Source organism: Puma concolor, chromosome A3, assembly GCF_028749965.1.
Source record: "Puma concolor isolate L17-30 chromosome A3, mPumCon1.1.hap2, whole genome shotgun sequence".
Lineage (NCBI taxonomy): Eukaryota > Metazoa > Chordata > Mammalia > Carnivora > Felidae > Puma > Puma concolor.
The window spans coordinates 112,423,967-112,544,524 of NC_141669.1; the positions used below are offsets into that span (position 1 = coordinate 112,423,967).

The 120,558-nt window shown below is 55.6% G+C and overlaps 2 protein-coding genes and 1 long non-coding RNA gene across 4 annotated transcripts; 2 read left to right on the plus strand and 1 right to left on the minus strand.

Moving 5' to 3' along the window:
* Positions 1-17,059: 17,059 nt before the first annotated feature.
* On the minus strand, positions 17,060-59,149 carry SIRPA (signal regulatory protein alpha). 2 transcript variants are annotated; one of them, XM_086701848.1, is made up of 9 exons: positions 58,936-59,149; positions 57,884-57,971; positions 38,957-39,313; positions 34,332-34,652; positions 33,418-33,756; positions 31,477-31,584; positions 28,736-28,760; positions 21,991-22,030; positions 17,060-19,679 (listed from the first exon to the last, which is right to left on the minus strand). In XM_086701848.1, the coding sequence occupies exons 2-9, from the start codon at positions 57,960-57,962 to the stop codon at positions 19,425-19,427; spliced, it is 1,524 nt and encodes a 507-aa protein (XP_086557974.1). In that variant the 5' UTR covers positions 57,963-57,971; positions 58,936-59,149; the 3' UTR covers positions 17,060-19,424. The 2 variants fall into 2 exon arrangements, with proteins under 2 accessions (XP_086557974.1, XP_086557975.1); XM_086701849.1 differs by lacking the exon at positions 58,936-59,149 and adding an exon at positions 58,501-58,563.
* LOC147582675 (uncharacterized) lies at positions 57,961-62,159 on the plus strand. Its single transcript, XM_086702804.1, has 3 exons — positions 57,961-57,997; positions 58,389-59,128; positions 61,101-62,159. The coding sequence occupies exons 1-3, from the start codon at positions 57,961-57,963 to the stop codon at positions 61,329-61,331; spliced, it is 1,008 nt and encodes a 335-aa protein (XP_086558930.1). The 3' UTR covers positions 61,332-62,159.
* Positions 62,160-66,919: 4,760 nt separating this feature from the next.
* Positions 66,920-79,822, plus strand: LOC147582676 (uncharacterized). The gene is made up of 3 exons (XR_015248770.1): positions 66,920-69,398; positions 78,911-79,154; positions 79,653-79,822. It is a non-coding gene; the product is annotated as an uncharacterized LOC147582676 (long non-coding RNA).
* Positions 79,823-120,558: the final 40,736 nt, after the last annotated feature.

Sequence of the window (120,558 nt, forward strand, 5' to 3'; positions counted from 1 at the left end):
TGTGGTCATCAGTATTCAGAAGAAGACTCAAAGGCTTCTCTGCAGATCTCCAGAACCTTTTCATGCTTGCTTGCTCTCAATCTTTCTTTCTTTCTTCCTTCTTCCCATCCTTTCCCTCCCTCCTTCCCTCCTCTCTCTTCCCACCCATCTCCCCTCTCTCCTCAGTGACACTACCCTGTGAATTCTAGCTGCCTTGGCCTCCCAGGTGCACCTCCTCGACTCAGGGAGACCACTGGACTCCACCTAGGGGCACTGTGGCTTGAAAACTCTGTCTAGATAGTCAGATGGGGGCAATTGTTGGGATCCTCTCTCTCTCTCTGTCTCTCTCTCTCTCTTTTAATCTCTCAGGGATCACTTCCTTTGTTCTCTGATGCCCAATGTCAAACAGTTGGCTTGTTTATTTTGCTCAGTTTTTTGTTTCCGATGAGAGGGTAAACTCATTTCATGACACTCCATTGTTACTCCATGTTACTGGCCAGAAGGAAGGTCAGTGAAGGAGCCCAGCTCTCTTCTCAAGCAACTGATACATCTCCAGGTGTTTCTCTTGGCCAGCTAAGATGGAGAACTATTGGCCCAAGCCATCCTAACTCCTCCTTAAACATTTTTTCAAAACCACTGGAGAGACCCAATGAGACCTTCAGGCTATATTTGGCCCTTGGGTCACCATTTTGAGATTCATTGCCTCCCTGTTTCCAGATATTCTTCACTGATTTGAACTCATTTGAGCCTCAAAATAGCCTTCACGGGGTGCCTGGGTGGCGCAGTCGGTTGAGCGTCCGACTTCAGCCAGGTCACGATCTCGCGCTCCGTGAGTTCGAGCCCCGCGTCGGGCTCTGGGCTGATGGCTCAGAGCCTGGAGCCTGTTTCCGATTCTGTGTCTCCCTCTCTCTCTGCCCCTCCCCCGTTCATGCTCTGTCTCTCTCTCTGTCCCAAAAATAAATAAATGTAAAAAAAAAAAAAATAGCCTTCACATTTTACAGGTGCAGAAATTAAGACTCAGAGAAGTTAGGCAACGTGCCCAAGGTTAGGAGCTGGAAGGCACAGGATTTGAACCCAGGTCCGCTCTGACTTCAAAGCCATGCCATTTCTTAGGAAATTCCTACCCTTTTGTCCTTATCTGCACCCTCATTTCACATTGTGTGTGTGTGTATTTTCTGTGTAGCGCTCCCCACTCTCTTCACCCCCATGTGCGGAGACTTTCTGGTTTTTGCGTTCACACCCCTCTGTGTTTAGCAGAGGGCCTGACCTGTGGGGAGACGATGAGGGAGTTTTTGCTGAACAAATGACTTCTCTACCTCTGTTTGTCCTCTTAACGCTTCATGCCTTCTCAAGTCCACACCTGTCTATTAAGTGGGAGGTATGTTACCAGCAGCCCAGGTGGGATTTCAACAGGCAGCTCTTACCTGTGAGGTGATGCCTCTGCTCCCACGGGGCTGAGTGATGCCAAAATAGTTGGCTCATTGGAGGGGAAAAGGGCTGGATGACTTGACTTCACGTAAACACAACTTTTGAGGAGTCTTTTTTTTTTTTTTTTAAGTTAAATCCTAAGGTATTGGAAGGGGATACTCGACTCCGGTAGTCATCAAAAAAATGCAAATTCGCAAACCAAACGTTAGCATAATTTACAAACCCAACACGGGCATTAACAAAAATAGAAGAGATGTCCCCAGATGCTGCTGATGGCATTATAAGTCGGCAGTACTCTTCGGGAAGGCCATTTAGCAAAGCGTATCAAAAGCCTTAAATACGGTCATGCCGTTTGACACAGCAACTTTACATCTAGAACATTCTATCCAAAGGAGATAAGCAGACAGGTACACCATGATTTATCCACGAAAATGCTTATTGCAACCCTGTGGATATTCTATTAGTCAAAAAACAGGGACTTGATAAACGGATCAGTTTGAAAGACAACTCTGCAGACTTTAAATTTTTTTTTTTTCCAACGTTTATTTATTTTTGGGACAGAGAGAGACAGAGCATGAACGGGGGAGGGGCAGAGAGAGAGGGAGACACAGAATCGGAAACAGGCTCCAGGCTCTGAGCCATCAGGCCAGAGCCCGACGCGGGGCTCGAACTCGCGGACCGCGAGATCGTGACCTGGCTGAAGTCGGACGCTTAACCGACTGCGCCACCCAGGCGCCCTGCAGACTTAAAAAAAACAAATATGTAGGGGCCCCTGGGTGGCTCAGTTAAGTGTCTGACTTCGACTCAGGTCATGGTCTCACCATTCGCGAGTTTGGACTCTGCGGTGACAGCGCAGAGCCTGCTTCAGATCCTCTGTCCCCCTCCCTCTGCCCCTCCCCGCTCTTCAAAAATGTGGAAGAAAAAAATAAAATAAAAAACCAATACGCCGAAAAATAATGACTTAAAAATGTTGAGCTCAGAAAGCTCAGGTATAAAATTATATTCACATTAACCATAATTAATACTTCCTGTGTGCCTCACTTCTCTAATTAACTCATTTAGTCCTTCTAATAATCTTATGAGGCAGGCAGTGTCCTTGTGGAGGTAGAAGGTAGGAGCACGGAGGCCCATGACCTTCCCTGCAGGCAAGTCGTCGGTGGCTGAGTCAGGTTTCCAACGCTTTAGGGCTAAAACCCAGAGCCCAAGACCTCAACAGCCACACCAGGAGCTCCCCAAATGTGGCCTCTGGACCAGCAGCTCTGTACTACCCGGAGCTTGTTAGAAACGCGAATCCCCTTCTGAGCAGAAGCTCTGGGGTCGGGTCCAGCAATGTGTGTCTGAGCGAGCTTTCTAGGCGGATGCATGCTGGTTTTGGAGAACCACAGCTCTCTCTACACCGTTGCCTCTTTTCTTGAAATTGTGTTCAAAAAAAAAAAAAAAATCTATGAATGCAAAACATCCGATGAATTAGCCACTAAAGTATTAACAGAGCCATCTCTGGACGGTGGAATCCTGGGTAATTTTGATTTTCTTCTTTGTGAGGTTTTTTTTTTTTTTGTCATTTCCAAAGCTTGCACAATGAACACTTGTGACCAGGACAAAAAAAAAAAAAAAAAAGCCCCGGGGAGAAGGCATATATTTGCAGGGCAAGGGGGATGTACAGAAGGAAACAGTTTTCCTCAATCGTGCTCAAGTTCAAGCAGTGCCTCTCAAGTGTGAATCACCAGGGGGTCTGTTAAGGTGACCTTCGGGAGCTCAAGGTGGCTTGAGGTTCTGCATTTCCAACCAGCTCCCAGACGAGGCAGGTGCAGGAACCACACTGTGAGAAACAACGGACCGGGGGGCTGTAAGCCCTCAACCCCCAGAATGCAAGCGTCACGAGGGGACACCTTTTCTTGTTCAATGATGTATCCCCAGTGCCGAGAAGAGAACAAAAATAGTCATCGAATAAACCCGGGGAGAGCCTGCCGGCCAGGGAGGTCCTGCCGGGGATCCAGGACGCTGGGTTTTGATCATGGTTCTACACCTCCTGCCCAGGTTCACGGACAGCTGGGTAGAGTGACACCCAGCTGGGCAGCGTGACAGCTCGGGGCCCTCCCTTCCTCTGACCCGATGCTGAAGCCACCACTCGGCGTGGGCTGGGGCTGCCTTGAGCCTCGCTCCAAGCAGTACTGGGAACTCTGCAAGTCTTGGCTGGGAGCTCTGAGAAGCCCAAGGAGAGAACTTAGCAACGAAGAAATCCCTAAGTTGAGGCTTCTGCAGAAACGTGAACTCATCCACGTAGACTGCGCGCTGCATTTGGATTACAGGTTAGGCTCGTAAGCCTGAAATAAATTATACACTCTTCATATTATTCAACACTGTACTGTATAATAATAAATTATACAGTTATAGGCCTCAGCCCAAGTTATAACAAATTATTCCACAGCATATAATTACCCTGCACTGCACCATATAATAATAAATTAGACAGCTACAAACCTAAGTTGCGATTCCAGAAAAGAGATATGAGAAAGAACAGGGGTTGTTGGTCCATTCCTCTGATTATAACCTTGTTGTTGGGCAAGGCTGAGGAGAAAGGGGTTGATCCTTCCTCCTTCCTCCCTCCCTTTCTTTCTTTCTTTCTTTCTTTCTTTCTTTCTTTCTTTTCTTTCTTCTTTCTTTCCTTCCTTTCTTCCTCCTTCCTTCCTTCCTTTCTTTCCTTCCTCCCTCCCTCCCTTCTTTCCTTCCTCCCTCCATCCCTTCCTTCCTTCCTCCCTTCCTTCATCCCTCTCTCCCTCTCTCCCTTTCTCCTTTCTTCCTTCATTCCCTCCTTTCTTTCATTCTTTCTTTCCTTCCTTTCTTCCTCCTTCCTTCCTCCTTTCTTTTCTTCCTCCCTCCCTCCCTTCCTTCTTCCCTCCCTCCCTCCCTCCCTCCCTCCTTCCCTTCCTTCCTCCCTTCCTTCCTCCCTTCCTTCCTTCCTTCCTTCCTTCCTTCCTTCCTTCCACATATGTGGATGCCTCCTTCGTTCCAGGAACAGACTGGCCTTGGAAGCCTGGACGAATTGGAGCTAATGCCCATCCTCCCCCAGGCTGTCAGGAAGAACCACACGTGAGTTGACAAGGCAACACGGTGTGATAACAGCTGTAGGAAGAGGAAAAGACTAGAAGCAGCCAGGTGGCAGATGTATTAGCAGAGGTGTTCACTCCTCACAGCCCTGCAAGGCGGGTACCTTCTCTCCACTTGGCCGGGGGCAACGAGCAGGGCTGAAATTCCTTGCTCAAGGTCACACAAGGAGAACCGGCAGGAAGGGGATTCTGGCCCAGGACTGTCTGCTGGTTATAGTCCTCGGAGGGTGCCATTCAGCGGAGGCAGCTTGGAAAGCAAAGGTCGAGTATAAGAATTGCACTTGACGGAGCCTTGGGAGACACCAGGTGGGGACGTCTTCGGTGAGTCCGGCACAGCAGGGGTTGTCGGTAGCCTGGGGCAGTCCTGCTGTTCCTTCCCTGAGCTCAGGGGCCTGGTGTGTTATCAGAGAGCAACGCCAGTGGGCGGGTTTCACCCTTATGAAACTGTATTCTCCATACACCCATTTTATAGATAGGGAGCCTGAGGCACAGAGGGGTAGCGGCCGGCTCCAAGTCACGCAGGGAGTGAGCGGCAGAGCTGGAGTCTGAACTTAGGCCAAGTCTCGTCTGCCAAAGCTTCCATTCTTCACCACTGTACCGCTAGTTAAAAAAAAAAAAAAATCTTCGAAGTCTAAACTTATCCCCAGGTAGTTATAGGATAAGAGATCCCGGGGGACTGAGCCCCAGTGAACAGATTCTCAGCTGCATCTCATATCCAGTCGGGGCATGCAGGTGCCCACTGGGCCACTGGTGCTCTAATTATTCACCTTTCTTTTCTCTTCGGAGGACATTAGACACGTGTAAGCTGCGATTCCATTGTAACGTAAGCGTGAGAGAAGCCCAAAGTGAGGGGCGCCCTGGTGGTTCAGTCGGTTAAGTGTCTGACTTCGGCTCAGGTCACACGATCTTGCGGTTCGTGGGTTCGAGCCCCGCATCGGGCTCTGCACTCACAGCTCAGAGCCTGGAGCCTGCTTCGGATTCTGGGTCTCCCTCTCTCTGCGCCTCCCCACTCTCTCTCTCTCTCTCAAAAATAAATAAGACATTAAAAAAATTAAAAAAAAAAAAAAAAGAAGCCCAAAGGGACAGAGAAGTGAAGAGAGTGTCTCTGCCTGCAGTGGTCAGGGAGGACTTCTGGGAAGGGGAGGCATTAAACGTGAATAGGAGTTTAGGTAGCATTCAAGGGAGAGAGAGGTGTTCCAGGCAAGAAGAGTCAAGGTAAAGCCCTGTAGGTGAGAAGAGATGGTCTTTGGGGAAATATTAAGTCCTTCTAGGTGGTCGCGTGAGCTGGGCAGCAGGTGAGGTCCGGTGGCAGGCTGGACCTTTGGACGCCTCAGGAAAGAACCAGGACTTTATCCTGCAGGTGATGCTGATCACGATGTGTGTGGACTTGGGGTTCCTTGGGGACTTTGTAGCTTCCCGATGTAGCCTGAGGGGGAAACTGAGGCCCAGCAAGGACCAACCGCGGCCTGTCCTACATCCTCCGAGCCTCTCACGTGCTGATCGAGTGCTTGCGCAAATGTTCTTATCATGTCGGTCAAATGGAAGACGCTCAGTTTGGGGGAGGGGGGGCTCTCCCTAGAAGAGCATCTACTGGGGGACGGGGATAGGGTGCCCATGCCCAGTTAAATCTGAATTTCACATGAACACCCAGTCACTTTTAGTGTAAGTATGCCCCCAAATATTGCATGAGACATACACACACTAAAAAAGTATTCTGTGTGTGTGTGTGTGTGTGTGTGTGTGTGTGTGTGAGAAATTCAAATTTAATTGGCTCTTCTATATTTTTATTTGCTAACTCTGCCAAATCTAGAGAGGGCCCCTTTCCAAACAAAACCCGAACTCTTCTGAATCAGTCAGGGGCCCGTCAGAGCAGCAGAGCCTTTAGGCGTCACCTGGAAGGAGGGCTCCATCCCAGGGCTGTGACCTCATGCAGGGTGGGAGGAGGCGGGGCCATCTGCACAGGCCGTTCCCTCCACCTCTAGCAGCAGCCCAGATGTGTCTCTGGATCAGCCGGGCCGGCACCCAGAAAGGGGAGCTGCCAGGGATGCGAGCAAGGCCAAGCTGGAGCCTGCATCTATCTGTCACCACCCCAAATCTCAATGCTGCGGGGACCTGCAGGGATTCCTGGTGCCCTTCCCTGGAAGCTGTGTGTGCACCTGGTCCGGGACTCGGAGGAGCTGAAGATCCCGTTGGAGCTGCGGGATCCTGGGGATCTGACCGCTGGACCTCCCACCCTCTACCCCCTTCCCTTCAGCCCCTCACCCCCCACCTCCTGCCACCCAGCTGAACAGCAAGCAGCTCGGGGACAACGTGTGTGGGTGGCCTCTCTGCCTGGGCCCTGCATCGGCCTTCAGAGCATAAAACGGTGGTGGCTTCTTCACTTGTGTCTTTGAAACCTTGAGCAAAATGTCGCGCGGGGCCAGCATCACCCCCGGAACCATACGGGGAAAGGAATTCTGGGACCCACAGCTCCAGCTTGGCTAGGTTGACACGGTTGGAGGCCCCGTGGCGGGTGACGGCCATGATTACAAAGGGAAGGCCCCGGGAGTGCTGGATTTGCCTCCGGTTCTGCCCTTGACTGGCTCTTGGGTAACTTAGCTGCTCCATGGCTCGGTGTCTCACCTGTTAAATGTGACCAAGACCCGTACCTCCCTGATAGAGTCTCTGAGAAGACAACGGGTCCCCTCTAGCAGCTGACAGCTCATAAGCAGTTAATGAATAATAATTCCTATCTGTGTCAGAGTTTGCTATCCAGCTGTTTGGCGATGGGGGCAAAAAAAAAAAAAAAAAAAAAAAAAGAAAGAAAGAAAAAGTCCCTTGTCTTAAAAGATAAAATATTAAGACGAGTCTGTTGCAAAATCCTCTTTCAAGAAACTCACCAGGTCAGTCTTAGAAAGATAACATACACCATCTTCAAAAGCATCTCCAAATGCCAAGATTAAAATCAGATGCCGCATGCACACTGGTTGTGAAACGCTGAGCTCTTAGCCCTCCTTCCCCTTCCCCGCAAATAAACAGAAATAAACCCGAAATGATACGAACGTTGGAAAAGCATGCCTCCACACTGCTGCAGATGCTGGGCTGTTGATTATTAGAGGACGCTCTCTTTTAAAAGGCCACTTACGGAAAGGAAACCTAGCAGTGGAGATGGCTTGGAATGGAAGCCGGGAGGCTGGCTGGCAGGTGGCGGCCGTGGCCACAGGACTCTGACGAAGCCAGATGGGGCCCCCGAGGGGTGGGAGGCAGAGAGTTCGGAGGACAGCAGCTCTCTCCTTTCCTGGTGTCCAGAGAGCAGCCAGGAGAAGGGTTTTCCAACCAGCCCTCCGTCATTTATAACCCTAGGGCCTGTTTTCAATGTCATCTCAGCACTGTGCCTTATTTTCACGGCCGAACGGAAGAAAACAAAAAAAAAAAGCAGCTTCTCTGTGGTTGGAAGAATATGGGTAAATCGGCCTCTTCGGGGTGTTGGAGGCCTGTGTCTGACTCGCACTGGAAAAGGCAGCCCCTGGGCGGTCTTTTCAGCCACCACTTAGCCTGATTCTGAGATTTTCCCCTCGACGACTTGTAATTGCAGATGGCGACGAGCGCTCCGAATGCGTTCGGGACTCTGGGGGTCTGGGCCAGGGCGGGAGAGGTCGGGCAAAGTGTGGCCGGGGGCGCAGCAGTTCGGGGTGGAGGCTGGGAGGCCCACACGTACGATGGGGACGACGCGGAACGCAACGTGGCAATCTGGATATGATGAAAGATATGCCCGCGTGTTCAGTCCGGCCATCCCACTTCTAGGGACTTCTGCGCAGTGATGTGCATGCAAAACTGTTTGCAAGGAGGAAATAAATAGATGCGGTCCAAACCTCCATCAATGAGGAGTTCATGACGATCCTCCTTCTTCCATTATTTCCTCCTCCAGTCCATTCCTGCCCAGCAGGGTTTTTGTTTCTTGTGTTTTGTTTTGTAAAAAATCATATTGGGGCAGGCTGCTCCCTTGCTCTAGAGGGTTCCTACTTCTCTCAAGAGAAACCCCAAGCTTCCTGCCGTGGCTCCAGCCTGACCGTCCGACTTCCCAAAAATATCCACTCAGTGGCGTAGAGGGATGATCTCAGCGGGTGGAGATGGGCTGAGATGAGATTCGGGAAGCCCTGGATGGCCGGGGAGGGGCTCAGGTGCACTGTTCTTATAGCACTTGCACTCCCTCCTCCGTGTTCACCTGGGACCCCAGGGTGGTGGTCTACAGCTAGGAGAGGAGTCACCAGGATACTGTACCCAAAGCGCCCCGCTCAGGCCCTCACCACCTGGTAGCTATCAGCAAAGTTGTAAACGTTCAGGGAACAGGCCTGTAACCTTTGTCGCCTGAAAGCTGCTTTCAATTTCCTGGAGCCAAGGCCACCCAGGGTCTCCCAGGGGCCTGAGTGTTTGGCCTGAGGCCAGGCTCTTCCCTCCTGGCGGTGGGGAGGGCAGGCACTCCCAGCTGTCACCCAGCCCAGCGTTCCAGCATTCCCACTGTGCTGGAATGTGACTCCCTGGGCCACCCGGCCAGGGGAAGGCACAGGGACCATTCTTGGAATAGCTGAGCCTGGGGCTCAAGGTGCTAAGAGCCGGGCAGGCGATTTCAAAGGGCCTTTGTCACATCTCTTCAAAGACAAGGCTTTCGAACTTGTTCCGTGTCAGCGGAATACACAGTGTGGAAGGGAAATCAAGTTAGGGGCAGGTGGCTCGGGAATTCGGTGCAAGCCAGGGCCCTGCTGTCTCCACACGAATACAAAAGGAGGGCGTGCTCTCGCTGGAACTCCCAACTCCCCCTTCGGATGGTGCATTTGGGCTCCTATAACCACCCCTTCCGACACTCGTCGCTGACTGCAACTCCACCTTTATTTGGGGGATTATTTGGTGATCCCCTCCCCCAGAGACACCCCCAAAGGCCTGGGACTTTTCTGTTGTTCCCCATGTGTCCACAGTATAATGTACAGGAGACGCCGGGTACATGTTTCTTGAATGAATGTATTTTCCCCATGTTGGAAAGGCCCTGGGATTTAACCCCGCCTCTAAGACCAACTAATTGGGTGACTTTGAACTTTGCTTTCAAAACTATACAGCCCTGGAGCGCCTGGGGGGTCAGTTGGTTAAGTGTCAGAGTCTTGATTTGCGCTCAGGTCCTGATCTCCCGGTTTGTGGGTTTGAGCCCATGAGGTCAGCTCTGCATTGATGGGGAGGGGTCTGCTTGGGATTCTCTCTCTCTCTCTGTCCCCCCCCTGCTCAAAGTCTCACTCTCTCTCTCTCTTTCAACAACAACAAAAAAAGCATTAAAAACCAAAATGGAACAAAACTGTATGGCCCTGTAGTCAGTCCATCTGGATTTGAACCCAGGCTCTGCCTCTTACTAGCCTTATCACCTTGGGAAATTTTAACTCCCTTGTGCCTCGGTTTCTTCATTTGGGAAATGGGGCCCCCAAGGTGCCTGTGTCACAGATCAGTGTGGAGGATAATAGCTTAGCATATGGAAAGCACTTATGACACGGATTAGCACAGAGGAAGGTCTAGATAAACATTAAGTCACATTATTTTATTATTATTATTTTTAATGTTCATTTATTTATTTATTTATTTTAACGTTTATTTATTTTTGAGACAGAGAGAGACAGAGCATGAATGGGGGAGGGTCAGAGAGAGAGGGAGACACAGATTCTGAAACAGTCTCCAGGCTCTGAGCGGTCAGCCCAGAGCCCGATGCGGGGCTCGAACTCACGGACCGTGAGATCGTGACCTGAGCCGAAGTCGGCCGCTTAACCGACTGAGCCACCCAGGCGCCCCAATGTTCATTTATTTTTGAGAAAGCCAGAGCATGAGCAGGGCAGGGGCAGAGAGAGAGGGAGACACAGCATCCGAAGCAGGCTCCAGGCTCCGAGCTGTCAGCACAGAGCTCGAACCCACGAGCCGCAAGCTTACGAGTGGAGCGGAAGTCGGCCGCTTAACCGACTGAGCCCCCCGGGCACCCCTATTTTGTTATTATTAAATCCACGTTATAAAGGTAGAACTTCCAAGCAATAAAAGGCACTCATTTTAAGTCACCGTTCCATGAGCTTTGATGGCCACCTGTGCCCATGTAAGGACCACCTCAGTCAACGTAAAGGACACAATGTCCACCTCCCCAGAAGTTCCCTCTGCCCCTTCGGCCAACGTCCTTCCCTTCTCTGGCACCGATTTCTCTGCCTTCTGTCAGGGGAGCTTAAGTTTTGCCGGTTCTAGATCTTGGCGTAAATGGACTCACACAGTGGGCACCCTTTCGGGTCTTGCTCCTGGTGCACGATGGTTTTTGAGACCCGTCCGCGTGTTGCACGTATCACTACCTTGCTCCTGTCTGTTGCCGTCACTCGCTGTGGCCGGTGACTTTCTCAGTCCCAGTGTCCTCATCTGTAAACCAAGGTCAGCAACTTCCACCTCGTGGACTGTGGTGAGGGCCAGGCAGCACCCTGAACCCCCTTGCTGCCCCCACACGGCCCCCCCCCCGCCCCCCGGAGAGGGGCCCCCCTCCAACGTCCCAGGGAGCCCGGAGTGCAAAGGGTCAAGGGCTTTGCGGGGCTGCAGCCTTCTGAGTAGATGCGCACCCGCGACATGATGGCTGTGTTTATAAAGCAGATTTGTTATTTTTTAATTCTTCGCCTCCGTGTCCTTTCCCCTACTTCCCTCTTTTAAGGGTCATTACGATGCAGGCAGGCACTCCCTGCGAGGAGACAGCTGAAGATTTAATTGTCCCAAGAAAAATTTTCCAGCGAAAGGTCCCCGGGTAACGGCAGCTCCGGGCCCGGCCGCCCCAGCGCCTCTGCTCCCCCCCTCCCCCAACTGTGATATCAGCGGTAAAGCGTTCATCTGCATGTGCACGGGGCCCACTCGCTGGCCCCCCTGGGGACCGGGGCCGAGCGGAGCCCACAGCCTCTGTCGGGCCACAGCCTGCCTGCCATTAAGCCCTCACCCGGCCTCCTTCTGGAGACAGCTCCGTGGCCCAGATCCATGCGACCACGACCGGCTGCCGCACCAGCTGACCCGGCCCAGAGCGGGCCCGCGGGGGCAGATGGCCCGGGTGGCTGGGGACGGCACCTTCCGCCACGAGGGCCCGGCCTCTTGTCCTTGGAGCGGGGGCCGGGAGGACACCAGCAGCCCCGGCAGCTTCCAAGTTGGGCCGGCCGCACCAGGGTGGTGCAGCTTCGGGGTTGGAGGGAGATCTCTGCAATCTCTCATCGGGTTTTCTAAGCGCGGCCCCAGAGGAGGCATCAAAGGCTCAGACAGCGGTCACTGGCTCCTTGCCTGTCGTGGGGGGGCGGGGGGGGGGGCACGCATCCATTTTGAGAAAAGGGACAGCTCTGAGCACGGGATCATGATGAAAGGCAGAGTGACTCAGTGGGAAAAGTCAGCCGGATTGGGGTTTGAAGCCCGCTTCCAAACCTGCCAGCTGGGGCATTTTCAGTTCTCCTAAGATGCCCCGCAGGCTCCAGCTTCTGGGCTTTTCCACACGCTCTCCTTTCCTCATCTCTCCTCCCTCCCTCCCTCCCTCCCTTCCCACCCACACATCCATCCTTCCCTGCACGTATCCAGCCACCCATTCGTCCTCCCTCCCTCCTTCCCATCCATCCAACAAATATTTATGGGGTGCATCACACCGACTAGGCGCAGGGGTTATACTGGTGAGCATAGCCAGCACCCTCTGTGCCCTGAGGCAGCTCCCAGGGCAGTGCAGGAGGGGGATGTTAATCAAGGAATCCCACGGTCACTAGCCAGAAACAGTGACCAGGGTTACAAAGAGAGGTCCTGGACGGGGTCGTTATGGTGTTGTTTTAACAAGGGGACGCTCCCAGGTTGGGCATTGGAAGACAAACAGGAAATAGGCAGCAGGTGTTCCAAGCAGCGGGCGTAGCATGTGCAAAGGTCCTGTGGTTCATTCCAGGAACCACGAGGAGGCTGGTGTTGCCAGTGCAAGGAGCGATAGGGAGAGTGATGCAAGATGGGCCTGCAGAGTTTGGCAGGGGCCAGTCCTCATGGGGAAGGGCTGCTTCTGCGCAGCCCTGACTCCTTCAGACCCTTTTTATCCGGTGCATTCTTACTCGTCTTTTAGGCCTCAGCTCAGGGTTTCCTCTTGTGAAAGCCTTTATTGCCCTATGCACACTGAGTGAGGCCTGGGAACTTTCTCCCAGTAAGAAAAAGCATCCGGTAGTTGGAAGTAAGGCAAAGAAGGTGAAACTTCCTTTCCGTGCCATACTCGGGCATTGTTGAGAAAGGTCCCTGACCTTTGTGGAATCAGTTGACCCCACAAAGAGCGTAGCTGAGCTGGGCTTTGCTATTCTGTTTTTGGCATCCATCGTGTTTCGTAACTTCTCGAAAATTACACACGGACACCTCGTCCAGATGCTCTGGCCCCCGCACACCCCGTGAGCTCATAAGGGTGTGGCCTAGCTTCCGTCGGCCTGGTTTCCCTGGAGGTTTGCAAGGCTGGGCTCACAGCCGGAGCCGGAGAAATAATGACTGGCTGCATGAGTGATCTTGTCTCTTCTCCTCTCCGAGCCTCCATTTTCTTATCCGTGAAATGGACCTCACGGCACCCATCTCCAGCGGAAGTAAACGTTCGGTGACGTGAAGAATTCAGGTGCCCGGGTGGGCTCCTGTCTGGCACATGGTGGGCTTCAGTCTCCCTTCTCCCAGGGGCTGGATCTCCAAGGCAGGAAGTGATATTCTGGTGTTGGGGGGGTTCACGGTCTGGCTGGCGGGACCGGGGGCGGGGTGCAGACGGGAGAGAGGGGGAGCAGGAGGTGTCTTTAAAGAGGTCAGAGGGGGCGTGAGGAAGAGGCCGGGCTGGGTGTTGGATTCCCCAAAGTTGGTAAGAGGGAGCCACCCCAGGCTAAGGAGGGAGGGAGGGACCTGGTAAGATTATTTCAGCCAGCAGGCGAGACCCACCGTTGTTGAGCTCCTCTGAGAACCTGGCCTTGGCGTGCGGGTGTGAATGTACGTGTGAGCGGTGTGTGGCGGGGAGGGAGGTGAGTGTGGATGTGTGTGTGTTGACTGCTGTCTGCCCCAGGCCGTTGCCGAGGTCTTAGATCTATTCTCTATTTAACCTTCGCTAGAACCTGCAGGTGAAGGGTCCAGCCCATTTCCCAGGAGAACAAACCGAGGCTCGGAGGTGAAGCCACCGGCTCAAGGTCACAGGCGAGGACTCTGCAGCCGCCCGTGCCTGTGTAGCCCTGGGTGGCGGGAGGAGGGCGTAGGCGTGGGGCGAGGCGGGGAGGCAGCCTCCGTAGGCAGAGCGATGACAGATAAATGGCTTGTCCTGTAAAGGCTGCACTTTTTCTTTTCCTGTTCTGCTTGCTCCGTTGGTCACTGGGGTGCTATCTCTCCACGTTCCCAGAGCCCTCACCGGGGCCAGGCCCCGGGCTGGGCTCCAGGACTGTCAGGTCGGGGCAGGCAACCACCGTTGGGGGGGGGGGGGGTGGTGAATCCCCGGGGGGAAGGGGCACCGGTCTCTTGTGGGGTCTGACTTCTACACGGGGAAATGCAGACACGTTAAATGTGCACTTGACGGAGATTAATGTCCACAAGCCCCCACATAACACCACTCACGTGGAGATACAGGACCTCCCGTCACCCGGAGGGCTCCTCAGACCCCTTCCCATCGCTGCCTCCCTACAAGGATTGTCCCCCACCACCCCCCTCCGCCCCCCACCCCTGTTTCCAAGGTTTTGCCTGTTTTGGGATATCTGGGGCACATGTCTTTTCGGAAAGCATTTTCTGAATTTTTTTTTTTTTTTAATGTTATTCATTTGGAAAGAAAGAGAGAGAGAGAGAGTTCACGCATGGGCAAGCAGGGAGGGGCAGAGGGAGAGAGAGAGAATCCCAAGCAGACTAGTGCTGTCAGGGCAGAGCTCGACGTGGAGCTCGACCCTGTGAACTGTGAAATCATGACCTGAGCCGAAATCGAGAGTGGGAGGCCCAGCCGCCCAGGCGCCCCAGTGTTTTCAATTACAAAGTCTCGCATTTGGAAAACAAGCCCAGACCCCGGCAAACACAGTGCCGTGGTGAAGGGAGGGCAGGAGAGACCCCACTGGCGGCAGGCTGAGCCCCAGGGAAGCCCAAGCAGGGCTGCTGACCAGGCAGGCGACGGGGGCTGCCCTGATACTCTGATGTTTTGGTGGCAGAGACCATGTGGTGTCTCCTGGCTCCCAGCAGAGCCCAGTGCCTGCCAACACGTCTGTGCCCCCTGCTGTGTCTCCAGCAACCCCTCCCCCCCGCCCTGTCGCGCCCGCCCGGTGCCCACGCACACCCACAGTGACGCCACTTCCTGGACGGCGGGTGGCCCCTGGACAAGATGTGCCATCTCTCTGTGCTTTAATGTCTTTCTTAAACAGAGGATCATCATAGCCCCTACCTTGTAGGTTTGTTAAGAGGACGGAGTGAATCGATTTTAAATAAGTTAATACTTATACAGAGTTTAGGAGACCGACACGAAAAAAAGCGCTTATGTAAAAATTAAATAAACAAACCTCAGTCCAATTTTGGCTGGTGGGAATATGCTAGAACACGCGGGGTTTTTCACAGTGGGGCGTTAGAATCTCGTGGAGAAGGCAGAGATTTTGCTGATTATCACGTAAAGGGGGGGGAAGGGGGCTGCAAATGCCCTCTGGGTCCTCGCGTGGTGGGGGTTGGGTTGGAGGGGGCTGGAGGAGGTCAATGGAGTCCTGTGGTTCTCCTTTGCACAACGCGGAACCAGAGGAGGTACCCGATAAATGCCAACTGCTTGACTGATTTCCTGGCGGGCAGGAAGAGGGTCACTTGGCTCCTATCAACTTTCATTCCGCCTGCCAGCCCGCAGCCCTGGAGATTTGGGCCTTGGAGAAGCAAGGCCCAGGTGCTGCATAAAATCCATCCTGCAAGTCTTTTTGCCTGGACACGCAGTCCGTCACACCACCCCTCCCCCCCCCCCCCCCCCCCCCCCGCCGGCCCTTCCCAGAAAACGGCAGGCATTTCCCCACCTACTCGGCCTGGACGCATGCCTTGAACACCTCATCCCCGCAAGCGGCACACGTATTTTCCAGGTTGGGCCCTGAGGGAGGCTGAGAGCTGAGTTTTCTGCCACAGCCAAGGTCCTGGCCTGTGAGGCAGGTGACTTGTCTACACCCTACGGGAGGCTCTTTGCCTGAAGTGTCTTAGGTCCCTGAACACGTGCCTCAGGCCAAGGGCTCGGGGATGATCCCACGTGGGCCTGTGGATCCAAGCGCCAAGTCCCAACTCGACTACAGGTTCATTCGCGTGGGATCTCCAGGTCCCCCGCACTTCCCTAGCCTCAACCTTCCTTCCCTGCAGAATGGGCACAACCCCCTGCTGCGGCTGTAATTGAACGAAGCAGTGCGATGTGATGCGGGAGAGCCAGACTCTCCGGGTTCGAGGCCGGGCTCTGCCATGGGACGCTGGGGGAAATGAATTTACCGCTCGGTGACTCGGTTTGCGCATCTGTAAAATAGGGATGATGGGAGTGCCAACCTCCTATGGTGGTCGCGGGGTGGCTGGGGGGGGGGACCAAATGAGGCCAACGACTGTGCGGCACTTGGCACGCGACTTCCCATAGTTCACGGTCAGTGCCAGTACATGATTGTACCAGTTGAGGACGCAGGGGTTAGAGGCTGGGCACTGAGGTCAGAGGGCCGGAGTCTGCGTCCCAGTGACATCACTCGTTAGCTGTGTGACCCTGGATAAATTAAACCACTTCCTTACCTGTTACGTGAGGTCAGTAATAATCCCTAGCTCCGGCTGTGAGGTCTGAAGGGGCCGATCAAGGCAGAGTGCTGACACACGGTAAGCACTGCTTGTCAATATCATATAGCCATCGTTATATAACTGCCGTTAATATTATTAATATTCTAATAGAGAGGCAAGGAAGCCAACACTTGGTGAACACCTATTACGGGGTAGTACTTGACGTGAATCCTCTGGCGAGGATATTCAAGGCCCAGCACTGGGTTTCTGCCTTCGGTCGAGGGGGGATGTAAGGTTCCCAGAGGGGGCGGGTGACCCACTTGTCCAAGACCCCAGAGGTGGGGAGGGGCAATCGGTCCCAGCTGTGCGATGTCCAGGGCAGGAAGGAAAGACCGACGCTTAAGCGAAGGCCTTTCACGTGGCAAGTGGGGGGCTCGGTGCCCCCCGGCCCCCCTTTGATCCGCACGGGAACCCTGGCTGCGGGTAGTACTGTCCCCCTTGGGCCGGTGACAGGCCTGAGTCTCTGGGAGGTGAGCTGTTTCAACTCTGCAAAGTCGCAGAGCCAGGATGCGACCGCGGTGGTCTGTCGGAATTCTGTTTACGCAGGTGTTTGGGGCACAACCTTCCACCGACTCCCTCTGAGCCAGGGGAAACAAAGTCTTTGTGTCTAGAAAACCCCAGAGAGAGGTCCAAACCCTGCAGTCCCCAAGCCCTAGGGGCCGCATGCGATCCTCTCGCAGGCTCCCGAGACGAGGACGGGTGGCGGTGACGGGGAGGGGCACACTCCCAAAGACAAAGACACTCCACACCCAAACTGGTCGTTGTTACCCAGAAATCTTTATTACAAAAATATTTTGCAAGCCAAAAAGTTTAAGTTGCAACTATATACAAAATGGGGCCTGTTTCCTTCCTAGCAGTCTTAAAATAAACTCCTGAAACCACGCTCCTTCCGTAGTGTTGTTTCGACCTCTTCCTTTTCCTGGGGTTCGATACACAAGGTATGGGAATCTCCAGGCTGCCAGGCCGGAGCTAAAGCTGCACAACTTCCTTGGCCTCATTCCCTTCCTCCCCTTCCAAAATTCAAAATAAAATAAAATAAAATGGCACCAAGAAAACACTCTCTTAAAATTCTGTGTGCCTACGTGGGTGCGCGTGCACGTACATGGGACACACTCAAGCACATGTGCCTTCTCTGGGCAGGAGAGAGGGAGGCTAAGGTTGACAAGCCAACCTTTTGGAACTTGGAAGTGGCCCGAGCCAGGTGGCTGGGTCACTGTGCTCCCAGATGCCACAGAGAAACCCTGGCTCATCGGCCAAAACTGTCCACATGGCCCGTTGGCTCACCCGATTCCTGGATGCCGTCGTGTGAAATGCCAAATCTCTGTCCCCAAAGAACTGGGTCTGAGCTGAGCTCCCAGGGTTCCATGCGTAGGACCTGCTGGTGGGCAGCATGGCTCAGCTTCTTGTTCTGATGGCCTGGAATCCCTGGGGCATCCGATGGATGGCCGGACCCAGGGGGTGACGAAGATTAACCTTTCCGCTCTAAGACTTGGTTGGTTACGCGTGAAGACCGAATCGACAGGGCTCGCAACGTCTGCTGGCCCTGGGCCCAGCCAGGCCCCCGACTGGAAGGGTGGGGATCAGAGGCAACAGGTCACAGCATCTGCCCAACCTCCTGAGACAGAGGGACAGAAGGAGGGTCAGTCCTGGCTTCACAGCTGCCCAGTCCTCCTGGCTGTTTGGGATTTATTCCAGTTTGATCCCCAAAGGGTTTGAGAGCAGAAGTAGAAAGATTCCTCCTGCAGGGACCAGCTCAGAGAGCTGGAATGGGGTCGTCGTTAAGGGGCGGGGAAAACAGACAGGCATAGCTTCCCTCCCCTGCGTGGCCTTCCAGCGCTGGTAAGATGCCAGGGAGCAGGGGGGCATCTTTTCTCTCCCCTCTTTCTGGATGAGAAAACTGAGGCCTCGGGTCTCGACAAGCTTGCACTGTGAAGGACGCAGCCAGGAGGAGGAGCACTGAGCGGGTCTGGACTTAGCACGATGGGGGCACAGAAGACCGCAGTACCAGCCACGTGGCTCGGCTGAGAACGTGACCTATTTTGCCCTGGAGGGAAGGCTAAGCGTCTCCACGGGGCAGCCGCACTGCAACCTTCCTCCCCATCCTCGGGGTCTGGGACGCGGGGGTACCCAGTTTCCGCCGTAAGAGGGTCCCCCCGGGACGACCAACTGGTAAACCTTAGACCGCACAAGACCCGACCAGGTACTTCGACACATGACAAAGAGCCAAGAGAACGTTGCTGTCGTTTTAAGAAAAAAACCAAAACAAAACGAAACACCACAGATCAAATTTTCTAACACCTCAGGTTCAAGATTGCACATTTCACATTTCTCGATAATTTACAGGCGTCCGCAGCGAGATGTTGCTGAGTTAGTGCTAGCTGGAGGAAGCAAGCTCGGGTCTAGAAAGGAGAGGAGGGGCCGTGTGGAGCGTCACGGTTGGGACGGCGGGTCCTCAAGGAGTCTCGGAGGGCCACCAGGAGGAGGGGGGTTTTGTTACTCAGTCCTTGGTGGTGGCGGCTGTGTGGGGGTTCCTCGGAGGCTCCTCCCCTCCCCCGGGGCTTGCGCCTCATCAATCCCGGGATGGGGAGGCTAGGACTCTCGGCAGCAGTCTCACCGAGTCTTGGGATGAGGGTCCCGGAGGGGTTTTTTCCAGCTTCTCCACGGACGGGGCAGTTCGATCGAAAGGGACGATCTTCCCCAAGCCCCAGGTGGGTGGTGGCAAAAGGAAGTGGGGCTGTCTCCCTCCTCACCCTGGAAGATCAGGCTGCAGAGCACGAAGGGGGGCAATCAGGGTCTCCAAGACCGTGACCGAGACCCGCATGTTGATGGAGACAGGCATGAGGGTTCTTGGACCCTGGCGGTTCTGGCCAGTTCCCAGGTGGGTCCCCCGGCCAGTCTGGCGACATCGGCCTCCGCGTGTGGTGATGTGGGGGGACTGCGGCTGCCCTGGAAATGTCGAAGAGCCACGTGGGTTGGGGAGACAAGAGCCAGCCTCATCCTGGAGTTCCAGGGCCTGCACCATCCCGGCCCTCTGGGAACTGGGCTGGCTGTCCCCATCACGGCTGTCCCACACGGGACAGGAAGGCTCGTGGGGACAGACCCTAGAGACGACCACGGTCCCATTCACTTCCTCTGGACCTGGACGCTGGCATACTCCGAGTAGGATGGCTCGGGCTTGGGGGCTGGCTGCTTGGGGGCCCGGTTGAGGTGGACCATGTCTAGGTCGGCGTAGGTGAGGGTGTCCTCGGGCGCGGGCGGCGGGCCGGTCTGAATGCTGGCGTACTCTGTGTGGTTGTTGGGCTCGGCGGCCCGCGGGGCGGCCTTCTTCCCCTTGGGCAGGTTCAAGTCTGCGTATGTGATGTCATTGTTGTCCTGGATCTAAATGTGATGGAGAGAAGTTCATTCTGGAGCCCCCAGCCACCCCTCCGCCCATCGGTACCGAGGCTGGACGCTTCTGTCTCCCCTTGGGCCCCGCTGGCTCAGCCCTAATTCACGCCCCCCTCTTCTTCAGCCCAGGTTCCCCGCCTCCGGCCTTACCCTTCCGATCCTCACCTGGCCCAAAGGAGCCTCCTACCCGCCAGTGGGGTCACCTCACGGCGCCGCCTCACTGTCCCTCCGCCCGACGTTCCATTCTGTCCTTTCAGGGTTCTTCCCTCTGCCTGCTGTCCATGCCCCCTTCTCCTCGTAACGAAACCCCGTCCACCTTGTGCCTTTTAGCACGTGCATCACTTCAACCTAAGACCACCCTCCCCTCAGCTGGCTCTAGGGTTCCTCTCTGTGCTTCCTCAAGCCGTGTCTCTCCATGACAGCACCCACCACCCAGGACCGACTCTGTCTGGGGGTCTGAGTAGGTGCCGACCCCCAGTGGGTGGAGATGCTCATCCGTTTACTGGTTTAGTCAACACACCTTCACTAGGTTATTTGTTATAATGCAGAACCCAAGGCTGGCATTGAAGAAGCCCCATCGGTGTGGAATGAGAGAACGAACGAAAGAACGGATGGCAATTTCAGCCTCACTCAGGGTGCAGCTGGGGTCTGGGAGACTGGGAACAGGGGCATGCGAGAACGAGAGCCCAGGTAGCAGGTGAAGTACGGAGCCTGGGGTTTCAATCCTTCTCCTGCTCTGTCTAGCTGAGGGCCTTGGGGCAATCCACTTAAACCTCTCTGGGCCTCGGTTTCCCCATCTGTAAGGCGGGGGGCTGGGACAGTGTCTGTTTCCAGGGTCCCTGTGAGGCTCAGACATGATCGCCCAGGTAAAGTGCACAGAACAGAGCCTGGCACACATCGAGGGAACCCGTGTGTCCGATAAATGCTAGCAATCATCAACCGCCTGGCAAATCTGAACATCTCCCGTGTGCTAATCTTATCGCTCGCAACGGCTGCCTTCAAATTACTCATCAGGAATTGCAAACTTTGCTTCTTCCGTGCCCAGCACCTCTGCTGTAGCAGGGGGCGGGGGGGGGGGGAACACCACCACGGCTCCTCGCTGGTGCTCAGTAAGCACCACGGAGCGCAGCTCCCGCAGGCTTACAGGCTCGGCGCCATCGCGGGGATCGTCTTACCGAGGCCCTATCTCAGCCCGTCGCTAGGCGCCCCCTCTCCCGCTTTACAAGTGAAGAAACTGAAGCCCAGAGAGGTTAAACAATTTGGTTCAAGTCACACAGCTGCAAAGGATCCAGAGTCTGTTGGACCCGACAGCTGTGGTCTCACCGCACGGCCCCCTCTGTCCCGAGCCTTGCACACTCACTCACTTCTCTCTGGGAAACCCACAGCAACAGCATTAAAGTTCCTCCCTGGCAGGGGCCGGCACCTAGCACTGGGGATTCGAGACACAAGGCTGTAAGAAGCTCCGTGAGGGCCGGGCTGTGGCTGCCTTGGTCACTGCCCAGGGCCTGGCACATAGTAGGTGCTCAGGAAGTCGTGGCCGGCTGCGAATTCTGTGCAGGTTTTAGTGACCACCTCTCATCATCATCCTTTCCCCTGAAAGTTCCAGAGAGAAGTCCAGAGGTAACAATGACTGGGGAGAAGGCCGCGCTTTGTAATTACCCCTCGGGCTTGTGCCCGGGGCCGCCGGGGGCGGGGGCTGTCCCGGGTGGGGAAGAGCAGGCCACAGTTGGGGCTTTACAAAGACCGTGCCTCTCAGCAGCCCGACTCTGTGCAACAGATTGCATCTGAAACGATGACAACACCCCGGGAAATGTCAAGGACAGCTGGTGCTCTCTCCTCGCGGGTTCAGGGCAGGGCCTGTCTCATCACAAGAGGCAGAGGAACCCTCGGCCTCCAAGGTCTGACAGCGTCAGCCTGTGAGAAGCAGGGCGAGGTCTCTCGGAACCAGGCCAACCACGCTGCCCGTGCAATCGCCCCGGCAGTGCTGCGGAGAAAGTGCCAGAAAGGGAGCATGCCCTTGCATGAGGCGATCGGTGAACAAACTGTGAGCGGTGCCCCCTGGAGTTGTGTGTTGGGTGCCCTGGGTCAAGGAGGTGGTGACCTTCTCCTGGCTGGGGCAGAGGACAAGGGGGAAAAGAGGACTGTGAGCATCCCCCCACTCTCTCCACCCCTGCCTCCACCCCAACCCTTCCCCCACTCTGGGGAAGGAGTCTTAATTTAGAACAGAATCTGCAACTCTGGTTGATGCAAGGAGATTGCACCAGTGAGAGTACCAAGAAGGGCATCTCACCAAGGACTGTACCTGGGTTATTTCTCTGGTATTCTTCTCGGGCTCATGCAACCTAAAAAGGAAAGAGACACACAGATAAAAATATCCTCACTATCTCCAGTGCTCATGCAAATTGGTAAGAATAACATTTCGGTTCCATTTCCTATATGGGTGGAGCAAGTCACAACAGAAACACAACGGCTTTATCAAATGTTTGGACAAAGGGGTCAATCTCACTAAAGAGGAACTTTCAGTAAGGTGCTCCCCCTCCCCCCTTTTTTTTAAACCCACTCTTCCCCAGCAAGGATCTTCAAAAGTTGAAATACCGGGTGCTGGGGAAGGTATGGTGAAACAGACACGTTCACGCATTGCTGACGGGAAGGTTAAACCCACACCCTTTTGGGAAGGCAGCTTGGCAAAATCGAGAGCTTGACTCATAAGTGCACATTTTTTTGGGAGAACTCAAAATATAGAAAAAGCTTGCTGCACAGAGGCATTTGTCACAGAGCGGGATAGGGAGGAAGGTTTCCATGTTACAGCTCTGCCAGTTGGAACTGGTTAAGGAAATCAGGATAGACTCATAGATAAAAACTTAAAAGGTTTATGAGGAAGGGCTTTTTTTTTTTTTATTACAAATGATTACATTAAAATGATAAGCAAAAAGGCAACATTCTCTGGAATGATCCCAAGCCTATAAAATTGTGTGGATCACCCGGGAAGGAAACGTAGTAAAATGCTAACCGCAGTGGTCTTTGGGAGGGATTTTTTTTTTTCTTCCATTTCGTTCCCGTATTTTCCACACGTTCTCTATTCTACACATCTAGGTCTCAGCATTAAAAAAAAAAAAAAAGGGAGAGAGAGAGAGGCGGAACGGTGTCCTGGTTAATCAAAGAAGCTGTTCATGCACTTGATTCTGTAATTGGAGGCCATCGCTTGGCTCACTGCAGGGTCATGGTCAAGGTGGTGAGCAACCCGGAGCCACTGGTTCTGTAGGAGTTGTGTAAATTCTCAGGCCGGCAACTCCAGGGATGTTAGCCTGGATAATGTCAGAAATGAGCAATGGGGCTTGGCAGCAAGGTTATTAATGGATTTGGCATGAGCTCTTGGCTCAGAAAGCAGTTCTGGGGCATGACAAGCCCCACGTGGCCACAGAAACAACCCTCTGGGAGCAGGGACGCTGGCTGCGGAGGAAGATCACGAAGGTCTATCCACACCCCTATTGCTTCCAACCCTTCCAGGAACCCCCGCTGCCTCTGGTTCAAGTAAGATTCATCACCCTGCGCGTCAGTCCCGCACGGTCTGGCCTCTGCTGACCTCCCCAGGCCCCTTCACGCTCCTGACCTCAGTGACCCACATACCCACCCACCAAGTCTCTCCTGAGGGTTATTCGATGAGACGCATTTTGCGTCCACAACGGCCTGGAAAGCTGCCCTCCGCCGCTTTGTCTCTTGGTGAACTTTTATGCACTCTTCAAGACTCAACTGTGGTGTCGCCTCCTTGGGAAAGCTTCTGTGACAGTGGTGGACTGTCTAGACTGCCCCTCCGTGACAGCCCCAAGCCCCCTTGCCTATTTTCCAATGCGTCTGTCTGCCACCTGCCTGCCACGCTTCCTCAGCACGTGGGTACAAGTGCTCTAAAGTGACCTGGCATGAAGATAGACTGCCCCGGGGCCTTTGCACATGCAGCCCTCCTTGCCTCTTCATTCGCTTCACTGCTTCTCTTCCCTCAGATGTGGTTTCAAATAGTCCTTTCTCGGGGAAACCTCCACTGAACCCCAAACTCCAGTCTCAGAACACTGGGTTCCTCTCTTTCAGAGCGGACTGGAAGTAATCATCCATTTGGTTGTGTCCGGCTGTCCTGTGTCTGAGAATGGCACTGCTCTTACCCATCCCTGTGCGCAGGCTAGAGAAGTGGGAATCAACCCTGATTCTCCTCTGCCCTCCTTTACAATCCATGTTAACCCATCCCAGCGCCTGCTGCCTCTGCTTCCAAAATCCCAGCCGCTCAGCCTCCCCCACCGTCCTAGCTCCCTCGTCTCCTCAGGAGCCTCTCCGGCGTCCCTGCTTCTGTTTCCGCCCCTCGGCCTGCCATTCTCCGCACTGGAAAAGGCGTAAGTGAGGTCACATCATATTCCGCTCCAAACCCTCAACCCACTGTCCGCACACAGGGAGATCCATGTCTGTATCCAGGATGGTGCGGCCGCACGATCGCTGCCCCCACCCCCCACCCCCCCCCCCCCCGGAATGTTCTAGCCTCCCATCTCTTCCCCTCGCCCACTCCAGGCCAGCTGCTCTGACCTCCTCCGTGTTCCACGAACATTTCCAACTGCTCCTGCCTCGGGGTCTTGGCACTGGCCGTTCCCTCTGCCTGGTCCACTCTTGCCCCAGATATTCCCGCAGCGGGAGCCTCCTCGTCCTTCAGCTACCTTCTGAATGTCACCTCCTTAGCCAAGCTTGCCCTGACCGCCCACGGCACCCCACCCCCTGCTCTGCTCCATGCTCAGCTGTATTTTATTTAGTCAGCGCCCGCATCACATCGTGCATTAACCTCCCCCCACCTTGCTTGGTGACCCGCCCCCTGATGGACCGTGGGCTCCGCGCTGGAGCCCCGACACCCGGTGAGGGGCTCATACACTGGCAGCGCCCCCAAAGTATTTGTTGAGTGAGTGAATGAATGAATGAATGAACGCGGAATCAAAAGGGCCACGAGACCGGGGCGAGTGTCTGTTTCGCTCTCCTTCACAGTCCCCCAGCTTAAGGCCTGGCACGGAGCTGGGCTCAATTCAGATGAATAAATGAAAGAATCAGAGAAGCCCTAAATATTCCAAGAATAAACGCACTGAATGTCTGACAAGTGAACAAATGGCCGCCCGAACGAACCCCAGTGCCCAATTAAGGGAGCGGAGACATAGTTTGCTCTCGTCTGAGCTGGGGAAGATTACAGATGATGTTCTACCTGCACGCTCCCAACCCAGGGAGTGAGAGCTACCCAGGCCCTCACCAGCCCTGCAACCTGAAGGGCCCTTTGAGCTCAAAGCGGCGGCCTCCCCCCGCCCCTCCCTCGGCACCCTCCCCGAGGTGCTCGGTTGTTACCCACGCCAGCGTCCTCTGGAAAGCGTCTGATCCCAGCCAGCCGACTGAAGCCAGCGTTGCATGGAAACTACCATTACCTCTCACCAGCTATCGCTTTGGTTTAGAGAGATGAAAGGGACAGAGCAATCTGACGGCTCCCTTGGTAGGTTCACGTTGGAAAAATAGAAAACAGGCAGAAAACGGTTGGCTTCTCTGGGGAAGGAGAGCATCAGAACACCAGCGTTCAGCGTCAGAGGTATCTGGGCCGGCCTCAGAGTTCTGGCACCTGCTAGCTGTGGGACCTCGGGAATGTCCCACGACTTCTCTGAGCCTCGGCTTCTTCCAGCGCACACACACACACACACACACACACACACACACGGCCAAGAAGAAGCTTCTAGAACAAGGGTTCTCAAAGTCTGGGTTGGAGGCAACAACATCAGCACCACTTGGGAACTCGTTAGGAATGGAAATTCTGCATCAGAAAGTCGGGGGCGGGGGCGCCCAGTAATCTGTGTTTGAACAAGCCGTCTAGAAAATTCTGCCACACACTTGAGGTGGAGAAGCTCTGTTCAATTAAAACGGGATGATTGCAAATCAGAGGGGTTTTGCTATAATTAAAATCACCAACGGGCTACTATAGGAAAAAGCATAGATTGGTTCCCGGAACGCAGTCAGTGCTTGATAAATGTTAGCGGCCGAGGCTGTTATTATTATTATTATTATTGACACCGCCCCTTTCTTTTGGGAACTTACTGTCTAACTGGGGAGATCAGACAAGTAAAAAATAACGGCGACAATAAGGAAAAAAGAAAAGAAAAAAGAGCGATCCGTATCTGAGGCCGCGAAGCGCTTGGAGAAGGAGAGTTTTAGGGATCCGGGGGAGGAAGAGATGGGGATTGGGACCACGGTCTGGGGTGGCATTCGTTCAGTCCGCATTCATTTGTTCATTCAACACACCTTAACTGAGCACCTACTCCATTCCAGGCATGGTGTAAAGTTCAGCAGTCATGGGGTGGGTTATAACACGGGGCACGTGCATTGACAGTTTGAATATACCACCAAGGTGTCAGTGCAGGGGCCCCAGGAGAGCTCGCAGGACAGGCCTCTGTCCTGGGGGGGTGGTAATGCCCTCTCCGAACCGGGAGAAAGGGCGGGAGGTAAGCAGATGAAAGGGTGACCTCCCATGTGGCACATCTCCAGGGGGCGCTGTTCACAGAACCCACTGTGACTGCTGCCTCCTGGCACGGTAGAGACCTTGGGTGGTGCCTGAGCACATCTCAGGGAGAGAGGCCAGCACGCAAGGGCTGGAAGGACAGTGAGGACACAGCGTGTGGGAGGCTGTGAAGGGAGTGCAGCCAGTCTGAGTCACCAAGCACGAGGGCTGGGGAGTGGCCAGGAATGAAACTGTCCAAGTTAGTAAAGGCCAGACCACGAGGGGCTTGAGGGCCTCAGTAGTGTGGCTGGACTATGTTGAGGGCCATAGGGAGCCACTGAAAGTTTTTAGGCAAAGGACAGAATTCGAGTCTTGCCCTTGGAAAAGAGTGTACCCGGCATACACACACACACAACGCCCCCATTGCCCCCAACCTTGGCATTGTCCTTGACTCTACAGTCCATCAGCAAGCCCTCTTGACTCTACCTCCAAAACGTATCCAGGATCTGAGCATTTCTCAGTCATCCCACTGCCACGGTCCAGGCCACCATCATGTGCTTGGACCACTGCAGTAGCCTCCTCCCAGGCCCCTCTGCCTCCTCTACCCTCAGCTCCTACAGCTTGTTCCCCACACGGCGGTCAGGTGGTACTTTTAAAACCAAAGTCAGATCAATCTCCCTCCTATGGCTCCTCATCCCACAGGGAGTAAAACCCTAGACCGTTGGCCTCCACCCCAGAACCTCAGTTCCTGCTCTGCATTCAGAAATCCACAAACCTCTTGAAAGAAAGAAATAAAGAAAGAAGGAAGGAAGGAAAGAAAGAAAGAAAGAAATAAAGAAAGAGAGGGAAGGAGGGAGGGAGAGAGAAAGAAAGAAAGAAAGAAAGAAAGAAAGAAAGAAAGAAAGAAAAGAAAGAAAAGAAAGAGAATTGCACAACCTATTTGTTAGCAAAACCTGACCTGAACCAACATGAAGCTATTTATGGCTTTTATTTATTGCCCATGCGGGGCATGCCCATGCAATTTATTTATTGTTTCCATGCAGGTACATTCAAGTGGTAGATTATGGGGATCTCTGGATCTCTCCACTGGGGGTGAATATCAGGGGCTTTCCTTTAGAAGCTGAAAAGTCTGAATTAGTAATAAACCTGGCTGCACGGCCTTGGGCTGAAACCGCAGACCTGAATCTCTCTAGGCTCATCTCTTGCCCTCCCTTGCGTTCCTTCTGCCCCAGCCCACAGGCCTCCTTGGGTCCTCTGGCTTTGGCCACGCCCACTCTCTGGCCCAGCAGACAGCCCTCCTTCACAGCGTCCTGGCTCAGGTCCCTGCTCACATCCTCTTTTTGACAGAGGAAGCCTCCTCCCCGGCCTAAACTAGCTCCCCCCATTCATCTCCATCCCCTTGCTGGGCCTGACTCGTTACCACCTGACATAACATCACACATCGCTTCCTTCTCTCACTGGAGTCTGAGGCCCACGAAGGCCTGGATTCTTGTTCGCTGCTGTCTCTCCAGCACCCAGAACAGCTGGCACATAGTATAGACTCAGCAAAAATCACTGCAAACATGAACCAGCAAACTAACGTATCATCTGTGACGTAATGTCACACGCTAGCCCCTGACCAGGCCCTGGGCTTCAAGAGGGCAGTACGAGGCTTCTACCCTACATACCTTGGCATTCCCAGGGTCACCGTGCCAAGGAAGTCAACACACAGTGAACGAATGAAGGCAAGGGCAGAGTATCCAGCTTGGATCTGGGAGCTGTGTGTGTGCGGCAGCTTTCTGCCACCACCCAGATGAAATGTGATGAAGGTCTTGCTGTCTATGGACAGCAGGCAGGAAATCAGAGCCTCTGTGTGCGGAAATCGCCTCATTTGAGACAATCATGAAAAACAGACCTGGCAGAGCAGCTGACAAAGGAGAGAAATGGGAAGGTTGCCTGGCACAGGAGTGAGGGTCAGTGGGTATGGACTCTGCTTTTCAGGTTTTGGGCGTTGTCAACCAACCAACCAACTAACCACCAACCAACCAACCAACCACCAACCAACCAACCAATCAACAACCAACCAACCACCAACCAACCAACCCCCAACCAACCAACCAATCAACAACCAACCAGCCAACCAACCACCAACCAACCAACTAATCAACAACCAACCAACCAACCACCAACCAACCAACCACCCACCCACCCACCAACCAACCACCAACCAACCAACCAATCAACCACCAACCAACCAACCAATCAACAACCAACCAACCAACCACCAACCAACCAACCAACCACCAACCAACCAACCAATCAACAACCAACCAACCACCAACCAACCAACCAGCCACCAACCAACCAACCAACCAACCAATCAACAACCAACCAATCAACAACCAACCAACCAACAACCAACCAACCAACCAATCAACAACCAACCACCAACCAACCAACCAACCAACCACCAACCAACCAACCACCAACCAACCAACCAACCAACCACCAACCAACCAACCAACAAGCAACCAACCACTGCAGAGGCATCCTAGCCCAGAGGCACACTTACCTCGTAGAAGAAGTGGAGCCCTTGGCTGAAAGAGACAAAAAACAAAAAACAAAAAACAAAAACCAGTTATTTAACCTAGAAACACTGTTCTTACGTAACTCTTTTGGTGTGGGGGGGGGACAAAGGTTTGCCTCCAGGGAGGTTTGAGGAATTGTTGAAATCGCCTCCTTTGAACCACAGGAATTCCCCCATGCTCACTCCAGTGGGGTGCTCCATCATATTCTGTCAGGAGGGCCAGTGGGCTGGGCCTTCCCCACTTCTGGGGGTTACCAAGGTCAGATCTCAAAGCAGCCTTCAGCCCAGGAGGGGCCAACTGCCCTGCTCTGTCTGGGCCTCAGTTCCACTCACGATACACCTTACCTGAGACCCTACAGGAGCCCTACAGGCCCTTCACTGCTGGAGAACAGACTCTAGTCGGGGGGGGGGGATGGGGAGCCAGTGTGCATCCCATGTCTCCCCCCACCGACCCCAGCTCACTCACTGTGTGACCCTGGTGGGTCACTTCCCCTCTGTGAGCTTGGATTTCAGCTCTCCAGCTCACAGGGTTGGGCTGGACATCCATTTATTTTCATGTCACCACTTTCCAAAAAAGGATCTTAGGAGGGAAGAAAGGGTCCATCTGGTTCAGAGATTTTAAGCCTATGATATGGGGCATCCCACAGAGAAGCTGCTGGGGTTTGGCCACTATTGGACTCCCATGCCACTGTAAAATTGTAATTAAAAAGCAACCTGCACACCAAACGTGCTCTGCACCGCGCTTTGACAGGCTGGAGGCTGCCACAAGGCGAGAATTCTCCCTGCTGGGTGAATGCCTGGTGCCTGGACAGGCGGTGGAGTTTTAGGTGAGCGGGTACCAGCTGGGAAGGCTGCAGCCCGGCATCCAATGTCCAAATGGACGCCGATGGGTTGCAAAGTGCCGGGACGTGGGTCGTCTCAGGGACTCCAATGACAGGATACTGACCACTCACTTTACACCAAAGAGACTCGGTGTCTCCCTGGAGCCACACAGCTGGTAAGCAGGAGGGCTGAAATCAGGACATTTCATCGCGAGTGTTGGGAGGATGGGCAGACTCCTCCAGGGGCCAATGAGGGGAAAGGTCATCTCACCGGGGAGGAGACGATGTGTAGAGTGATCCCAAACATGGTCCCTGGGGGACCTGCTGACCAGGTTTGAATCCTGGCCCCGCCACTGACCAGTTGTGAGGCCCTGGGCAAGTTTTAGAACATCTCCATGCCTCAGTTTCCTCATCGGTAAAAGTGGGTTAGTAACACCACTACAGAAGTCTGTGGTGAGAACAATGCCTGGCACATGAGGAGAACTGAGGGAGTGCTACTTGTCACTGTCACCAAGCCTCCGTGTGACAGCTGGGCTCTGCACCCAAAGAGACCCGTCACCCAGGGGCTGGGATTTCGCTAACGGCCACCGCGAATGCTATCCGACCCTCACTGGGCAGCGGACTCTGCTTCGCCACCCTTCCCGTGCGAAGGCTCTCCTTGGACGTTAGGGAAAAACCACCGGGTGGATCACCTGGCAGAAGCCCTTCCAGATTCCAGAGAGGTGGGGCCTGATGCCAGCCTCCCAGATGGGGAGCTAAGGCTCGGCCAGGACTCACAGCCAAATGCTTTCAGCCAGTCCAGGAAGGAGGGAAACCTGGGGGCCGGAGGGGAGGGGGTGCAGAGGAGAGGTGTGAACAGCACACCCATCTGAGCCCAGCCTAGGGGTCTGGGTGCAGAGAGGCAGCTCGGGACAGCACTTTGCACGTCACAGTCCGTGGCATATGGTGGGTCACAAGCAGCATGTTAAAGAGAATTTAGTATAGACTAGGACAGAAAAGCAAATATCAGAGTTCCAATTTTATCTATAGGAGTGTGGTACGTACGTGCTGGGTTGAGGCATGAAGTGTATTTCTATAACTTGAAGTCAAGTTAAGTTGCAGAAACGCTGGCTTAAAATGGTCTCCTCCAAGGGAGGCACTGCTCTACCCATTTTATGGATGAGGAAACCGAGGCTCACGGAAGCCAAACTGATCGTTTAGAGCATGTAACAAAGGTCTGGAGCCCTGGTTTGTCTGACTCCAAAGTCAGAGGCCTTGTCACAGCAGTAACTACATGCACTCAAACAAGGGCATGATGTCCTAGATTTGAACTGGTGCCCTCCTGCTGGGGAGCCAGAGGCTGTGTGCCTTGCTGCCGTGAGGACAGCTTTCCAGGAAGGTGGCTCATGTTTCTGGGCTCATGTACAATTCTGACAACATTTACTGAGCACCTGCTGTGTGCCAGGCACTATCCTCACATTTCACGTGACATCACCCATTTAATCTTTCCAATGGTCTTAGGGAAGGTGCTGGTATGATCCCACTCCCTCCAGCCTCCTGCCTACGGGCTGGATGTGTCAACCTGGACAGGTAAGAGGAAAGCAGGAGTTTGCCGGGGTTACCGGCAAATACTGTTTCCTCGGGAGGCCCTCTTCACACCCTGGCATCTCCCTGCTCTTCACCTTGGTGGTGGTCCCGTGAGGAGGTGAGGCTTGGAGCAGTGACGGCTATCTTGCGCCCATGAGGCGAGGCTGAGGGAGGACCCCCCCCCCCCCATCCCAGCCTGGTGATGGTGCTGCACCAGCCATGGCACCAGCGACTGCTGGGCTCTTTGTGGAAGAGACTGGACTTCCTCACGGCCTCGCCCTCTGGGAAGGACAGCCTCGGGGCGCAAACTCTTGGGGAGGAAGAGGAAAATCCACGCACCTTTCTTCTGTCGGATTCGGAGGAGGTAGAGGGCTGCGATCGCGAGAGTCACCAGCAGGGCACAAACCACGCCCACCACAATGAAGATGGTCTGGCTTTCATTTTTGTCTAGGGACCACACGGAACAGAGGCTTCATGTATGCAACTTAGAAACAGCGAAGCTTAATACCCACCACCCCTTTTCACCGAGAGGTAGGCATCGTGAACTGAGACCATCTGGCTGTACGTGTTGGGGGCCATGGGGGCACGTTCAGGGGTAGGCACACCCTTCCCGGCGGGGGCCACCGTGGGCAGTGCTAACACCACGCTGATGTGCCAGGAGGGAAGATGTTTGTTGCTGACTGCTATGGAGGAACCCTGGCTTCGGGACGTGGGCAGAAATCTCACTCCCAAGGAACAGAAACATGTTCCCTTTCATCTGGAACGAGCCACAGGGTGGCCACCACGGCAGTGGTGAAACTCCGAATCACGACTACTCTACAGAGCTCTCAGGAGCAGTCGACTCATCTGTGCCCGGGACCTGGGCATAGGAGCTCTGAACCCGGGACACCTGTAAGGGAGACTGTGTGGGCGGGGCTGGTGCCAGGGCACAGGTAAGGGATCCTGCACTAGGGCATTGTGGGTAGTCAGGAGCAGGGCTCTGAGCCATGGACACATGGGTGCAAACAGTGCCCCTGGTTGTGTGTCCCAGAGTGAGTCATTCAAACCTCCCTCTACACACTGACTTCCTCTTGTGTTATTGAGGCCAATAGTAACCTCGACCTCATTGGATAGCTCTGAGGATTAACTTACTAAATGAACAATCAACCAACAAACGCACTCTTTCATTTGTTTTAAAAGCATTTCCTGTCTACTCTGTGCCTGGGTGTGTGCGGGTCCTAAAGCTATGAGGCCGAACAAGACAGCCACGGTCCCTAGCAGCTGAGTCTCAAAGCTGAAGGCTCAAGTGCCTCCTCTTGCATACTGCCATAAAGCAAGCAAGGAGGCCCAGAGAGAGGCACTGACTTGTCTGAGGCCACCCAGCACGTTTGCGACAGAGCCAGAGTCGAAATCCACGCGTCCCAGCTCCCAGTATAGTGCTCATCCTATGGAAGCCAGGCATCAGCGACATCAACGGGACACCCTGGAGGGCCCCACGCCTCCTAAAGCTTCCCTGTTTCCTTACAGGATGCAGCGAGGAAAGAAATGGTCTCTACTGTAACCCATTCGAAAGGTCGGCCACGTACAAGGCAGAGCCAGGCGAACGGGCAAGTGATGGAACATTCCACAGTGGCACCAGAACGCCAACTGGGTGCTGCTAATTTGACGACAGAAGAGAGATACCCCGACAACGCGTTGGGAGGGGCTGAGAAAATGAAACCCCGACACCTTTCGCTCCAACACGGGGGTGGCCGTCTTAGAGGGGCATATGCACTTTGGCCTAGAAATGCTTTTTGGGAAATCGTCCCCCAGAAACAGCTGCACACGTCACAGAGCAGGTGCAAGGTCATTCATTACAGTAGTGATTATACGTGAGATAAGCTGTAAAGATTCTGAGGCCCTCCACCCCATTCCTGGGGTGCAGGCTTGCGAAGACAGCCAGAGAGATCAAGGTGAAGTGCGAAAGAACAGGAGGAGGAGGTGGCTGGCCTGGCCTGGTGAATTAAGCTCTGGCAGGTGAAGGAGCAGGTGGCAGGAAGCTAGGGACAGTCCAGTCTCCCTCCCTCCCAACTCTCTTTAATGTATGTTTATGTCAAAAGATCTACAGAGACACGAACCAAACTCTTACCAGTGGTCACTCTTGGGAGTGTGGCCTATGGGGGAGGGGCACTCACTTTAAAATTTGACTGTATATCTATAGACTTCTAGATTATTCTATTATAGCCATGAATGACTGCTTTTCACATGAAAAAAGGAAAAATAGAATTTAAAGTGCCAGGTCTGTTGGCATCTTGACCTCACCCTGGGTCGTATGCGTTTCCTGGTCCTTCTGGTGGGCAGAGACCACAAGGGTATGGTTTTTGGTGACCGCGGGCTGCCCGTCATGCTGCACCTGGCAGGTGAAAACCACATCTTCCCTGTGGGCGGATAAATTCACCAGGAGCCAGCTCGTCCAGTTAAAGGTCCCATCCTTGTTCTCTGTGAGGTTCGAGGCCGTCGAGGCCGTTTCTGTTCGGGACACGTTTCCGTTCTCCAACCAGGTCAGCTGTAGGCGCTGGGGGTAGAACTTCTTCACTTGGCAAATGACCTTCACCTGGTCCCCTGTCACGGGTTGCTGGGCAACCTCCAAGGTGGGTGGAACTGAAACAGCACAGAGCAGAAGCTCTGACCTCATGGAACAGACACATCACCGGGGAGGGGCTCGAGAACTTAGCTCCCCCCACGCAGCAAGGGAATCACCCAGATCAGTGCTAGGCATACAGCTGGTGCTCAAACACTGAGGGTAGGCTTTGCATGCGAGTGAAATCCCTAAGCACAGTGCCCAGTACACAGTAGGTGCTCAGGGCCTGGTAGCTCCTATTAGGGTAATGATGAGTGAAATCGAGATACGCAGCCCCCGGCATGCAGTTGGAATCGAATTAACTAGCAAAATCCATGAAGTCACCGAGCACACAGTGGCTGGATTACAATAGGTGCTCAATAATCAGAGTGGCTATGGGAAAGTAAATCAAACTACCTAGCACAGTAGGTGTTCACCTGGAACTGCCGTTAAAACAGGAGGAGGTGACGGTACCCCTGGGTGCCCGGTGGTTGGGAGGGTCTGTCAGGAGGCAGGTTCCAGGGGATGGAAGGCTGGGAGCACGGAGTGGGGGAGGGGCAGGCTGGGAGGCTTGGGGGCTGGAGCTGGGCTTGGGCCGGGGGTGACGGGCATCTACCTCGGAGGGTCTCGGACAAGTTGGCAGTCCCACGAAGAGGAGGGCCCCCCTGCAGGGTCACGTGGGCCACCTCGCAGATGACCTGGGAGCGAACGTCCCCCGGGGCCAGCGGCAGCGTGGTTGTGCTGGAGATGCTGTAGGAAGCGCTGTCTCCCTCTGGGTCCACGGTGGTCTGGGAGGCTGCCAGCTCATTCCCGTTTTTGAACCATTTCAGGGTGACGTTTCTGGGGGAGAAGCCGTGGGACTCGCAGGTGAAGCTCACAGTCTGCTCAGGTGTGGCCCTGGCCGTGGGGCCCGACACCACGGGGGGAGAGGGTTTGGCTACAAGAGGAGCATTTACGAGCAGTAAGCATGACTGTGGTCATCCTCACCAACGACAGGTATGTGACACTGTGCAGAACCCTCACGGATTATTTTCCAGCCCTGCAGGGGTGGAGGGGGCCCCGAGGAGAGCCGGAACCAGGTGGCCAGCTGCCCGTAGGCCTGGACGTGGCCAAGCCCAGCGCCCCCGGTGAGAGGGGACCGCGGGCCTTTCTCCTACTCGGGTGGGAGTGAGGGGCACGTGAGGCAAATACAGGCAGTTTTGCTTTGAATTTAACACTGAAAATGCTTCTCCAGGACCAAACTCGGATCTGTCTTTATCCCAAACTTAACTTACACCTGGAGCTCTCCCTTCAGGTATTTGTGAATTTACTCTAGTTTTCACTCTTTCCACAAGTATTCCATAGGGTCTCATCTCCAATCCCTGAAACCGAGAGGGAGGGAATGAAGGGTTGTTTTTCTGAATCTGCGTTCTTCTCTTGGGTCAGTGTCGGGTTGAAAACCAAGATCACGGAGTGCTGAGAAAGCCAAAGATGGTTAATTTTTCAATCGTGAATCAATTTCAAGGACAGAGACACCGGCCTACGGAGCAGGCAGAAGCCCTCTTGTGTCCTGGGAACACACACATCAGTGACTCGAGAGGGAGGGCATTTCACCCACAGAAGGTCCTGTAGGGTGTCTCCAAATTGTTAATTATTACCTAATGCCTTCCGTAACAAACATAGGAAATATTACAAATATTTACATTTGCAAATATTTAACTTGCTCTCTAAAACTCATCAGACATTTTGGGGACACAGAAAGGAGGTGTCACCAAATAAGACATGAAAACACCAGCAGTCCGAATGCCCTACAGGGACAAGGTGATCAGTTACCGGTTGCGGACAGCATTTTGGGCACCTGACACCAGGCTGATTCCTCCCCTCAGCTCCCTAATCCCTCCAGCAGACCTTTGAGGGGGGCCCAGTATGATCCCATTTATGGGACAAGGTTCAGGGAGGAACGCAGCTAGCCGAGGGCACACAGCAAAGGGCGGGGCTCATCTCCCGGCACACACGAATGATTAGTTTTAGCTTCGCTGTTCTTTCTTCCTACACCTCCGTGTCTGTTTGGGTACCACGCGGATCAAAATACCACCTTGGTAACATGGGAGGATGTATGTGAAACACAGAACCTGGCACACAGTAGGTGCTTAATAAACAACACCTATGATTATTGTCGTGAGATCTGGTCGTGCCTACGTCTGAAACGACTTGTTTGTTAGGCAGTAAGAGAGCAGAACAAAAGCTTAGCAGAAACACAAGAAAAGTCCCAAAGCCAGCTCCCTGCAGCTGCCATGCAAAACCCCAAATGAGAAAAGCAGCAGAAACCAACAAATTATGATTCTCTCCCTCTTCTTTTAATAATCCCCTCAGGAAACAAGTTTGGCGAATTGGCTTTCAAAACACAAACGAGATCACAGGCGTTTTCCCGCAGATTAGCTATTTACAGAGAGCTGGGAGCGTTTTGAAAGAGGGAGGACAGATTTTGTCCGTGACATTTTGGTGTGTCGAGGCAGAGAGGGCTCTGGGGCTGAGCAGCGAGGCTTTGCGTGGATTCCGGCACCTGTTCACACACACGTGTGGTTAAAGATGGGAAGGTCCCCTGGCGGGGCAGCTCGGATCTGAGAAGGGTGTCACCAGCCCCTCTTTGGGCCGGAGGGCAGGAGGCAACTCAGCCCCAGCCATGTTCCTCAGGAGGGTGCCCTGGCCACCCCGATCAGGCTCATTTTCCAAGGAGCTGTCACGCGCACGGGTGATTCTGAAGCACCCACCCACTGAGAAGCTCCTCTCCGGCCCCAGCAGCACAGGGAGCCACCCTTATCGGGGGGAGAAGAAATTCAGCGTTTCCTCTGTGACCTCGGGGAGCGTCCAGCTCAGGGCGCTTCTGTGCTGGCAGTGAGCATCCCCGGAGTCGTTAAATAATTCACCTGCCCAGACTCCTGTCTGACCAATTAAAGCAGAATTTCTAGGGTGGAGTCAGGGTCTGGGGATCTTTTTCAGCGTTTCCCAGGCGATCCCAATGAGCAGCCCAGGTTCAAAGGCACCCACCACCGTCCCCACACCCCCCTTACACTCGAGGCCTGGGAAGAACAGGGACCCAGCCAAGGTCCTATTATAGCTACATTCATGGGATACTGACCGCGTGCCAGGCCCTGCTGTTAGCACCTTAACCGCATTCGCTCACTCAGTCCCTGCAGTGGGGTTGTGCTGTCACACAGGGATGAGGACACGGGGCCCGATGTGGGAATGACTCATCAGAGATCACAGAGCTGGAAGGCAGGGCTAGGTGGGAACCCAGGCGGCGGGGCTCGGCCACTTCCGGAGCCGCTGCGTGCAGATACCCAAGAATCACCTAACCCCCACATCCGGTGCTCTCTGGACCTCCTCTCCAATCCTGAGACCCCTGACCAGCAGCCCGATTATCACCACAGCACAGATGGGACACAGAGGACCTGAGGGACGCCGAGACTGGCCCAGGATCGGACAGCTCTGGGAGGAGCACCCAGGGCTCACTGAGGGTCTGTCCGCTCACACGGATCACTGTGTCCCCCTCATGTCCTGCCGAGGTTGGTCTAATGATCTACTTCCTACAGGTGAGGAAACGGAGCCCAGCAAAGGGAGCCGGGTCACAACCTTGAGGGGCCACCTCCTCCGTGTCAGGTGACGCAGTCAGAGCGCCTCAAATCCTTCAGCTCTCTTAAAGGGAGTCCACGATTAGGACCATTTTGCGGATGAGGAGACTGAGGCAGAGAGAAATGAGGACAGCTCATTTCTGAGGACAGCTAGAGTCTAGAAAATGAACTCTTGCTCACGGGGCTCCGGACAGTCTCTATGAACTGCCTCCCCGTCACCCGCAGTCTGCAGAGCCAGGAATGGGGTGTCTGGGTGGTGTCGCTGGCATGGCGGGGCCCCCCCTGCTCCGCCCAGGCCCCTGCCCCAGGCTGCTCAGCGAAGGAGCCACATCCCACAACAGGGAAAGACTCCTGATGCTCTCACGTGTGTGGGTGCGTGTCCTCCAGGAACAGGCTCAACACTTCATGAGACGTTCGCCTATCTGTCTGATCCGGGGGTGTAATGCTAGCCCCGCCTCCCCCCCAAGGACTCTTTCTCGTTCATGCTTACTGCTGACGAACAGAACAAGGCACGATTTTCAAGGAGAGGGTTGTAGCGCTTCGGAACCTTTGGGGGAAATGATAAAAAGGAAAAACGCGGGCTCACTGTTCAAAGGTTCAGGGTAACTTGGTTTTAGGCCACACCTACTATGCGCTAGGCCCTTCCGTGGAAACCGAATCCAAAGCCGGCTCAGGAAGGAGTCTGCCTGGAATGAGATGGGTTCTGGAATGCGCTCCTTCCTCACGGGACACGTGAGCATGAGCAAGCCCCTGTCACCTTGTGACCTCAGGCTCTGAATCCGTACATGGGGGATCGGGCGGGATGGGCCCCTCAGGTGCCAACCTCCCAGGATTTTGGATCCTAGGCCTCCGGTAGGAAACCCCCAATGATCATCTTCTGCTTCAAGGAGGCAACTCCTAACGTGGACATTCTGAGATGCCCCAGCTCTGCCTGCAGTCTTCAGTGACCGCCTGAGTGGGTCCCTGAATCCGGCGACAGATTTCTGAACAGACCCACAGCAAATCCCCAACCTCTGGCATCTCCTCCAGCCAGGGTGTCAGAGTAAACAGCAAGCCTGTGCCTCTCAGGACTTTCTTTCGGTGCGGTTTCTGAAAATGAAATAAACAACTGCATTCTCCCCCCTCCCCGCCCTGGGTGCACTTGTCCTACCGGAAGGGAGGGGAACGTAAGCTTCATGAGAGAAAAACCTTCGCCTGTTTTGTTCCCTGCGACTTCCAAAGCACCCAGAACAGAGAATGCACACAGCAGGTGCTTAGTAAGTGCTCAGTAAAGAGAACCCTGGCCACATCGAGCGGAGGTCTCTCCGGAGGCAGGGGTGTGGTTGGGCCTTGTGACTGGGAAAGTCACTCAGACTTTCAGTCCCTCATCGCTGGAGCCAGAGGGCTGGTCAGGATTGGAAAAGGGAAGAGCTGGGAGCCTGCAGACCGCGGTTCCAGATTTTCCCACCGTTTACCAGCCGTGGGGCCTTCAGCAAATAGCACAACCTCTCCAGGCCTCAACTTTCCTGATCCGTGGAAGGGGCTCATTCAGGGGCACCCGCCAAAGCTCCTGATCCTTATCTGCTGCTCAGACAGTGGAGGGCATTCTTACTGACTTGCCGTCACAACCAGGGGACGGAGCGATACTCACCGCTCACGGTGACCTGGGTGCCTGGTCCAGACTTAAACTCCACATCGGGGTTCCCTTTCTGGAACTTCACACAGTAGTAGGTTCCCGTGTCTTCTGGGGTGATGTTACTGATGCGGATGGAAAAGTCCATGTTGTTTCTCCTTGTGGCGTCTGAAACATTTGTTACTCGAGGGGAGTGAGGGTCTCCTCTGAAACTGAAGATTAACTCCCGGCCTGGCCCTGTGCCCCTGAACCACTCGACCTTCCCAGCGGGGAGCAGGGAGGTCAGGGTGCAGTGAAGAGTGGCCGTCTGTCCGGCCGCCACAGACACCGACTTCTCGGGCTGGATCACCTGCAGTTCTGCCTCACCTGCCACACCTGGGGGGAGAACAAAACAGCTATTTACCATCCTTCTGCGATCCTGTCCGTCCGCGCAAGTGTTTATCCACAACAGGTTTCACCGACCGAGTGTACACCGTGAGCTCAGCACGCTGCGTGTACCCGGCATGTAGCCCTCGCGACGAGCCTGTGACACGGGACCCTGTTGCAGACGAGGAAACAGCGGGGAGCAGGCTGGAGGTCCTGAGCCCCTTTCCGGAGAAGTCACGTCTGAGCTGGGCTCTGAGCTCACCAGGATGAAGGGGCGCCGTGTTCCTGACAGAGGGCACGGCTGGGCAACGGCCCAGAGGTGGGGGGCAGCACGGTGTGCGTGGGGCTCCACGGGGAGCTTAGATTCTCTTTTGGGCCTGGCCCAGGAAGCAGGCCCCGAGCCAGGAAGCCACACTCGGCAGCTGGGGCTCATCCGGGCTGTGAAGCCGTGAGGCCGGAGGACCTGGGTTTGAATCCTGGCTCAGGCCTTACTGCCTTGTGACTACAGCCATCACCTGGGCCACCGAGGAGATCCAAAAGGGATGGACTGCCCAGCTCCTCGTGGATGGGAGTGGCGGCCTTAGTTCGAGCGGGTGCCTTCATGGCTCTTGAGCCTCAGTTTCCTCATCTGCCTAACAGTTACTATGACCCCATCTCGATGGATCCCCGGCAGCACCACACAATAAGCCTCGGCCAGGGACAGTGTGGACAAGAAGCATCTGGTCTTTGGAGCCACCTGACCTGGTCTGAAATCTGGCTCGACTTTTACTCACACATGACCCGAGTTTATCCACGGGTTTTGAGTCTCAGTGCCCTAATCTACAAGATGGCTGGGGCACCCCCTGGCCCTCTGCTCTGTTCTGAAAACAGGATGACACAGAGAAGTGACTTAGCACCACGCGGGGCACAGGAAGCTACCGTGTGTCATTCCGTGACAGGTAAGTGAGCAAGGGTCTGTTGTGTGAACTTCACTCCCACTCTGGCTGATGTGTCTCCAGGCCAGACCGTACTGGACGCTGGAGGCACACGGGCTGGACGCGTGTCAGGCCTCAAGGGCTCCCGGGCTAGGGAGCTGGAAGGCTTCCTCGGGCTCAGTGGGGGGGGGGGGGGGGGGGGAGGCCCGATTCCTAAACTGGAGAGCAGGGGCGCCTGGGTGGCTCCGTCGGTTGAGTCCCTGACTCTTGATTTCGGCTCAGGTCCTGATCTCCCAGTTTGTGAGTTTGAGCCCCCCAGCAGGCTCTGTGCTAACAGCGTGGAGCCTGCTTGGGATTCTCTCTCTCTGCCTCTCTCTCTGCCCCTCCCCTGCTCTTACTCTCTGTCTCTCTCTCTCTCTTTCAAAATAAATAAATAAATTTAAAAACTGGAGAGCAGTGGGGCAGAAGACACAGTGGGGGCGTGGGGGGGGGGGGGGGACACAGCCCAGAAGTGACAAGGCAGGGTCAAGTGGCTGAGAGAAGTCGCTGAGATACTCAGGACTGCCCGGGCCTGATTCTGAGCCAGGTGGGGGCAAGGGAGAGAGGACACATACTAAGCCCCTGGAGAAACACAGAGCCGGGGAGACAGAGAGGGCAGGGGGATAGACACAGGCCGAGGGAGAGGCAGACAGGGACAGGGACAGCGAAAGAGGGGGACAGAGTGGGGGAAGGGAGAATAAGAAACGCAGACACGGAGTGGCGGCAGCCTGGTGTAGGTGCTGACGGGCCACGTGTCTCCTCCTGGTCACTCACCGACCTGCTGTATGACCTTGCCCTGCCCTGACACCTGTCCTGGGCCACGTCTTTGCCTCGTACACCAGACAGGGTGCAGCCGACGCCCTGAGCAGCCCCCTCCGGCTCTGGCTGGGCAGGAGTGAGACCTGGGGGTCTGCCCACCCGCCTGTGGCCTGGTGCCACCCACCGGCAGGGGCAGGGCGCCCAAAGCAGGGAAGGCCCTGGACTCCAGGCTGCCCTCGCTGCTGGCGAGCCCAGGGCCTCCGCACAGGCCTCTCAGCCCCCTGGGCCGGTCGTCCCAGCCCTGACTCCCCAGGCCAGGGGTCACCCGGTTCTCCCAGCAAGTGCTAGAAATGCAGGCTGGGGGTGGGGTGGGGAGCACAGGCGCGGGTTCCCCTCCTCACCAGCTCAGCACCGCCCTCCCTGGGCCTCCCTTCCATCATCCATAAGGTGGGGTATGAGCATCCACTCCCAGGGCAGGCATGAGGACTGGGGCACGGTGGGACGTGAGTGCCGGCCTCGTAGGTGCTGGGTAAATTTTAGATTCTGTTCCCATCATCCCCACAGACCTAACATCTACAGACTTGATTGTGGGGTTTCCCCCCAGCCAGGAGGTAGCATCCACAAGGAACTGCTTCCAACCCCCTGCCTGGAACCGTGTCTGGCATACAGGGGGCCCCCAATAACCACACGTTGAACGAACACACTCACGAAGGAAGGAGGGATTTCGCTTGCTCGGGTGTCGAATGAAGCTGCCGAGGGCGCATCCAGGAGCCGGTGCGAGCGAAGCCAGGCGCCTGGGACCGCGCCTGGCCCCCGGGGCGCGCAGAATAGCCGCCAGTTATTATTATCCTTATCAATAACACCGTGCAGGGCTGTGAGTCAGCAGCTGGGGAGGGGAGCGACGCGAGCAGGAGAGGGCTACAGCATCAGGCGCGCAACGTGTTGGAGCAGGGCTATTCTTGGGGTGCAGCCGGAGGCCTGTAATCACACCCCGGGCAGGCGACAATAAAATCTGGAGTTGGGTAGGGCTGGTCCCCCCCAACCCTTTTTTTTTTTAGCTTCTCTTGAGCTCTCTACCAACTGCAGCCAGATTTAGGCAGCTTAATTAATTAGCTAGTGTTTATAAAGCGTTTGAAGAATTTTAAAAGTGGGACGTAAGTGCCAAATATTATTTTAATCTGTGTATATGTGTGTTTTTTCCAGCAGAGAGGGTTTTTTTTTTTTCTCGCTTGCCTGCTTTTCTTCTTCTCTGCAGGTTCTGTTCTGGGAACCGGGCTTGTTAAAAATCACTCCTGCGGTTCTGGGCCTGGGGTCATCGTGCTGGCATCGCGGACAAAACCATTTCCTGCTCTCCCCTGCCCTCCTGGCAGGGAGAACCACCATCCAGGGGCCTGAACCGTCTCCGGGAGAGGAGGGCGGCTGAACAGGCATTCTCACACGCTGCTGGTGGGGGTGGAAATTGGAACATCCTCTCGGGAAAGCAGTTTGGCAGGAAGTACCAGAGGTGTGAAAGCTGTTCACCAGCCTTTGTGGGGCTGTTCCATGAGGACATAACCCCAAACACGTGTGGGGTTCCCGCACGACGAGCTTGAAAAAGTTGGGGGAAAACCCAAACGGCCAATGAGAGGGGATGGTTAAGTGAATTACGGCCTACCCCCTACACGGAGTTCGCGGACAGAAATAAAAAGCCATCGCCGTGGAAACTGGTAATCTGGACAGTTTTGCATGGCATAATTTTAAATGATATTGTGATTGTGCAAATAAAACCTGTTCACTGCAAAGCATTTAGAGACAACAAAAAAGTATAAAAACACAATAATAATCTCCCAGAATACCAGCAAAGGTAACTGCAATAAGAGTGAATAAAATAGTTATAAATGTGAGTAAATAAAATGATGTGAAATCATACGCAGATAACTAAGGCTATGAGAAAACATTTTACTTCATTCACTCAAGTCTTCTTATAAAAATGAAAAATCAGAACTATCCTAATGTCCATGAGAAGGAGACCAATCGATCCCGTGACGGTGAATTCACATGACGACCAAGTTTGCAGCCGCTATAAATGATGGTGTAGAGGCACCTGGCTGGCTCGGTCAGTAGAGAGTGCGACTCTTGATTTCGGGGTCATGAGTTCGAGCCCCCTCCGGGTATAGAGATTACTTTAAAAAAAATCTTTAGGGGCGCCTGGGTGGCGCAGTCGGTTAAGCGTCCGACTTCAGCCAGGTCACGATCTTGCGGTCCGTGAGTTCGGGCCCCGCGTCAGGCTCTGGGCTGATGGCTCGGAGCCTGAAACCTGTTTCCGATTCTGTGTCTCCCTCTCTCTCTGCCCCTCCCCTGTTCATGCTCTGTCTCTCTCTGTCCCAAAAATAAATAAAAAACGTTGAAAAAAAATTAAGAAAAAAATCTTTAAAAAATGATGGGTTAGGGGCACCCAGGTGGTTCAGTCAGTGAAGCGTCTGACTCTCGATTTCAGCTTAGGTCATGATCTCCCGCCCTGCATCGGGCTCTGCGCTGACAACACGGAGCCTGCTTGGGATTCTCTCTCCCTCTCTCTCTGCCCCTCCCCCTGCTCATTCTCTCTCTCTCACTCTCTCAAAATAAATACATAACACGCTTTGACAGATGACGGCGCAGAATTACAATTATCAATGCAAAACTATATTATGAGATCAGAGTCACTCAGTAACATAGTCAGTGAGATCTCAGACTTCTAAGTTTTGAAAGAAAAAATATATATTAAAGGTTAGCGGTGGTTAATTCTGTCGTAGATTTACAAGGGACTTTGCTTTCATGTTTTCTGTTCGCACGACTTGTGCCATAAAAAAGTAGGAAAAACTATGCCTTCAGTACGATTATGACTTTGTAAAATAAAATAAAACCGTATCTAAATAAACAACAGCAAGGTACTATATACAAGGCTGTAAAATGCAACTCTCTTTGGATCACAAATCTAAAACTGAAGGCTTTTTCCTTCTATTTTGGGTATGTTACTAGATGAATGTTAAACATTTACAGTATTCTATTTTGTAATAGGAAAAATGTACACGTGTGATACATATATGTTTGTCATGTGACGTACACGTTTATTATTTAGATGAACCTCCCTTCCAAGAACTTTCCTTCCCTTTCCTTTCCTTCCACTGCTACTTTCCTCCAGCATCTGATACAGTGCTTGGCACAGACTAGATGCTCAACTAATCCCTGCAGAGGGGTGACTGGGTGGCTCAGTCAGTTAAGCGCCCGACTCTTGATTTCAGCTCAGGTCGCGACCTCACAGTTTGTGGGTTCGAGCCCTGTGTCCGGCTCTGCCCTGGTAGCAAAGAGCCTGCTTGGGATTCGACTCTCTCTCCGCCCCTCTCCTGTCCGTGCTCTCTCTCCCTCTCTCAAAATAAATAAGCATTAAAAAAAAATCTGCAGATAGTGACTGACCAATGGAATGTCTAGAGGAAAGGGTCTGCAACGAGAATCTCCATGATGCTGTGGTGAGTTACTTCCGGGAAAGGAGGCCAGCGGTTGGCACATTTTCTTTTTCGCTTCCTAGTCAACAATATATTGAAATCTGCTCCTTTAGCAAACATTTACTCCTTTTGGAAAAAAAAATAAAGTTTTCTAGCAGGAGAAGTGTGCACAATGGGTGCTAACGGCCCCGTGTTATAGGAGGGACTCAGTGTCCACAGGATGTGGGGGGCTCACAGCATAGTGCAGGTCAGCGGTGAATGATTGGAGCCTACTGTGCACCAGGCCCCGAGCAAGGGCTGTGCAACGTCCCTGGGCTCACGGAGTCCGCACACAAATGGAGAAGATACACTTCAAAGAAATAACTCAAATGATCACATTTGGAATGAGCCCCCGCCCTTCAGACAAGGGATTCCTGCTGGCCTCTCTGACCCCATCTCCCGCCCCCTCCCAGGGACCTGCTGCTCCCGCCACCCCAGTCTGTCTCCCACAAATAAGTCAGGATGGTATGAGGGAGGCCGTAGGATGGGGGCGGAGACCTGACCGTCGAGCTCGGAAAAATAGATTTCATTCTTTTTTTTTTTTCTTTTTTTTACGACATTCCTCTATGGCTTTTGAGATCAAGCAAAGATGAAAACAATTTTCATTGGAAGTGAAAAAATAAGAATGGATGCTTTCTAATGGGAAAAACCAAATCAACGTAGAACTGAAACTTGCCTAGGGTTCCTCCCCAGCCTGCCTCATCAGGGCTCGAGTACACAGCTGGGAGGTGCCTCGCCCAGGGACAGGCTTTGCCCACATGGGTGCTCACTGCCACTCACGTGGGGGCCTGCCCGTCCCCGGAAGCAGGTTTCCACAAACTCAAGGAGCCCAGGGGCCTGGGGGGCTACGGCCAGAGCTCTGGCAGGGCCCAGGGCTAAGTACCCCTCTAAGGCCCAAATAACACCCGGCCCCCACAGCGGGGTTGGAGCTCAGCAACCCCCTCCCTGAGCGCGATCGTCATCACCCGCCTTGGGGGACGGCTGCCGGTTTACGATGCCACACACACACCTCGCTGGGCGCTGCCTTTGGCATCTTCCGGGTTACGATTTACGGGCCGTGTGTGAGACTGTGCAGTGCGGGCGTGTGGAGGAGCGAAGGGGCAGACTCCGCTGGAGCGTGCACATGTGTGCACGAGTGTGCCCGGCGAAAGCACACATACTCACACGGATGCGTGCGTGGGCCCAAGGGGGCGGGTACAAAGGGAGCGTGGGCAGGAGGGAGCCACAGTGCTGCTCGAGAGTGTGTAGAAGCGGGGTGAGGGGGTGTGGCCTGTGTGCGGGAGAGTTGCTGAGTCGCAGGTGGCCTGGGTGCGCGTGAGCGTGGCGGCGGCGTGAGAGGGCATGTCTGTGCCCAGGGGGTGTGAGCAGATGTCGGGGGGGAGGGATGTGAGCATGGGGGTGCTGGATGGGTGAGCATGGGGTGAGCATGGGGGTGTGGATGTGCCCGCAGGCAGGGGGGCACAGGACCAGGACGTGCGCATGGGCGTGTGCTTGTGGGTATGCACACTCTTGGGGGGGGGGGGGCGGAGCATGAGCGCGATGGGAGCAGTGTGCATACGAGTGTGAACATGAGCGTGTGCGGTGGCAGAGTGCTAGGAGCAGGGACGACGGCGTGCGTGGGGACCACTGTGTGTGTAACGCTTGTGTGCCCACGTGCCCAGCTGTGCAGGTGCCGGCGTGAGTTTCCACACGCAAGGCTGCTAAGAGTAGGGGCGGGCTCCCCTGCCATCAGCCGCTGGTGGGCGACCCGGCGTGGCAGCTGGTCCAGGGTGCTGCCCTTGACGGGGGGCTTGAACCGTGCTGAGCACCCGCTTACTCCGTGCTAGCCCTGAACTCATGCCCCGGGGTAGGGAGCAGACGCCCCCCCCCCCCCCGCCCCCCAGGGCTGATCCACAGGGGGCCTTGCGTGGATGGCTGTGGATCCTACAGTTAAAGAGGGGAGCTCAGGGCTCGATGCCAGTGTGCTGGGGCTCCGACAGCCGCAGCGAGGCCCTGATTCTCTCTCAGGTGGCCCGATTCATTCGTGCCCTCTCGAACCTCACTCAGCTGCCAGGCCCAGTCCTAGACGCTACAGGACACAAAGATGGGTCCCTGTCCGTGTGGGGCAGAGTCCTGGACATGGGCAGTGACCACCTAGAGAGAGATAAGTGAGTGAAAAAGGGGCTTGGGGACGGGGTCTCGGGGCAGGGGTGGGACATGGGAAGACTCGCTGGCGGTGGTGGCCTCCGGGCTGGGCCGGGAAGGCTGACGGAGGCTGGGGAGAAGGAAAAGCATTCCAGGGAAGGGGATCCGCAGGAGCAAAGGCGCAGAGGAGAGGAAAGGGGTGTGCACAATCGAGCGACCGGAGCGGAGTCCTTGGGACACGCTCATTTGACCACGAGCAAGCTGGGATAGGGCTAGCCTGGGACTGGGCTAACCTCGCACCTTAAAGGATGGCTTCAGTCACCATCTGAACAGCAGACCATCGCCGGGAGCAGTCCACTGGCACCGCTGGGCAAAGCCATCGGGCAGACTCCCCAGATGCCGTGGCGGGCACTACCAGCGGCATTAGAGCCAGCACAAATGGGGTGCACGTGGCCTTGTAAATAAAATGGGGGTGGGCCCAGGGTGCCCAGGGTGCCCAGGGTACTCTCTCCTCCACCCCCACTCCAGGCAATTCTGAGCACTGGGCATGGTGCCATATCCCTGCGGGGAGAGGGTAGACCCCAGCAGCCCGCTCCACGGAGCAGGGAAACTCCTGAGGTGCCAACAATGGGCTTGGGCTTGGGCTCCGGGGCCAGAAGACCTGTATGTCTCGTCCCTACAGGGGTGACTTGGCAAAGTCACTCTTCTCCAAGCCTCCCCTTTCTCACCTGTGAAAAAGGGGGTACCACTGTCTCTCTCCCCAAGGCAGAGGGTAGTGGTTGGAAAACTGGACTGAGAACGGTCCCCCTTCCCCACCATGTCCTTGCAGCCCACCCACCAGCAGATCGTGCCAAGATCTGGCCAGACTCTGATCTCTTCTGGCCACCTTTCTGCACCACCTTCCCTTACCTGGATGCAAACTGACCTTCCTGTAGTCGTATCGCTATGAGACACACGAGAGAACACACGCTCCCCTTGCAGCCAGAGGAGCCTTTAAAACAAGCCAGGTAACATCCTTCCTTTGTTCCAAACCCTCCTGCAGCCTTCACAGAATCCTTCTGGTGGCCGCCAGGGCCCTACAGCTGGCTCTCAATCACGTCAGATTCGCCTCAGGGCCTTTGCACTTGTCACTGCCTCTGCCCGGTTTGCCTCCTTCAGGCTTACCTGAGAGGGCTTCCCTGGCCACCCTGTAAGAAATGCTGCCCCCTTCAAGGTCCCTTGGTCTGTTTTATTTTCCTACATAGCACCTACCACCTGACGTATTTGTCAATAGTTGTTTGTCAATTTCATTAGCTCCGCTTATAAGCTCTTGGAGAGCAGATCCTCAGTTTTGTGCCCTGCTGTATCCTCCAAGTTTATGCCACTGCCTGGTATTTGTCGCATGCACGTTCTGGCTTAGATCCCAACTCTGCCACATACGAGACCCCAGGAAGTGTCTTCACCCCTCTGGCCCTGTGGTTTCCCATCTGTAGACGGGGGATGACCATAATAATGACCACACTAGGGTTGTTCTAGGAGGAAGCAGGCTACTGCGTGTGAAGAGCTCAGCACTGTGCCCGGCAGAGAGGAAAGCGCTCGGCGCTGGCCGGCCGTTACCGTGCAGCCGATATTTCAGGAGGGAGGGGATGATGGGTGATCACAGCTTTAAGCCTGAGAAGCGAAGGGCTCTCTCCAGCCCAGAGCCGGCTCTGCCTCGACACCCGCATGAAACTACTTCTTGCTGCACCTGTGACCAGGCGGGCCTCCTTCTGACTAGGAGGCCGGGGAGGGGCGGGGAGGGCCAAAGGTCTCAGCGAGTGTTTGCTGGGTGTAGACGGGACAGGGAGGTGCTGAAGCAATTTGCTTGCAGTGTGGCCCCGTTTGCAAAGCAGCAGGGAAGGAACTATCAATACACGTGCTCTGACCCCCCCCTTGTATTCACCCGGCCCGGGTGGACCAGATGAGGCTGGGAGAACACAGAGGGGCCGCCATCCCCGCCATCCACTGTACTTGGTGCCTCGATGACCTAAGGGCCCTCTTCTCACCTTCCCATGTTGCAGCGGGAGAAACTGAGGCCCAAGGGTGGGGCCTGGAAAGGCTGAGAACCCACCCCGCAGGCCCCACTGTTCCTCCAGGCCAGGCCCGGGTGCCGCCCGGCCGCGCTCTCACGGGTGCAAAGTGTGCACGAGGTCAGGAAATGGGAAGCCCTCACTAAACTGTCATGACAGCCCCGGTGAGGCTGTTGTCACCACCCCCCTCCTCCAGGTGAGGAAGCTGAAACCCTGAGAGGCAGAGGAGGGGCAGAGGCAGGACTCAAACAGACAGCTGCTCCCGAAAGCTTGTGTGCGACTGCTTCTCCCCGCCACGACGGGGTCCCCTCCAGCTCAGGCTTCTGGATTCTCAGGCTGCCAAGGACGCGCACGCGTTTCCCCAGCCGAGATAAAGGCCCCCTTAAAAGCGACACGCATTTATTAAACGACATTTGCCAAGGTTTCAGCACACCCTGCTGCCGACAGCAGACAGCCTCTGGATGAGATTTTTTCCCCACGCTGACACTATTCACTGATGCCTTTTATAGCGCTCTCTGCAGCTCACAAAGCACTTTCCACAGCTCTTACTTCCCTTAACCCTCAACAGTCCCCACGCGAGAGGGAACAGTGGCACAGTTGCCACTTTGCGGATGGAGAAACTGAGGCTCAGAACAGGGCAAGGCACTTGCCCCGGAGCACATGCTTCCAGAGTAAGTGGCCTGTGTTTGGATTCGAACTCAGGAATGTGCCCCAGAGCCCATTCTACTGCTAGAGAGGGGCCCGAGGGCATCCATCGGGGGAAAGGGCGAGAGAGGGGGGTCTGGACGGAAGGAGCCCGCAGGACGCGAGCCTCCGTTTCCCAGGAGGAGAAATTGGGGCTGACAGGGGCAGCGTGGTGGGTTTCATTCAGGTCGTCCTGCTGACAAAGGATGCTCTTTCAAGCCCCCAACCATGACATGATGGCCGAGCAGCAGTAACAGTGACAGTAACAACGGCTGGAAAGTGTCAAACACCCGCGTTACCAGGAGCCCTCACTAGGCCTCGCCAAACCGCCACAGGAACCCAGCAAGACAGGGCTGTCCCTACTCCCATTTCACAGATGACAAGACTGACGCTCAAGGAGCTGCGGCCCCTTGGCCCAGGTCCTGGGGCTGCGGATCAGTCGCGCTCCACCGGCACCCTTACCCTCCGCACCAGGCGGCCTCACGCGACGAATGGCTCTTTGGGAGACGCTGGCCCCAGGCTGGGCGCTCCAAATCCCACCCGGCCGCGACACTGGAGGCGCTCATTGTGTCGCGTTTCATGGTTTGCCAGCTCATCCATCACGGTGTCCACACCGGGGTGAGCGGTTCGGGAGAGCCAGAATTTTCATAAGCACAAGTTCTGGGGTCTCTTGGCCACCTCCCTCCACCCCGGCTGGCACTGACATCTTGGGCTTCTTGATGTTTTAGGGGGTCCCTGTGACAGCAAGGGGGGCGGGGGTTTGTGGCGCGGCCAGGGAGCCAGACGCAGAAGCGGAGCCACTTCGTGGTGAGGGCACAACTCCGCTTTCAGACCAGGGTTACGGCCCGGGTGACCTCGTGGCTCTGAGCTTTCTCTCGAAAACAGGGATCTCACTAACTAGCCACCTGTCCTTCCTTCAGCCGTACGTACTAACCTGCCTACCGCTGCCAGCCCCTGTGCTAAGGTCCCAGGAGGCGCAGCAGGGACTAAGACAGACACAGCTTACATCCTAGTCGGGGGAGAGAAGGCTAAAATAATGACACAAATACAGAAATGGCTAGGAGGGCTCGGAAACAAACTTGTCGCCATGGGAGAGATTACGAAGGGGGGACCGCTTTTAGAATGGGGTGGTTGGGAAGGGCATCTCTGAGGAGACGAGATTATAGCTGCAACCCGAAGGAAGCAAAACCGGGGAAGGTAGTCCAGTAGGACAGAGCTGCGTGTGCAAAGGCCCTGAGGCCGGAAAGAAGGCTGCTGTGGCTGAAGCCCACAGAGAAAGGAGAGTGTGGTAGGACATGAGGTCACAAGACAGACGGGGCCCAGAAAATGCTCTGCCCCATGGATCACGGCAAGGGTTTGATTTTGTTCAAAGTTTGGAGCAGCAACAAAGAGGATTTGATTCACCTGGCTGCTCTGGGTGACAAGACTGGAGGGGGCAGGAGTGGAAGCAGGACAGCAGGGATGCAGAAGCTGCAGCACCAAGGGCCTGGACTCAAATCCTAGCTCTGCACCGACAAGCTGTGTGACCTTGGGCAAGTCACTTCACCTCTCTGAGCCTCAATTTCTTCATCTGCTCAATAGGTATAATAGTTCCCATCTCACGGAACTGTAGTGAGAATTTAACGCAGTGATGCAAAGAGTAATGATCCTATCCCAATGGTCTGACATGTTCTATGTCAAGGTGGTCGATGAACCAGACCCCATTTGGTCTGGCCCTGACCTCTCCCGATTGCCACACTGCCTGTCTCCCTTCACTCCAGCCTCACTGGCCTCCTTGCTATTCCTGGAACATAGATAACTCATTGCAACCTCAGGGCCTTTGCACTTGTCATTCCTTCTGCGTGGCTCACTCTCCTGATATCCCCATGGCTGCTCCCTCAGTTTTATTCGGGCCTCTGCTCCTGAGAGAGGCCTTCCGTCTGTCCCCACTCGATCTTCTGTTCCCTGCCCTGCTTTACTTTCTTTACAGCACCTGTCTCTACCTAATGCAGTATTTACTTGGGTCTGTTTTCCTTCCTCACTAGGACGTCAGCTCCATGAGAACAGGTGTTTTTGTCTATCCACGGTTGTATACCCAGCAAGTCGAGCCACCCTGGCACATAGTAGATGCTCCAAAATATTTGTTGCATGAATATTTATAATTAAAAGGGTTGTGACGAGAATAGCAAAGAGTCGCAAAGTGGGTAAGAGTAAACCGGGGCTGGGATCTGGCTTTAACTCTCGCTGGCTACGTGGCGTTGGGAGGAGCCCAACTTGGCTTTGGGGAGCCTCGGTTTCCTTATCTGTAAAATGTGGATGAAGGACCCCCATGCCTTTTGGCACGTCGGGAGCGTTAGACAGCGGGGCACGCCAAGAGATGCATGGCAAAGTAGTCATGGCTGAAATGATACCCGATGTCCCCCCAAACTGCCCCCGGTCCCCCACCTCCAGGAGAGCGAGGGCCAGGTGAGACAGGAATCACAGACCAGCCTTGAAGCCAGGAGGCATCCCTCCTTCCCATTTTGCGTAGGTTTGAAATTTTCCAAATGAAGAAGCTAAGGGAGAGAGAGCACAGATTCGAGGCTCCGCTCGTCCCTAGCACATACTGCAGTATTTCCTTCTATCGTTTCTGGAGGACACTGTCGGCTCTCAAGAGCGGCGGCCACAGACACGGGCCTGGCAACGGCCCCCCCCCCCACCCCCCACTCTGGCCGGCTCTCCAGGCTGAGGCTCACCGCTCACTCCTGGCTCCCTGGCTCCCTCCTGATCCCCTCCCGGCTCCCGGCGCCAATCTGCGGCCATCTAACACCCTGCGCCCCCAAATGGATGTGCCAGGAAATCTCACAGACACAAAGAGCCGGTTTGTATCATGTCTGACTTCCACCTCGGCTGTTTTGCATCTCTCTGGACCGAGGGCCTGGCAAGACACCTGGCCGGGAAAATCCATCTTGCCGGGGGCTCCGTCAGAAGACCTGCCCCAGCAACGCCCAAGTTAACAGGAAAGCAGTTTCAGCTGTGAAAATAGAGGCTTCCTTCTCCGGGATGGGACGGAAACCCGTCTTGGGAACACCCGCCACCTCGGCCTCCCGGGAGGATACGCTGATTGACAGAAATACGAGACGAGCACCAAGACGGCAGGATGCCAGCACCCCTGGGCCTCAGTTTCCCCACCGGTCAAACAAGGCGGAGGGATACCCACTTAACAGCAGGGGCTCTGCAGTCAGGCTGCGCTGGGTTGTCATCCCAACTCTGCCACTTACGGTGGGGCCTCGGGCAAGTCGCTCGGCCTCTCTGCGCCCTGCTTCCCCCTGGGTCGAACCGCTCTGATAACTGTGCACCCCACCCGGGCTAACTGTCCGTACCGCTGGGATCAAACGCACCAAGTGCTGAGCCCAGTAAGTGGCTGGAAACAATGGTTCCCATTATTATTACTTTAGTATTTTTCCACGGAATTCGGGATCCCGTCAGATTTCTGGCTTTAACGATGGAAACTTCCAGCTCAGCCCAGTTTTAAAAAGCCTTGGCCTGGAAGAGAGGGCGCTTGGCGTCCCACCCAGGCCTTGCAGTGGCTCTTGCCGTGTGAGCCCACAAGTCCTTTGCTCTCTCTGGGCTGCAGAGGGAGGTGCTCCGGGAGGGCACGAACTGCCCCCCTCCAGGCCTCTGCCAGCTTTCCGGGTCTGGAAATGCACAATTCCAAACCTGTGGATCCGGACAGAGACACCTAGAGGCAGCCCGCGCCCACAGCCTCAGTCCCAGGAACAGACGAGTATTAAATCGCACTCGCCTGGGTTTCCGCTCAAGTTGTCCATTCCCCAGAACGGCACAAAAGCCGCAAGGAAAAAGAAAAGACCCCGCACTGAACGGCATTCACTCCCGTGGAAGCTTTTGTTGTTCTGCGCCCACCGGGCGCAGGAAGCTGTGCTAGGCACTTGACGAAACTCAGCCCCGTGTTTGCAACGATGAGGAAATCCAAACAGAACAAGACAATGATGGTACGAAGCTGGCTACCACGCGCTGAGAGCTCCCTGCACGCCAGGCACAGCTTCAAGCATTATATGTGCACCTACCGACTTAACCCTTGAAACAGAGCAGCTCTGTTTTACGGATGCAGGAACGGACACGCAGAGTGCAGTGAATCGCCCAGTACGCGGTGGAGCTGGGATTCACACCCAGGGCTCTGGCTCCAAGCCTGCGACTGCGCACCGGGGCTCCGCTTGCTACGGCTGCAGAACCACCACGCCAAGCGAGGGTTAGCCACGTATGCAGCAGGCGCCAAAACGAGGAGAAAGCGACAAGTAGCCTCAGTGAGGGGCAGATGGAACCTGGGCCGGGTCGGGGGGGGGGGGGGGGGGAGGTCCGGAGAAGGAAGAGCTCCCTCGGATCACGAGGCCAGCGCGCACTGAGGGGGAGGAACGGGTTTGGACACATGACGATCAGGAGGCGCAGGGAAGGGCATCTCTGACGGCAGGAACAGCGTAAGCCAAGGCGCAGAGATGAGCGAGTTGAGCTGAGGGCATGGATGGGTACCAAAGCGTTTACCAAACTGGGTTAGGCCGCATGGTAACGGGCGGTACACAAGCCAACCGCCTCGTGTTCATATGTTTGGGGAACGCTGGAGTAAACAAGGTCCAACTTGGGATTCTACAACTCCTCGGGCCTTAGGTGCTAGCTAACGTGCTTGAGTGGCCAGGAAAGCTGCGGTCTGCAGGGAGGAAGCGAGGTTCTCCCGCAGCCCCTCGGGTCAGCGCTTCGGAAAACACGTGGCTGGGAAACCAGGCCTGTCAGGGAGGGAGCCCAGCGCTGTCACACGCTTCTTTTCTTTTAGATTTTTTTTTTTTTCTTTTTTTTGGAGAAAACTTGGACCCACTCAACAGTTTTGAGGCGGGAGCGACATGATCTGCGTTGTGTTGACAGGCCAGAAATCTGAGCACATTTGAAACAGAGGGAGGGGGTGGGGGAGAACCTTCCATCAGTCCAAGACTCTACAAATAAGAAAATAACCTGTCGCACGGAGCCATTGGAAGCAGGGAGCAAGCGTGTGTGGGCTCCACACAACAGTTTTAGACTCCTTTCCTCTCACACACCCCCTCTCCATCTGCCTCAAAGGGCACCAGGAAAATGCAAGGAGGAAGACTGCAGCTCTGGGGGCTCCGGAGCACGGCAGCCCGGGGGGGGGGGGGGGCTCTGGTGGAAGGCATGTCACTCCCGTGAGCTGTCACTTGCAAAGGGCTATCGCTTGGTGTTTCCATCCTCAGTTAATGCCTTCCGAGAAAGCACCGTGACTCAGTGGAGGGCTCCTGCCCCAGAAGGAACCCTTCACACGTCCTCCGTCGAAGCCCAGAGGGGGCTCCTCTCCCTCCCCCCAGCCTGGCCTAAGTCACCCTGATGGAGTCAGCGAGCTTCTTCCCTCAGAGGCTGCCCAGCCAGGAGGACCAGATTCAAACTCCCGGCCCCCTGCCGCTTACTCCGGGGGGGGGGGGGGGGGGGGGAGGGGACAAGTTTCTCCTCCAGTTTGGGGCTCGATTTTGCTCATCTGCAAAATGGGGCTAGCGGCCAGCCCGTGCTCTGCTTTTGTTGACTGATAGGATGGCAGAGACAGGCAGTCGGCACACAGCCTGGATTACGGTTAACTTTCAAAGGCATGGGTTCGCCTCCCTTCTCTCAAACGCGTGCTTCCAATCAGGACTTCGTATGTGCTGAATGACGACAGGTACAGGAATGAGTCACACCGTAGGTCTCCAGGGAATTGTAAAGGAATAATTAACGGGCAGAAAGTACCCAGAGAACACCATGGCTTTAAAGAAACTTCCAACGGCCCGAGCCCATTGGGGCCAAAGTGCCTGCCACCCCCTTTCTCTTCTTTTGAAAGAGGAAGTGAGATTACCGTCACCATTTAGGAAAGTACACGGGACACACCAGGATGTCCCCCTCTGCCAAGGAATCAGAAAGTCACCAGAGGGCCCAGCTGTCCCCCAACACCTGAACCCCAACTTGGCCCGGCCTTCTCCAAGGCCAGAGTGAGGGGCGAGTGGGAGCTCGCCCAGGTCTGCCCAGCAGGGCACCCAGAGGTCCCATGACCTCGGTGGGGCCAAGGCAGGGAGCCTGAAGGTTCAGAGTCAGGCTGCCTGGCTGTCCCCGAGCCCCTTGCCCTGCTCCCAGTCCCCAAATCTCCCTCAACTCAGGTCGCTTCAGGAAACAGGCCTCACGTTGGCTCCAAGAACACAGGTTGGTGACTTCACCGGCGTCTTTTTAGAATTTCCCTCTGGCAGCATTTGCGCTAAAAGCAATCTTTAGAAACTTCTTCTCCTGCTTTCCCCAACCCAGATAATTCACATGACCGGCCCCCTGCAAAGAGTGATCATGTGCAGCCCCAGCAATCATGTGACACCTCCCGGGCTGACAGTGCTGCCTGAGACACTAATAGTCACTCAATCTAACGCCGCCTTCCTATGCCTGACATTTGAGTTTCTCACTCAAACAAATCTATTTTCTTGGAAAATTGGCCAACTGCCTCCTTCCTACCTTCCTGCCCTTCTGTCCTGCCTCTCTTCTGCTTTGTCATAAATTCCACGCTGGGAGAAACCGAGGGAGGGGCCCGAAGCCCCATCCTTCGGGCGGACCAGGTGATTCCGTCCTGGGGCCCAGAGTGTGGCCGGGAGCCCCGTAGGCCACAGAGTGAAGGATGCCGTGAGGCTTCCGCGATGTGACGGCGACACCCCACCCCTTCCCACCACCCTCGGCTAAGAAATTTATTCCTACCTCCTAAGATTTATTTATTTCAAAGTTAATCTTGGCCCCTCTGCTGCTCCCACTGTTTCAGGCTATTGATGCTGAATGGATTGGAACGGAAGTTTTATGGCCTAATCTTTGCCATTTTATAGATTGTTTTTATAGGCAAAAAGGGGAGATGTGCTCACAAGAAGGGGGCCGGTGTTCCCAGCCAGCGCCCCGGGAAAGGCAGGCCGCCCATCCGAATGCTTGTTAATCAGCGTCACTGGTCATTTGCCAGAAACCAAACCACAGGGTCCTCGTTGAAGAAGGGTCTGGGATGGACGTTTAGAAATTGACTTGGGCCCGGTTCCCCTATGTCAGGAAAATGAAGCACTTGTGAGAGACACTTGTGCATGTCCAGGCCAGGCCAGGAAGGACGCGGGGCAGGAGCCAGGACTTGTGCAGGGTATAAATGGCCGGCTCCTGCGGGAAAGAGCGGATCGGACAGACGTGAAATGTATCAGGGCTTCCTTCGCCGGGGGCCAGGACCCAAACGTAACGGGAACACCCGGGGTGGGGTGGGGGGGATGCCTATGTGGATTCCTGGGGTTTTGGGGAAACTGCAGGGCAGAGAGAAGCTGCCGTCTCCCCCCCACCTTCTCTCTCCACCCACTCTTTGCTAGTTCTCCCTTCCTCACTGCTATCAGATGGTTACCAGTCTCTAGGCAAATGCAAAAGGCGGGTGGTGGGGGGGAGGTGGGTACTGAGCTCATCTTTACCTCCCTCCTCGAGGCGGCTGGTGCAGACCCCTCAGCCTACAACACAGCTCCCGAGGAGCCAAAAAACAAGATCCCCATTCTTCTCCCCAATCCCAACTCCTTTAAAGCCGTTACTCCGCCCCCCGTGCCCTCCCAGGAGACCCAGGGTTTTGCAAAACCCCTTTAAGAAGCAGGACTCCTGAATGGTGACCTCACCCCTTGGCGAACACACACGATAGCCTTCAGAGCCCGCCTGCTGGAGACAGCCAGGTGTTTGATGTAGGCCAACAAAAAGACATGCTCAGAGCCACAGGTAACAGCCCCACAGAGCACCTGAACTGCGGGGAGCTGCCTGGAAGCCTGGGGAAGGCAGGAGGAAGTGGGGGGGGGGGCAGAGGACAGCAAGAGGCTTTGGCAAACACAAGGACAATCCGCGGAGCTTTCACATCAGGATCTGTTGATCACAGCAGCTCATCCCAGAGTTACTGCGGCCTCCCTTCCTCTCTCTTTCCCATACACACACCAACACTGTGTTACTCTGTGCACCAGAGGGAGAGCTCACTCTTCCCTAATTGCAACAGCCTGTTTCTGTTCCATCCCAGGCAGTACCTGGGGGACCCCCCCCCACCCCGGCTCTGGCGCCGACCCCCTTCTCTCAGACCCTGAAGTCAAACATGTGGAAAGCAGAAGTCCAGGGAAAGAGCTCTTTCTAGAGAAGCCAGGGGCACTTAACTCTAAAAGCCGCTGACAGCCTGCCTCCCCCATCAGATGGGGCAGGGATCGGGTCAGCCAACTCATCTGGGTATGTCCCAGTGCCCAGCACAGAGCCCAGCACAATGCCCCCACGATCAGAGTCCAGGGCGAGTGGGTCCTATCCCTGGCTGTGTGACCTTGGGCAAGTGGCTGGCCCTCTCTGGGCCTCAGTTTCTGCATCTGTAACCCTGCTTCCAGATATGTCTCCCCTTACCACCGCTGGACATTAGCCCAGGGGCTCCCAGTGGCGCTCTGACAGGCCTGGGCCCGCAGTTTGCGGCCGGCAGCGGCGGGGGGCAAGGGTGCTTACCTGTCCAGACGCAGGACGCGGCGAGCAGCAGGCAGAGCAGCAGCCCGAGGCGGCCGGGGGCCGGGCCGGCGGGCTCCATGGGCCGCGGCTGCGGAGCGAGGAGGGAGAGCGGCCGTGAGTGCGCGCTCGGGCGGGCGCAGGCTGGAGCGGGGAAATGACTAAGGCTCCCCCCTCTTCTCCCCCCCCCACCACCTCCCCTCCCGGCCGGGCTTCCCCCCCCCCCCCCCACCTCCCCGGAACAGGCGCCTGGAGCGGCTTAGGAGCCGCCGTCACCACCGCGATTTTCGGAGAACCCCCCCCTCCCCCCCGAGAGATCGAGAGACGGAGAGGGGGAGAGACCCCAAGCGCGCGAGAAATAAAGCCAGGGACGGCCAGGGAGAGGCGGCAGGAGAGAGAAACAGACCCGAGGGAGCCAGGCGGAGAGCCAGAGACGCGGAGAGGCGAGAGAGGGGGAGCGGGGAGAGGGGGAGAGAGAAAGAGAGAGAGCGAGCGGGAGAGGAGTGAGCGAGGCGGCGCGCAGATCGCGGCCGCCAGCGCGGGAGAGAGGAGAGGACCGCGCGCGCAGGGGCGAGGGGCAGCCCGCCGAGCCCCGCCGCGCCGCCCCCGCCGCTGCCCACCTGCCCCGCCCGGGCTCCTCGCGGCGCCGGCGGCTCGGCTCTGCTCGCTCCGGGCCCGCAGTCCCGGCCGCTGCCCCCGCCCTCCCGGCAGCCCGCCCCCCCCCTCCCGCTCGCCCTCCCCGCCTCCCTCCTTCCCGCCCGCCCCGGGAGGCTGCGGGGTTCGGGCCGATCGGCCCCACGTCGCCCGCCAGCCGCGCGCCCGGGGAGGGAGGAGGGGGAGGAGGAGGGCCGCGTCGCCCCCTCGCCCGCGCCGCGGCCCCGGCTGCCCCGCCGGGCCCGCGCGGCAAGCAGCCCGGGGAGCGGTCCCCGCGAGCGCCCCGGGACCGGACGGGCCGCCGGCTGCAACACTGTGCCGGTTCGGGCGCCCGCGCGGCGCCCTCCCGTCTCCCCTGTCCCCGGCCCCCTCTCCGCTCCGTCCGCCCGCCGAGCTCGGACCTGCGCCGCCGGCGACGGCTGGGAGGCGGTGGGAGCGCCGCCGGGGCTGCCCAGAGGCCGGGGCCCCCGCTCCACTTTGCGCAAACTTGTTTTTCTAAGGTCAGCGCCGCGAGCTGGCTACATCGTCCTCTTAAGGTGGACTGGGGAAGTTGCGACCGACCTCCCTCCCCTCGCCTCCGGGACTCCGGCCGCGGTTAGTCCCCGCTTCCCGCCGGCTGGCGAGCGGCTGGAGGCGGCGCGGGAGTGGGGATGGAGGGGGGGGGGCGGGCGGGACGGGGAGGGGGTGTCTGCCTTCTGCCCCTCCCCGAGTGGCCCTGCCCCTGTGCCCTAAAGCTCAAGGCCCCTCTGGGGGGGGGGGGGGGTGGGCGCGCGCGCGCGCGCGCCCGAGGGCCCCGGTTCTTTCAGAGCTGGGCCGAGGTGAAGGAAAAGCAGGAAGTAAGTGAATGTAGGGGGAAGGGGGAGAGGAAGGAGAGAGTGATGGTACAAAAATAGCGTGTGTGTAGGAAGGACTTCAGTACCGCCTGGAAAAGAGGCGCAGGGAAGCAAGGAGGAGAGGGAGCGAGAAGGGGGGCTGTGGCCGAGAAACCGGAGGGGATGCGTCGGGGCCTCCCCGGGGCAGTAGGCTCTCTCGCCAGGTGCCTCGGTGTCAGGCAGGGCCGATTCAGAGGGTGGGGAAGGCCCAGGCAGGGGTGTGGGGGAGAGATGGGACTTGAAGGCCTGGACTCCAGGAAAATGACAGACAGGGGGGAAGGTGAGGGGGAAGGAGAGCAGGGGCTAGAGGCCTGGGGACAGAGGACAGAGCCTCCTGGTGAAAAAGCGATTACTCTCTCTCTCTCTCTCTCTTTCTTTCCCCGACTCTCTGTCTCTGTCTCTCTTTTTCCTTGAGGGAAAGCTGTGTTCCCAACAGCAGCCAGGCCAGCGATAGGGAGCGGGGGTGCCCTGGCCACCTGGCAAAGGTGGGTGGACGAGGGGTCCAAGACCCTCTGCTCACGGAGGGACTGGGGCTTGGAAATAAGGCCCTTCAGAGGACGTGAATGAAGCACGGTGGGAGACTGACCAGCCCTGCAAATAGAGAGGGGGTTGAGACCCACAGAGGGAGCGGACTTGTGCAAGGCCACACGGCGAGGCCTGGGGTAAAAAAACCGAGATTTTAATTCCTGATTCCCAGGCTAAATAAAGACCTTCGCAGGGTGACCCTACCCTCACCCCTAGCCCAGCCTCCTCATCAAATGCCTGGTCCTGGTGTTGTGCTAAGTAAGGCAGGCGGGCAGGCAGGGTATACCTGTTTAGGGCCTGGACCAGGCCCCCGGGGTTCTGATCCCACCAGCCATCGCTTGTGACGGTGTGGACTTGAGAAAATACCTTGTCATTTCTGTGGCCCAGCTTCCTCATCGGCAGTGACGCTAACAGGAGAATGGACCTAAAAAGGCTGTTGTGAGGATGAGATGAATTCATTTTGTATAGTACTTCGAAAAGTGTTTAGTGAGTACCCCCAGTCCTGGATACCATTTGATAAATAAGTAAACTGTTTGGCGACAGTCCTTGGGACCCCACGGGGTTCTGAGCTGTGTCTGAAGTACAAGGGGATTTTCTTTTCTTTGGGGGGGGGTACAGCAATGACCCATTCAAGGTCCCTGTCCCCAAGGAATTTACATGCGAGCGTGTGTGTGGGGGGGGGGGTGCAGATAAGTAGACAAGTGGAAATAATTCATGTACAACAGAAGAGTGAGCGTAGAGAGTGAGAAAGGAGGGCTCATTCGGATGTCAGGGCCTCTCCGAGAGGCTGGGAGCTGAGCCACCAGATGGGGCAGCAAGGTGAAGATTTGGGGGTTTGCTGTTCCCGGAAGAGGGAACAGCATGTATAAAGGCCCTGGGGCCACTTGGCTGGAAGGGAAAGAGCAAGGATGGGGACGAGTGGTCCGGCCGGGTGGCCTCGCGGCCCTTGGTAGAAAACCTGCATTTCTTCTGCAGATAGGAAGTCACCAGAGAGTGTAGAGCGGGGAAGCTCCAAGGTCTGATTTATGTGTTTTAAAAGGCCGCTCTGGTGGAGAGTGGATGGTGGGGCTTGAGGGAGGGGAGTGTGGAATCGGGACGCCAATGAGGAGGTGGTTTTGGGGGGCCTCCTCATGTCTGAGGTGGGGGGTAGAGAGTCTCTAACTCCACAGGCCACATCGGGCAGAGACCATGAAGGTGACCAGCTGAGGCTCTTGGAAAAATCCATCACCCAAATCTATCTGGGGTACAAGGCAGAGCAAGAGCTGCTGCTTGAAGGTCAGCGACGAGGCGGTCTCCAGGCCTGGGCTTCCAGAAGGCTCTGCCATCCACCGTTCCCCGGGACACACACGCAGACCTCCCCGGGATTAAGAAACTGCGGATTAAGGAAGGATAATAATTGAACCACCTGCTATTTATGCATAGCACCTTTGGCAAAGACAGTCAAGAGGCCTTCCCCACACTGGGGCCCCTTTCATCCCCCCTTCTGCCCCAGGAAGCGGGGAGCGGTGGGGGTGGGGGTCTGGCCTTGTTCTCCTAATCCAGAGACCACAGAAAAGTCGCCCTTGACTGACGGTCAGGGCTGGGAGGTCATTGAGACCAGTGGGCAGCTGGGTATGCTGGGGTCGGGGGACAGATTGCCTGAGGTCACCCCGAGCGATCGTGGCAGATCATTGAGGTGAACCAGCCACCTCCACGGGAGGCCTCCTGGGTTGCCCTGGATTCAACTCGAACTTCCTTCCTACGTATGCCATTCATTCACGCACTCGCCAATACTCTTTAAGCATCTATCGTGTGCCAGGCACTGTGCTAGGCTTGGGAATACAGCACTGGGGGGGTGGGGGGACAGACAAAAACCCCTGCCCGCAAGGCAGGGAAGGGGCCCAGGAGTGCCCACGAGAGGAGACGGGTCGGGGAAGGCCTCTGACGACGTGCTATTTGAGGGAAGACTGCAAGATTCGGGAAAGGAAGCCAGAGGCGGCCCCGTCTGTGCTTTGCTTTTCTCTGTCACTCCCCGTGCGCAACCTGTCAGCGATGCCTGTCTCCACCTCCAGAACCAAGCCGCTTCTGAGCGTCTCCACCACCTCCCACCTGGGCACCTTCTTTCCACCCTCGACCTCCCCTTCTCCCATCGACTCTCCACTCAGCAGCCAGAGGCGTCCGTTCTGGAAGGCAGGTGTCATCCTTCCCCTGCTGTCCAGGACTCGGGAAATGACACGTGTTTTGTGAGCCTCAGTCTCTTCATCTGTGAAATGGGAGTAACCCGGCCGACCCTGACATGGGGGACGGGGGGGGGGGGGTGGTCAGTGTGGCAGGGATGTGAAGGCAGCCATGGTGGGAGCAAATCTGGAGTTTGCCTCTACGGGTTGGGGGGGGGGCGCCCTGTGTGTGCGAGGTTCCCCTGGCAGGCATTGGTCTCACGGAAGCCCCAGCGACTCCACTGCGTTCCCAGAAGCAGAGAGTAAGTGGGCCAGGGTCACTCTGCCAGGGCATGCTGGAACCTGCAGGGACCCAGCTCTGCAGGGCAGCGGCCCTGCCTGGGCTCTGCTCCTCTTCCCAGAACCCTGGGCTGGCGTCAGCGGGCAGGCCGGCCAGGCCGCCTTTGTGTGGGGCCCGTTAGGAGGCTGGAGTTGCCAACCACCTAGTTTTCTGGGCAGCAGGAACCATTTGGAGTTAGAGGCCTCAGCCATGGAGCCAGAACAATAAAAATAAAAATAGCGAGGACTCCCGGGCAGCCTGGACCAGGGCACCAACTGCCCCAGAGAGATGTTCCTGAGGAGCTGGCGAGAAAGCATGGTGGGGGCAGGCGGGGGGGTTGGAGGTGGGGGGGTTCTTGCCCTGCGTCTGCTCTGCTCCCCGACCTGTATCGTGGGGTATGGCCAAGGCTCCCCGCAGCCATTTTATAGCTGCAGAAACTAAAGCTCAGGGGGATGGAGTGACTTGCCCGGGACACACAGCTAGTGAGTGGCTGAGCCAGTTTAGGATTCGAACTCAGTTCCCCAGATTAATAGTGGGGAAAAAAAAAGTGAGCCGCCCAAGGGGGCGGGGCGAGAAATGAGCAGAGCCTGGATTTGAAGGGTCTCTCTGAGCCTGCGTGTCAAAGCGCCCCACTTACAATCGCCTCTCCACAGTACCCCACCTTTCCACACGGGAATCAGAGCTGTGGTTTTCCCACTGAGGCACCTGGAGGGGTTGTTGATGCAGGAATCCCAGGGCCCCACCCCCAGAGGTCTTAGGTAAGGCCTGAGAATTTGCATTTTGACAAGGCCCCAGGTGGTTCTGGTGCTACCGAATACAGGACAGGAACGTTCCAGAGCCCAGTCCCAGCTTTCCTGTGGGTGGGGTCTGTCGACCCCTCTGTTTCCTGTCCTCCCTGCCCAGGGGAGAGCAGAGGGGGCACGGGCGGTGGCTCAGAGACTGCAGCCAGTGCCCCGAAGCTGAGGGGCTGTGACAGATCACCCATCCGGGGCCTGGGGGAGCCATGCTGTAATTAGTGCTTTCCAAGGGAAGGCAGCGACTTAAGTATCTTGGCAGGCAGGCAGGCAGGCAGGCAGCTTGCCTGAGCTCCTTAGGGGTGGGACCACGCTGTCAGGCCCTAAACCCTGTCCTCAGGCTCTGGGAATCTGGCTCTGCCAGGAGCCGAGCCCAGCTGTGCGGAGCCAGGCGTTCCTTAACACCCCTGGGTGGGGGTCCCCTGCAGGGTGGTGACAGAAGGGCTGGCGTCAGGCCGCAAAGCTGATTGCTTTGGCGCGCATCAGGAGACCTGAGTTCAAGTGCGGACTCTGCCCGACGGTAATACTGACCTAGCTAAAATGCAGGAGCGCCTGCTAAGCCCCCAGCTTGAAGGACTTCAGCGGATTCTGTCATGCGCCTCACTCCGCCTCACGTGACCGCAATTCTTATCCCCGTTTCACAGATGAGGAAACTGAGGCATAGAGAGGTTAAGAGTAAGCTTTTGAGCTGCAGAATTCGACTTTGAACCCAGGGGTGCTCCTCGCCCAGCCCCTGTTCCCCACCTCTGCACATTCTGACTTCTCCTTTACTGAGAGTCTGGGGCCCCATGGTGCTATCTCTGGGTATCCCTCCCCACCGCAGGGCTGGCTCTGTGATGTCCGGGCCCCTCTGTGGCATCAGGACCTGGGCTGGTTGACTGGCCATAGGCATGCAGGCATGTGTCTATCTGCCTCTATCTCAAAAAAAATAAATAAATAAAAATAAAAACAAATTTTTTACATATTTATTTATTTTTGAGATAGAGAAACAGAGAGTGAGATGGAGAGGGGCAAAGAGAGAAGGAAACACAGAATCCGAAGCAGGCTCCAGGCCCCGAGCTGTCAGCACAGAGCCCGCCCCGGGACTCGAACCCACAAACTGCAAGATCATGACCTGAGCCGAAGTCGGACACTTAACCGACTGAGCCACCCAGGCGGCACCCCCCCCCCATCATTTTGTATCCCTTCACCCCACTTTCTCTTTCTTGGTAGCATGTAAATACTATATAGTTCTTGGTTGCTGTGGCTTTCCCCCTCTCAAGTTGGAGCTCCATGCGGGGCCTTTGAGTCTGTTCTCCGGCACCCAGAGCTGTGCCTACAGGGGTCAGGGACCTCAGTAAATGAGGTCGATGAAGTGAAGGAGGGAGCCGAACGGCCAGCAGCTCCGTCTGTGGGGACGGACAGCCCTGCTTGGCCTGGGATTCCTCGAGGAACAGATGTCCTCATTGAACTTGGGTTTCCTTCCCGGGCAGCGAGGCCGGGACTCCAGTTGGCCCCATTCCTGTTCTAGAGAGGAAGTATCTGTCCCTGGGCAGGAACCGGCCTGGCTCTCAGGAAAACTGAAGCAACATACACCACTTTCTCCGCTCAGCTTCTGTGGCCCCGGGGCCGCGGGTGGCCACGTCAGCCTCCACAGGGCCCCGGCCTCTGGAGCAAGGAGGACGGTGGGATGGGAGGCCGTGGGAGCCTCACGGCCGTGCTGTGTGAAGGGGACCTCGCCTGCCCGGAACCGGGCCCTTGCCCTCCTACCCATTTGTGTAGCCACACAAACGGAGGCTCTGTGAGGGGCAGAGCCAGCCTGGGTGACACGGGATTGGTGACACGGGATTGGTGACACGGGATTGGTGACACGGGATTGGTGGCAAGCAAGGTGATGAACCAGGCCTTTCGGTACCAAACCCCCGACGTGTCCTCCTCGCCTGCAACCCACCCTCCTCCCTGTCCCACCTCTAAGTGGCCTCGCACCTGGCCTCGCACCTGACATCCACCGCCAAAGTGTCCTCTCTCCCTGAGCGTCAGGCCCTGTCCAGTCGAGAAAGTAGCAACTGTCCCCACGGAACAGACAAGACTGAAGCGTCGAGAGGGAAACGCTCCAAGTTAGCCTGACCGCCCTCTCAGGCTTTCCTCGCCCCCCGCTGCAGGCCAGCGACTGGGTTTAGTCAACAGGTGTTGCAGGGGTTTGGGCGCAATGGCCCGGCGTTAAGACCTTCTTCGTTCTGGCTAAAGTCTCAAACAGGGAAATTGCCAGAGAGAACTGGACAATTGGGGAAGAAGCGGGGGCTCCCCGACTGCCTTGAAATGGTGCCCCTTTGCTGAGCAGGACTGGGGGCCTGGGAGGAGGCCTAGGGATCAGCATCAGGGTGGCCCCAGGAAGCCAGACCTGAGTGGCAAGGCCTCTGGCCTCACCGCAGACCCCACAGGCCCACAGCCCTGCTGAGCCAGGGAAGATGGCGGGTCTTCATTCAGTCACAGGTATTTCCTGAACACCTGCTGCGGCCCGGGGGGGCGGGGGGGGTTCCAGTGGGGGTGGAAGATACGCGCATGGCTGAGGAACCGCATCCGCATACTCGGTAGGTAGTGATAGCTGCTGAGGAGGAGAAGTGTGGTCCTGAGTGTCTTGCTCAGGGAATGGAGTTTCCAGAAGAAATCGAGAGACAGAGTCACGCCGGAGTATCGGCAAAAACAACCGCTTTGGGGCTTTTGTTCAGAGCAACATGGGGCCCGGGAGCTACAGGGAAGGCGGTGGAGGCGGATTCCTGGAAGCCACCTCAATCCCACCTGCTGCTCAGTTTCAAGCCTAAATCTTCCCGGGGTGTCACTTGAGGCTCTGGACAAAATTTCGCAGCCTCTTCCTCCCAGCCTGAGGGCCCCAAACTTGCCACCATCTGTGCCACAGGAACCAGAGAGAGAGAGAGAGAGAGAAAAACAACCCATGATAGCCTCTTTACACGGGGCTATTCTGAAGATTCAAAGAAAGACTGTATATCAAAAGTCTGGCACACAGGAGGCACTCAATAAATGTTCTATCACTTTCCCTCCAGCCCTACCTGTCCTTTTAGGTAGCGATCTATGTGGTTTCATCTCATTATTTCAGGGTTTTCTGTTTTTGCGTCTGTGTGTTCCGTGAAGTGTATCAGTGCTCTAAAAGGATGTGCGCGCGCACACACGGGCATACATTGGGGGTGCGTGTTTAAAACGTTTTTACTGACCGGGACCATGATCAAAATGTTGAAGACGGCCGTTTGGAAGTCCAGTGGAATCGACAGAGACTATCAGAGCCGGAAGGGATTTTAAAGGCCATCGGTCGCCCCCCCGCCCCCCCGCCCCCAGCAGCCGGTCTCCCATCCGATACGCAAACCTCTCTGTTATACCAGCTTCGGCTCTGGCAACGGGGAGCTCATCCCCTTTCCGGGCAGGTGCGTGTTGTACAGGCTCTGGGGTTGGTTTCCTGGCCTCAGTGCCCGTGTGTGTTTCAGCTGCTCCCAAGCTCCCTGGCACCGGGTCACAGCTCTGGGAATCTCCCAAGGGCCCAATGCCAGGCTGAGCGCATAGTAGGTCTCCAGTAACGTCCCCTGAAGGAGTGCGGTGGCGGAGGGATGAGAGGGGGTTGGGAAGGATGCCTTTCCTGGCAATTCTCCTTTCGAGGGCGCACCCAGCAACAACACAGCGCTGTGGCCCTCTGGGGTGGGGGGGGGGTGGGGGTCTCAGTCTAAATAACACGCATCTTTGAGTTTTTGTGTGTGTGTGTCTGTCTATATATGTGTGAGCATGCCGTTGTGTTGCTCTGTGTGGCTCGGCCTCTATAGATGTGTGTGTGTTTTGCTGCAAATACCCACGTGTGCTGTGCATGTCTTTCTCTAGATCTTCGTGTTTATGTGTATTGGCGGGGGGGCGGGGGGCTGTCACCGTAGGGTCGTGTGTCCGCCTCTGTTCGTTTGGCTCGTTTGAATGTGTGTGAGTGCACGCGGTCTGCAGATGCCTGTGTGTGATGTGGACGTCTCCCTGGGTCTTTGTGTGTCTGTGGGCTCGTGGGCCTTTCTCTGTGCGTCTCCCCTCCCCTATTCAGCCCTACTGGGGAGCCAGGAGTGAGTCCCTGCAGCCCGGTCTACTGAAGGCCGTCTGGCTGGCAGACAGCAAGGGCTCCACACCCCTCCTCTCCTGCTCAAGCAGCGGCTGTGCTAATCACTGGGTTATATGCAGATGGCAAATGTGGGCTGCCAGGCTTGGAGGAGGGACTGTGGAGGGGGTGTGCAGATGAGCAGACACGAAGGAGCATGAAGACAATTTAGAGGCAGAAAGGGGAAAACGAGCCTGCTTGGTTTTGGAGTTCGAGGTGCGGGCTTCTCTCCAGAGGCATGAATCCGATGGAGAGGATGTGATGTCTGTGGTAGCTTCCCTCTCATCAAGCCAGAGTCTTACGATCACAGGATTCTAGAAGGCTAGAATTTTAGATCTGCGGGATTCTGGAATCTCAGCCTCCTGCAGCTCCAGCCTCTTAGAACCACGTTCACAGACTCTAATCCTCCTGGGATCTTAGGACCTTCAAACACAGATCTTCTCTTTCTCCCCATTCTCTTGCTTTTCTTTGTATAGAATCATGGCCAAGGAATGACCTTGAAAGTTCATCCCGTCCACCCTCTGGCTCCGGGCTGGGCAGCGGAAAGAGAGAGAGAGGCCCATCAGCTGAGACATTCTTGGGCGACGTTGAACTGGAATCTTCCGTTGGCAAGGACTTGTCTCCTGAATGATCTGGGCTCTCATATTACCCCTGTCACCTTCCGCTGGGACTGCGTTCTCCTCAGAGACAAAGGCGCCTATGTTCCCAGGATATGTTTTCGGCCATTCAGGAGCTGCCATAATAGCCTGCAGGTGTGAGGAGAGCCAGGGTGGGGCTCCTCTGAGGCCCTTGGCCATGGGGACTCAGCAGCCCAGCCTGCGGTGGAGGGGGTGGCCAACCAGCCACCTTCCTCTCATGGCTTCTTAGGATGGCAGCCGAAAAGGCTAGTCCTATCGCCGGGAGCCACGGACTGTCTCTGAGGGAGGACACTCTACCGTACTTTGATCTCCTCCAGGACTCACCCAAACTTCTGCGCGTGGCTGCTTTTCAGGCCCTGACTGCTAGCCATCCCATCTCTCCCTCCACGTGTGTCCAGCCACACTGACCTCCCTCCCCGCCTCGAATCTGGTTGACTTCTTCGTGCCTCCAAATCGGCGTGGGGCTTGCTCCTCTCTGCCTCTTCGTCGTGATGCAAACTCTTACCCATCCACGGAAGGGAAGGTCGCACTCAGTTTTCGGTGCCATGAGAGAGAGAGAGTTTGACTTACTACTTTATTTCCCGGAACCTACAACAATGTTTGGCACACTGTAGGTGTTCGATCAATGTTTGTTGAACGACTAACAGGTCGGATGCATCCTGCAGAATTGCCCTTCTGAAGCCTCTGTTCCTCGCCCCCTTATAGGTGTCTCCCTGGGCCCCCACGCCTCCCCTGGGATTACCCGTGGCCCAGAATTTACCACCCTAGGTCAAAGGTCTTTGCTTACTTTGTCTTCTTTGCCAGACCAGGAACCCCTTGAAGTTAATGACCACGTCTGCTCAATCTTTCTGCCGACAGCGTCCAGTTCAGAGCCTGCACCCAGCAGGTGCCCAGTAAACGTGGAGCCGTTGCCAGCAGCCCAGCTTGGTGACTTGAAATCCCCTGTTGGTCCCAACTGCGAGCACTGGTCCAAGCTGTTGGCAACATCTGCTCTAGAGTCTCATTTGCAATTATACGTTCCCAGGCTCTTGCCACTTAATATTTAATAACCAGGCGGCTGGCCTTCTCTGGCAGCCACTTAAGCCCCTGATTGCCTCTTGTGTGAACTTGGCCCTGAGTGAGGCAGGGACCACACTGGGGTTAACTGTGAAGCCTGTATCTTGGGTCTGGGGCCAGCATCAGGCCAGGGCCTTAGGGACAGGAGGAAGGAACGCCTGTTGGCTTGAGGCTCCTGGATGACCTTACCAGGCGAAGCAGGGGTGCGTTTGCTCTAACTGGCTCTACCTCTCCTCCCCGCCCCGTAAGGCTGTGCCTGCTCATGCCCTCGTGAGCCAGGGAGGGGGGCAGAGGAAAAATGTCAACAGGACCTTCCCTGACTCACATCCGAGCTGAGCCAGGAGGAAGAAAGGGGGATTCCGCCCGGGCCATATCCCAGCAGGAAAGGTGGGTCTATCCTATGCGGCCCAGTCCATTGCATGGTGGGGGGGGGGGGGGAGGGGGTTGGGCTGTGGCGCCACGGCGTGGGTGTTGGCGGCCATGCTGGCCTCTCCTGGCATAGGGCTGGGGAGTCCTTCCAAGTTGGCTGTGGAAGGAGGTAAGGCAGTGGTAATGACCTGACCTTCAGGATCGCCTGTACTGCTGCCCCGTGCTGGGAAATCCTGCAGGACCAGGGAGGCTTCTGCAGGATTGCAGGGGGAGGGGGCGGGGAGCCGTCGCCGGAAGGTTCAAGAAGAGGGAATAGTAAGTGTGAAGGCTCTGAGGTGGGACCGTTGGGCACCGCTGACGCCTCAAGATCAGGAAACAGTCTCGAGAACCCGTTTCTCAGTGGATTCCGGAGGAGAGTGCTGCCGGCGTGCAGGCTGGGAAATCGTAGACTTTGCAGATCGCGGCGGGGGGGGGGGGGGGGGAGGATTTTATAGCATCAGGGGGCTCCGTTTCTGGGTCTTGCTCTGCCCCTAACAAGCCCAGTGACCCTGGGCCGGTCCCTGCCCAGCGCTTCTGCTGCCACGGCACACGTTGGACGCTTCCAGTGTGGGGACTCCTCTGTTCTCCCCTCCGAGGTCATCTGGCCCAGCCCGGGGAAGCTGAGACCTGAAACGTCACCCTGCATGATCCGTAGGGCCGGTCCTGAAAGAAGGTCGGGCTTGGGGCAAGACGCTGAGCTCTTCTGATGGACGGTATTTATCGAGCAGGTATTACGTGCAAGGTGCCACGCTCAATAAACCCTTTACTGACATCGAGTCTCGTTCAGTCCCTGTGACCCTCACCCACTCTTTCCCTCACCCATTCACAGGGCCTGTGGACGGCACCTTTGAACCCCAGTTCTAGTCCATTTACCTCTTTCCACCTTGCCCACACTACCCTCCCCAGCCACCACCTGCGCCCCTTCCCGGGACCGCCGCCATGGTGGTATCTGGGATGTTTCTTGATTTTGCCCCCAGCCGCATCTCCTGCCTTCAGGACGGGGGCTGAGGGTCTAGAAGGAAGCCCAGCTTCACCCACACGCTTCCACCCAGAGGCCACCCCCTGCAGCTCCCAGAAGCCCCCTCGTCTGGTTGCTGGTCAGTGATCTCAGCCCCCCCACTCTCACTGTGGGTTTCCAACAGCTTCACCCACACCCTTCCACCCAGAGGCCACCCCCCTGCAGCTCCCAGAAGCCCCCTTGTCTGGTTGCTGGTCAGTGATCTCAGCCCCCCACTCTCACTGTGGGCTTCCGACACCGGTTCTCTCTCTCCACTGCTACCCGAGTTAATGGAGTAACTGAGACACTTTACCCATCATCTGATGCAAATACCTTGTGTCGCCAGCACCGGCCCTATGCTCTGATCTCCCTGTGGCCTGGCCCACCAGCTTCCTGCTCCAGGCTCCAGCCGAGGCCAGGCCAGGGGACTCTCCCCGCCAATAGTCCCTGCACTGCGAGGGCCCCGGAAGTCACCCATCCGATTCTAGCCACCGTAAAGCGAGGCCCACTGTGTGCAGGCCTTGCGCATTTTCAGTCTTTCCAAGACGACATACGATTCTGACCCCCATTGTGCAGACTTGGAGATAGAAGTCTATGTACACTCAGATGGGGGGGGGGTGTCCAGTAGGGTCCAGACACGCACTCTAGGGCTTGACCCCTTTCCCCATCCCTTCCTTAGGGCTTTATCCACGTGACCCCTTTAGAGCAGATTTCTCTATCAGTTACATCTTAGCATCTCTACTTACAGATGGCGATGAGGGCGGCGGTTCGCTCACAGCCACATAGGTGGCGAGCGGGGCTCTGTGCCCTTGCCGGGGAGCCCGAGAAGGTGGATGTGTGGATGTTGGGGGGGGCGGGGGGCTAGGGGAGTGCCTAAAGCTTGTCCCCCTTGGAAACTGCCATCCTGTGACCCCACCCTAACCGAACATACCTGACTTAGTTTCCATTTAGTGCCTCGAGCATGTCCAGGGCACCTGGAAGCTTCTGGGGTCACCCAGAGATAAGACAGACCTCCTCCAAATGACTGTGTGAATCTCAGACAGGCAGCGGCCTGCGACCCCAGGCTGAGAATGCGGCGGGAAGGGATGAATGGTTGTGGCACTCCGCAGGACGGAGGTCTGCTCCAGGTGGGACCCCCAGTGTGGGCAAAGGTTGGGAGATTAGGATGTGAGGGGTGCCCCAAAGGAGCCTTCCCTCCCACTTCTCCCCTCAGTGGGGCACCTCACCCACCTCAGACTGAAGGTTGGCCCCCGCTGATGCCTCCCACCCAAGTATCTCCAACTCTTCCCAGATACCCCTCTTGGATGCCCCAAGGGCCCTTAAAAAAGGATCTCGCTGGGGCGCCTGGGTGGCGCGGTCGGTTAAGCGTCCGACTTCAGCCAGGTCACGATCTCGCGGTCCGTGAGTTCGAGCCCCGCGTCAGGCTCTGGGCTGATGGCTCAGAGCCTGGAGCCTGCTTCCGATTCTGTGTCTCCCTCTCTCTCTGCCCCTCCCCCGTTCATGCTCTGTCTCTCTCTGTCCCAAAGAAAAAAAAAAAAAGTTGAGAAAAAAAAAAAAAAGGATCTCGCCAACTCCCCACCCACCCATTGGCTGTGGCTCTTCAATCTGGCCTCCACACAGCATGGGTCGGGCTTTCTGCAAGTCCAGACTGTGTTCTCCACCCTTCGGTGGCTCCTCTGTCGTTCTTGGGGTGCAGTCCAACTCCTTGGCCAGGACGGCAAGGTCTTTCCGAGCTACCAAGCTCTCCCCTAACCCCATGCGGCTGTCACGTGGCGTTTCCCTGAATGTGTTTCCAGGTGTTTGTGCCTCTTGCCACATCTGCCTGGCAAACTCCTACTCATTCGGCGGAGCCCAGCCCTCAAGGGCTTTTCCAACAAGCTCCTCATTCTGGGTTAGGGGGTCCCAGCCTATGCAGCTGCCTCCCTGAGTGAACGTCCCCATGAAGCTTAGAACCTGTGCTTACAAACTTCTTTTCCCACTAGACTGTGGAATCTGGGACAGGGGTGGGGTGGTAGCAGACGGGACCCTGATTTGAGTTTAGCACTAAGAGGCACCTGGGCTCAAATCCTGCCCCTGCCATCTTCTAGCTGCACAACCTTGAACGAAGCCCTCCCCACCCCCCCACTGTCCTCCATTTTCCCGCCTGTAAAATGGACAAAATAATCATATCACCTCTTCTTCGGGGCCGTTTCGAGGATGAAATGATCATGGGGCAGTGAGAAGAGGACCTGGCAGGGGGCTTCTGGGTGGCTCAGCCGGTTGAGCGTCCGACTTCCGCTCAGGCCATGATCTCACAGTCCGTGAGTTCCAGCCCCACATCGGGCTCGCTGCTGTCAGATTATCAGCACACAAGCAACCCGCGTTGGCTCCTCTGTTCCCCTCTCTCTGCCCCTCCCCCGCTTGCGCTCTCCCCCAAATAAATAAATATTAAAAAAAAAAAAAAAGAGGATCTGGCACATAGTAAATGCTCAATAAATAGTAGTTCTTATCGGCACCTCCATATCCCACACAGGCAGCTCTTTGAAAGGTCCATTCACCTAACAACTAGAAAGCTAGTTCTGTCTAGGTCCGAATTGGTTCTAAGCCAGTGGTTCTCCAACTCAGACGAGCACCAGAATGGGTGAGGGTGGTGTGAGTAAGACAGATTAGTCGGCTCCAGCAGGTGCTGGGTGGGTCTGGGCCTGCGCTTTTTAGTAAGCTCCCTGTATCCCATTCTGATGCCCGTGGTCCAAGGCCAGACTCAGACCCAAGGCTCTGGGGGAGGCGTAGTGAAAAAAAAAAGACGGCTTTGCCATGGCAACGCGCCTCCAGCGATCAGCTCCCGCCCCAGCAAGGAAGGTTCGGGGTGTGGCAGAGCCATCCAGGCCCTGCCTCTGGAGACAGGAGGCCCGGGTTCGCACCCTGACATCCCTCTTCCGGCCAGGCGTCTTTTCCTCTGTGCGCCCCGTTCCCCTCCCCGAGAAGGGGAGATCCCATAAGCTCCCACCTCCCCACCCCTGGAGGGCTGGGTGAGTCTCCATTCAGAGACGCCCCTGAGAGCAAGACAGGCAGTGCTCAGCAGGCAGGGGTGGATGTTACCTTCGCCCCGCAGCCGTTTGTCTTTGGAGGCCTGCTCTCCCTGAGTGTTTTATTTTCTGGTGATGGATTCCAGCTCATGTTCGGGGCCTGCAGCTGCATACAAATGCGAGGAGCCTAGGCGGCCCCGGGATCTGTCCTCGCCTGCTCTCTGCCAAGCACCGGGCTGTGAGTTCCCAGCGGGCCCGGAAGTCCCAGGGCCTCTCATGAGGCCGGGACCACCATGCCCCGTGGCGGCCGGAAGCAGCCAGACTGCCGGGCCCCTTTGAGAGTGGGGTGTCCCTGTGAGAGAGTGCCGGCTGGGAGGTCTTCGGGGACTCGGGAGCCGCTGGGACAATAGGTCGCTGTTTGGGGGAGTGAGGTTGGCAGGGCCTTGCCCCTCGGCACTGAGCCCCTGCCAAGCCCCTGCCAAGCCTGGGCCTGGTTTCCCGCTGCCTGCCAGTTCCAGGGCACTTGGGGCGGGGGGCCCCGAGGGACTCACTGCCCCTGCTCCAGAGCCTTAGCTGTGGCGGAGGAGGCCCAAGCAGGCCGGCAGAGCGGCCGACACCCTCTGCCTGGGCCTTGCCGTCTGCAGGGTAAGAGCCAAGTGCTTAGAAGGAGCCCCGCACAGCCGCCTCCTCCCAGGGCTGCCGGGGGGTTCGGCATGGGCCACGGGGACACGAGGGCCTGTGTGCTTGGGTGGCCCTCGTCACGTGCCTGCGTTGGAGAGACAACAGCCCACCTGACCAAGGCTCCGGCCTAGCGCGGCCTGCGTTCTCATGCGGGGAGATGGGGACAAAGCTGGTGACAGAGCAGGGGAGAAAAATAAGGAGCCCAAAGGGGACACGAGGTCACGGGGGGGCGCTTTTTTTTCCCCCCCACTTAAAAAAAAAAGGAGGCTAGAGCCGACACAGGAAGTTCCATGAATTTCAGGCGCACAACGTAGCGATCCGACAAGTCTATACGGAAGCCTGTGCTCACCCCAAGCATAGCTGCCGTCTGTCACCACAGGACGCTATCACCACACCAGTGGACTATATTCCCTGCGCTGCATTTTCTATCGCAGGGGCCCTTTTTTGCCAGAGCGACGAGCGAGAGTCTCTCCGGAAAGGTGACAGTGGACGAGAGAGACTCAAGGGGTGCGGGGGAGAGCAGAAAAGACACGTGGCTCTTCCGGAGGAAGAGTGTCCAGGCACAGGGAACAGCACGTGGGAGGCTGTGAGCAAAGAGAGGGCCTGGCCTGTTTGAGAAGAGCCCAGAGGCGGGAGCAGTGGGAGGGGTGGGGGGGTGGGGAGGGAGAGGGAAGGTGACCAACGAGCCCAGAGGGGTGAAACTCCTCACACCTGCCCCGAGTGCCGGTCCCTCCATCAACCTGCCTTACGGGGGGGTGGGGGGGGGGGGTGGGAATGAGCTCAGATAGACTGGACAACTTGCCCCGGGCCACATAGCTGGGGAACAGAGTCATCCGGCTGGACGCTCGCTCATTCTGACACGAGCGCCTCTTCTTACCGTGTGACCAGGATCCTCTATGGTGACGTACAGGCGGTACCTTGTGAGCGGTCACCCCCGGCTCACTGGGTGCTGGTGACTCAGTCCCTTTTCACAGCCAGGAGGGCTGTGTGCTAGGCACCCAGAAGCTGGGCCTTCTCTGAAGACCCGCCTGGGCATCTGGATTCTGACTAGCCTGGGCGCTCTCCCTGCTGTGCGCCCATGACTCAGTGGGCTTTTCTGGGCCTTGGCTTGCTCCTCTGTGCGTGGGGCTAATTCTCTGTACGCGAGAGGCTGGCAAGAGGTGGGTAAGGTCGGGATATGGTGGTGATGGGAAAATATTGACCCCGCCCCCCACAAGGCCTCTAAAGCTGCGGTCCTCACACTTCAGGGCGGCCTTCTCTGGGCATGTGCGTGTTCAGGAGGATGCATCCCTCCCCAGGACGTTAGTCTGCAGGCCTGGGAGGCTTAAACAGGCTTCCCAGGGCGGGGCTCCGAGGCAGGGGGCTGTAAAGTCTTGCACAAATGGGAGACATCAGTGCCCCCCTCTGGTCCCCTCCCAGGGCTCTCTCTGCTTTTCCTCTGTGGCATCCATCACGCTTGTAATTACTTGTTTAGCATCTGTCTGCTTCTCTGGGCTGCGCGTTCTCGTTCTCGGCTGGCCTTGTTCATGGCTGGGTCCCCAGCACCGAGCAGCCTGCCTGGGGCGTAATAAATGTTTGTTGGGAAAACAAACAAACAGACGCCTGGCTGGCTGAGTGAATGCACGGATGCCCTGTGGAGCTGCAGGAGTCCGCGTCCCCCCTCAAGGACTGGGTTCCAACACGGGCTCTGCTCTGCGGCCACACACTTCTTTTGTGATCTTGGGCAAGTCCCAGGTTTCTCTGAAAAACTGGCTATGTGGGGAGGGGTGGGTAGAGAGGATCCCAGAGGATTCTGGACAAACGTGTGGGAGCGATTCCAGGGAGAGGGATTGATGTGAGCAAAGGCAAGGGGGCACGATAGCGCCCGGCTTATTCGGGGGACAGCCAGATGTCTGGGGGGCCAGGGACAGGCGTGGGCATGAGCTGTGTGTGCAGGTGCGCCATGGGTCTTGGTGTGTGTGAGTGTGTGTGCAAGCTAAGGCACAGAGAGGGGTAAAGCCCTTGCCCAATGCCCCTCAGAGGTGGGGGGCCAGGCAGTTCCCACCTTTTCATAGGGAAAGACCAAGACGAGGGGGGCTATGCTGGGGAGCAGGGGAACAGGGCAGGCCTCTTAGGAGAGACTTTCGGGCCAGTGAAGGTCAGGCTGATGAGCCCAGACCTGGGAGTGGAGGCCCGAGGAGCCCAGGGAACCCTGGGGCTTCTTCATTTTCTTCTTGAGGAAGCAAATGCACCATCAGGGAAGTGCCCCGTGGCTGTCGGCCCTGCAGGGCACTGGGCATTTTGTAGATGGAGTAATCACCCAGACCTCAAGCTCACTTCTTCCTCACAGAGGAACCACAGTGAGCCTTTCTCAACTGGGGCTGGGGCTGGGGCTGGTGTCTGGGCAGCTGAGCTCCGTGGCTGGTGTGTGTGTGTGTGTGTGTGTGTGTGTGTGTGTGTGTTCCTTCCAGGGTGACTCGGAGTGGACCCCGCGCCTCTACAAGAGGGAATTCTATCATGGAAATCGTTTGGTGGCCCCCCGGGTGGCACAGGGTCGCACGGCAAGCTGGCACAAGAATATTTTGAGCTCGCGGTAATGGAAGCAAACGGCAATTTGGCGTGGCTTCAGGCTTGAAAGCCGCAGCACGGGCGTTCCGTCATTGGCGGCCCGTGATTACCCACTGCTAATGGGGGCCGCATTCCCAGGCCGGTGAGGGAGAGAGGGCTCAGAGAGGTTAAGTGACTTGCCCAGCGTCACACGGCTGCTAATGGGAGGGCAAGGTCCAAGGCGCTGAAATTTGGCCTCCCCCCCTCCCCCAAGGCCAGGCTGCTCCCCAGAATGGATCGTCTCTCTGAGCTGTTCCTAAGCGCTGGTTTCCATAGCAGCAAGGCCATTCCTGCACAATGGATCCCCCACCTTCCCTGGGCTTTGCTGCCGAGGGGGCTGCAGGGGTGGGAGATGCTCCGTCTGGGGGGATAGCCAGGGGTGAGGAGGTGAGGATTTGAGTGGTCACTGGGCCCCCGGCCCTTACAGAAGGACCACTCTTTTTTTTTTTTTTTCCCCAGTTCTTCCATTTCGGCTCTGGGGTTGGGTTCGCTTCTAGGTAGAGGGTGGGGAGAGAGGAGAGAGAAAGAAATATGAAAACATCAGAAACACAGCACGGGAAAGGCAGAGACAAAAGAAGTCATACGGAAGCCAAGACAGAGAAAAATGGAGAAACACGAACTGCCTTGCAGACAAATCATGTCATTTCATCTTTACCCCCCTGGGGAGGTGGGTTCTCTTTGCTCCCATTTTATAGATGAGGAAACTGAGAGCAAATGCGGGGCTTCTCGAAGGATAGTCTAAGAGCCAGCCTATCTCCCCTGGGTGGTGGCAGGGAGGGTGCTGGGTAAAATGCAGGTTCTCTGACCTTGCCCTGGGCCCTTGGAATCAGACTCTCTGGAGTGGGGCCGGGAATCTGCACCTAGGAATTCCCCAGGAAAAAAATTCCTAGAGCGTCGAGTTTGAGAATGTCCACTGTCAGAGGATGTCTGCCCTGCACCCTGCCTGAGCTTATGCAGCACAGACACGCAGAGCCAGGATTTAGGACCCAGGAGGGCGCGAGAAAGAGAGGAAAGTGACAAAGAGAAGCTTTTCTGCCACAGAAGAGAAGACAGAGAGGGAAACAGGCAGAAGGAGACACACGGGGGAGAAGTGCGCGGAACTTTAGGGAAGGAGGGATCTGGCAGGACCGGAGGGAGCTCTGTTGCTTATAGACCATCTCCCTTCTAAACACAGCCTCTCGCTAGAGTCTCAGGATGAGATGACACAGGTCTTATTGCTTGCATTTTCTGGATAGGGAAACTGAGGCATCTGAGTAACAGCCAGCTGTCAGCAAGTACCTAGAAGTGCAGGGGTCCTATAGAAGGTCCTCACCCATCGTGTGTTCCTTAGGGGCCCTCTTTGCCCTGAACTGGGGCAAGGGAAGGTGAGAGGCTCCCAGTGAGTCCTGCTCTTCTCTGAGACCAGGGTAAACACAGGATCCCCGACGGAGCAGAGACAGGGACCCCACCCCCGCTGACACCTGCCACCACAGGCCCCCAGCCCCAGGGAGCCTCACTGGGTCTTATGGAGCGCTCTCAGCCTGGGACTCAACAGAGCTCACACCCCAGTCTGCTCCCAGATGCCACGGTGGCTAGGATGGCCACCACCGTGTCCACTGGGCCTCCCCTCCAGGTATCCTCTGGGCACCTTAGTGAGGACCCAGGGGAGGCACGGGAGCCCCGGGGATGCCCTGTTCACCCTGCTGGGAGGAATGAGTCCTCCCATTTTATGGATGAGGAGACAGAGGCTCAGAGAAGTAAAGTGACTCACCCCAGGCCACAAGGTAAATGGCACAAAGCAGGACACGCACGCGCCTCTAGCTGTGCTGTGGCTGCGGCCGGTGAGGATTCACTGAGCCCCTGCTCTGTCCCAGGCATTGGTGATACACGTGAGCCTGTCTCACTGGCTGGGGCCAAGCAGCGGAGGAAGGATGTCCTTCCCAGGCGACGTGAGGGGAGTCGAGGCAGCGGCTGACGTTTCCGAGCGCGCGGGGCACGCTCCCCACGACGGTTCACACAGGGACTCAGGGACTCGTTACCGCTGCCCACAGGTGCTGACATCCCTTGGCTGGTGAGAAGCAGCCAGCCTTGGTCCAGCACCTGTTCAGAAACGTGGACAGTCTTGGGTTGAGTGGGGAGTCGCGGCAGAGGGGGGGGCGGGGGCGGCGGGGCGTGACCTTTGTGCCGCGGGGGTGGGGGGTGGGCCGCGTGACTTTCCTGTCTTCACTCTTCCCACAAAGCAGACCAGCTAAAAGCTCGGGTGTCCGTTCACCCTGGGATTGCACCAGGCTGCACTGCCCGCGATCGGATCTCTGGGACTCCACGGACTCGGTGAGGGCGAGTCTGTCGTCATCGTTCCATTTTCTGGATGAGGAGCACTGAGGCCCAGCGATGCTAACCAGGAGGACTGGAACGTGGTGCATGGCCGCTGAGACCCGTCGCCTGCTCCTGCTTCCTGGTTGTCTGGGAAGGGAAGGATGAGGGCAGGTGAGGAAGGGGGACGCAGACGGCGAGCAGAGGACAAGCAGGAGTCAAGGCCGAGACCTGCCTGGAGGGGCTGGGGGCGTGGAGTGCGGGCGCTGGGGCTTGCCGGGCGGGGCCTGTGAGCCTTATTCTCCTGCCGACTGGTGACATCTGCTTGTAAGCGAGGTCACGACCTCCTCCGCTCAGAAGCTCCCGGGGCTCCCAGTTGTGTGCAGAGAAAAGCCAAAGTCCTTACAGTGGCCTGGGAGGCCCCTGCCTACTGAGCCTACTGCTCCTTTGACCTTGCCCTTTCTCCAGTCTCCCCTCGCTCATCAGGTTCTAGAACATGGCTGCCTGCAAAGCTCTTCCCTGAGATAGCTCTGTGGCCCCCTCACCTGGCCCAACTCTTTTCGGGAGAGGCTTTCCCTGGCCACCCTCCCCTTCCCCTTTCTTGGTTTAATTATTACGTTCCACGGCCCCTATCATCATCCCATACATCATGTATTTTACTTACTTGTTTAGGTCGTGGCGGCCCTGTGATAACATTGGCTCCGTCGGGACCGGGATGTGGTCTGTTTTGTCCCCTGCTGGGTGGGTCCCCAGAGCCTACAACGACGCCCGGCACAGAGTAGGGGCTCAAAATAAGCGGTTGTTGGATGACTATAAATAGCAAGAATCTCATTCTATCATCATCATCCCTCTGCAAGTGGTTTTTTTCTATGAGGAAACAGACTCAGAGAAGACAAGGAACTTACGCGAGGTCACACAGCAAGTAAGCGGGTGTGGTGGGTCCCCAGCTCCCCCGCGGGAAGGAAGGGTTTGCTGCTCAGCTGAGGGGATGAAGTAAGTAGGGTCTCAAAGATCCCAAAGAAAGAGCCCAACATGCAACGAAGTGCAATCATAGGGATAAGGAACATCAGAGCTTCTACCTGGTCTGTGCTGTCACAAGAGTAACGACACGAAATTTACACTACCCGCCACCCCCCGGAGAGAGACCCAGGGGCCACAGCCGTGTCCTGCCTTGGGGGAACTCCTTTAAAGTTCCCAACAACCCTCCAGTGTGGTTACTGTTATTATCATCCCACTTTATAGATGAGTACACTGAGGCTCAGATAAACTAAGGAGTCCAAAGCCTGAGAGCTAGTGAGTAGCCAGAGCCAGGATTTGAACCCAGGCGTTCTGGCTCAAGCTGTCAACGACCACACCATGCTGCTTGGACAAGCCGCCCCCATCGCCGGCCCAGGCAGGCAGTTTGGACCCTAGCCCGGGAGTCTTGGGCCAGATCCCTGGAGCCTGCGTCGGACAAGTAGGACTGGGTGCGAGGAGTTTCCGTTTCCTGAGATGAGATCTCAGGCTGCTCAGGGAAGCTTTACCCCAGAAGCACATCAGGCATCCCACACCCACCTCTGTCCCGAGGCAAAGGAGAGAAAGAAGTCTGCCTCAAGGCTGCTCACGCAGCCAAAGCCTTCAGAAGGTTGTTACCCACAGTGTCTCCTCACCCCGACCACAGCCTACACCTCCTGGGACCGGGGCTCCCTCAGAGAAGCGTTGACCCCTGCCCCTTCCCGGGCTCTGCCTCCTGCAGGGACTCTGGGGCCAGCCAGAGACCAGAGAGAACTGTCTGGAATGTGTGGGGCAGAACAGCCCCGGTTAACCTCTGCCCTCCCTCTGAGAGCTTTCCCCAGCCCGTGGGTGTCCTTCTTTAGCTCCTTGTGACTCTATTTCCTGAGGAATTGCTGTGTGCCCTGTGGTATCACAGTCAAAACCTCACTTAAGCCTCAAACAATTCTGTGCATGTGGCCGTTTTGCAAAGCCAGCTAATCAATATTTACTGAGCACTTAATGTAGGCCTGGCACTGAACTAGTCACTGGGACACAGCATAGGAAGAAGATAGACCGAGGACCCCGCTTTGGGGGAGCTTAGGGTCCACGCAGATAAGACAGATAGATGGGAAAGGAGGCCATCGAGGCCAGAGTCGGATAAAGAGAAATATAGTGGGGCCGTGCAAGCTCAGAATGGGAGCTCAATAAATATCTTCAGTGGAAAGAAAGCTCTGAAACCCCCGCTGGGTCACAGCTCTCGGGTATGAACTCCAAAGTGCCACCCTATTGTAGCGATCAGGGCAGGATAGCTGCTGTAACAAACAGCCCCCAAATCTCAGTGGCTCGGCCCAATAATGTGTGTGTTTCTCACGCGTGCTCTAGTCCTACGTGGGTCTACTTGTCACGGTCGTTTGGACACCCCACCTTCCACCCAGTGGCTCTGACGTACCTTCGGACGATCCTTGCTGGATCTTCTGTGTCCAGAGAGGGAAAGGGTAGGGCTTGGGGGACCGTGTAAGAGTTTTCATGGGCATACTTGGAAGAGGCTCCTGGCTAACTCACCCGGTCTGTTTGGGGATCCAGGGAAGTGACCCAGCAGTGATGGAGGGACCAGGTCATGACCCAGGAACTCTTCCAGATATTTTCGCCGACCACCAGTTTTCGTCCGGTAGATGTCCCCTCCAGGAAGCTGGGCAGGATTCCTTCCGTTTCCCGAGACAGAAACCCAACTCGTGCCCACTTAAAAAGGAAAGGGAATGTACCGGCTCTTTTCTAGGAAAGCAGTTTCAGGAATGGCTGGACAGAGGGATTCAACAAAGTTATCTTTTCTGCTTGGCTTTATTCCATAAGCAGGCTCTCCACACGTGGCAGGGAAGAAGGCTACTCTTGGGAGACCCAGACTCATGTGCCCCGAGATCAGCAATCAACACAACTTGTCTTTCTCCCCGACTCAAGTGCAGAAGCAGTAGAGGGGCCCAGGCGCCTAGAGATGCAGAACAAGTGTCAGCTTGGAGAAAGGCCATCTAGACAAGGTGGCTTGGGCACACGGGTGCATGAAAGCGCCCGCACCTGTCCACAGCACCGGACAGCTTTTCCTCTCCAGGCGTAGGTCGGTGGACAAGCCCAGACTGAGTCCTCAGACACCAGGGGCAGGGCCGGTCTTCACGGGCAGACTGACGGGGAGCCCGACTATTCCTCCCAGCTCGCGGTCAGTGGGTCCAGCTGCTCCAACGGCTGCCCTCCACCGCGCACTGCACTTGGGGTGGGGCCAGGCCCCGGGACCCTGGACAGGGGATCTCCTGCTTCCCCAGAAAGCGGATGAAGTTGGTGAGGGGTAGGGAAGTCAGAGAAAGAAACCTATTTGTTTTCCTTTCTTTTTAGAAAATGGCAATTTAAATAATACAGTCTGCTGTGAAATTTTAAAAGAAAGAAAAATAAAAAAACCCCCACAGAAAAGAATTGTAGAAATGCCAGCCACCTTCAACTCCCCCATCTACTGTTAAGTATCGTTACATGTTGGTGTATATCCCTCGGGCCTTTGTGAGTGTGTGTGTTTAAACAAAATTAGAATCAAGCTCTATGCATAATTTTCTATCTTGCTTTCTTTAACATTCTATATAAAGCGCTTCAGCATGTCCGCGAGGCTCCGGGCTGCACGAGGGCAGGGGCAGGAACTGTGGGTGTCTGATGGCCGCCGGATCCCCGGGGACCTGATGTGCACGCCGTGCTCAGGAAATACGGCCCCCAAATAACAACAAGAACAGGTCATATTTTTTAGGTGACTTCCGGGCATCGCGAAGCAGCATCTAATTACATCCTCACAACAAGCCTGCGCAGCGGACCCTTCTATAAACCGCGTCTCATTACAGCGGGGGGGAAACTGAGGCCAGGAGAGGCGAAGTCCCTCGCCCGAGGTTAAGCATCCGTGCTACATCTCTGCGTGATGACGCTTCCTTGCACGTGCGTTTTCCCAACCGACGCATTTGCTTGCCACGTTCCACATTCTGTCAGGGACTGAGGGGGTAGCTCTGTCTCCCCGAGACCCGAGGCTTTCCGTTTGGAAGGAACGTCTAGCCCACCCCGTGTGGGCCCCGAGAGCTGCTCTGGGGCCTCCTGCCCGGTATCTGATCAGTCTCCACTTAGCCTTAACCTGCCTGGATCCAGACGGCCTTGGGTCCATCCTTGGGGCATGTTGCCCAGGGCCCCTGGACTGGGCTGCATGAGTCAGTGCGTCTGCCCACCCCCCCGGATGTCAGGCTCCATCGTGTCCACTTATTATCTTTCAGAACTTCGCTCGGGCGGATGCTGTTGATGCCCCATCCGTATCTCTTTGGCCTCTCTCTTCTATTTCAGGGCATTCTGGCCCTGCATCCGGCTGCCCGCACACGAGTCAGTGTGGGGACTTTCTCTGGCCACTGGAGCGGCTCTGCTCCTAAGCCTGAATGGCAGGTCCGATGTGCCCGGGAAGTGATGCTTCCCGGGGAGCAGCTCTCGGCCGATTCATACAGAAATTGGCATTTAAACACGCCAGGTCCTTTGCCGTCAGGGGGCACGGCCCCGGGGCACCCTGGACACTGGCTCCAGGGCTCCCCAGCAGAGCTCAGCTCTGGTTGCTCCTTGCGAAACGCTCACTGGCTTCCTCTCCCTCCCTTGCACATCCCCACCCGCAATCGCTGCTTCTGGGGATTACCTCCCACGTGCTTTTGAACCCTTCGCTCAGATCGGCTTCTTAGGGAACCCAAACTAACTCCTTTCTCCCCTGCAGCCACCACCCAATTTAGGCCACTCCCCGCTGCATTCGGGCTGTCTCCGTCTGTCCACTCCAATCCATTCCCCGCACTTGTCCCCAGAGTCACCTTCCAACATATGTCTCGTTCACCCCCCCTACTTCGCTGATTTCTCTCATCCTCTAAGCTCAGGTCCTCAGTGCACTGATCCAGGCTCTGTCTGATTATTCTCCACTGGTGTCTCCGGCGTCCCACTGAGGCACAGCCCTCGCCCTGTGTGTGGGCCCCACCAACCTTTCTCCCGTGCCTCTGCCTTTCCACCTACCTGGCGTGCCCTTTTCTATCTTAGGCACTCAGGAAACTTCTACTCATCGGCGAGACCTATCTCAGGAGTCGCCTCCTCTCTGAAGCCTTCCCAGACCACCCTAGACATTGAACTTCTTTGGGGCCCCATTTGTACATAATTCACCCCTTTTACCCAAGACTTGTCTTACCTTATTGCAATGATCTGTTTATATGCCTGTCTTCCTCACAGGGCTTTGGGCTCCTTGAGGGCGGGCTCAGTCCTCCTCAGCTCTCTCGCCCCAAAGCCCAGCACTCTCCCTGGGACAAATTAGGCTTCCAGTGAATACAGGTGTCCCGTGCTACCCAGACTCTTGCTCCTATCTACTCAAAACTTAGGAACCAAATACGTTAGATAACATGGCGTCCCTCACGATTCTGAACCCACTGTCCAACATCCTGTAATCGGAACTCAGCAGTGGCGTGGATCTGGGTGCAAGAGATACTTGCAAATGAATGAATGAATGAATGAATGAATGAATTGCTTCATGAATAAACGAGTTCAAAGCTGAGAACGTTCATCCACTCTGGGCACAGACCTGCATGAAGTTGGTACAGAGGAGGGAAGGAGGGAACATGGAGATGCCAAGCCAGAGCCAAGAAAGTTGTTTTGCTTTGGAATATATTATTTTTGCAGGTTGCTATAGTTACCGCTGTGAAATTAAAAATTAAAACCTTGTGAAAGAGAGAGGGTTGACTGAGATGAGGCAGTTCCTTGACAGGCTGAGTTATTTATCTTTTCCCCATGTAACATCTGGTTATGTGCTTGCAAATTTATTTTTAATTCAGGCTCTAAAAAGGATTTCGCGGTGGTGTCGGGTGCCCGGATGATCGGCTCGGGAGGGGAAGGTGAAGGGGGTGGCATCCCAGGGTGGCTGGTGACCTCCAGCTTGTCCCCTGGAACCTCGTTCCAGCTTCTACACAACCTCTAGGAGCCAGGGGGCGGCTCCGAGGCGTTCCAGATGCCCTGCCCATCAAAAGGCAGCTGTAACCATGGTTCCCAGATGCAGAGCCAGGATGGGGGCTGCTCGCTGTGGGTTCCTGCGGTTCTCTGAACAGGAGGACGAGCGTGGCTGGCAGTGGAGGGACAATCTGAGTTTCTCTGTCTCCAGATTGTCCCCGAGCCTGTGTGATCCTCTGTGTCTCCCAGGATCTTCCTGACCCCTTGATGTGACGTCCAGAAAGGCAGTGAGTGGTTTTGTGACGACAGCACTGGCTGGAGTCAGGACGCGTGCCCTTGCTGGCTCTGTGACCTTGGGAAACCCCCTTCCCTCTCTGTTCCCTGTTCTCCCAACTCTCCGGAGAGGGATTGGAGTCTGAGATGACCTCTCAAGCCCCCGTTCTAGGAGCTTGAGGAGCCCAGGGAGCCTCCCGGCTTCATCAGTGCCTGTTTTTGTGTTTCTGCCTGACCACCTGTGGGTGGCCGGCTGGGAAGCCAGGGCAGGCTACCCCGTGGGACTCAGATGTCACCTCCGCAGGGGGACCTTCCTTCCCCAGCCAATTCAGAACGGCCCTTCCCGCCTCACCCTCTTGTAGCCTCCACACCTGGGGGGATAGCGGACTTTTTGCCCGCCTGTTGTCTGTCTTCCCTTTGGGGATATAAATCCCGTGAGGCTCTGTCTCTGTCACAGCAGGACCCGGCACCCCAGAGGACTTACTGAATATTTGTCCAATAGACGAACGGATGGATAGATGAGTGAGTGAGCGAGTGAGTGCGCGCGTGAAGAAAACAGTCCCTGGTCCCTGCTAGATGCCACACTAGGGTAGGACAAGTTAGGAAGCTTTGGGACACAGGGGAAGCGAATGAGCCACAAAAACAAAAACCTCACAGGGTAGGAGATATGAGTGTCCAAAGCAACTCTGAAGGAGGAAATAAATTCTCTGAAACTAGTTGGTGTTTTTGTCCGTGTGTGCACGCGCGTGCACAGGTGTGCGGGGGCCAAAATGCTGTGGTAAAAATGCCTAGAGCACGCTGGGGGCCCATTCATGGGATGGATGAATCTCCATTTCATAGTCAAGGTACCTGATCAGAAAGGGTGAGTGTCTTGTCCAAGGACACACAGCTAGCCACTGACAGAGCCAAGATTTAAGCCAGGTCTGTTTGATTCTGTCCATGTGGAGATCTTCTTATCTGGCGGCTTCTTGGACCCCTGAACCACTGCCTTGCCCCAGTTGCCCTGAAGAAATGACTCCCCCACCCTCACCCCTCACCTACCCTCCCTCCCAACTTCCTCTGCTTAGCTGGAAGCCTGAAAGATGGGATGGGATGGGATGGGATGGAGATCAGGCCAAGAGGTCTTAGCCCTCAAAACTGCAAACCCAGCCCATACTCCACTGTGCCTGGCAGGGCTGCTGTGGGAGGACCAGGGAACATTTTGTGGGCAGACAGATTCCAAACTTCTTGACAGGTCTGGACTCATTACCCTGGCTCCCCCATGGGTGAGCTCCAGACAGCATGGCTGAAGCCCTGGGCCGGTGTTCAGCGGGGATGAATAATTAAAGAACCATCAGGCGCCAACATGGCGGAGGGACCTGCTTTGATCGTTCTGGTGAACAGAGCACATGCTTTCGGGAGGGAGGGCCACTGAGGCCAGACCGACCAAGGTTCGAACCCCTCTGCGGCTGGGTGATCTTGGGGAAGTCTCAGCTTAGTGTCCGTCTGGCGTCTTTGTTTCTTCTGTAAAACCAGAACGTGGCCCCGACTTGGCAGGGTCGTTGAGGGGGATGGAGTTAGGCAACGTCAACGGCCAAGTGCTTGGTAAGGACGAGGGGTGGTAACCAAAGGGCTACATCTGCTGGCTTGCTTTTTGTCTGCCTTCCCGCTAGGATGTGAGCTCTGCCGGCGGGGACTGGAGGCTTGGTTCACCTGGGAGCACCTGCAACTTGGCGTGCCCTTGACAAATACTTGTTCAATAGTCAGACGAAGGATGGGTGCCGTGGGGAATTGCGGGCCAACTCAAACGGGGTGCCCGGAGGTCCAATTTGCTGGATACTCGACACCCTGGAATTGTCATGTTGGTGGGTTCAGGGCAAGACCCCCTCTCCATTCCTGGCAGTCCTCAAGTGGGTTCACGTCCGTTGGTCTGGTGGCTCAAGGGTGTGGCCCGAGGGGTGACTGATTGTTCGGAAGCCTTTTCCGAGCCCTGATCCGGGCAGAGGCCTGTGGCTACCGCCTTTGGGGAGAGAGAGGAAGAGGGAAAGGGTGACCCCTGGGAGGCCGTGGGGTTCCACAGACGGAGCATGGACTTGGGGTCACACGGGACTGCGGTCCCATCTCGTTCCCACCATTAGCAGAATTGGTAATGCACGCAGCTACAAATAACAGAAACCTGACTATCGGGCTGGTGCTTCTTGTCTTATATGGCAAGAAGTCCAGGGTGGCTCTCGGGACCTGGGCTCTACTCACTACTCCTTTGCCACCTTCAGCGCGTAGCCCTTGGTTTCCTCCCTGGTTCTTCATGGTTCCAAAATGGCTGCCAGGTCTCTGGCGTTGCATCTTTGTTCCATGGAGGAAGAAGGGGAAGGAATAAGTACACAAGAAAGGGCTTTCTAGTTGTGGAGAAATGATGTGTCTGAGACGTTTGCCTAAATCTCATCAACCATATCCGTGTCCCATGCTACCCTGGGCCCGAAAGGGAAGCTGGGAAAAACAGTTTTCTGACTTTCCTGTAGCCAGTGTGAGAATATTAGCTGTGGGGAAGGCAGCTGCCCACACACGGTTTCAACAGCTCTAGAGTGGCTCCCCAAATGCTAAAGTCCCCGTCACCGCGTTCACTAATGCTCGAACTTCCAGGAAGAAGGTCCTCTCCCCGCTGACAGAGGAGAGATCCAGATGCCGGGGGCATAATCCCCACTCTCCCGAGTACCGGCTGTGTGCCAGACAGGTGCTGTAGCCTTGCTGTGCCTCATCTGTGAAACGGGGCTTACGGTCCTTCCCCACGGGGTTGTTTCACGAGGACTTAGAATTGCACCTGCCCCACAGTGGGCGTTCAAGCCCAAAATATCGTCCTTAAATTGTCGTTGTTATCACGAACTGGGATGCCGGTGAAAGCGATAAGGCCCCCATGTCGCATGGGTGATCCCAGCTCTGCCCCGACCCGCTGTGTAACTTTGGCTAAGCCGCTGCCCCTCTCTGGGCTGGTGTCCTCTCTTTATCGTGAGGGTCTAGAACCCGACGGTCGCTACAAGCCTCGCCTGGTGGGACTCCAACAGAATCCTATCAGACAGGACCCCTCAGGCAGCCTGTGGCCATGCCTTCCCTGAGAGCCCGCCCTAGGACAGGGAGCAGGGGGTCCCGGCTGGCAGGGGTGCAGGGGGCTCTTCTAGGTGTGCTGATAACGGCTTCCTCCCTCCCAGGCGAGTGGTGCTGGGCAGAGCCTCTTTCTGCCTCTGGAAGGCCTGAGCTGCCTCACTCTGCCCGCCCCCTGCCCCAACCTTCTCTCCTTTGCCACCCCTCTTTCCTTCTTCAAATATCACTTCCAGGAGACCACAACGGCCCTCTGAAGCCAGCGTCCTGCGGTGAGAGGCCCCGCTTTGGGGAGGGGGCCTTGGGGAGGCTCTCCGGGCCCCTCTGTGGCCCAGTGTTTTTGTTTTTGTTTTTGTTTTCTGGAAACGGGGCTGAAAAGCCCCTCTGCCCTCTGTCCGTCAACTGGCCGGTGACTTCAGCGAGCTCCCCCTCCTCTCTGGACCTCAGTGTCCCCCATCTGTAAAGTGTGGTCGCTGACCGCCATAGTGCTGAGAGTCCTGAAAAGCCTGGATGGTTTTGACGGCAGAGAGCATTTCTGAGCATTTCTGAGCATTTCTGAGCCAGGTGGAGGGCCAACAGCGGCACAGGCTGTGGTTGGCACGTTGGCCACAGAGACCCTTGACGTGGTGTTGAGACCGCGGCAGGAGGACGTCACGATTGCCGGGGCTCCTGTGCCACCTGCCCCCACCTCCTTGGGCGAGCAGTCTCTCCCTGATCCGCTTCTAATACTGGTATCTGCCCAACTTTTGATTGGAAGATCGGACTCCAAAGTTAAAAGCAAAAGTTTGAAAGTAATAGCTAATGCTTGAAGTTTATATGCTATAAATTTGCCACGTGCCAGGCGTTCTGCTAAATGTTCCTTCACACGTATTAATTTGTGTAATCTTGCAGCCATGCGGCAAGATAGGTCCTATCACCAGTTCTGCTCTGAAGGAAAGGATACTGAGCAAAGAGAACCTTAGTAACTTGCCCAAGGTCGGACAGCAAAGCAAGTAGGATTTGAACCTAGGCGGTCTGGCTCTCCGCTTCTGTTTTCTTCCAGAAAGCCGCTGATTTAGCTCATCCTCTGTCTCCCCAGCTGGTGTTAGAAACCGCTACAACATTCCCCGGAATTCATCGCCCGGCCTCAGCTTGCACACCTGCGAGGATGGGGAGCTCACTACCTGACTGGGGATTGGTAGCCATCTGCATCAATGGGAAAGCTCTCCCCCCCAAGTTCGCGGGCTCCTTAAAAAGTCCTCAGGGCTCAAAATGGTTTCCTGGGAAACAGAGCAACTTGCTCGGCCCCAGGGAGCTGACGTGGTCTGGACTATGGAAGGAGAAATTCAGAAGGAGCCAACGTATTTAGGGGCCACGGGAGGGGATACAGGACAGACATCGGAGTGGCGGCTCAGAGCGTGTGCTCTGGAGTAATTTCCCTCCCTGGGCTTTAATCTCATCTCTGTAAAATGGCACTCACGATGCCACTTTGTGGGGTTGGCAGGAGGCTTAAACAAGATAATCCATGTTAAGGGCCCGGCTCATAGGTTGGTTGCATTGAAACATCTTGGTATCGGGGCGCCTGGGTGGCTCGGTAGGTTGAGCGTCCAACTTCGGCTCAGGTCGTGACCTCACGGTTCATGGGTTCGAACCCCGCGTCGGGCTCCGTGCTGACAGCTCGGAGCCTGGAGTGTGCTTCGGATTCTGTGTCTCCGTCTCTCTCTCAAAAATAAATAAACAGTAAAAAAATAAAAATTAAAGCATCTGGTATCGTCACCAGCACCACAACCATCGGTGAAGCCCATCTTCTCGCTCTGGAATTTAGGAATCACTTGGTCAGTGACTCATCATAGAACCAATGAGGTGCGGAACTTGATCCTTGGGTCTAAGCGGTCCTCTTTGGCACATAAAAGACATCGAGTCCCAGAGAAGGGTAGGGTTTTGCCTAAAGTTTGAGGCTAGTCAGTGGCAGAAGAAAACAGAGTCCTGTGCTGCTCTCACAGCTCCAAAGTGAGAGATGATTGGCGAGTCCCATCTGAGTTTCTTGGAAATGTGAGGTCAAAGATCAGAAGCCGGCCCAGTGGGAGGGTGCCGGTTCATGGGCACTTGGTTCTGGAAGCAGCAGGGAGCGATCTCTAGAAACATAGCATAGGTGTTTGGTTGAACACCTAGACTTGTTGTCTGACAAGGGATTTCTATGCTACATCTGGGAGGGAGGCACAGTTTGGCCGGGCAGGGGTGAGGAGGGCGGGGTGGGGTATAGCCTGGGCTGGGCCATAATCGTAGACTTTCTGGAGTCCGTTTAGGTGGTTTGGGGACACAAGGGGCAAGAAGACACCTGAGCGGTCCGGTAGGACCCAGGAACGATACGTGCGCTTGAATCCCAGCTACTCTACTCACTCGCTGGGCTGGTGACCACTCTGAGCGTCGGTCTCTTCATCTAGAAAATGGAGATGGCTTCGTTGAAGAGATTAAATGCGACGACAGCAGCTGAGTAGCTAGAAACCCAGAATTTATTTTAACCCTATTGAAAACTCAGGAGATTTGACATCGAAATCCAGTCTGCCGCTCTCGCTCAGGCAGTCCGAAAGATCCAGCCGCCTGGAACGGCTTTCTCGAAAGAGAGAGGTCGAGCTGGGCATCTCGGACCACCTCGGACTGGGTGGAGGAACATGTGCTCTCAGATCTGTCAGTCCGGCCCCTGACTACAGGCGGGTTTGAGGTCCGCTGGGCCAGCCTCCCACCCGACAAACCTGCCCCAGGCCGCAGAGCCGGCTGCCCGGGAGAAGAAAATTCCCTGCCCCTGAAGGCATTTGCTCAGGGCCTGCTACAGGATGAATCTTTCCCGTCCCTAATGTTGCTAATCATTTTCCCCTCCAGGCACGAGTGGAGGTTGTCCCAAACTCCTGCAGCTGCCGTGCCCTGTGGGCTCTTAATCAATGTTACATGGTAATTAATAATGGATCCTCCTGCTCCAATGCCGTCACTCCCGGCTCCCCCCTTCCTCTGACAAGCTGGCATTTCCTGCGCCAGATGAGGCCAAAATCAAAGGCCTGAAAAGTGAGCCGAAAACTTGTCCTCCAGCAGCTCGTGGGAGGACCCAGGGAAGCTTGAGAACCCCTGCCGGGTCCGGCACGGAGTCAGAGTCCCGTTTCTCGTTTTGCCCTCGCCAGGACCCTACCGAACGATCAGCCCCGCTTCAGGGACGGAGGAGGGTGACAGGTGGGGGGCCTCGGTTCATTTATCCCTGTGGTTCTGACACTCCCGGGTGGGTGCGCAACAGTGTGACTCGGTCGGTCTGTGGCGGACGGAGAAGCAACATTTGTAACAGGTTCCCAACTTTGCTGCTGCTGCGCGGAGACTTGACTTTGAGAACCGCTGATTTGTTTAACCCATTCTCATCCAGAGCAAGTTGGCGCCGGGCATGGGGGGCTACAGCAATGAATAATGCAGACGGGACACCTGCCCTCTCCTTGGGTGAAATCCACCCAGCCCCATCACGTGGTGGGAAGGGAAGTACGTTCTAGAATCAGACATACTTGATCCAAGTCCTGGCTCCGCCGGTTATGGTCTCTGACTCTGGGCGTTGGACCGGACTCTCTGGAGCCTCAGTCTCTGCAGCTGTCAAATGGAAACAATCCTATTCCCTGCCTCGGATGGTCGAGAAGAGGGGAAAGGAGGAAAGGAATGTCAAAACACGTGCTCAGCGATGTTCCTTATAACCGTAAGAACGTACCTTTCATAACTATGCTGTGATTATTGTTGTCGGGTCATTGCCTAAGCTTGTATAACTAAGTCCCGAGAGAGCGGAGGTTCATTTATTTACTCATTAATTCCTCTGATACCTCTTGAACAGCAGGTATGCACCAGGTGTTGCCCACCCAGGTGAACCCCAAAGCTGAACTCCCTACTGTCGCAGAGCGCACTTTCTTGCCATCAGGAAATACATGTAGAAGAGAGGCGATAAGTCCTATGAAGAGAGAACAAGCGGGGCAGGGCAGGGCATAGCTGTTGGGGTTGGAGTGAGGGGCAGGTGAGCGTGGTAGAAAGAGCAGTCAGCCGAGGCCCCTCTGGTAAGGTGAGCTGGGGAGTCAGAGCGAGCCCGTTGACATCAGTGGGGTATTCCAGGCCGAGGGCACAGCCTGTGCAAAGGCCAGGGAACGTCTGTACACATGTCTTGCCTGGATATCTAATGGCACTGCCTCTCCCTTCTCTCCTCTGCACTGAGGACTAGAGGACCGGGGGACTGGAGGGCCAGAGATCCCACCCCCGGTGCCCGAGGACCGCCTAGCCTGGTCCCAGGCACCACCGGCTTATGGACTCAGCTGGCCCCTCTGTGATCTTGCACGGATCATCTCCCTCTCGGAGCCCCATCTGACTCACTTGCCAAGTGGGGGAGAAATCATCTCACTAATACCTCCGGGTGTGCTCAGAGGTGGGGCAGAGGAGCTCCAGGCTGTGAAACTGACTTGCGAGCCAGACACTTAGTAGGTGCTCAGTGAACGGGGGTCGCCACTCTTCCCTCCTCCCCCCTCCTCTCTTCCCGGCAGGCTCCGGGAGACCCGAGATTCCAGGTGGGAGCTCAGGCCCAGAATTCTCACTTAGCCAGGGACCGTGTTGCATTTGCATAGATTTGCATAAGGCCTAGAATGGTGTGTACCTCTTATCGAATTTAGTTCCTGTAAGCTTACGTCAGCGTTTAAAAATAGGGTGTTGATCTTCCCTTTCCCCACCACTCCCTTTGCCTATTGAAACAATTTCAAGCTGCTGATCAAATATGCCAGGATTGGAAGTTGGTGTTTATTTTGGCCCGGTGCAAAAGGGGTCACCGGCTCTAGGAAGTCCTTGATTAGACGCTTTACTGGAGGGGAGACAACAGCAATGATCTCCGGCAGGGGAAGGTCCTGGAAGCTTTAAAAAGAAAAGTCAATTTTGTTCTTTCTGCTCACAGGAGTATTTTCACGTCCATGTAATATTCCACCATAGTTTTTCTTTTTTCTTTTTTTTTTTTAACGTTTATTTATTTTTGAGACAGAGTGCGAGCAGTGGAGGGTCAGAGAGAGAGGGAGACACAGAATCTGAAACAGGCTCCAGGCTCTGAGCCATCAGCACAGAGCCCGATGCGGGGCTTGAACTCACGGACCGCGAGATCGTGACCCGAGCTGAAGTCGGACGCTCGACCGACTGAGCCACCCAGGCGCCCCTACAGTTTCTCAATCCTTCCCTCGAGATGGGACGGATTTGTTAGATTTGTTCGATTTGTTCGGTGTTTTGGCTGTGGCCTATGAGGCTGTGGATGATGATGTTTAGGTCCTTGGCTTTTTCTCCGCTTATTTTGGGGGGATTTTCTCCGGGGAGACCCCAGAATGAGCGGGTTGGAAGGGGGAGTAAGTTTCAGGCTCCGGAGGGGTTCTGCTGAACCCCAACTGGCATCTGGATTGGAGAATGCGCTTTTGTGTTGGCATTGCTAAAGGCCCCTGAAATCAGCCCCAGAGCAACCTTGGGGTGCCCTGGGAGGGGAGCAGATGAGGCGGTGGCTGCCTTCAGCAGCCTGCTGCTCGATGTGTGGCTCCTGGCACCTCATGCAACACAGGGGACATTCGGCCCTCTGCCGGAGTGGAGAGAGGTTTGGATAATCTGCTTTCTCATGAACATCCATGGGGCAGAATGTGCTCAAGAAGTCTTTGGGAATCAATGAATCTTTTTTTTAATGTTTCTTTATTTTTGAGAGAGAGAGAGAGAGAGCATGAGCAGGGGATGAGCAGAGAGAGAGAGAGAGAGGGAGACACAGAATCCGAAGCAGGCCTCAGGCTCCAGCCGTCAGCACAGAGCCCGTCGCGGGGCTTGAACCCACAACAGTGAGATCGTGACCTGAGTCGAAGCCAGACGCTTAAAACCGACTGAGCCACCCAGGCACCCCTGGGAGCCAATGAATCTTGAAATGTGCCTCCAAGGCTGTGTCTCTGTACCCACACAAGTCCTAGTCTGCAAAAAATGGCTCGGCCTCTTGTCAGTTAGAAATGTCTCTGGCATGAACAAATCAGGAGACTAGATGCTGGAGAGGATGTGGAGAAACGGGAACCCTCTTGAACTGTTGGTGGGCATGCAAATTGGTCAGCCACTCTGGAAAACAGTGTGGAGGTTCCTCAGAAAATTTAAAATAGACCTACCCTAGGACCCAGCAGTAGCACTGCTAGGAATTTACCCAAGGGATACAGGAGTACTGATGCATAGGGGCACTTGTACCCCAATCTTTATAGCAGCACTCTCAACAATAGCCAAATTATGGAAAGAGCCGAAATGTCCATCAACTGATGAATGGATCAAGAAATTGTGGTTTATATACACAATGGAGTACTACATGGCAATGAGAAAGAACGAAATATGGCCCTTTGTAGCAACGTGGATGGAACTGGAGAGTGTGATGCTAAGTGAAATAAGCCATACAGAGAAAGACAGATACCATATGGTTTCACTCTTATGTGGATCCTGAGAAACTTAACAGAAACCCATGGGGGAGGGGAAGGAAAAAAAAAAAAGAGGTTAGAGTGGGAGAGAGCCAAAGCATAAGAGACTGTTGAGAACTGAGAACAAACTAAGGGTTGATGGGGGGTGGGAGGGAGGAGAGGGTGGGTGATGGGTATTGAGGAGGGCACCTTTTGGGATGAGCACTGGGTGTTGTATGGAAACCAATTTGACAATAAATTTCATATATTGAAAAAAAAAAGAAATGCCTTTGGCTTAAACAAATACGAATTTCTAATTTTGTACTGAAGATAGCAGTGCAGGGGATGTGCAGCTGCCTGGTGTTGTTGTCTAGGCCTCGGGCTCCACCCTTCTGTGCTGCCATCTCGAGTACGGGGGCATCTGTTTTCACAGTGGTTGCCTCATGGTCCCAAGATGGCTGCCACACCTCTACCGTATCAAATCCTCACTCTCGGTTTGGTGGAGAAGGAATGATAACTGGGCAAAGGGGCATGCCTAGAAGTCTGTTCCGTATACCAGAAAAGCAAAAGTTTTCCTAGAAGCCCCACCCAGCAGATTTCTGCTTGCATCTAATCAGCCAGAACCACGTCTTACAGCCATTCCTAAACCAATTGTGGTTTTTTTTTTTTTTTAATACGAAATTTATTGTCAAGTTGGTTTCCATACGACACGCCTAAACCAACTGTTAATGAAGAGAATTACATGGCCTTCGGACAAATCAGGATTTATACCCGGGGCTCAGGAGGGAGCCTACCTTCCTTAGGATCTTAACAGGAAAAAATGGGGGGGGGGGGTAGGTGGGGTGGGTGTTACTAGAGAGAGGACATTGTCATGGGCTTTATAGAGAGCACTATGATTTCATCCTTGGGGTGGGCTTTCACTGGCCCATTCCTCTCGCCTCAGGGATTGGCTCAGTGATGGGCACTTGGTCTAAATAGGGTCAGAACATGCAGTGCATAATGGGGAGAAGAGAAGGCTTCTCTTCCACTGTGAAGTGGGTACTCAAATGTGATGCCCAGCACTGCTGCAGCCCTTTTGCTGCCATGAGGGAAGCCAGACTAAGGATGAAGCTGAAAAACGCACAGAGGAGGGACTAGACATCCGAGGGGAACTCCCCGGAAATGGAGTCGAGCTCTTGACGTAACCACACCCGAGGCCCCCGTGACTTCTAGACTTCTCAGTCACAAAGGCTAACGTACCCTTTCGGTTGTATAGACTGGCTCAGGTGAGGTGTCTGATGCAACAACAGAATGAATGGTAACTGATAGAGAGGCAAACAGGAACTTTGAAAAAAAGGGTATGCGGTCAAATAAGTTTGAAGAACCCGGTTAGACAGAGTTTGACAAACTTTTTGCTTCTTTTTGCCTGAGTTAGATTCTTTCATGTGCTTATATGTAACGTGAAGCTTCCCGAGGGGGAAGACCTCACATAGAATTTCCAGAACATCTGTCCCCAGAATCCTTTTCGCAGTGGACGTAGGGCATCACTATGAAATGCTGCCAAGCCTGACCCCTACCTCATAGACCTCGGCTTTTAACTTGCCATGAGACACAACAGTCAATGTAGACAGAGCAGGGAGGAGAGTCGAGAGAGGGTAAAAGTTTCGGTTCCCCAAATTTCTCCCCGAATGGTCTGCGAGTTTCATCCTGAGGGAGGCCAGCGTTGACGAGGTTACACACAGATGTTAATTGGAATCGGGTACAAAGGACGCTCCGGGGGGCTCCGTGTGGCCTAGAGAGCGCCCCCCGCTGGGCGGGGGAGGTCGAGGTGACCAGGCCTCTGTCCTGCGGATTCTGCTTGTCCTTCGGGGTAGCTTCAGGGGGACGCCTTCTCCCAGACCACAGTTGTCCCACCTGTGAAAGGGGACAGAGCCAGCTGTCAGTGTCGCTCTTTCCAGCCGCCTCCGGGCCGCAGGCAGGGCTGAGTGTAGGATGAGCCTCGGTGAACACTTCACACAGTGCCAGGCCTTCTGTGGCATCCTGGAGAGACAGAGAAAGAAGTCGCTTAACTCTGCCTTCAGGGAAGCCATGCTCTATGGCTGTGCGTGTGTGTGCATGTGTGTGCACACGCGAGGTGCATAACATTAACAGGCAACTGGAGATGGAAAGATAGGTTTTAACCTATCTGTTCGCCCCTTTCCGATTACCGTTGGTCACAGGGTGCCGCGGTCTGAAGGCTGTATTTGGGCTCAGTGGGGAAGACCGCCCTGATGGCTCAGTGATGTCTCCCATGGACAGTGGGGAGGGCCACGTGTGCCCCTCTGGAGAGGAGGGCATTGAGACTGGACGTGACGGACCAGTGGGGGTTTGCGCGGTTCAGAAGGGTAGAAAGGGACTCCCCCCTGTTGACATATTTTTCAGAAAGGCCCCTGTGCTGCTGTGAGTGGGGTGGGTGGAAGGGGGGATGGAGGGGACGTCCCAGCAAAAAGCCCATGACAGCCAGCAGGTGGAGAGAGGGGGTCAGCCTGGGCAGTGCTGTGAGGGAGAGGGAGGGGTGGGGAACCGGGGCGTCTTGGAGAGGTTGGTTCCTCTATGAGGGTTTCGGGGGAGAGGTGGGGCCACCTGCTATAAGGATCAGCTTCTCCTGACGAGTCTGCTGTTGACCCCTGCCGACTGTGAGCAAACCAAAGAGTCGGGCTGGAAACTTGGCAGCTGGGGCCGGAGGAGCGCCCTGAGCCTGCCACCCATTCTGGGCTGCCTGGGCCCAGGAGCCTGCCCCACCACGTCCCGAGATGGTCATTGGCGGCTGGCCACCCAGCGGGACCCGCTTCGCTTGTGCTTCTCTGGGCGGGGACTCCCTGACCAAGCTTTCGAGGTGCTGATTAGCCTTCACAGCGGCAACGATAACGACGATGATTCTCCCAACGTCAGCCGAGCCTTCAAAATGCACCCCAACTCTAAAACAGGCCAGGGCATCCACTGCCATTACCTCCCACTCCGGGCGTCATAATTGCACCTGGGTGGTCACTGGGAGACTTCTCACCGGCCTCCTGCTTCACCTGGTTTCCATCCCATCTGCTGTCCACACAACAGCCAGAGGGATCCCATTAAAACCGAAGTTTTGTGGTGTCACTCCTCTGGTTAAAATCCTCCAAAGGCTCCCGTTTTATTCACAGTTGACGTCAAAGTCCTTACATAAGCGGGCGCGGGGGTGGCTCCGTCGGTTGAGCATCCGACTTCCGCTCAGGTCATGATCTCACGGTTCGTGAGTCTGAGCCCCGTGTCGGGCTCTGCGCCGCCAGCTCAGGGCCTGGAGCCCACTTCGGACTCCAGGTCTCCCTCTCTCTCTGCCCCTCCCCCACTTGCATTCTGTCTCTCTCTCTGTCTTAAAAACAAATACACATTTCAAAAAAATCCTTACATAACCATCCCCTGGTGGCCCTCACCTCCCACTTACCTCTCTGACCTTATTTCCCATCATTCTTGATCACTCAGCTCTGACCACCCTGGCCTTCTAGATTTCCCACTAATGCTGTGAGCACCCATGCCCCCGGACCTTTGCACCGGCTGCTGTTCTGCCGGGAATGCTTTTCTAGATAATCACACAATTCCTTCCATTACCTCCTTCGGGTCTTCCCTCAAATGTCACCTTCTTATTGAGGCCTCCCTGAGCAGCCCTCTAAAGCTGATCCCCACCTCTACTCCTGACCCCTCCTAAATTTGTTTCTCCATAAGATAGAGCACCTCTATATACCCTATGTTTTACTTATTTATTAGTCTGACTCTCTCCTGAGGTGTGTGTTCCATGAGGGCAGGAACTTTTGTCCTCTTGCGGACTCTTGAGATCCCAGTACCAAAAACACCGTCTGGTACGTCGTAGCAGCGCAATACGTCTTTGTTAGGCGAGTGAAAGACGGATGTCATTGACCGTCCCATGTCTGGCCCTGGGCTTCAGCCATCTTAGCACGTCTAGGCGGCCCGCACCGTGAATTCTGATGCTTGTTTTCACTTTATTCAGTGCGAGAAGTTCTCGTGACCCATCACCAAGTTCACTTGCCTCTTTTCAGTTCCGTCTGCCGATAATCTCTTCGCAAGAATTCTTCCTCTCTTTTTAGCACTTTCTAGAACTCCCAGTCAGCTCTTTTGTTTTTCAGGGGTTCCTTCTCTCTTCCTAAACTCCTTGCCTGTTTGTGCATATTGTCCACCTTTTCTTTTTTTTTTTTAATTTTATTTTTTATTTCTTAAAATTTACATCCAAGTTAGTTAGCATCTAGGGCCACAATGATTTCAGGAGTCGATTCCCCGGTGACCCTTACCCATTTAACCCATCCCCCCTCCCACAACCCCTCCCGTAACCCTCAGTTTGTTCTCCAGATTTATGAGTCTCTTCTGTTTCGTCCCCCTCCCTGTTTTTATATTATTTTTGTTTCCCTTCCCTTATGTTCATCTGTTTTGTCTCTTGAAGTCCTCATGAGTGAAGTCACATGATTTTTGTCTTTCTCTGACTAATTTCATTTAGCATAATACCCTCCAGTTCCATCCACGTAGTTACAAATGGCAAGATTTCACTCTTTTTGATTGCCGAGTAATACTCCACTGTATATATATATACCACATCTTCTTTATCCATTCATCCATCGACGGACATTTGGGCTCTTTCCATCCTTTGGCTATTGTGGATAGTGCTGCTATAACGTGGGGGAGCATGTGTCCCTTTGAAACAGCACACCTGTATCCCTTGGATAAATGCCTAGTAGTGCAATTGCTGGGTCGTAGGGTAGTTCTATTTTGAGTTTTTTGAGGAACCTCCACACTGTTTTCCAGAGTGGCCGCACCAGCTTGCATTCCTACCACCCTTTCTTTTAATTGTTTTTTTTCCTAATAGTTATTTTAAAGTCCTCATTTGCTAGTAGATGATCATTTATTGAGGACTGTGTGTCAGGCATCAGGCTAATGACTTTTATCTCTTCGACACGTTGATTCAGATGAGAAATTTGAGGTTTGACAGTAGGAGGTGATCTGCCCCGGGTCCCCTGGCCAGGACGTTAAGGGCACTGGGGTTCCAACCCCAAACTGGCTGTAGAATTTTTGTTTTATCCAACCCTGTTAGCCCGACTTCGGTCAGGAGCTCCCAGAGACCTGGACTCAGCTCACCAATTTATCCACAAAGAAGGATCCAGGTGGCCTGTCCCCATGGCACCTCGGTGTGGCCAGGTCTCTGAAGAGTGGAGCCGGCTCGGATTCCAGCCCCTCTGTTCGGCCCTGCAGACCCCCACCATCTGGCCCCATCCACCTTTCCCTCCCATCCCCAAGGCTTCCCAGCAGGGTGCCAAGCTGGTCCCCTCTTCCGCCAGGATCACCACCCGCTTTTCTCAGCCTCCTCACCCCTCCCTAAACCGCCTTCTCTGTCTCTCTCATTCACTGATTCACTCGCTTAACATATATTTCACTCAGTGTAATTAACTCCGTAAAAGAGACAGGGTAGAGAATGGCAGCTTCTGGAGCCCGACAAGCAGGTCTGAATTCTGGTCTTTTATTTACCTGCTGCGTGATTTAAATAAGCACTTCAGCCCTCCTGTCTCGCTTCCCTCATCTGTAAAGTGGGAACGACGGGAGGACCTGTCCCCGAAAGCTGCCGTGAGGGTTCAACCAGTCAGCCTAGGTATGAGTATAGACCAGGGCCTGGCACTCAGCCAGCTCTGGGCGTCAAAGATTGAACGCCGTGACACGGGGACTCGGAAGTGACTCAGACATGGCCCTACCCTCTGACGTCTCTCAATCCCGGGAGCGTCAGGCATGTAAACCCAAGCCTTGGGATCAGGGCTCGAGATGGCTCCAGCGCAGGCCCGTGGCGGCCCGGGGAGGGGCCCCTCCTTTGCCCGCCTTTCTGGCCGCTCGGCCACTCGGACGGACAGACCGAGTCACTGGGCTGTGAAAAGTCCAGCTGGCCAGGCCATGGAGGGAGCCCCCTCCTGCCAGGCCTTCCCCCGGCTGCCACCCCAGCCATCACATTTGCTGTCGGAGGCCAGAGAGGAGACTAAGCCCTGCAAACGCACGGCTGAGACCGAGGCTGTGCCCGCAGACAGACACACGGACGGGGAACACGTTCCGACCAACAGACGTCTGCAGACCCAACGTAATGACAGCTGACGCATTGCTCTTAGCGTGATCACGGGGGCAAGACGAGGCTTCCCACACGCACTCACCCCCTGATGTGGGGGGCTAAGCAACCCCCCACTTAACTCCAGACCCCCCCCCCCAAGGCTGCGTGACAGGTGCACTCAGACACACCTTCAGGGCACACACGTTGTGTGCACCTGTGCCCGGCTCCCCCCCCACCCCCGCCCCACCCCATCGACACACTCAGGTGTGGAAACTTCACACGGGTTCTTGCAGAAACCAGCCTCACCTTCCGCCGACTCCGCACAGGCTCCTCCCCTCTTTCCTCTGGAACAACAGCCCCAGGAGGGTGGGCTACACCCGCGTGGTGCCGGGGTGCCGGGACTGGCTCTCAACCCCTTCCACTTTCCTCCCCGGACTGTCAGGCCCTCTGTTGGTAAGAACCCCAACTTTACAATCAAGCCCGGCATAGTGCTTTCGGCTGCCCTCCTCCTTGTGAGGCAAGTGACTTCACTCGGCTGAGCCTCCCCTACCTAGAGCACGCCCCCAGCCACAGTGGCCTCCTCCCTCGTGCTGCGTGCAGCACCCCAGGGACGCCCCTGTCTCAGGGCCTTTGCACTTGCCTTTGCCGGCACGGCTCCACATGGCTCTCTTTCGCACTCACCTCCTTCAGGTCTTTGTTTATATGTCACCGTCCCAGTGAGGGTCCTGGTGACCTCCCTACTTCAATTGCTACCCCTCCTCCCCATACCTCCCCTGCCCCGCCGGCCCCGCCCTGTCACTCTCTTACATTTATACGTAGCATTGGTCCCCCACGGACAAGTTCTATTTACCAGTTTATTGCTTGTCTCGCCCCCTAAAGTGTAAGCCCCATGAAGGCGGGATTGTTTCTTCACTCTGGTGTCTCTGAGCCCAGAACAGTGCCTGGCGTGGAGAATGAGATTCACTCTCAAATAGGGATGGTGGTAGCCATACCCCCCCCCCCCCACCCCACGACAGGTGGTTGGCAGGGTAGGTGAGAGAATCACACAGGGATACTCACCACAACCTCGGACCTCTTTTCAAAAAAAAAAATCATACCGGTGGGAGCGCAGGGGTGGCTCAGTCAGTGGAGCGACCGACTTCGGCTCAGGTCACGATCTCGCGGTTGGTGAGTTCGAGCCCCGCGTCGGGCTCTGGGCTGACGGCTCAGAGCCTGGAGCCTGCTTCGGATTCTGTGTCTCCCTCTCTCTCTGCCCCTCCCCCGCTCATGCCCTGTCTCTCTCCGTCTCAGAAATAAATAAACATTAAAAAAAATAAATAAATAAATCACACAGATGCCACAGGACAGACCCTGTTCTCCACTGGAAGTCTCAGGCAGTACCTGGGGGTCCTGAGTAAACCACGAAAGATCCACGGCCCGCAGCCCCTTCCGCCCTCTCCCCTTGGCTCACCGTTGTACGCCTGGTGGGTATCCTTCCAGGCCTTTCCGGTATATTCACATCCGCACAGATATAACAAATACTGTACATCAGCGGGGTCCTCTTTCCTTCCTTCAAAAACGGTTTCGTGAGCACCTACTACGCACCAGGTATTGTTCGAGGGCATATAAAAGTGAGATTCTGCCTTCCGGAGTTGACATTCTAGTAAAGGAGACAGCAGGTAAGTGTACAGGATTGCTTCGGGTGGTGATAGATGTTACAAAGAGACACAAGTCCAGGTAAAGGGGGGAAGGAATGATGGGGGGGGGGGTTGGGGGCCATGAGTCCATGTGGTTGGGGAGCCTCGAGGAGCGGTTATCTGACGTGAGAGTTGGCGGACGAGGAGGAGGCAGCCCTGTGGAAATCGGGGTCAGAGCCTTCCCGGCAGAAGGGACGGCGGTGCCAAGGCCCTGAGGCTGCCATGAAATCAGTGGGTTGGAAAAAGAGCAAGGTGGCCAATGGGGCTAGAGCGGAGTGAGCGGGGGCGGGGGTTGTGGTCAGAGAGGTTGGGGTGCAGAGCCCAGGGGAGGGGGCGCCGTGGGGGCCGCAGTGAGCAGGAGGTTTGATGAGAGCTGCAGGAAGGCGCCGAGTAGAAGAAGAAAGGCTTGGGGTCTTCCTACGGGGATGTGCGTGCGTGCGAGCATGCGCGCGCGGGCTTTTGTTGGGATAAAATTAGCACGACGTGAAATTGGTCATCTTAACCATTCGCAAGCGTAAGGTCGGTGGCCTTACGTATCAGTGTTGGGCCACCACCGCCGCCATCCGTTTCTGGAACTTTCCTCTTGAAAACCCAAAACTCGGTCCCCCGGAAACGCTAACGGCCCATTTCACCCCTCTCCCGGCCCCTGCCAGCCACCTTTCTGCTCCCCGTCTCTCTGGGTTGACTCCTCGGGGTGCCTCATGTAAGTGGGATCGTGCAGCGTTTGTCTTTTTGTGACTGGCTCATTTCACGGAGCCTGACGTCCTCAAGCGCCCTCCATGCTGTGGCTTGTGTTGGGACGTCCTTCCTTTTAAAGGCTGAATAACACTCCCTTGGGCGTGTACCCCACATTTTCTCTAGTCGTTCGTCCATCCGTGGGCACTCGGGGTGGCTTCCGCCTCCTGGCTGTTGTGACTAACACTGCTGTGAACGTGGGGTGCAAATGCAAATGTCTGTTCGAGTCCCCGCTCTCGGTTCTTTGGGGTTTATCCCCAGACGTGGCATATTGCTGGATCCTGTGGTCATTCTCTCACCTAGCATTTGACGAAGGGCATCCCGGGGCTTTGGGGGAAAGGGACCCCGGGGAAAGGCAGAGGCAGGGAGATCTGCAGTCTACTGTCCTCAGACCCATCTACAGTGGCACCGGAGGTCCACCTGTCCCCTTCACGATTCGGGGCACTTTGACTTTCGTGCTTTCGCCTACCTCACCCCAGCCCTGGGAGTCAGGGGGACAAGGCTTCTGGTCCCCTTTGAATGAATAAGGATGAGGTTCGGGGCAGGGATGGCGGGCAGGGGGGTGCTCCTCAGTCGGCTGCCTGAACCCCGGCCTGCCTTGGAGGTGACTGCGATGTGGGGCTGGACCACGTCACTGCGTATCTCCCTCCGGTTCCCCACTCCTGCCAAGCAAGGCTGGGCAGCTGGACAGCTCACGGCCAGAGAGGTTCTGCTCATCTGTGCCAAGACACTGATGGGCCTAAAATCCAACCCGGGGCATCCCGCGGCCCGGAAAGCAACCGGAGGCAGCGTCCTAATTAACTGCCTGCCGCCTAGGAAATCCATTCTGTCACCCGAAGCTGAGGGGGCTCACCTCCGGGGACCACCGGCTGCCCCGCACCAAGGCTGGGGTGTCTCTGTACAGGTTTAGGAGCCCTGAAACCGTGCACCCCTCTTCTGTGCCTTCTGAGGCCCCGTGACACCAGTCCAAGGGCACACCCCCAGCCACAGGCCACCGTAAGACATCTGCTGAGGAAAATGAACGACTGAGGAAACCAGGATTCACCGAGTCCTGTACACATGCCCAACCCTGTCCTGATATCCCAGGGATGAGGGTATAGTGGGGCCACCAGCAGAAGCTCCAGGGCCGGGGCGGGGGTGGCGGGGAAACCTGCCCCAAGGCACACTGGGAGAAAGTGCTGAAGGCAGACCCACCTGACTCTCAAGCTCTGTTTGCCTCTGTCCCGCCCACCTTCCCTTTGCACCCGAGGGCAGCAGGAGTTGTGACTGGAGCCACGGGAAGAAGTCCCTTCCAACCTGGCCCAGGGTCTGTCCTGCGTGAGGGCACAATTTCAGTGGCTTCCCTTCCAAGGGACAGTTTGTCCCTCTTCCCCTCTTTTTTTTTTTTTTTTTTAACTCTTTGGCCGATGAAAGTTTAGGGGATAAAAGGAGGAAATTCTGCTTCCTTGGCCCAGGTCTCCCCGGGGCAAATGGGGACAGGGACCAGGCCTGACCTGGAGCTCTTGCCCTCCCCCACCGGCTCCCCTCCCCCCTATAAACATCCATGTCCCTCCTCTCCCTCCCTCCTCTCCCTCTTCCCTTCCTTCCCTCTCTCCTTCCCTCTCCTCTTTTTGCCCTGTCTTACTTCACCACAGTCGCATAAACCTCCTCGCTCTTCTCCACACGGGGATCATCCCAGGTATGATCTTTGCCTCAGGGCCTTTGCACAGGCTGTTCCCTCTGCCTTGGAGCTCTCTAACCCCTGATTTCACTCTGGCACCTCCTTAAGATCTTTACCCAAATGTCACCTTCCCAGTGAGGCCTTTCTGCCCCTCCCTGGCCTCCCCACCCCTCCCTTCCCTGCTTTGTTTTCCTCCACAGCATACAGAGCCATTCTTTACCTGTTGATCTTTCGGTTACAATACAATTCATTTACTGGTTACCTTTGTCTGGATCGTATACCCGGGAGGGCAGGGATTTCTGTTGTCGTGCGCTGCTGTGCCTCCAGTGCCTGTGAGGGTGTGCTTGGCGCGGTGTAGGAGCTCAACAAAAATGCCCTGACGGCACAAGTTCCCGGGCCATCTCTCTCCACCGCCATGGCCGGTGGAGGTATCCGATGACAGCCCACAGTCGCCTCTCCCCTGGATGCTGCCACCGCCGTCATTCTGGTCTTCCCATGTCCGGTGTTACCTACCCCATGCAGACACTTTCCTCCCAGCAGCCAAAGTGAACTTACTAAGATGTAATTCTGACCAGCTCGTCTCCTGATGGAAACCCTTGAGTGGGTCCCGTCTCACGCGTCATGAAACCCACAGCCCATAACGTGGCCTGAGAGGGTCCTAGCTGATCTGGCCCCCCGTTGCCCTCAGACTCCTCGTTTGCCCCTCACCCTCCCCTGCAGTGTCCTACTTGGGGCTCCAGGAATGCCCTGCTCTGACCTCAAGGCCTTTGCACCCACTGCTCCTGATGACTGGAAGGTCCTTCTCTCTATCCTTCCACGTGCAGCCCCATCCCATCCAACTCAGGCGACTGTTGCCTCCCCGGAGAAGCCTTCCCTGACCACCCTGATCTCTCTCTCTCTACCGAGTCACTCATTTTGTCTTATTGTTTCCTTGGCCGGGTCTCACCATTCAGAACTGCTTGGTTTGTGCCTTTGTTATCTCCCCAACTAGATCGCAAGCTCCTTGAGAGCAGACTCTTGTTAGCTTGCTTCTCAGAAGAGCTATCTGGCACATGGAAGGTGCCCAGCACATATTGGTAGAGTCGATGAAGGAAGGCCTCTAAGTTCGTGTAGGCATTTTTCTCATCACCCCTCCCCCGTCCTCATGAGCTGGGGATTATGAGGCCCATTTGACAGAAGACAAGACTGAGGCTCGGAGAGGTCAGGCAATGGGCCTAGGTCACGCAGCTGGTGACGGATGCATGTCTGTCTGTCCTTTTGTATGTTTATATGTGTCTCTGGGTGCTCAGGTGCCCTCTGTGTGCTTCTCTGGACACCCGAGCACCCCTCTGGATTTCTGCCTCTTTCCCAGGGGCTGCCGTGTGCGTCTCTCTCTTCGTGTGCATGTGTGAGTGTCACGACTTTCAGAGTGGCTGTCCTTGTGTCTCTGTGTGTCCCTTAGCATGTGGGTCTACCCCCTCCAGCCCTGTTGGCTCTCCATGCCTCCGCTCAGTGGCCCGTCTCATTTCCCAGGCAACCCCAGTCCCCTCCAGGACTTCAGGGGCCCCACGATCTCCCAGCGGCAAGATTCCTGAGCTCCTCGGCACCCAGGAGCCGGAGCAGAGCAGAGGAACCGGCAGGCACCGTGCACCCCCGGGGCCCCATAGACCCCAACCTTTGGATCCCCACCACCCCCCCAGGAGCAGCTCCCGACTTAAAATTGCCAATCCCAGATGGAGCTGCCTGGAGTCCGCACCAGGCTGGTTCCCATGGCAACGTGGAAGCCGCCAGGCCGTGCTCATAAAACAGGTCATAAAGCAGACAGAGGAGAAGTGGGGGCTGCAGGGCTGAGAGATGGGCCCCTTCTTGCAGAAGCCTCCCCGTCCACGGGCCCAGAACTGTCTCTGCCCCCCACCTTGTGCCCCTGGGGAGAGCCCCCGTGTCTCCTGAGCCTCGGTTTTCTTCTCCATGAATGGGAGTGAATCTGTCCCATAGATCTGCCTCCGGGTACCATGTTGCCTGGGTTCAAGAAGGCTCCGGTGAGAGGCCCAGGAGGACGAGAGCCCAGGATTCAGCTCTCTGAGCCTCAGTTTCCCCATCAGTGTAACAGAGACCTGAGGGGACACACCGTAGGGAGGCAAAGAAGCGGCTCTGATAGAGGACTGTGCCTGCACCCAGCCCTCCCTGCAAGCTGTGTGACCTTGGGCAAGCGGCATAAGTCTCTGAGCCAAACTTGTTCACCTCTCAAAGGGAGACCAGAAAGTCATAGGGTTTTTGCGAGAATTCAATCCAAGGTAGTAAGACATTTAGCACGGTGCTTGGTCCAAAGCCCGGCTGGGGCTATTAGTTAATAATAATAGCTAATAGTAAAACAGGGGTATTCTGTGCCAGGCGCTTGTCTAAATGCGTTGCACGTAACAATTGACTTCATCCTCCCAAGTTACAGTTATTCCCATTTTCCGGATGAGGGCACCAAGGCCCAAGAGGCTAAGCCACCCGCTGCAAGTGGGGCAGCCCCCCGAGGAGAAGCTCCAGTTTAGATCCGGACTTCAGGCACTCTGGGCCCCAACTTTGTACTGCCTCTCGCCCCGGGGCTCCTCCCACCCCTTCCTGTGGCACCAGTGAAGAGGGAGGGAGGGCAGCGTGGGACTGCCCTGGTGTGCGCCACGCTGAGGGATCCGTGGGTGCGGGGTCTGGTCCTCCAGAAGGACCGGGGAGGCCAGCTGTAAGGATCATGGGGACTGTCTCCTTCCACACCCCGTACTCCCATTCCTCAGATGGAGAACTGGCGGCCCAGAAAGGGCTAGCGACTCGTGCGAAGTCACACAGCAAGGCAGCAGCTGCTAGGGCTCTAACTCAAGCCCTCTTTCCCTGAAGCCAAGTATTCTATCGACGAGTCCTCCTGCTGCCCAAATACCTTGGGCCACTGAGCCAAACTGAGGAGGGAACAAAACAATAGCAATAATTTTGCGCTAGTAATCCCCACGGGCTGTGTGCCTAGGAGATACCGGGTGCGGGGCTGTGCCCTTTACACGTAGAAGGTAAAGCCCCAGAAGATAGAAGGTGCACATTATTCTCATCATTCCCATTTTAAAGATGAGAAGACTGAGGATCAGAGAGGTAGTGGGATTTGCCCCGGGGTCACAGGGCTGGACAGCTGGAGAGCAGAGATGGGGACTCCGACCTGCCGATCCCCGAGCCGTGCACCAGAGCCCAGATCCCCAGTCCCGGGAGCTTTCTGCCGTGTCACCCTTGGGGGTGCCAACGGAGGTGGCCTTGGCCTGGCCACAGCCAGGGCCCTGGGCGGACTCAATGCCAGCGGGAGCAGGATGGGCAACCGGCATTTCCCTATTAGGTTTTTTTTAAAAAAACAATTCATTTATTTATTCAATCATCCACTCGACAAACATTTACCAAGAGCCTGTTCTGTGCAGGCAATATTACCAGGCGTTGTAGACACAGCAGTGAACAAAACAGGCGGTCCTGGCCCCACGGACCTCGCGTCCGAGTGGGAAGAGGCAGACAATAAACAGAGAAACAATAAAGATGTGTGTCAGGTGGTGGTAAGTGCTATGGAGGAAAAAAAAAGGGGCGGGAGGAGGGGACAGCACACAATGGCGTCAGAGAGGCCTTCTCTCAGGTGGTGACATTTGAACAGGATCTAGAGGTGAGGGCACGAGAGCCGTGCGGGGACACCCAGAGAAGGGTGTATGGCCGAGGAAAGGGCTGGAGTCAAGGCCCCAGGGTGGGAGAGAGTCTGGCAGGTCGGAGGGGCTGCTGCAGAGCCGGGGAGGGGAGGGTGTTGGCAGGGGGGGGGGGGGCGCGGAGTGGGGTGGGGGGGCCGGAGGAGGGTCGGGCCTGGCCGGCAGCAGAGTGAGATGGGAATCGTCGGAGGTTCTGAGCAGAGGAGTAGAATAATCTGATTTCATTTTTAAGAGGCTCCTCTGGCTGCAGGGGTGAGGAGGTGCTGCAGGGGCGAGGGCAGAGGTGGCTGGAAAGTTATTACAGCAAGTGCAGGACGGAGGAGCTGGTGCCGCGGGAGTGGAGGAGGCGGTGAGCAAGGGGCACCCTTAGACACGTGTTCTTTAATTGAAGTCTCGTCGACACACAATATTATGTGAGTTTCAGGTGTATGCGTCGTGATCCGACATTTATACACATTACGAACCGCTCACCGTAAGACCACTTACCATCTGTCACCGCACGGCATTATGACACTATTATGGACTAGATTCCCTACGCTGCGCTTTACGTCCCCGTGATGTATTTATTTTATAACAAGAAGTTTTTAACCTCCTAATGAGAACCAAAGGTTCCACCGCAGGCTTGGGTTTGGAGAACCCTGATCCGGGAGGACTCTGGGCCTTTTGTCTGCAGGAAGAATGCAGTTGCCAGTCACGGAGGCGGGGAAGGCTGCAAGCAACTGCGGGGTTGTGCTGGGGCTTTGCGCACCTCCATCGGTTTCAGCCTCTCTCTATCCCGGTGATTGTCACACTTGAGCAAACATCGGTCACCTGGGAGACGTGTGAAAACCCAGAGTGCTGGGCCCCACGGCCAGGGGTGTCTGTTCAGTGGGTGCGGGGCAAGGCCCAAAACTTAGAAGCGCTCACCAGTTCCCCGTGGGTGCTGATGCCGCTGATGCCAGGATTTCATCATGAGAACCACACGAGGGTTACAGACAAGGAAACAGGCTCAGAGACCTGCCAAGTTCACATGGCTGGAAGGTGACCGGTCATCAAGCCCGCAATTGGGCCAAGACCTCTGGGGTCCTTGGCTGGCTTCCGGTCCCTGATGGGGAGAGAAGGGAGCTCCTGGGAGTCTACCCCCAAGACCCTCTTCACGCCCTCCCCACCCCAAGACCTAGCCTCCCCCCCACCCCACCCAAGACCTAGCTTCCCCGCCCGACACACATTCAATGCTGCATCCTAAGGAAAGGACCCGGCGATCCTCTGGTCTCACGGTTGTTGACATCACAGGTGCCATGACAACGCGGGGGAGCAAGGCTGGGGCGCCATGTCTGTCTTCTCCAGTTTCTCCACTCCCTGCGCTTGAACCCTCCTGGCTTAGCTGAGCCCTGCACCCATGAGGAAGTCTAGCGAGGTTCGCTGTGAAACACGGCGTCCCCGGCCCTCCCCTTCGGTACCGTCTGCCACGTTCGCTGGCCACAGTCGTTGGGCGCGCGGCCCAGCATCGGCGTCCGCCTCTCCTCGTGCAGGGCACGCGGAGGGATCGCGCTTTCCTGCCCCTGGAGTTGGGCGTGGCTGTGGGGCTTGAATTAGCCAGACATCCGCGGTGCGTGGAAAGGAAGCGTGCGTCTTCCCAGTGGAAGCCTTGAGAGCGGTGACAGCCTCTCATCCCCACCCCTGCCGGGGTGACTGGCCAGCTTGGGTGCCTGACCGAGGACAATACGGAGGAGAGGCGCTGCCAGCTAGAGATGGACGTGCCACAGGGTAAGAAACGAACCTTTGTGTTTTCCAGCCAAGCGTTGGCAACCTTCTCGGCCAGATAATGAGTGCTTAAGCTCCTCACAGCCACTCGACGCTGCCACTGGAGCCGCGGACAACGGGGGCGCGAACGAGTGCTTGTCGCTCTGCTCTGTCGAAACTGTGTCTCCAAAATCAAGTGGCCGGCTGGCGGGCCCAAAGTTGTTCACCTCGTCAGAAGCCTTGGGAATTGGGGGTTGTGTCTTTTTGCATCGTGACCTAGCCGGACCGCCTACTCCACGTTCACGAGTGACCTCGCCGGTCTAGGCAGCGGGACCTGCTCGCGCCGAGCGTAGGGCAGTAAATAAGGATAACGCATCTACCTTTGGCTGGAGACCTTGTGGATTTCCTCCTGGATCCCCTTCCCACCCTTCTCCCTGCTGTCTGTCCTGAGACGCTGGCCTTTCGGGATCGTGCCAATAACCTTGCCTGTTCTCCAGCATCCAGTTGAATCTGGCCCATGGGGAGCCCTGGCAGGCTATGGGAGGAAGGAGGGTAAGGTTGGAGTATTTATTCCGCAGCTCCCCCACCCCTCTGCAGGGTCACCTCATACTGTCCAACTGAAGACCACAGCCACTGTCAGAGAAGGAAGGGAGGTTTCATAAACTCAGATGTCTGTACAATGTCATGCGGTATCATAATTAGCGTTAGGAAAGAAGGGAGGGAGGAGGAAGGAAGGAATCCTCACGACAGCTTAAGGAAGGCAGGGCCCTCAGCCTATTTGCCAAGGAGGGACTGAGGCTAAAGCTGGCTGGGGCTCTGATAGGGGCTGAGCCCTGGACAAACATCCAGGGCCCAGTGCAGACATCTCTGGTTCAGTCCCTTCCGGGGATACTGCTGGAAAAGGGTCCCTAAAAGCAAGATGCAAGTCCTCAGCCAGGCCTAGTCTAAACAGTGGGCTTTGCTATGTGGTCATGGGCAATTGACACGATGTCTCTGTGTCTCATCTAAAAATGGGGATAAAAATACCTGTCTCGGGGCGCCTGGCTGGCTCAGTCGGTGGAGCGTCCGACTTCGGCTCAGGTCATGATCTCGTGGTCCGTGAGTTCGAGCCCCGCCTCGGGCTCTGTGCTGACAGCTCGGAGCCTGGAGCCTGCTTCGGATTCTGTGTTTCCCTCTGCCTCTGCTCACACTCTGTCTCTCTCCCAAAAATAAATAAAGATTAAAAAAAAATTGAAAAAAAGAAAAAACCTATCTCATGGGGGATTAGAATGTGATGTTTGTTTGTTTAGAGAACTCGAGCAGGGGAGGGGCAGAGAGAGAGAGAGGGAGAGAATGAATCCCAAGCAGGCTCCACGCTGTCAGCACGCAGCCCGATGCGGGGCTCCAACTCATGAACCGTGAGCTTGAGGCCCGAGCCAAAATCCGGAGTTGGACACCGAACCAGCCGAGCCACCCGTATGCCCCCTATGGATGCGTTTTCACAGAGCGCTTAACACAGCACCTGCCATCATGAGTGCCAAAGAATGACAGCTTCCAATCAACAACCCTTGTCATTACCCGAGTCTTATCTGTGCCCGCCTAACAAGGGCCAGGCTGCCCAGTAGTTAACTGCCTGGGCCCTGGAGCCTGCCTGCCTGGGTTCAGGTCCTGGTTCTACCAGTTCCCAGCTCTGTGGCCCTTGGTACCATGTTTAAACTTCCTCATGTAGATGAGACCCCAAGTCGTGCCTGCCTCACGGCACCGTTAAGGATCGCATGAACCTTCATGCCAGCCTTGCCCAGAGTCAGCACTAGCCCATGACAGTTATCACTCTCTGCCCTTTGGCTGGGGGCCGGGCTCTTCAAAGCACCAGTGGGCTTGCTGGAATTACTCCTTGCCTGGGGACAGGAGCCCCGAGCACCCTGCTGTGTGACCTTGGACTATCACTGCTCTCCAAGTGCCTCAGCTCTCCCATCTGGGAAGTGGAGGAAGGTGCGGGTGGAGGGGGGGGGCGGGTACCTCTGAGGTCCCTTGCCGCTTGTAACTAGTTGCACACCGGCCACTCTTCTGACCAGGCCCACGCTCCCCCTGCCCTCTGCATGGCCCAGAAGGTGGGGCATCTGGATGTGAGCAGAGTGGGGACCAGAGCCCTCGTCACCTACCAGGGCCAGTGCAAGAGTCACGATTTCACAAACAATACTCTTAATGGCAAGCATCCTTGTACTATTGTTATCATTTAAGTGCTTCCAGGGGGGAGGAAGGCATCGTCTCACGGGAGTGAGGTTTTCTGCCCTTTCTGGGCCCCCTCCTGTGCACCCGCCCCCCCCCCCCCCACCGCCACCGTGGTAGAGCCCAGCCATTGGGAGCTCCAGCCCCCTTGACTCCCAAAGCTGGGAGATGCATTCTTCACGGGTGCTACTGAGGCTTTTTTTTTTTTAACCACCGTGAGCTGACTAGTGCCCAAGATTGTCGGTCCCTCCTGCTCCGGTGGCAGCACAAGTGGCCAGGAGTATAGGGGTGTGAGGTAGGGAACCACCAGTACGGAGAGGAACCTGCCGCCTCCAGGAGCTGCTGGCATGTCTGAGGCCGCTGTGAGTCCCCGGAGCCTGGACCCAGCCATTGGGTCCACGTCCCGGCCCCGTCCCTCTGTCAGGGCTCCTGCCTTCTGAGCCCGAACCCCCTCTGACTGTCCACCCCCTTCTTACGCTCTCATACCTCTCTCTGAACCTCAACCTCCTTGCCGAGTCTCCACATCCTTTTCCAGATGTCATCCTGTCCCCTCTCCGAGGCCCTCTGTCTCCCTCTCTGGGCATCTGCCCTGCCCCCTCTGCCTCCCTCCCTCTTCTCATAGCAGACCCTTCGTCCGCGCTGGCCGGGCTGGCTGTGGGGGACTGAGCCCTGCTCTGGGAGTCAGGAATCCTGGCTCGAGGCTCAGCTCAACAGCTTGTAACTCTTAGGGGACTTTGTCCAGCTCTGACCCCCATTTGGTTCTCAGTTTCTCTATCTTTACAATAAGAGGGTCGGACCAGATGAGTGAAAGGTCCCTTCCCAACTAGACAGGGAGGTTTCCATAGAAACCCCAGACCCTGCCAACTGGGTGGGACCCAGGCACTCCAGCAACCTCTCTTCCACAGAGATGGACCCCCTCACCGGAGTTCACTTCCCCTAAACAGCAAGGGCGCTCAGCAGCTGTCTCTTCGGTGTATTTTTGGATTTGCCTTGCTGTTACAAGAGTGGTCCCAACTTCCCCTTCCTAAAGGCAGCAGTGTCTGGTCCCAATGGGCCCTCCTTTGGTCTGGTTCCCACGATTTTTTCCATCTTGCACAATTCAAAACTTCTCCAGAGTGTGTGTGTCTTCTGACATTGGCCAAGTCCCCTCCCCATAGTTCCCCTAGCCGGTGAACTTGTCTCACTGAGGGCACACAACGCTGCCACGCGAACTCGCTGGGGTAGGTTTTGGGGACTCTCTGGGTCCAGGGCCGAGCGTGGTTTCTGCGGCAGCCGGGGAAATGTGCCACTCAGCTCTCGTGCTCCAGGGAGCACGTTTGACCGACAGCCCCAGCCATCTTGCCCCAGCTGAGCCCCCGCTTCCCGTGGGCTACTCTCAGCCCCTGACTGTGCGTGATGGGGGGGGGGGGGGTTCCAAGACAAGGCCATCCTGGAGAGACGCAGCATTCCCCCAACGCCGACTTTGGCTCAAGGACTCCCCATCAGCACGGTTGAGCCTTTCTTGGAACGGGGCTATGGTCTGGGACTCTCCGTATCCGATCGACCTTCTCCCCCACTTGCCACCCCCAACTGCCAGACTTGCATCATTACGGCAGAAGCCTCTCACTGTTTTCTCCTGTTCTCGCTCTCTCTCAGAATCTCTTGCCTGTCGAATCCAATCTTGACCCCTGCTTCTCGGGGGACCACGCTAACACAGCTATCGACTGGTTGGCCGTTGAAGTTATGTTGCTCCCAGCAAATGGTCACAGCCACAGCTAGTGTTTAATGAGCACATATCATGCACGGGCCAGGCTGTGTCTCCACCAACCCCTTTTGCAACCATCCTGTTTTACCACGAGGAAACCGAAGCTCAGAGAAGGAAGTAACTTACTCAAAGCCACGATTGCAACATGACCGTAGTCTCCAGCAACGTTTTTTGTTCATATCTGTCTCACCCTCTCTACCATAAGCTGGTGGGCATGGGCACCAAATCACTCTTCGTTAATCATTGCACGCCCCTCCTCGGAGCCCCACGTAGTCCCCGGCATGTAGAATGCTCTCGATAAATATTTGCCCAACGTACAGATGAATAAATGAGCAGCCAAAGAGCTGTGAACAATGGCCAAGTGGCTTATCCACATTGCAAAAAGGTTGTACTTAGACTGTAAAAAGAGGCTTTTGTTTGAAAGTCCTCAGCCCTGGGTAAGCGTGAAAGTGCGTATTTGAGTGTCTATACGTATTAAAAGATATTTAGCTTCTCTTTTTCTTCTCTGTCACCCCTGTTCTCTCCAGGCTTAGGAGGCAGAGTAGAGCGAGCATGGAATTAGTCAAATGTACATGTGACTCTTGGCTTGGCCATCCACGACTTTCTGGGTTTCAGTTTAATCCATAAAATGGGGGTAGTAACATCTACTTCCTCCAGTGCCTGGCAGAGAGGGGATTGAGTGGGCACCCAGTGGGTCGTGTTCTCCCACCACCAGCTCCCGTTCGCCCACAGAGGTGGGGCAGAGTCAAGCTTGGGCTGAGGGGGAACGCTTGGTGGCTCCAGTGGCTGCGACATCAGTCCCCAGAGAGGATCAGGAAGCCCAGTGCTGGCAGCCTGGCTCCCTCCCCCCAAGCTGAGTGGTGGCATCCTGCCAGGCTTTTCCAAGCCTGCGGGCAAGTCTCTGGCCCCCGGCTGTCCCAGTTTCTGCCCACAGCCAGAAGGACCAAGCGTGAATCACTACATCAACACCAGGTTTCTGCAGCTGCCCTCGGGCCAGCCAGGCCTGACTGGATTAGTAACTGGATCACAGTCCCCGCCCCTGAGAGTGTCAGGGGCTCGGGAACTCAAAGCTGCCTGTCCCTCGCTTTGTAAATGGGGAAACTAGGGCCCCAAGAGCGGTGGGGGCTTCCCTAGGGACACACTGGTTCTCAGTGACAGAATAGGAATCAGAATCTACATTTGCTAGCTCCCACCTCAAGGGTTCATTCATTCATTCATTCATTGTCTGTGTCCTAGCTCTAAAAAATATATTTCACTTCTGTTCACTCCCCCTCGCCCGCCCCATCCCACAGGCCCAGCCCCTGGGAGCTCTCACCTGAATGGCTGCAGGAGACTGTATCATTTTTCACACAGCACCCAGAGGAGCGTTTTGGAAAATAAAAATTAGATCATGTTACCCACGTGCACACTCTTCCAGTTTCCTATCTCACTCAAAATAAAAGTCCAAGGCATCACTGAGGATCCACGAGCCCTATGGATCTATACTCCTTGCCACTCTCCCACTCACATGCTTGGTTCTAATCATGTTGGCCTCTTCAGTGTATCTGGAAGATTCCAAGTTGGTCCCACCTCAGAGCCTTCCTGTATGCTGTTCCCTCTGACTTGCACACTTGTCCCCTAGGGTCCCCATGGCTGGTTCCTTCCTTCTTCCCCATCTCAGGGCAAACATCCCCCCTCATACAGCCCATCACCCCCCAGCCAACCTCTGCTCTGCCACCCTGCCTTATTTCCTCATAGCACATGGCTTTACCCAGTTACCCTGTTAGCTCATCTGCTTATTTGTTGATCAGTGGGAGCCCCCACAACAGTGGATGCTTCCTGAAGGCAGGGGTTTTGTTCTCCATTGTGGCCCCAGTGCCTAAAAGAATCTCTGGCATACAGTAGATGCTTAACAGATGTTTCTTGGATGGATGGATGGATGGATGCATGGATGGATGGATGCATGAATGGATGGATGGATGAATGGACAGATGGATGGACGGCTGGATGGATGGAGGGATGGATGGATGGATGCATGACAGATGCATGGATGAATGCATGCATGCATGCCTGGGTGCATGCATAGATGGATGGATGGATGCATGGGTGGATGGATGGATGGATGGATGGACAGATGGATGGATGGATGAATGGATGGATGAATGGATGGATGAATGGATGGATGCATGGATGGATGAATGGATGGACAGATGGACCGACAGATGGATGGATGGATGGATGGATGGATGCATGGATGGATGGATGGATGCATGGATGGATGGATGGATGGACAGATGGATGGATGCATGGATGAATACATGCATGCATGCTTGGGTGCATGCATGGATGGATGGATGAATGCATGGATGCATGGGTGGATGCATGGGTGCATGGGTGCATGGATGGAAAGACAGATGGATAGGACAGATGGATGGAAGGACGGATGGATGGATGCATGCATGCATGGATGCATGGATGGACAGATGGATGGATGGATGGATGGATGGATGGATGAAAACTCCAAGCAATAGGGCTTGGTGGATGTGGATAGAGAAGGACTAATCTTGGGGGAAATTTACAAAAGAAAAAAAGTCTACATATATTTCGTCACTTAATCCCACATCATCTGTGAGTAGTACCTTCCTCCATTCTCCTAGGCCTCCTCCTGAGCTCCTCGTGGCCCCTCTCTAATGTTTGCTCTCTCTTGCTACTGACTCACCCCTGTTTTCAGGAAAACTAATTCATGCTCAGGTGCAATTAGCAGAGCACTCACATTCAAAGGAAGTTTTCATTTTTAGCTGCCTTCAAAGGTTGAAGTCAAATAAATGAATAGCAAATGGTGGAATTTTTGCAACCAGTGAGGTTGCGGGACTGTCCTGACTCCCTGAGATCAGATTCAGTATGCAACTACGCCTCTGTCTCAGGTAAACGTTGGCTGCCTACCCCCAAGTCAGGCTCGACTGCATGGCCTTCTGGGTTTTGCTGGTCTCTGTCACCTCACTCCCCTCCCTCGCCCACCACTTTCCCAAGATAAATCAACCAGGTCAGTCAACACGTTTCGATGAAAAAGAAACAAGTTAGTCTTTTGATTCGACAAAGTGGGCCTTTCTTGAGGCAGAGGGGCTGGGGCGGTCGGGAGCATGTGGAATAAGCGTTGCCGGGCCAAGACAAGGCCCCTTTTGTGTCCAGGGACAAAGATAGAGTGTCCCAGCAAGATGGGGCCAGGGCCTTTCCAACACCAGCTCCGGCAGCCGGGATTGGCTGGCCATCAGACAAGTCCACCCCGTGACTGGGCAGCCCAGGCTCCTAGCCACCAGCCACCCCCCACCCCTCCCTTTGGCAAACAATTGGGTGGGAGTGAAATAAATTATGAAGCCGGACCGTCTGCTCTGTCATGGCCACCTGGTACTCATGGAATTGGGAATTCTCATATCCTACAGACCTGGTACTTGAGGGATCAGTGGCCCTGGAGCTTCCACAACCTTTGGACATGAGCAGACTTCTTGGGTTTGGCTCCAGCTCGGGTGACCTTGGGCAATTCACCCCACCTCTCTGTTCCCCCTCTGCAAAATGGCACAAGAGTAATTCACCCTCCAGCTATTGTGTAGATTCAATGCGATGGCATCTCTAAAGAATAAGGCACATGCCTGGCACAGAGAGGGCCCTCAGTCATTACGATGCACAGTATTTCAGTTTATATATCACTTTACATCCATGACCTCATTCTTTTTTTTTTAAATATTTTAAAAAAATTTTTTTTTCAACGTTTATTTATTTTTGGGACAGAGAGAGACAGAGCATGAACGGGGGAGGGGCAGAGATAGAGGGAGACACAGAATCGGAAACAGGCTCCAGGCTCTGAGCCATCAGCCCAGAGCCCGACGCGGGGCTCGAACCCACGGACCGCGAGATCGTGACCTGGCTGAAGTCGGACGCTTAACCGACTGCGCCACCCAGGCGCCCCCCATGACCTCATTCTATGCACAGAATGCCACCCTCCAACCCTCTCTAAGGAGGCAGGATAACCATTCCTATTGGCTGGAGAAGAAAGGGAGGCTTGAAGGAAATTTGGAGAATCTGAACCCCTGGGGAGTTGAGGTATTCTGAGAGGAGACCAGCAATGTTATGAGTGGCCCCGGCTGACAGCTCAAGAGATGGTAACAGAATTGCCAAGAGAGAAATATCGCGAGAGCCAGAGACTAATGCTAGGTCACACCTCCAGGTCTTTGCGCGTGCTGTGTCTCTATAGGAAATGCCATGTCCTTTTTTGAGGGGAAGGGGGACAGATTAATGGTGCCCTGTCTTTAAGACTCCACTTAGCCTAGGGAAGCAGGAAATTCACTCTTCATTTCATACTGTTTCAAATGTTTGCTGTGTGGAAAAAATTTTTTAACGGAAACATCCGGTTAAATGTGTTCATTCAACAGATACTTACTGAGCACCTACTACTCATCAGACATGATGGGGTTGCTGTTTAAGACAACTTGGTCAGAGAGAGCTACTGGGGAGGTGACACTAGAGTGGGAGAGACCCAAAAAACAGCGAGGGAATGAATCATGGGAAGCCTGAGGGAAGGGAGTGGCCAAGGTAAGACTCTAGCTGGACTGATGAATCCTTGGCCAAGAAAAAGTCCTAAAGCTATTGCTCTTACTGATGGGTAAGCTCCAGTACCCTGATTCCCCAGGCCTGACAGAGTGAATGCTGTTTTGAGGTCCTGACTCTCTTCCTCTTCCTGGCTGTGGTTTCTTGGCAGATTCTCTTACCCCTGGCCCTAGTAACCCTAGTAGAAGGTGGTAAGAATAGCCTGATCCAAATATTGGGATTGTCCTCATCTGTCCCAGTGTGCTCACAATGGGATCAAAACCAACTCTTCTTCCTTTCCCCTCACCCCCCCAGCCCAGCCCAGCCCACAGAAGCATGGGGCCTAGGAGTGGAAGGGTAGGGAGAGATAACCACCAGAGGCGAAGGAGCCCCACCCCATGTCTCAAGAAGTATCCTCCATGAGGTTCGAAAGCTGAGTCCATCTGACCTGGGTCTTGGGGGCCCCCAGAGCAGGGGAGTGCCCTGGTCTTTGTAGATCAGAGACAGGCTGGGCACGGCCGGATGTGGGGGGCCGCGAGCACTGATCGGCATGCCTGGGGCTCTTGTCACCTTATCCAGTGGAATTCAGAGGCTTAGACTCTCAGAGTCCTTGGTATTAGAGTAATAACTTAGAAAGTTATTCTAAAACGTTGCATTAGAATTGTGTTCAAATAATATAGAAATGTCATACCGTCTTAGCAGCTTAGATTAGAATGTTGTGTTACAACGTCTTATAATACTGTATCAGGACGTTATGTAATGTTATGTGTTAGAGTACTGTGTTGCTTTGGAGCATTGATTAGAATGTGGGTTAGAACTGTCCTAAAATGTTGAATTAGAATATTAAGCTGTGTCAGAATGTTATAGTTGAGTGTTCTGTTATAAGACTATATTAGAGTGTTACAATAAAATATTGTGTCACAATGTTTCATTAGCATGTTTTCTTAGGATGAATCTTAAAATCCAAAGCCAGCTCGTGGAATTGTTGGGTGCTTGGATGGGGGGCAGAGTGATCCCTGGCCTGGGAATCTCAGGAGGCTGGATTAGGGCTCAGCTGCAACCTGACCCTTTCCCTGATTCTTTCTCTCTTGGGGCCTCAGTTTCCCCATTGTTAAGACAACGGCTGTTGAACAGTGTGTTCTCTAGAGCCTCCCTCACATTGAATGTTTATGGGGCTCTGAGTGTTGGAATCTTACCCTTTCCCTCCTCCCGGGCAGGAAGTGAGAATTCTGGTTAACAATGAGCTTGATCTTATCGGGAATAAATGACTTTCTGGGAGTAAACAGCTTCCTCACTGACAGGAAAAGTAAGAGAATCAAGTGACCAGGGTGAGAGAAACTCCCAGCAGCCAGAACGAAGGGCCTCCTGCCAACTGCTCACTGTCTTCCTGAAGGCACAGGCGTCCCATCCTTCCCCAATCCAAGGATGAAGCAGGGTCCCTGTCCCCCCCGCCCGAAACACTCCCCACTCCCGCCACCCCCAGCCCTCTCCAGACCCCACCACTGACCACAGTCCTGAGTTCCCCACCACTGACCGAAGGGAGGAACTGCTGAGTTCTGAGCCATTCCTCCCCCACCAGGCTTTGGCCAGACCTGCCTCATCTCACAGCTCTGCCCCTTCCCCCTGTGGGTCAGGCCCCTTCAGAAGTAGGCCTTAGACAAGTGATCTGAGCAAAAATATCCTGGCCTCCTCAACCCCAACCTTCACTGCTCCTTACTCCTGAGAAGAGAAATCACAAGATATCAGGGTGACCTGGGAAAATTCACATGCTCACGCAGACTCTGTTCCATACATT

Excerpts from the sequence above, each read along its gene's own strand:
- LOC147582675 (XM_086702804.1), top strand. The coding sequence starts at position 57,961 with ATGGGCCGCGGCTGCGGAGCGAGGAGGGAGAGCGGCC. Across the intron at positions 57,998-58,388 it reads AGCGAGGAGGGAGAGCGGCC|CGAGGCGGCGCGCAGATCGC; the intron begins GTGAGTGCGCGC and ends GAGAGGAGTGAG. Across the intron at positions 59,129-61,100 it reads CCTCCGGGACTCCGGCCGCG|GCCACATCGGGCAGAGACCA; the intron begins GTTAGTCCCCGC and ends CTAACTCCACAG.
- SIRPA (XM_086701848.1), bottom strand. The coding sequence starts at position 57,962 with ATGGAGCCCGCCGGCCCGGCCCCCGGCCGCCTCGGGCTGCTGCTCTGC. Across the intron at positions 31,585-33,417 it reads GGAAACGCATACGACCCAGG|ACAAAAATGAAAGCCAGACC; the intron begins GTGAGGTCAAGA and ends TGTGGTCCCTAG. Across the intron at positions 28,761-31,476 it reads CCGAATCCGACAGAAGAAAG|CCAAGGGCTCCACTTCTTCT; the intron begins GTGCGTGGATTT and ends TGTCTCTTTCAG.